The sequence below is a fragment of the Anomaloglossus baeobatrachus genome, chromosome 6, assembly GCF_048569485.1.
Source record: "Anomaloglossus baeobatrachus isolate aAnoBae1 chromosome 6, aAnoBae1.hap1, whole genome shotgun sequence".
NCBI lineage: Eukaryota > Metazoa > Chordata > Amphibia > Anura > Aromobatidae > Anomaloglossus > Anomaloglossus baeobatrachus.
In genome coordinates this window covers 566,193,400-566,317,074 of record NC_134358.1, presented here as the reverse complement: position 1 = coordinate 566,317,074, position 123,675 = coordinate 566,193,400, and the positions used below count along the sequence as shown (strand labels likewise).

Genomic DNA, 123,675 nt, shown 5'->3' with positions numbered 1-123,675 from the left:
TGTATGGAAAGTATAGTGATGTGTTCAGCCTGATCCCCCTGATGCATGAGCTGCAGTGAAGACTGACACAGTGATTGTACATAATCTCACTATTTTTTTTTTTTGCTTTTTGTTTTGTAGACCGTACGGATCCGCGGGCGATGAAGACGTCCTGGCCGATCTCCTGCTCCCTCCACAAGTGCAGATTTGCCCGGCCTTCATCGCGCAGCCCCCCGGTACGCCCTCCTATAGCCGCAGTCTATATATAACCGCAGCTCAGCTGCGCAGCCGGCCTGACAGCTCATTTATCATCTCCGTCCAAGCTACAGAGCAGATGCTGGCAATAAATCAGGGCTGCTCCTCTCCTCCGTGCATCCGGAGGGAGGGGGCAGCCGGGCCTGATCGGGGGGCTTCACTAGTGATTTCTGGAAGTAAATTACATCAGATGTCTCCTAACCGTGCACCCACTTTCCTCAAACCCCCAGTTTGGATTGGGTCGCCCTCTTCCGTCCAGATTGGATGTATCGTCCTATAGAATGAGCTTTCCAGGATTTTCACGTGGAGATGGACACCTTTTGTCCTCCTTCCGGTCCCAGTCGGGTCCTCCATGGCAGGCGGTCTTCACTTCTGACATCTCTGCCTCTTACTGGTCCTCACAACCTAAATACATGGTGTCATCTCATTACATTGTGGGGCCAAGTAAGAACCGGAGAGGTCCAGAAGTGACAGCCACGGAGGACCATACTGGAACATCAGTCTGTAGGGGGGCCATATGGATACTGGTCTGTAGGGGGCCATATGGATACTGGTCTGTAGGGGGCCATATGGATACTGGTCTGTAGGGGGCCATATGGATACTGGTCTGTAGGGGGCCATATGGATACTGGTCTGTAGGGGGCCATATGGATACTGGTCTGTAGGGGGCCATATGGATACTGGTCTGTAGGGGGCCATATGGATACTGGTCTGTAGGGGGCCATATGGATACTGGTCTGTAGGGGGCCATATGGATACTGGTCTGTAGGGGGCCATATGGATACTGGTCTGTAGGGGGCCATATGGATACTGGTCTGTAGGGGGCCATATGGATACTGGTCTGTAGGGGGCCATATGGATACTGGTCTGTAGGGGGCCATATGGATACTGGTCTGTAGGGGGCCATATGGATACTGGTCTGTAGGGGGCCATATGGATACTGGTCTGTAGGGGGCCATATGGATACTGGTCTGTAGGGGGCCATATGGATACTGGTCTGTAGGGGGCCATATGGATACTGGTCTGTAGGGGGCCATATGGATACTGGTCTGTAGGGGGCCATATGGATACTGGTCTGTAGGGGGCCATATGGATACTGGTCTGTAGGGGGCCATATGGATACTGGTCTGTAGGGGGGGCCATATATATACTGGTCTGTAGGGGGCCATATGGATACTGGTCTGTAGGGGGGGGCCATATGGATACTGGTCTGTAGGGGGCCATATGGATACTGGTCTGTAGGGGGCCATATGGATACTGGTCTGTAGGGGGCCATATGGATACTGGTCTGTAGGGGGGCCATATGGATACTGGTCTGTAGGGGGGCCATATGGATACTGGTCTGTAGGGGGGCCATATGGATACTGGTCTGTAGGGGGGCCATATGGATACTGGTCTGTAGGGGGGCCATATGGATACTGGTCTGTAGGGGGGCCACGGATACTGGTCTGTAGGGGGGCCACGGATACTGGTCTGTAGGGGGGGCCACGGATACTGGTCTTTAGGGGGGGCCACGGATACTGGTCTTTAGGGGGGGCCACGGATACTGGTCTTTAGGGGGGGCCACGGATACTGGTCTTTAGGGGGGGCCACGGATACTGGTCTTTAGGGGGGGCCACGGATACTGGTCTTTAGGGGGGGGCCACGGATACTGGTCTTTAGGGGGGGGCCACGGATACTGGTCTTTAGGGGGGGGGCCCACGGATACTGGTCTTTAGGGGGGGGGCCCACGGATACTGGTCTTTAGGGGGGGGGCCCACGGATACTGGTCTTTAGGGGGGGGGGCCCACGGATACTGGTCTTTAGGGGGGGGCCACGGATACTGGTCTGTAGGGGGGGGGGGCCACGGATACTGGTCTGTAGGGGGGGGGGGCCACGGATACTGGTCTGTAGGGGGGGGGGGCCACGGATACTGGTCTTTAGGGGGGGCCACGGATACTGGTCTTTAGGGGGGGCCACGGATACTGGTCTTTAGGGGGGGGGCACGGATACTGGTCTTTAGGGGGGGGCACGGATACTGGTCTTTAGGGGGGGGGCACGGATACTGGTCTTTAGGGGGGGGGCCACGGATACTGGTCTTTAGGGGGGGCCACGGATACTGGTCTGTAGGGGGGGGCCACGGATACTGGTCTGTAGGGGGGGCCACGGATCTACCGGGCTGAACTTCCTAAACCCCTTTTATAGGCAACCTGTCGGCAAGATTCACGATGATTAAGTGCGGCCTCTGCCATGATCGGAAAGCACACCCATCAGGAAGGAGTGGGTTCACGTTGGCCGTTCTCCCCTCTGATTGGCGTCCTACAGCCGGGTGCAGCCTGGGGCATCCAGCGCTTATGGCTAATGGAGCTGCCTTTTGATTATGATTCCCCCAAATTTTGCCACCTCCAGAGCGTGGCTGTGAACCAGTCGCCATCCTAGATCTAGTCGTGGACAGGTCGGTGGTTTAGGGGCTTATTCCTGCCGCCGGTTCCTTTCCTGCAGAATCGTCCCCGGCAGAGGAGTTGGTGGTTTCTAGGAAGTTTGTTCGGCAGATGTGACTAACAATGACATGTAGCAGCGCGACAGAAGAGGGCGACTCAAGGACGCGTCACTGGCGATTGTGGGGCTGTGGATCTTCAGCGTTTCACAGCTCAGCTCCGGAAATATCTGTACAAATCTCCAGCACATTCCCACATCTGATACCGATGAAACCGGGTTAAGATGATGACATGCTTCTGATCTGTGCACTTCACCCATAAATCACTGACCCAGGAGTCTGCAGGATGAGGGGGGTTATCCTCCGGTCACACACTTTCTCCTCTGGTAAATGGTGCGCTTGTGGGGTTAGTGAGGACTATACACCCCGCAGTCTGCGTGCGGTCCACAGTCATGGAGTACGTCTACTGCTTCCAGCTATCCATGTCATCCTAAAGTGTGACTGACTGACTGTAGAGGTGTCATGTATTATACTCCAGAGCTGCACTCACTATTCTGCTGGTGCAGTCACTGTGCACATATATTACACTACTGATCCTGAGTTACCTCCTGTATTATATACTCCAGAGCTGCACTCACTATTCTGCTGGTGCAGTCACTGTATATACATTTCTCTTTAGTGGTCCTAATTTAATATATGTACACAGTGACTGCACCAGCAGAATAGTGAGTGCAGCTCTGGAGTATCTGTACGCAGTCTCCGCTCCCCCCTGGACATCCAAGCTTTCGGTCACTGTGTAATCTCTATATTTTTGTTTCTGCAGGTCCCTCGGACGCTGCCTTTGATGAAGGATGGCTGACCGATTCTTACTCTAAATCTGGAGACACGGACACACCGAGCGCAGACGCCTCCGAGAAGACCAGCGGTAAGATTAGGATGTGGCGGCTTTATGGGATTATCTCCCACTGGGGACCCCGATCTCAGATCCTCTTACTCGGGAGGACCCGACACATCTGTACATTACATTCGATGTGTGCTGTGTAATGCGGCACTTCCTGCGGTGATGCTCACATATTGAAATGTAATGTATTTTTATTATGACTTTTTTTGTATTTTTAGTACGTTTTATTTATTTTATTTTAATTTTTTTTAGCCTCATTTGGGGAAACTCCAAGTGATGAATCTACAAATCTTCCATTTCAAGTCCCCAGAGCGATCCTATTTCACAAATATGGCAACCAACGATGGAGGAGCAGATCGCGCTCAGCCCCCACAATGCACCAGGTGAGACCGGGCCCATAATAAAAAACTGCCCGGGGCAGGAGTCAGTGGGGCTGCGTTCACATTGCTCCTATGCGCTCTATGTCAAACATTACATCAGGTTTCAGTCAGTCCGAGAAATATAGTTTCTGTATGAACCGACCGAGTTGTGACGAGACATCCACCTGGACGATGGTGACAGTCGCTGTGCACACGGTCCGGACCCCGTCCTGCAGATACCTGTGGATGCATGTCTGAAAAAGATCAGCACTGCCAGGATAGAAACAAGAAAGTGTTAGGGACTGACAGCTTCATCCGAGAGAGCACAGTATGAACGGGAACCAGCAGAATAGTGAGTGCAGCTCTGGGGTATAATACAGGAGGTACCTCAGGATCAGTAATGTAATGTATGTACACAGTGACTGCACCAGCATATAGTGAGTGCAGCTCTGGAGGATAATACAGGAGGTATCTCAGGATCAGTAATGTATGTAGACGGTGCCTGCACCAGCAGAATAGTGAGTGCAGCTCTGGAGTATAATACAGGAGGTAACTCAGGATCAGTAATGTATGTACACAGTGACTGCACCAGCAGAATAGTGAGTGCAGCTCTGGAGGACAGTACAGGATTTGTGGCCTGTTGGTTGTGGCACACCTTGTTCCCTCCGGTGCTGGTAGAGATCAGTGGTTTCCTCTGCCCTCGTGGTGTTGGTTGTGAATGTGACCTAATGTGACCTTCTTCCCGGAATAGTCTGGGCTGCGGTCACAGGTTCTGCGTCTCTTGTACCGGGGCAGTGGTAATTCCCTGGTATAAGAGCGTCTGCTCCTCTCCGCGGTGGATGTGAGCGGCTGCTTCTATTCCTGGCCGGCTCTTATATGATGGGGCGCTTGGATTTTGGCAGCTCGCAGGTCTGGGCATTAGGAGCCACTTCTCGTGTAACTTTCCTGGGTTCAGACATAGTGATCGTTCCTGCGCGGCTCGTCATGCGTGGTCTTTTAGCCTGCCCCGTGCAGCTGTCCCTCGGCCTCATTCACTTTTAATCAGCGGACGGCTCCCGTGTCCCCGCGGCCCCCGCAGGATTGCTGAGGAAGCGCTGCCCAATTTACCAGAAGTCGCTCCTCTCCGGACGGATCTGCTGACTCACAGGACAGAACTTTTCTTTCTCCGACCTGTTTTCTTCTACATTGAGATCGGAGACTTCCCCCAGATCCAGATTCTTTTTCTTTTCTTAGCTCGGACCCCCAGTGACTTGCCCGCCACCAGCTGGACGCTGCCCGGTGTCAATTTCCGCAGAGGGGGTCGCCGTATCCATTACATTTACATTAAGGCTGTGAATCTTTCAGCAGTTTTCGCTTCTTTCTTTCTTCTTCACCTGTTGCTGGAACATTACACTGGGATTTGTAGTTCCCTCGGCAGAGCGGACGCCCGGCTCTTGAACGTGGTGGTGATTTTCCCGTTTGTGCATTGCAGAACACGAGGGACACCAGCTGAAACTTGAGGAGACCCCGTTCGATGTCGCTCCTTCTTCAGAAAGCCAGCTACTGCCGGATTTGGGAGGCTCTTATGTAGAGCAACATGACGGAGGTAAGGAGACAACGTAGACTGTCGGGTAGAGCCGCCATTCCTCGCTGTATAGAAGCGCCTCATCTGGTTTGTAGCTATGGCATCCTGATATCAATGGGGCCTAGTAGACCACCCATAGGAGACACGAACAGTGTCCAGCACCCTGCTGTAGTAGACAGTGTATTATCCCGTCCTTGTGTTACTGCCATTCTACCCCCTTCATAAAGGCTTCTTCCATAGGAGCTTCAGTGGGAGTTTGACAGCTCGGATCCATAAGTGTCATACCGGACCCTGACGTGCCTCGCTCCATCTCTGGGACTGCTGGGACGTAGGCGATCTGTCTCTTTCCAGCAATCCCATAGAGAATGACTGGCGCTGCGGCACCCTTTTATGACGTAGCCTTTCAGCGCCCCTTTTTCAGGTATCCGTCCAGCCCCGCAGAAATTTGGCTCAGGTCTGACTTTCCTCCAAAAAAATGCACCCGATTGTTTCATCCCCCAATCTACACCCCTCAGTCTCTCGGTACCAGTTTATAGCATTAATCCCTTTTTGTATTTTTGTCTTCCAGAAGATTTGCTAAATCCAGATCCCTACAGTCAAGATATCATTTTTGCCTACATCGAGGGATCTGACCCGACTACTGAAAGTTATGTGTATGAAAGTCTCCACAATCCGGGGGAAGATCTTCAGCTCGAAGCGTCCGACATCCTTCAACCTACAGAAGATTTTGGTGCAGAGCAGGTGACTCCTCAGATTTGCTTTGAGGCCCCTGGAGCTCCGTCTTCTGCCGATCCCTCGGTATCACCTGCCGAATTGATACAGGAAGATTCCCCCGTGTCCTCTGTCCAAGAGTTCGCTGCTGAGATCCAGGAAGAGCCTCCAGCCTCACTTGGTTCTTTTGTCCCGGAAGACGTAATTTCAGCCTCTCCTGCTGCTTTAGACCACGAAACCGAGTCTCCAGGTTCCCTCTCGGATTTAATCCAAGAAGAAGCCGCTTCATCCTTCCCGGTTACACTGGACCTGGAAGTGGAGGCTCCAGCCTCTCTCATTGCATCTGTCCCAGAAAAGGAGGTTCCAGCTTCCCCTGTTGCATCTGTCGAGGAAGAGGAGGCTCCAGGTTCTCCTGTGCTGTCCACTCAAGAAGAGGAGTTTCCAGCCTCTCCTGTTGCATCTGTCCAGCAAGAAGAGATTTTAGCTTCTCCTGTGGCTTTGGTTCAGGAAGAGGAGGCTCCAGGTTCTCATGTGGAGTTGGTTCAGGAGGAGGAGGTTCCAGCTTCTCCCATTGCATCGGTCCTAAAAGAGGAGGCTCCAGGCTCTCCTGTTGTATCTGTCCAGGAAGGGGAGACTCTACTTTCTCCCGTTGCTTTGGTTCAGGAGGAATTTACTACTTCTCCTGTTGCATCGGTCCCAGAAGAGGCGGCTCCAGCTTCTCCCGTGGAGTTGGTTCAGGAGGAGGAGGCTCCAGCTTCTCCCGTGGAGTTGGTTCAGGAGGAGGAGGCTCCAGCCTCACCTGTTGCTTTGGTTCAGGAAGAGGAGGCTCCAGCCTCACCTGTTGCTTTGGTTCAGGAAGAGGAGGCTCCAGCCTCACCTGTTGCTTTGGTTCAGGAAGAGGAGGCTCCAGCCTCACCTGTTGCATCAGTCAAGGAAGCTACATCTCCAACCTCTGTTGCCTTAGTTCAGGACGTAGAAATCCCGAGCTCCCCTGCTCCATTAACCCAGGCTTTGGAGACCCCCGCTCCGCTTGCCACCTTTGCTCCGGAGGAGTCCATTTTAACCTCACCTGTCAGCCAAATCCCACCAGAGACCCTAACTCCACCCGTAACAGGAGGAGACCAAATACCTGAAGGACCAGCAAAACCTGTGGTGAAAGATGACGACCTTCATCCAGAAGACCAAGGTAAGGGGCAAAGATGACGCATTCCCATATAGTAAATGTCTGGGGGTTTTTTAGCTTTATTTTTCACTGACTTGATCTATCATTGTACGCTAGTTTTTTAATGCCTCGTTTTTAGGCTTTTACTAAATTTTGGAAGGTTTAATATGTCAGATGGGAAATTGGATCTATACAAATATGCTATGAAGTGATATTTAATATAATTTTTATTTATTTTAGTTTTTTGTGGCTCCTTTTGGGTTTGCTTTAAGGGAATTACTATGGTTCTAAAACTCCTTTTTTAGTATACCATATTTTCCAGTCTGTAAGAGGCACTCCTCTTCCCCTCCCCCCCGTCCCCCCTCCCAAAACTGGGAGGGAAAGGGGGTACATATTACAAATTACATATGGCTTACCGGGGCGGCAGTGGTGGCGCAGGATCGGCCATTCGGAGGGGATTCTACTGCAGTGGAGCAGCTCACGAGGGTCACTGTGCGGCAGCAGAGGGTTGGTGATACTGCGGGCTCGTGAGGTGTCATGGCGGCGGGCGTCATTGATCTGTCAGCGGGCTTGGAGGAGGGGTGTCAAGGCTCAAGAGTGTCAGTGTGCGGCAGCGGAGGGTAGGTGGTGATGCGGGCTCGTGGGATGCCGCAGCGGGCGCCATTGATCTGTGGCCTGCTTTGAATCGCCAACAGTTGATGTGATGGACTTCAAGAAAATGGCCGCAAAGGCCAATTAGTGCATGCGCCGCTGCCATTTTCTTGAAGTCCAAGTCAACGACCGGCGATTCATTGGAGTCTGCTGTCCGCCCGAAGATCAATGGAGCTTGCAATCACCACACCCCACGAGCCTGCAGTATCGCCGACCCTCCGTTGCCGCACACTGACCCTCTTTAGCCGCAACACCCCCCTCCTCCGAGCTCACAGAATCGCTGACCCTCCTGAGCCGCCGCGCCCCCTAATCAGAGCTCACGGCACCGCTGACCCTCCTGAGCCGTGACACTCCCTCCTCCGAGCTCACGGCATTGCCTACCCTGCCTCCTGTGACCTTCCTGAGCCGCTCCCCCCCTGGTGAGCTAATATAAGAGGCACTAGGATTAGAAGACGGACCCTCATTTTAACAGTAACAATTTTTTCCCCGTTTTTCTTCAAATTTGGGGTGCATTTTATAAAGCGTAAAATACGGTAAATCTGTTTTTTTTTAGTTGTAAGGAACAAACCTCACTTATTCCTGTTATATCTACAGCGCCCCTAAAGCCAAACGTTTGCAAAAGCAGTGACCGACGTCCGGGCAGAGCGAAAACTGCTCTAGCGCCCGTTACGGACAAACTCCTAGAGCCCGTCTCGGCCAGTCCTAATCCAAACCCACCACCTGCCCAACCTGGTTCTTCCGAATCGTTGGCCTCCAGAGCCAAAGCTTTGCATAAAAAAGCCCACGATATGATGGAAAGCCGAAGAGAAGCCACCAGAGATGCCGGAGATCCGGAAGGCATCCAGGCAACCATGAAAAAGAAAAAGAAGAAAACCAAACTGAGGAAAACTTATGCACCCAGAGATTTGGAGTTTGGGGAGGAAGACTCGTATCCTAGGGCCGGGAGCGAGGCTTTACACCCCAGGGATGGGCAGATGGGACACGTGGAGGCTCTGACCAAACAAGACCATCTGTTTGAGACACCTCTGGGTACTGCTAAGAGAGAGACACAAAGTGCCGCAAATGGCATAGTGCCCGCTGCTAATCCTACCGAAGCAAAGGCAACCCCGGAGAGGGAAGGTGACCCGACCTTGTATCCTCCAGAGAGGCCAACGCCAGCTCCACAAAACATTGATTCTCCCGCAGTCAGACACTTACAATCCCCACCTGGCGACCAAGTGGATAAAAGCCTTTTCGACACACGGCCTCCCCTCATGGGAGAAAGTAGGAAACCTGACACTCCTACGGAGGCTATATTTGGAATCGCTGACACAGATGTCACCAAATGTCCTTATTTCCATCCTGAAATTCTGCTCCAGACTTCAGAGAAAGCTCAGTGGAAAGGAGAGAAATACAAGGAGAGCGTCTCGGAGAAGAGCGAGCGCTCCGCCGACGCTTTCTTACCCGGTGGACCCGAAACGGTCAAGTGGGACAAACCTAAAAAGCGGGATAAGAGAGCCGGGAATTATAGTCGCGGAGGGCACTCTAAAGACTCAAAGCATTGGCAGAAAGGATTAGACTCGGATCTGCAGGCTTTTAGTGTGCCAACGATTACAGACAGGGACGAAAAGCCTTCGCCTCCAGTAATGCCACTAGATGAATCCCAAAAAGCCAATCGGGGGGAGGGTAAAAATGTGAGCCAACAATTGCGCTCAGACCCTGCAGAACCCCTCAATGTTGACTTCGGACACGGTCTAGACCATAAAGACTTACCTGGAGACTTGCCGGTATTTGGAGAAAAGACGGCAGGGTTGGACAACAATGTTCTGCCGCCCAGCAAAGATTTGATAACTGGTTCTGATCCATTACTGACCAGTTACAAAGCACCAGTTGCCTTACATGAGGCTATCCCCTGTACGCCTTTAACGCTCACAGATACGGTCGTTGAGTTGGTATTGGGAACTATAGAGCCAAAAGGAACTCCAGAAAATGAAGTCCCAAAAGACAAAAGTCCTGTTCCAGAAAAGAAGTATGGCAAAGTGCCGACTTTAGAAGCTGAGCCCGATGACTGCAAGAGGCCTTTTCCAGAAAATAAGCCTGGCTGTGATTTTCTTTTAGAAAGTAGGTCCGTTACTGTTCTGTCTGACAAGCCAGCCGTTCCAGAAAGTAAGGCTAGTACGGTCCTGGGCAAAAAGTCCATTCAAGAAGGTAGACCCAGTACAGTCGAGGGTGGCAAAATGCTTGATCCTGTCCTAGGAATCATAGAAACTGTTCTAGAAAATAAGCCAGGTTCAGTCCTAAGTAGTAAGGAGTTCATTCCAGAAAGTAAACCTGTGAAGGTCTTGGATGCCAAAATGCCTCCTCTAGAATCTAAGCCTGGCAAATTCATGGATCATGAGCTTGTTCCAAATATGTCTGGTACAGTCCTGGCCAGCAGCAAACTAGAAAACAAGGCTGATATAGTTTTAGCCCCTGAAAGTGCACCTGGTACAGCCTTTGATAACAAGGAGCTTGTTCTGGAACATAAGCCTGCCACAGTCCTAGGTGATAAAAAATCTGCCCCAAAACGAAAGTCAGAAAATGAGCGCCCTCCAGAAAATAAGCCTAGCGAAGTCCTGGACATTAAAGAAAATGTTGCAGACAGTAAGGCAGGGAAAGACCTTGACCTTAAAGCTCCTTCCCTAAAAAGTAAGCCTGGTACAACCTCAACGAGCAAGGAGCCTGGTCCAGAAAGTAAGGCAGGGAAGGAACTTGACCTCAAAGCTGTACCTCTAGAAAATAAGCCCACTACAGGCTTGGCCAGCAAGGAGCGTATTGCGGAACGTAAGGCAGGGAAAGACCTTGACCTCATTGCTACACCTCCAGAAAATAAGCCTGCTACAGTTTTGGCTAGCAAGGAGCTTGTTCCAGAAAATAAGGCGAGGAAAGACCTTGACATTAAAGCTTCTTCTCCAGAAAATAAGCCTGCTACAGTCTTTGCAAGCAAGGAGCCTATTGCAGAAAGTAAGGCAGGGAAAGACCTTGACCTCATAGCTGCACCGCCAGAAAATAAGCCCACTACAGTCTTGGCAAGCAAGGAGCCTGTTCAAGAAAATAAGGCGGGGAAAGACCTTGACCTTAAAACTGCTCCAGAAGGTAAGGCAGGGAAAGTACTTGACCTCAAAGCTTCACCTCCAGAAAATAAACCTGCAGTCTTGGCAAGCAAGGAACTTGTTCCACAAATTAAGGGAGGGAAAGACCTTGACCTCAAAACTGCACCTCCAGAAAATAAGCCCACTACAGCCTTGGTGAGCAAGGAGCCTGTTCCAGAAAATAAGCCAGGGAAAGACCTTAACCTCAAAGCTGCACCTCCAGAAAATAAGCCCACTACAGCCTTGGTGAGCAAGGAGCCTGTTCCACAAAATAAGGCAGGGAAAGACCTTGACCTTAAAGCTGCACCTCTAGAAGATAAACCTGCTACAGTCTTGGCAAGCAAGGAACTTATTCCACAGATTAAGGCAGGGAAAGGCCTTGACCTCAAAGCTGCTCCTCTAGAAAATAAGCCCACTACAGTGTTGGCAAGCAAGGATCCTGTTCCACAAAATAAGGCAGGGAAAGACCTTGACCTTAAAGCTGCTCCAGAAAGTAAGGCAGGGAAAGAACTTGACCTCAAAGCTGCACCTCTAGAAGATAAACCTGCTACAGTCTTGGCAAGCAAGGAACTTATTCCACAAATTAAGGGAGGGAAAGACCTTGACCTTAAAGCTGCACCTCCAGAAAATAAGCCCACTACAGCCTTGGTGAGCAAGGAGCCTGTTCCACAAAATAAGGCAGGGAAAGACATTGATCTCAAAGCTGCACCTCCAGAGAATAAGCCCGCTACAGTCTTTGCAAGTAAGGAGTTTGCTCCAGAAAAGGTGGTGGGGAAAGACCTTGACCTCAAAGCTGCACCACTAGAAAATAAGCCTGCTACAGTCTTGATGAGCAAGGAGCCTGTTGTACAAAATAAGGCCGGAAAAGACCTTGGCCTCAAAGCTTCTTTTCCAGAAAATAATCTTGGTACTATCCAGGTCAATAAGGAACTCTCTCCTGAAAGGGATCCCAATCTTGTCCCAGGCAACAAAGTGCCCATTCCTGAAATTGGACCTGGTGCAGAAACGGTCCCTGAAAATCAGTCTGGTACAATCCCGGCACCCAGTTTCCCAAGCTCTCCTGCTTCAGTGAACCAGTCCGAGCCAACAATCAAACCTCTGCAGCCACTTTCATCTCCGAAAAAAGCTCAACCTGAGGGAAACCTTTCTTTCGAGAGACAAATGAAAAGCAAAAGGGGTAAAGTTAAGGCAAAATCAAATGGTTCTAAAGGTGTATATGATGCTGGGGACCCATGGGTTGAGGTATCTGCCTTCCCCGTCCAGCTAAATGACCATCTACCGGAAACCAAGTTTTCAGGTTCTAAGAAAGCTGAGCGTGGGTCTTTAAAGCGTCCTCATGGTTCAGCGTCTACCAAAACAGAGCTTTCCTCCTTCTCTGAACTAACAAGGTCCAGTGACGGTTCTGTTAGAAATGACCCTGTGGAAGATTCGGCAGGAGGTGTCTTGGTTCATTCACCCTTGATGGACTTATCTGCGAAGGAACAAGAAACAAAGGCTCCTCCTCAACAACCACACCTGGATGTGAACGATGTCCTATTTCCTCCACATGGCCAAGAGACTCCGATTGGTGCTCCGTTATTACAAGGGTTGAGTGATGACATCTTGGTGCTTACTGGAGAAACGTCTCCTGAGAAAATAGAGCTGAAGTCCGATGAGACGGGACCACCTAATGCAAATCTACCCCCTCATTTAGCAGAGTCTTCAGGAGCTGGAGAGGAACGTAGGACTCCAGATCAGAATCTCATTGAAAAATTGGCAAATCCTCCTGATTCTTCAGTGGAGATGTCACATTCCCTCCGTGAAGAGTGTGTACTTTTACCAGAGTCGGTAAAGTTTGTGGAGCCAAAAGGCAATATTGACTATAATTTCAATGTTGAAGGAGATTCTTTGGAGGTGGGTGAATCCACTGAGGACTCGGCGAAGATTGGAGACTCTCCTGATGGCGTTAAAGTCTCAGAAGACTTTGTCCTAAATATTCCCGGACCTAAGAAAGATGCCAGTGATTCAACACAACGGCAAAAAGTTGGACTGAAATCTCTGCCTGCCGCCACCAAAGATACCTCGAAGACCAAAACGAAGACCTTGCCCTCAGCTCCTGGACTTACGGACCGTCCTGCTACAGATAAGATCCCTCAGAAGAGTACCAAGACTGAAGTTCTCAAGGGCTACATGAGGCCTACCAAAGCCAGAGAAGCTGCCCGACCACCGTCGCTTTCCAGAACGGCTACGGAAAAACCCAAGAGGCCAAAGGAAGCTCCTTTAAGGCCGGAGAAAGGTGTGTGATATTTTACATCTTCTGGCATGGAGTTTACAAGCAAAGCATGGCGGCACTCACCGCAGCATTGGGGTGAGGTTTGGCTGCTTGTGTGATGCACTGCTAATATTACCGATATACCCCACTAATCCCATACACTGGGGAAGGGAGCGAGCGTCCCATTACAAGGGTCGCTGCCTCCGGTTAAGTCTTGGGTCTGATGTGCATGTCGTGAACAAGAACCTCAATCTGATAAATTCACGTCTTCATAAACGGAGATCGTCGGACAGCGCGCGTAAAAACAAGCACTTTTGTAATTTACCTTTTGTGAAAATGTTCTGTCCTTTTTGAGATTTTAACACTTTTCTGTTGTGTTTACATCTCGTTACCTGGGAAACCGACCACCCACTACAGTATAGAAGTGGTAGCCAGACATGCACAGTATTTGCCAGCTCTTCTCAGGTCTGCAGGCTTTGCCTTGACATTGGCCATGACTGGCCCACACTATCGGCTCTTTAATACCACAAGCTTCAGTGCAGTGTTTGCAAACGTGACAACAGCGGTGGTCGGTCTCCTAGGCAACGAGAAGTGTTTAATATCTCAAGAACGGCGGAAGATTTTAATAAACAATAAATTGCAAAAATACTACTTTTCACTAGATCTAACCGACCACATCCATGGATTTTATTTACCTTTTTTGTTTTTATTGCATTTTTCTTTTTTTGGTCGCCTGTTAATGATTACGGCTGCTGTCTGGGATCGCCAGAACTGCAGCCACGGTCTGGGGGGTCTTGTGCAAAGGACCCCCCTCTTATAATGACCTTTTTATGGAGTTTGTTTTTGCTATGTTATGAGCGGTGGTGGTCCGACTTCAGCCCTGATAATGAAGGGTCTCCTTCATGTTCTTGCTCTGAGAGGTGCTGCAATCCCCGAGCTCTATGGTTCCTTTATCTCCATCGATGGTCTGACCCCCACCAGTTATGTCATGCCATTAGGCCCATGACCAGCACGAGACCCCCCTTCCCCAGTATTTTCCGCATGGTGTGACGAGTGACGACTAATACGTGTGCACTGGTTTTGCCGTTTTCTTTGCTTGAAGATTTAACAGCTCATCTGTAAAATTGCTAAAAACATCCATGACCGCAGAGCGACTGCAGATGTTGGAGGAGGGGGGGGGGGGGAGTTATTAGGGGATTTAGCCTAGGACCACCAAGGGGCAATTACTGGAGACGTCCAGGGTTGCAGATTACATATCTGGACAACAGAACTAGAAATGTTGACAGTCGTGACATTGTGCCTTGAATCGTATCTGTCCGTTCAGCAGAAGTCCCCGTGTTGTCCCTACAGGACTCCGTATCCTGCAGTATAAAGAATGGGGGTTACATTTTGGTTCGCCAGGTTTTTTGTATTTTGGAGGGCACCATTCACATGTATGCATGATACGGTCTGAGTCCAGATGGCAGTCCGGACAAACTCCCTTGAGTTGGGATCAGGAGATCCGGGGTCGGTCATTGTGGTCCGTACATGGCCTGTATAATATGTTCCTGGCTTCGCCTAACGCTTTTTTTTTTTTTTTTTTTTTTTTTTTTTTTTTTTTTTGATATTGGAAAATCTTTGCAAAAAAATGAATGCACTATACTATTTTAATTATAGTTTTAGATTTTTTATTTTATTTGTATTTACTATTAATTAAAATATATATCATTTTAAATAATAATTAATTTTTTTTACAATTATAAAAGATAATTTATCTATATATCATTATTTATTTCTTCGGCGCTCCATTGGGAGACCCAGACGTTTGGGGGTGTATAGCTACTGCCTCCGGAGGCCACACAAAGCATTACACTAAAAAGTGTAAGGCCCCTCCCCTTCTGGCTATACACCCCCCGTGGGATCACGGGCTGCTCAGTTTTCAAGCTTTGTGCGAAGGAGGTCAGACATCCACGCATAGCTCCACTGTTTAGTCAGCAGTAGCTGCTGACTATATCGGATGGAAGAAAAGAGGGCCCATGCTAAAGGGCCCCCAGCATGCTCCCTTCTCACCCCACTTTTGTTGGCGGTGTTTGTAAAGGTTGAGGTACCCATTGCGGGTACGGAGGCTGGAGCCCACATGCTGTTTTCCTTCCCCATCCCCCTGTGGGCTCTGGTGAAGTGGGATCTTACCGGCCTCCAGACTCTGAGGCCGGGCTCCATCCACAGACCGGGAGATCCTGCTGGATACGGAGCTGGGTACCGTCAGGGACAAGGCCCTGCAACATTCAGGTACTCTGTGTCCCCGTACAGACAGGCAGACACACTCCAGCGTTGCTGGGTGTTCTAGTGCGCCGGGGACAGTAGCGCTGCGCGCTTGGGTGATTCTCACTGCAGCTTTGCTGAGTGAGTTTTATGTGTGGGGAACTACCGCGCCGGCCGCCACGGAGACTGCGGCGCGGCTGAGACTTGTGGTGCGCCGGGGACCTCGCGACGACCGTGCTTTTACGACGGCAGCGCTGATAAATCTAGTCCCCGGCTTCTGCGGCCTAGTTACGTTTCGTTCCCGCCCCCAGCCCTGTCAGTCAGGGAAGGGGAGAGACGCTGTACAATAGTCAGCGCCGAGGGCTGGAGTCTTATTTACATACTCCAGCCCTCTCACTGGGCACAGTGGGACGCCAGTTTCCCGCTCTTTGTCTGCAGCACGCCCACGGCCCGCCCCTCTTCACAGGACGCCGGCAGCCATTCCTGCACGCAGTCTGAGCTGGAGAACGGACATAGCCCTGGGAGACCCAGACAGGGGATTCTGGCGACCACACACCCGCTGTTAAGCGGGCGGTAAGCAGCACCTAGGTGCTGACCCCACTAGTGCCACAGTGTTTTGTGTACTTTTGTTTGTACCTATATACATTGCACTGTACGGTCGCTTCTTGGCTTATACCCCTATATTGCTCTGAGGAGACAACAGCATGTCATCCGCAAAAAGCAAGGGTGCCAAGGCACGGGCTTCATATGCTGCCTGTACCGCATGTGGGGCTGATCTACCGGCAGGTTCCACTGACCCCCATTGTGTGCAATGTTCGGTCCCTGTGCCACTTCGTCAGCCGGAGTCTATGCTAGTAGTGGCCCAGGCAGAGACGCCTGTGAACCCTGCCCCGGTGACGGGGACAGAATTTGCAGTTTTTGCTGATAAGATGTCTGTGACTATGACAAAAATTCTAGAAACCTTGCAGTCCAGGCCGGTCACTCAGACCATGGGCACTGCTGAGTCAATGTTCCCCGGTCCCCCTCAGTTGGAACTAATCCGTGCTCCAAGGGGGTCCCAGGCATCACAGGCTGAAGGCTCTGACTCGGACGACAGTCCCAGGCAGCCTAAGCGAGCTCGCTGGGAGAGACCCTCGGCGTCATCACGCTGGTCAGGGTCTCAGCGCGAGGATTCTCTGTATGATGAGACAGAGCTAGGTGATCAGGAGTCTAATCCTGAGACTGCTCTCAACCTGGATACCCCTGATGGTGACGCCATGGTGAATGATCTTATAGCGGCCATCAATAGACTGCTGGATATTTCTCCTCCAGCGGAGGAGGCAGCAGCACAGCAGGAGAAATTCCATTTTAGGTATCCCAAACGTAAATTGAGCTCTTTTCTGGACCACGCGGACTTCAGAGAAGCAGTCCAGAAACACCATGCTTATCCAGATAAGCGTTTCTCCAAACGTCTTAAGGATACACGTTATCCCTTTCCCCCTGACGTGGTCAAACGCTGGACCCAGTGTCCAAAGGTGGACCCCCCCAATCTCCAGGCTTACGGCTAGATCCATAGTTGCAGTGGAAGATGGGGCTTCACTTAAAGATGCCAATGACAGACAGATGGACCTTTGGTTGAAATCTGTCTATGAAGCTATCGGCGCGTCGTTTGCTCCAGCATTCGCAGCCGTGTGGGCACTCCAAGCTATTTCAGCTGGTCTGGCGCAGGTGGACTCTATAATACGTCCATCAGTGCCGCAAGTGGCGTCCTTGACCTCGCAAATGTCTGCGTTTGCGACTTACGCTATCAATGCGGTCTTGGACTCTACCAGCCGTACGTCAATGGCGTCCGCCAACTCGGTGGTTTTACGCAGAGCCTTATGGTTAAAGGAATGGAAAGCAGATTCTGCTTCCAAAAAATGCTTAACCAGTTTGCCATTATCTCAAGACAGGCTGTTTGGCGAGCAATTGGCGGAAATCATTAAACAGTCCAAGGGTAAGGACTCTTCCTTACCCCAGCCCAGATCAAGCAAACCTCAACAGTGGAAGGGACAGTCGAGGTTTCGGTCCTTTCGAGGTTCGGGCAGGACCCAATTCTCCTCGTCCAAAAGGACTCAGAAGGAGCAGAGCAGCTCAGATTCCTGGCGGACTCACTCACGCCCAAAGAAAGCAGCCGGAGGAACCGCTTCCAAGCCGGCTGCCTCATGACTTTCGGCCTCCTCGGTCGGTGGCAGGCTCTCCCGCTTTTGCAGCATTTGGCTGCCACAGGTCAAAGACCGGTGGGTAACAGACATTTTGTCTCACGGGTACCGGATAGAGTTCAGTTCTCGTCCTCCGCCTCGGTTCTTCAGAACTTCCCCACATCCCGACCGAGCCGATGCTCTTCTGCAAGCGGTGTGCTCTCTAAGGGCAGAGGGAGTGGTGATCCCTGTTCCTCTTCAGGAACGAGGTCAAGGTTTTTACTCCAATCTGTTTGTGGTGCCAAAAAAGGACGGCTCTTTCCGTCCTGTTCTGGACCTAAAACTGCTCAACAAGCACGTGAAAACCAGGCGGTTCCGGATGGAATCCCTCCGCTCCGTCATTGCCTCGATGTCTCAAGGAGATTTCCTAGCATCAATAGACATCAAAGATGCTTATCTCCACGTGCCGATTGCTCCAGAGCACCAGCGTTTTCTACGCTTCGTTATAGGAGACGAACACCTTCAGTTCGTAGCCCTGCCATTTGGTCTGGCGACAGCCCCACGGGTTTTCACCAAGGTCATGGCAGCAGTGGTAGCAGTCTTGCACTCTCAGGGACACTCGGTGATCCCTTACTTGGACGATCTACTTGTCAAGGCACCCTCTCAAGAGGCATGCCAACACAGCCTGAATGTTGCGCTGGAGACTCTCCAGACTTTCGGGTGGATCATCAACTTTTCAAAGTCAAATCTGTCACCGACCCAATCACTAACATATCTTGGCATGGAGTTTCATACTCTCTCAGCGACAGTGAAGCTTCCGATGGACAAGCAGCGTTCACTACAGACAGGGGTGCACTCTCTCCTTCAAGGCCAGTCGCACCCCTTAAGACGCCTCATGCACTTCCTAGGGAAGATGGTGGCAGCAATGGAGGCAGTCCCGTTTGCGCAGTTTCATCTGCGCCCACTTCAATGGGACATTCTCCGCCAATGGGACGGGAAGTCGACGTCCTTAGACAGGAAAGTCTCCCTTTCCCAGACGGCCAAGGACTCTCTTCAATGGTGGCTTCTCCCCACCTCATTATCACAAGGAAGGTCCTTCCTACCCCCATCCTGGGCGGTGGTCACGACAGACGCGAGTCTGTCAGGGTGGGGAGCAGTTTTTCTCCACCACAGGGCTCAGGGTACGTGGACTCAGCAGGAGTCCACCCTTCAGATCAATGTTCTGGAAATCAGGGCAGTGTATCTTGCCCTACAAGCCTTCCAGCAGTGGCTGGAAGGAAAGCAGATCCGAATTCAGTCGGACAACTCCACAGCGGTGGCATACATCAACCACCAAGGCGGGACACGCAGTCGGCAAGCCTTCCAGGAAGTCCGGCGGATTCTGATGTGGGTGGAAGCCACGGCCTCCACCATATCCGCAGTTCACATCCCCGGCGTAGAAAACTGGGAAGCGGACTTCCTCAGTCGCCAGGGTATGGACGCAGGGGAATGGTCCCTTCACCCGGACGTGTTTCAGGAAATCTGTCGCCGCTGGGGAAGGCCGGACGTCGACCTAATGGCGTCCCGGCACAACAACAAGGTCCCAACTTTCATGGCACGGTCTCGCGATCACAGAGCTCTGGCGGCAGACGCCTTAGTGCAAGATTGGTCGCAGTTCCAACTACCCTATGTGTTTCCCCCTCTGGCACTCTTGCCCAGAGTGCTACGCAAGATCAGGTCCGATTGCCGCCACGTCCTGCTCGTCGCCCCAGACTGGCCGAGAAGGTCGTGGTATCCGGATCTGTGGCATCTCACGGTCGGCCAACCGTGGGCGCTACCAGACCGGCCAGACTTACTGTCACAAGGGCCGTTTTTCCATCTGAATTCTACGGCCCTGAACCTGACTGTGTGGCCATTGAGTCCTGGATACTAGCATCTTCAGGATTATCTCAAGGGGTCGTGGCCACCATGAGACAGGCTAGGAAGCCCACGTCTGCTAAGATCTACCACAGAACGTGGAAGATTTTCTTATCCTGGTGTTCGGCACAGGGAGTGTCCCCCTGGCCATTTGCATTGCCTACTTTTCTTTCCTTCCTGCAATCTGGTTTGGAAAAAGGCTTATCGCTCGGCTCCCTTAAAGGGCAAGTCTCAGCGCTATCGGTATTTTTTCAAAAGCGTCTAGCACGACTTCCTCAGGTACGCACGTTCCTGCAGGGGGTTTGTCACATCGTCCCTCCGTACAAACGGCCGTTAGATCCATGGGATCTGAACAGGGTACTAGTTGCTCTCCAGAAGCCGCCCTTCGAGCCTCTGAAGGATGTTTCACTTTCTCGACTCTCACAGAAAGTGGCCTTTCTGGTAGCGGTCACGTCTCTTCGGAGGGTATCCGAATTGGCAGCGCTGTCATCCAAAGCTCCCTTCCTGGTTTTTCACCAGGACAAGGTAGTGCTGCGCCCGATTCAGGAGTTTCTCCCTAAGGTGGTATCCTCTTTTCATCTTAATCAGGATATTTCCTTACCTTCCTTTTGTCCTCATCCAGTTCATCGGTATGAAAAGGATTTGCATTTGTTGGATCTCGTGAGAGCACTCAGAATCTACATTTCCCGCACGGCGCCCCTGCGCCGCTCGGATGCACTCTTTGTCCTTGTCGCTGGTAAGCGCAAAGGATCGCAGGCTTCCAAATCCACCCTGGCTCGATGGATCAAGGAACCAATTCTTGAAGCCTGCCGTTCTGCTGGGCTTCCGGTTCCATCAGGGCTGAAGGCCCATTCTACCAGAGCCGTGGGTGCGTCCTGGGCATTACGACACCAGGCTACGGCTCAACAGGTGTGCCAGGCGGCTACCTGGTCGAGTCTGCACACTTTCACCAAACATTATCAGGTGCATACCTACGCTTCGGCGGACGCCAGCCTAGGTAGAAGAGTCCTGCAGGCGGCGGTTGCCTCCTCGTAGGAGAGGGCTGTTTTGCAGCTCTAACTTGAGGTATTACCTTACCCACCCAGGGACTGCTTTTGGACGTCCCAATCGTCTGGGTCTCCCAATGGAGCGCCGAAGAAGGGAATTTTGTTACTTACCGTAAATTCCTTTTCTTCTAGCTCCTATTGGGAGACCCAGCACCCGCCCTGTTGTCCTTCGGGATTTTTGGTTGTTCGGGTACACATGTTGTTCATGTTGAACGGTTTCAGTTCTCCGATGTTACTTCGGATTGAATTTGTTTAAACCAGTTATTGGCTTTCCTCCTTCTTGCTTTAGCAGTAAAACTGAAGCAGCCCGTGATCCCACGGGGGGTGTATAGCCAGAAGGGGAGGGGCATTACACTTTTTAGTGTAATGCTTTGTGTGGCCTCCGGAGGCAGTAGCTATACACCCCCAATCGTCTGGGTCTCCCAATTGGAGCTAGAAGAAAAGGAATTTACGGTAAGTAACAAAATTCCCTTCTTTTTCAATATTATACATATAATTTAAATAATAAAAGTGAAACTATATGTACATAATTTTTAATTTATAATATATAATTATAAAAATAATATTCATTTGATATTTAAGTTATTATATATTATACATGTATATTATAATTGTAATTTTAAATAAACTACATTTTTATATTTTTATTAAATTTTAAAAATTATCTAATTCTTATTTTTTTTATTCATTGTACATATAATTTAGAGTACAGTGAAACTACATATAAAGTGTTTTTTTTATTTATAATTTCATATTTAATTTTATATTATATTATATTTATAGATTATACATTTAGATTATATTGTCATTTTAAATAATAAAAATGTAGTTTATTTTTTATTAAAAAAATATATAATTTTTTTAAATTATACATTTAAATATTAATTAACAATTAAAGTGAAACTAGTATTTTTTTTAATTTTAAAAATAAATATATTTTTTAAATTAGATTATACATATATTTAGATAAGTCATTTTAAATACTAATGTTTTTTATAAAAAATATATATTATACATTTAAATATTAATAAATTACAGTGAAACTATATAATTTTTATTTATAATTTTAAAAATAAATTTAATATTAAAATTATATATTTAAAATCTAAATAAATATATGTAATTTTAAATCTTAATAAACTATCGTGTTCTGGTTCTAGGCTGTGAATTAGCTTTTCCCTTGCGAGTTCCTGTATGATGGGAGATTTGATGCTGCGTTGATATTAATCTCCCCTTGTTATATCCTGCAGGAATGGAGGCAGCAGGAGGATCTCACATGGGAAAATGTATATATTCTCTCTCTATCTCTGATACCCGGTCTTCACGCCCCCCTTTGCTGATCTGGGGCATGCTGAGGCTGGTAGTTGTCAACAATCAAGGTGTTTGGGGCTGAGATTAAGCGACATTTATTATTTTTGGTTACAATTTGTTAGCGACTTTTTACAATATCGTCGTCTTCTCGTGCAGTTGTGAATTTGCAGCCTTTGCCGGCACCTGCCGTACAGCGAGGACCATTCTGAGCCTCGGGAAAGCTGGATGATGCATCCGCCCCAAACAGAAATGCTGCAGAATTTGCTGCATTATAATGCGCACTAACTTGTGTGAATTTTGCAGCAGATTTTGCATTTTTTTTGCATTTGCACCCAGGAAAGCTGGGTGACTGCGTTCATGGCCATCACACAGCTTTCCCATGCACGGATATGGCAGCATTTCTACGACGCAGATTTCTCTTTTCATCAGTGGATGAAATGGATAAAAAAAAATAATTCATTCACAAAAATCTCGCCTTTGTTTTCTTCCGTCTCTTCCTCCTCGCTGCTCGAGCCCTTAGTTATCTTCCTTTACGGGGGTTGTTGCCTTGGCAACCAGCGAGCGAGAAACTGCAAGGAAAGCGTTAAATCGGTAAAAAATAGCCAGTCTAAAAATAGCGCTGGATGTGGGGGGGGGGGGGTGGTTGGGAGGCGAATCGCTCTGTATAGCATGGAGGGATCTACATTGTGTTAACCCCTACCGTGCTGGCAAGGTTCCAGTCCCTTCCGGATAATGCAGCATCGGCATTGATTGTGGGGGAGGGGAGGTCGCAGACGAAGGTCGTTGCTAATGGGGATTTATTTTCTTTCCAATTTATTTAATTTTTTATTTTTTTTTTTGTCTGGCCGATGATCACGGTTTATTTCGTTAATGGTATTGGCGACCTATGGGAATTCATACTTTTTCGCCACTATTGCTGTATTTGGCGTATGGGAAAGGAATAAATGAAGGGTCCATATCAATATGGCGACCAGAGCCGCCACCCAACCCAAAACCCGAATATCCAGACAGTCATGGAAGAGGCGTCCCCATTTCTGTTGGCGCGAGGTGTTATCTGTCCCCTCCCGCGGCATATATCTGCCCGTATCTGTATATACAGCTGCTAATGCAAAGCTACGCGGCCCCAAAATAGCAGCAGCTGAAGGCCGGGCTGTCCGTCACCTCGGGGGGCCGCGATAAGTAGGTCTGCGCGGAGCCGGGGGCCACAACACCAAAGTCCGATCTGCAGCAAAAAATGGATTTATTGTGTGAGGTCGCGTTATAAGATGATATCGGCCGGAGACGTTACAGGGAGGCGTCCATCCTCCATACACCGACTCCACCGCATCCAGTAAAGTGTTCACTGACAACTACGGAGACTTGACTGGGATCCCTAGAGTTGTCAGCTGCCCTCCATACACCCTACATGCCGCTTATCCTTCACTTATACTGAGTCTTTGCTTTTATGAACCAGGAGGCTCAGGATCAGGCTCGTTTCGGACTCTTTACAGGTTGTGATCAGCTTTTTATGCCCTGCCAGTGTCTCAGATCTCCGGGATCCCCTCCTACTTTATGATCTCTGGGGGGGTCTGATCCCATCAGCATTGTCCCTGCAGAGCGGTGGCCCCTTAAAACAACCACTGAGCAACGCAGGGGACACTAAAACAGCACTGCGGCTCCTTCATCCCGAAAATCTAAGCCATAACTTGGCTCTGCACCATCACTTTGAGGTCGGAATACCCCTTTAATAAAAATTTATACCCAGTCCCTTTCTCCAAAATCATCCATTTTTTTTTTTTTAGTTTTTTGGGTGCAAGAGCAAAAGAACCCAAAACGGGGCTTTTTTTTTTAAATTTTTTTGTCCATTTAGTTGTACTACACTAGACTGGTTGCTAGGGTATTCAGTGCCTAGCAACCACTTATGAAAGGGTTCCGTCCCCAGCAACAGTCGATCAGTTACTCAGGTGTCAGTCCCTCACTGCCCAAAGTAAGGTAGATGACCTCCATAATGGTGGTCTGGGGTGGGCTGCAGGGTTTGTGGTGTGAAGGTTTGTGGCTATAAGGGGGTGTCAGAGTGGGGTGTAGTGCATTTTTGGCCATTCCGGTGTATTTTATGGTGGGCTATGCTTTATTCTCCACAGTAGTCGCCGGCTCCCGTGGACGGCTGCACACGGTGACTTGCACGGAGCAGATGACAATGGCTCTGCCGGGGGTCTGGGTCTTCCAGGCTGTCAGCTCTGGGGAGGTGGGACCCTGTAGGTGGAGATTAATCCTCGGCCGTGCACACAGAGGCAGATGTGATGTCACAGCGCGAGGCAGCCTCACTCTCTGCACCGTAGTCTCTTCTCACAAGCCAGGGCGAGCCAAGCAAGAAGACAATGTCTTTCTCCAGCCAGCAGCCCCCCGAATACAGCCAGCTGTGCAACGCCAGGAACCCCGACAGCATCCCGGCCGCCGACTACCCCAAAGCCGAGTACGAATGGCAGAGGACGGAGGGAAAGCTGAACGAGATCGGCTTGAACGTGAACAAGAGCGGAGGGCAAATCAAAGATGGGCTGGTGAAGAGCGCCGGCTTCACGGACGAGGACAAGCTCTGCTTCTTCGAGACCAAACTGGACAAAAGCCTCCAGCTGGGACCCAAAGAGGAGTGTGAAGGGCAAGGGAAAAGTAGCCCGGTCCCGGCCAGCCCCTACCCCCTCGCCTTCCTAGGAGCAGACCCCTTCTCTTGCCCCAAGCCTGCCGAGGTCACGCTGCCAACCGCCGGACCTTGTAGTATCTTTGATGGCTTCGATCCGATCTCTGCAATCATCGACCAGGAGAAGGCTGCGACTAAAACGGTCCCGACGTCTTCCATGGAGAAGGAGCGGCCGCTTTTCGGGCACTCCGAATCGGAGATGTTTTTCCAGAACCACAGCACAAAGGGTCGTAATTCCAATTTTAACCCCATCCTGACTGACAGTTCCTTCAGCAAAGAGAAGTGTTCTCAGTCCGAGGTCGACGTCTTTAACAACCACCTGAAGAACGGATGCGCCGTCCAAGTGCCCCGCGAGCCGCCCAAAACAATGGTGGAGCTGGCACAGGACGACTTTAAGCCCATCCCTGCCAATCATGCTAATGACCTAGATGAAGACGGGTTCAACATGGACACAGATGATCGGCTCGACAGTCTCGATGACTGCCCGCTGCTAGACAGAGCTTCCTACCAGCGCAAAGCCATCCGGCGCGCAATGTCCGAGTGCTCACACTTGGCAGTCCCCCAAACGGTCAACGTTGCCGATAAGTACCCCGAGACTTCGGGAGCCAAGGAAAGCCTTGATCTGCTGTCACCACCTGGTGGCTTGAACCTCGGCCAGGCAGCTCCGGCCAAAAAACAAGCAAATTCCATGAAGAGATCCATGACCGTAGCCGAAGAGCAGTCAACGGGCTACGACTTCAGCACCAGGAGCGAGATCCCCGGCTTCTCCCTCATGAAGGGGCATCCCGGCTTCACGGATGAGAAGGGCAGCAATGGGCCCCCCCTAACTAACCAGGACCTTCTGTCCTTGGCTATGCCACTGACCAAGCTGGACGATGTCCTGGACTCCGGCACCGGCCAGAAGACTGAAACTGGGCAAGCCGGATCCCCAACCTCTTCCCCCGCCAACGTCTCAGAGAATAAGAAACCCGAGCCGGAGAAAGTAGGGGAGAGTGCCAGTGCCTCGCTGTTATCACCCAAAGAGAAGGAAGTCCAGGAGGGTAAGTGGTGGGATTAAGAGGACAAGTCCCTCTAATATTCTGCCATCTTTTATGTATAACCTTTTAATGGGAAAGCTGGGTGTCACGGGTTGTACTCCGCTTTTCCTCTCTTCGCCTCTTTATGGGCCTCACCCAACTTTCCTCTGAGGCCGAATGTTTCTATTTTAATGGTTTCTTTCCTTTGTGTTTTGCCCGGCTGCAGGGCACAGGGGCAATAGACGTCGGGCACATTGGGGCTGCGGGTATAAATGAGGGATTAGCCGGATGGGCTCGGGGGGGTTAATGCTCGGCGGCTGCAAATAATGAGCTGAGAAATGTAACTGCGACTTATGGAGATGTAGCAGAGCTAATGTGATTATAGAGAGGAGTGTGTCACCTCGCGCTACTAAGAACGATGCTGCCCGAGAGTGTCCGACCGTCGGTGCCTGCGGGTCAGGTGTGCCCTTCTCTCTCCGTGCTGGACCACCGTCCGGACTCACCCGGCTAATAACCAATCATACGGATCGTGTTCAGCTCTGCTACATCAGCTGCGGTCTATAGGACGTACAATAACTGATGAGGTGCACTCATCATAAAAGGGTTTTCCTAATTTTAGCACAACCAAAAACACCAGAATCTCTTTATTTCAGGCTTTTTACCCCCTCTATGTTGGATGGGGGATTATCCACTTTTGCAACCAAGCGATGCAACTGTTTTGTGTATACAGCTCCTATGCAGAGTGATATGTCTCTATGGTTACAGACTGCAAATTATCCCTTTTTATGTGGGTTCTGGTGCTGCAGATGTGTTTTCCCTCTGCCCCTTGTTGTAGCATAACATCCCTCTAGGAAAAGGGGCTGTGGTGGGGGTATAAAGCTGCAGGCCGGTGGTCTCATGTGCAGCGGCCCCTACTGGTGGGATGTGGTAATGCATCTGATCATTCAGAATAGAAATGCTGGCTTCGGTGCTTCAGGTTGTGAGAAAAGCTGGAGATGTGCTGGTGTTGGGGGCAGACGGGCCCTCGGGGCCGCTGGTGTCGAGGGGTGCGCAGGTGTCGGGGGAGCGGACTGGCCCTCGGGGCGCGCTGGTGTCGGGGGAGCAGACTGGCCCTCGGGGCGCGCTGGTGTCGGGGGAGCGGACTGGCCCTCGGGGCGCGCTGGCGTCGGGGGAGCGGACTGGCCCTCGGGGCGCGCTGGCGTCGGGGGAGCGGACTGGCCCTCGGGGCGCGCTGGCGTCGGGGGAGCGGACTGGCCCTCGGGGCGCGCTGGCGTCGGGGGAAGGGACTGGCCCTCGGGGCGCGCTGGCGTCGGGGGAAGGGACTGGCCCTCGGGGCCGCGTGCGTCGGGGGAAGGGACTGGCCCTCGGGGCGCGCTGGCGTCGGGGGAGCGGACTGGCCCTCGGGGCGCTGTCCCTTGTTCTCAGCGATGGCAGACAGTTTGGCTATAAATCGTCTTTTCTGTATTTGCTTTTTCCCCGGGGGGAGGACATTTTCTGAAATGTGAATTTCAGATAAATCTGCGCTTCAGACTGTGTTTTTTGGTTCCCATCTGTCAGATTTGTAGAAAATGCAGCAGAGATTAGAGCAGATTATGGAGGCTGCGTGTAATGGGATCTGCTGGAAGCGGGAGGACGGGATGAGGATGTGCCGCGCGCTCGGCAGAAATGCTTTCGTTTGGGATCAACCATTAGATCACATTGAGCTAAATCCGGGCGCCCGATTATCCGGGCCCAGAAGTAAATTCTCCTCGGGTCAGGACCTGGATGGGGTTAGACTGTTTTTTTTATTGGTTGTGGGGCTTTGGGTTTTATTAAAAATGTTGCACTTTCTTTTTTTCTTCTTTCATAGGCTTTCTTTCCCTGCTCATTGCTGGCCACAGATTGAGTTAATAAAGCATCGCTCAGTGAGCTCATTCTTAGGGAACCATGGGACAGTTGAGATGAATTATCAGTAATCGTAAATCAGCCGAGGAGCGTAGTGTTACACTAATGTCACGCTCACTGACCGATTCTCTGTTCACTCAGCCTACAGCCAGGAGCCTATGGGGCAACTAACATCCTGGAAAGACCACAAGGTGCAACATTTTTAGTCAAGCCTAAATTTTTAGCCCAAAATAATAAAAAATTCTTGCACCATTTGTCCACATCCTTTTTAATGCTCAAATCGCTGCTGTCAGTCTCCTCATTCGGCTCTAAAATGATGAAAGCCAAATAAAGGCTCTCTCCTTGCGTCACTCAGCTTTCCCAGGTCCCTGAGGGAGAGACGGGTGTTCTTCTTCTTTTTTTTTTTTTTTTCCCCAAAATCACTTCATTGAGCGTGCGGTCCCCCCTGTGTCCTGTTGCTGATTCCCCCCCCTCCCACCCCCCACCCGGTGCACTGACCTGCTGCTCATTCCCCCCCCACCCCTCATGCGCTATGTTGCTAATTTGTCCCCCTTTTTGCGCTGAGTTGCTAACGCCACCCCTGGGTGTGCTGACTTTCTGACCTTATCCACCCCCCCACCCTGGTGCACAGTCTCTGCCCGCTGGTGTACCTCCACCACCACAGGCAGTTGCGCCCCCCCCCCCCCCTTCCCCAGCGCCACCCCATTGCGCTGAGTTTCTATCTGACACCACCATCCCCTGCCATGCCCCTTATGTGCACTGAGTGGGGCACCTGCACTGCTGATTCCCTCCCCCCCAGTGTGTGGAGTTACTGATTTCCCCCCCAGCTGGTGTGCTGAGTTGCTGACCCTATTTCCCTTAGACCCCACCCGTGCGCTAACAGCCCACAACTTGGTGTGCGGAGTTCCTGGTGCGCTAAACGATCACCCCACCCCCCCTTTGTCCTGGTGCGCTGAGTTGCTGCGTTGCAAAAGGGGACTCTGCAGTGTAACTTGACCTTTAAGGCCCCGTCACACTAAGCAACATCGCTGCTAACAAACAACTTTTGTGACGTTGCTAGCGATTTTTGTTGTGTGTAACATCCAGCAACAACCTGGCCCCTGCTGTGAGGTCGTTGGTTGTTGCTGAATGTCCTGGGCCATTTTTTAGTTGTTGCTGTCCCGCTGTGAAGCGCACATCGCTGTGTGTGACAGCGACAGAGCAACAACTGAATGTGCAGGCAGCAGGAGCCGGCTTCTGCGGAGGCTGGTAACCACGGTAAACATCGGGTAACCAAGAAGCCCTGTCCTTGGTTACCCGATATTTACCTTTGTTACCAGCCTCCGCCGCTCTCACTGTCAGTGCCGGCTCCTGCTGTGTGCACATGTAGCTGCAGGACACATCGGGTAATTAACCCGATGTGTGCTGTAACTAGGAGAGCAGGGAGCCAGCGCTAAGCATTGTGCGCTGCTCCCTGCTCTGTGCACATGTAGCTGCAGGACACATCGGGTAATTAACCCGATGTGTGCTGTAACTAGGAGAGCAGGGAGCCAGCGCTAAGCATTGTGCGCTGCTCCCTGCTCTGTGCACATTTAGCTGCAGCACACATCGGGTAATTAACCCGATGTGTGCTGTAACTAGGAGAGCAGGGAGCCAACGCTCAGTGTGCGCTGCTCCCTGCTCTTTGCACGTGTAGCTGCGTGCGCTGGTAACCAAGGTAAATATCGGGTTGGTTACCCGATATTTACCTTAGTTACCAAGCGCAGCATCTTCCACGCGGCGCTGGGGGCTGGTCACTGGTTGCTGGTGAGCTCACCAGCAACTCGTGTAGCGACGCTCCAGCGATCCCTGCCAGGTCAGGTTGCTGGTGGGATCGCTGGAGCGTCGCAGTGTGACATCTCACCAGCAACCTCCTAGCAACTTACCAGCGATCCCTATCGTTGTTGGGATCGCTGGTAAGTTGCTTAGTGTGACTGGACCTTTAGGATCAGATTCTCTCCTCGCGGTATTTGCTCCGGAGTCTCTGCCCAGTAATAAAGCAGCAGATAAATAGAGAAGTCCAAAAATTTGGCTCCACCAGCAGTGCAATGTCTGGGGTTCAGTGCAGATTTTCCTCCCCGGCTCCCCCAGCAGTGCAATGTCTGGGGTTCAGTGCAGATTTTCTGCCCCGGCTCCCCCAGCAGTGCAATGTCTGGGGTTCAGTGCAGATTTTCTGTCCCGGCTCCCCCAGCAGTGCAATGTCTGGGGTTCAGTGCAGATTTTCCTCCCCGGCTCCCCCAGCAGTGCAGTGTCTGGGGTTCAGTGCAGATTTTCCTTCTCTGCTCCCCCAGCAGTGCAATATCTGGGGTTCAGTGCAGATTTTCCGCCCCGGCTCCCCCAGCAGTGCAATGTCTGGGGTTCAGTGCAGATTTTCCGCCTCTGCTCCCCCAGCAGTGCAATGTCTGGGGTTCAGTGCAGATTTTCCTCCCCGGCTCCCCCAGCAGTGCAATATCTGGGGTTCAGTGCAGATTTTCCTCCCCGGCTCCCCCAGCAGTGCAATGTCTGGGGTTCAGTGCAGATTTTCCTCCCCGGCTCCCCCAGCAGTGCAATATCTGGGGTTCAGTGCAGATTTTCCTCCCCGGCTCCCCCAGCAGTGCAATATCTGGGGTTCAGTGCAGATTTTCCTCCTCTGCTCCCCCAGCAGTGCAATATCTGGGGTTCAGTGCAGATTTTCCGCCTCGGCTCCCCCAGCAGTGCAATGTCTGGGGTTCAGTGCAGATTTTCCGCCTCTGCTCCCCCAGCAGTGCAATGTCTGGGGTTCAGTGCAGATTTTCTGTCCTGGCTCCCCCAGCAGTGCAATGTCTGGGGTTCAGTGCAGATTTTCCTCCCCGGCTCCCCCAGCAGTGCAATGTCTGGGGTCAGTGCAGACGCTGCTGCAAATAAACCCTGTTTTTTCTCATGGACTTGTCTCCCCCAGACTTCACCTCTGAGCTTTTTGTGAATCTATAATACGCAGCAGATTTTTGAGCTCGACTGCAGATCGGCCTCGTGCCCCCACACCGGGGGCCCTCGCTAGCTATGGAGGGGCGCGGGGTCTCTCCATCAGGTGGGTTTAGCCATTGAGTTTTGGAAGTTCGGGCTGTGACCCAGTTACACCTCTCGGGTCTCAGCTTTGCCAAATATCACAATTAGTATCTCGGCCTAATGATGGGAGTGATTGTTATAAACCGTCCATGTATTAATAAATGGGGCAGAGGCGGAGGAGGACGGGGTCTTCTCATCATTATTGGAGCACTTGGGTTATTTGGGGACAGTTATTACTGAAGTGGCCGCAGCCTCAAGCCGGATTACTGCTCCGGGGATTGTAGTAAAAGAAGAAAATGGACATGATTTGCTTTTTTAGCCTCTTATATAAATTGCGGCTTTAGTTACACGCAGCCCAGATGTCCCCGCTGAAGCCGCTGTCTGCAGGAAACACACAGGGAAAGAATTTTTTTTTATTTTTTTTAAGACACTAGTGGGTTTTTGTTTTTTTTTTTGTTTTTTTTTTTTTTAAATCTTAAAGCCTGCAGTGTAAAGTATGAGGGTCTTTTTTTTCTGGTAGTCAGGGTTGTGTGCACTTAACCTACTCCAGCAGAGGAACGATGACCTGCATCAGAGAAATGAAGAGCGAGGGGTCAGGAGCTGTTCCACCAAAAGGAAACTGTAGGACTTTACAAAGTGAGTGCAGCTCTGGAGTATAATGCAGGATAAGTAATGTATGTACACAGTGACTGCACCCGCAGAATAGTGAGTGCAGCTCTGGAGTATAATACAGGAGGTAACTCAGGATCAGTAATGTATGTACACAGTGACTGCACCAGCAGCATAGTGAGTGCAGCTCTGGAGTATAATACAGGAGGTAACTCAGGATCAGTAATGTATGTACACAGTGACTGCACCAGCAGAATAGTGAGTGCAGCTCTGGAGTATGATACAGGAGGTAACTCAGGATCAGTAATGTAATGTATGTACACAGTGACTGCACCAGCAGAATAGTGAGTGCAGCTCTGGAGTATAGTACAGGATAATTGTGTGGCATTACCCCGTCCGCTCACCTCTCTGCGCAGTATTGTATATGTTGCGGTATGTTGTGTATCTGTAGATGTGATCCTCGGGTCTCGGTCTCTGTATTCTGATGCTTCTCACTTTGTATTTCTCGGGGTGGCGGTGACCCCATTTCCTGGCCGGAGTCCGGCACTCGCTATATTTGCTGCGGCCGTGCATCGGACTCCGTTCTGTGATGGTATCCATCGTCGTCCTTGTTATGGGGGTGCGGGTGGAGGGGGCTGTAGAAATTGATTATTGAACGTCTCTCCTGTAATGGACCTTTGACCCTGGTATAGTAGGACCGGGTCACAATCTTTGGGTCACCACAAATCCCTGGTGCATCTGCTGCGCGGTTCGTGCTGCGGCTTTTCCTGGTGCGGAGGACGGCGCTGCTCCTGATGGGGGTTGTAGTTCTGCCGCCCGTGTAATGTAAGAGCTGAGTGTCGCTGTGAGTTGCTGGTTTCGCCGCCGCTCTCCTCCTCGCGTGCTGCTGCGGTTGCTGTGATCGCACCGCCCGAGGTCTGTATACAGTAATAGCTTGCCCTGCGCGTGTGTGTGTACGCTCCTAACCACAGAGCGCTCGGGGCGCGACCACATGAAGGGGGTGTACAGCGTTTACAGCAACCAGCCATAACATTAATACCAGTGATACGTGATGCCAGTATTGCCACGTAATCAATGTTCTCTGTCTGGAAGAGTGTATCACCGCGTCAAAGTAAAGATATGAGGGACCACAAGGGCGGGACTGTGATAGAGGGGTCAGAGCATCTTCGACATGCCCATTCTTGAGGGTGGGTTCCTGGTGTGCGGTGGGGCCTTGTGGGCGGGGGGGGGTTCCCGGTGCGCGGTCGGGCCTGGAGCTACCAAAAGTGGTCTGAGGGAGGACACCCGGTGACAGCTGATGGATATTCAGGGCTGACCGATAGATTGTGTCTGATTATCACTGTTCTGGCTGATGGTTTATGTTCAGTCGTGTGTGACAGCGAGGGTCTTCCGTCCAGACGCCAGAGGGCCTTTATATCACACCACTCCTCCCGCTTACCTTTTTGGGTTTTAATCTGCAAATCTAATCTTTCAGGTAAAGCGGAAGCGTGCACCGCCCCAGAAGCTGCAGGAAGTGACATCACTGCTCCGCCAACCAAGGAGCTTCCCGCCAGTCCAGAGAAGAAGGTGAAGGTATGAGGATCATGTGATGTGCGGACTAGTGATGAGCGGGCACTACAATGCTCGGTACTTGTAACTAGTGATGAGCGGGCACTACCATGCTCAGGTGCTCTGTACTTGTAACTAGTGATGAGCGGGCACTACCATGCTCGGGTGCTCAGTACTGGTAACTAGTGATGAGCGGGCACTACCATGCTCGGGTGCTCTGTACTCGTAACTAGTGATGAGTGGGCACTACCATGCTCGGGTGCTCTGTACTCGTAACTAGTGATGAGCGGGCACTACCATGCTCGGGTGCTCTGTACTGGTAACTAGTGATGAGCGGGCACTACCATGCTCTGGTGCTCAGTACTGGTAACTAGTGATGAGTGGGCACTACCATGCTCGGGTGCTCTGTACTGGTAACTAGTGATGAGTGGGCACTACCATGCTCGGGTGCTCTGTACTCGTAACTAGTGATGAGCGGGCACTACCATGCTCGGGTGCTCTGTACTCGTAACTAGTGATGAGCGGGCACTACCATGCTCGGGTGCTCTGTACTCGTAACTAGTGATGAGCGGGCACTACCATGCTCGGGTGCTCAGTACTGGTAACTAGTGATGAGCGGGCACTACCATGCTCGGGTGCTCTTTACTTGTAACTAGTGATGAGCGGGCACTACTATGCTCGGGTGCTCAGTACTTGTAACTAGTGATGAGCGGGCACTACCATGCTCGGGTGCTCGGTACTCGTAACTAGTGATGAGCGGGCACTACCATGCTCGGGTGCTCGGTACTCGTAACTAGTGATGAGCGGGCACTACAATGCTCGGGTGCTCAGTACTTGTAACTAGTGATGAGCGGGCACTACCTTGCTCGGGTGCTCGGTACTCGTAACTAGTGATGAGCGGGCACTACCATGCTCGGGTGCTCGGTACTCGTAACTAGTGATGAGCGGGCACTACAATGCTCGGGTGCTCGGTACTTGTAACTAGTGATGAGCGGGCACTACAATGCTCGGGTGCTCGGTACTTGTAACTAGTGATGAGCATGGTAGTTCCCGCTCATATTTGTGCTGAGCCGGAGATTGTATGATTGCCACCGATTGCACAGATCACATTGTGTGTTTATCTTCTCTATGAAGGCGGCCGCAGTGACCCCAAAAGCTAAACCTCTGACGGCCACCAGCCCTAAGAAGCCGCTTTCTTCAACGCCCACTCCAGCTAAAAAGACCAGCAGCCCCGCTCCCGCCACAGCTATTAACGGCACTCCAAAGCGCCCCCTGGGGAGTGCAGTGAAGACCACCACTCCGAAGGAGGTGAAGCCCAAGGTAGGTGTGACTGAGGTGCAGGAATCGTGCCCTGTCCGGTTGGGCTGGACAAAGCTATACATCGATGTCGCCGGTGTATGGCAGCCGTGCTGCCAATCCAATAGTCACTCTGGGGGGAGGGGGGATAACATGGCGACCGGTTTCCTCACTGGAAGCTGCTGATTTCCTGTATATAATCTCCCAGATGCGGAGGCCGGCGCTCGCAGCGCTGCTGTGGACATCTGCCGTTACTATTTCTACTAACAATAGTGCTGCCCACTGCATTGCCCCCATCGCGCCAAGCTCCCTCCATCTGCTCTCGGGTCAGTGAAGGGCCAATCAATACCGTGCATTGTACACACCGGACGGCGTAGAGAAAGTGGGCGAAGGCGCGGCCAGCAAGAGCACGACCTGAGCCATCCGCACAGTGAGGGGCTGGATGTCGGCAGCCAGGGTCCTCATCCCCCCCCCCCCCCCCCCTCAACATTTGTGGAGCTCTGCTTTTCTGTAAGTGTTTAATAAAGCTTTTGTTGTTTTGCTTTTTTTTGTTTTTTGGCAGAGCCTGAGTCCAGTGAAGAGCCCAGACAAGAAGCCCCTGACCTCTGCGACTACCCCTCGCTCCAGTGTTAAGGCCAGCCCGGCGGCCTCCAAACCCAGCACCTCTGCCGCTGTGACTACTGCAGGAGCGTGCGCCCCCAAACCAAACGTCACCCCGAAACGACCAACTGGTAAGTCACCATTCTGAATCCCAATCCCAGGCAGCAGCTGCAAAGACAATTGTCAATTTAAGGGTGACTTGGTTCAGACTTTGGGCTGTAGACTCCCCGCCCACCCCCCCCTCCCCTCATATGGTGGCAGGTCCCCTGCTGGGGTTTGTATGGGCCGTATGCACTACTGACACGTAGCAGAATGTTAGCTTTGAGGTGGACGTCCCCTTTAAGCTGCTACCAAAACTGAGGCTTGGTGTAATTTCTGCAGACACATTTCCCCCCCCCCCCCCCCATCCCATCCGACTGAAGTGCTTTCGGGGGGGTCACAAAGTATTCTGCACAGTGTGTAAATGCCGCCCGAACCTGACATGTCTCCTCTGTTACAGCCCCGAAGAACGACGTGAAGGCGGCAGAAGCCAAGAAGACCACCACAACCAAATCCCCCTCTGGTACGTGATCCTGTCTGCTGGGGATATAGTGTGTGTGTGTGTGTGTGTGTGTATAAGTCATGTGCACGGGTCTGGGAAGCCCCCTGTGTAAAGACTTTTGAGCCCGTGTGATTACCAGGACATACATGTGCATTAAATGCTCCAAGGGCAGAAGGGGTTAATATCAGAGGACCACCGTCAGATTAAGAGATGTGTTTGGGATTCGTGGGCGCCTGAGTGTAAGGACCGGGCTGGAATACTGCGGACCACCGTGTTGATCGTCGGGACCACAGCAGCTGATCACCACTTATTAGATGCTAATATCCTCTCAATGGGGGGGCAGACCACCCACCAATGGGGAAGGGGGAGCCAACTCTCCGTCCATGTGGGGAAGGGGGAGCGGACTGCCCATCCATGTGGGGGGAGGAAGACAAGAGGGCACCAACCACCCACTCAACTATGTAGAGGGTGGGAAAAGGGGGCAAACCACCCACCCGTCTATGTGGGAGGGGGGGGTTAGGGGGTCGACCACTCACCCATCTATGTGAACGGGGGGGTAACCAGTCTGTGAGAGGGGGGGGTTAGGGGCCAACCATCCACCCATCTATGCGAGGGGGTGGGGGGGCTGACCACCCACCCATGTATTTTGGGGGGGGTTAGGGGGCCGACCATCCACCCACTCATCTATGTGGGTGAGGAGGCTGAATTTATTATTTTTTTTTTTCTTCTCACTTGCAGAATTAAGTCGCCCCAAATCTGTTCCAGCCGATCTAACAAAGAGCAATGGAGCTGCTCCAGCCCCCGGCCGCCCCAGGACCACCAAACCAGCTGCTTCCAAACCTCTTACTGGTCCCAGTGCTTCTGCAGATGCCAAAAAACTTGCCACCTCCCGCCCGGCCCCTGTGAACAAAACCAGCACAGCCCCCGCTAGTAAGCCCTCCAGTGCACTGGCAGCCAGCAAACCCACTGCAGCCCCCAAACAGCCTCGCCCAGCCACAGCCCCCGACCTGAAGAACGTGCGCTCCAAGATCGGATCCACAGACAACCTGAAGCATCAGCCCGGAGGCGGGAAGGTGAGCGGCGTCCGGGGAGACCCGACACATCCTACATTGTGCCTTCCCCTCTCATGTCATCTGTCATGGCTGCAGGGTCGGTCGTCGTTCGGATTCTGTGCATGGTTTATTTGTGGAGGGCGACGATCGATAGAATGATGATGACCTGGAAGTGAAGATTGGGGGTTGTAGTCCTGACCTAGTATAAAGCTGAAGCTGCACTTACTCATCATGTGCGGGCACAGAACCCGGAGTATTGGAGGACTCCACTCATCTGCAATCCACTGCTACTGTTTTTTGGTCCATATAGCAGTGACTGCACCAGCAGAATAGTGAGTGCAGCTCTGGAGTATAATACAGGATGTAACTCAGGATCAGTAATGTATAGTGAGTGCAGCTCTGGAGTATAATACAGGAGGTAACTCAGGATCAGTAATGTATGTACACAGTGACTGCACCAGCAGAATAGTGAGTGCAGCTCTGGAGTATAATACAGGATGTAACTCAGGATCAGTAATGTATAGTGAGTGCAGCTCTGGAGTATAATACAGGAGGTAACTCAGGATCAGTAATGTATTGTACACAGTGACTGCACCAGCAGAATAGTGCGTGCAGCTCTGGAGTAGAATACAGGAGGTAGCTCAGGATCAGTAATGTAATGTATGTACACAGTGACTGCACCAGCAGAATAGTGAGTGCAGCTCTGGAGGATAATGCAGTGTAGGATTAGTACTAGGTCTCGTTTCTTTTTGGGCTGCACTTCTGGACCAGACGGCACAATCCATGCTCCGTTATTTCGCGCTGTAGATAAGGGAAGAGGTGATTTTATTTATTGTCTTAATGCTGAATTATAAACCATCTTACATTTTCCCCTCCAGCAGGCAAAAGTAGAGAAAAAACCTGTGCCCGTCAGCACAGCCCGAAAACCTGCCTCAGCCCCCGCCGCCACTAAAACCGCCAGCACTAAGCCGGCAGAGCCCAAAGAGGCAGCGCAAAAGCAAACCAATGGGAAAGTGAGTGTTCAGTGAGCCGCTGCCGGCTCGTCGCCTCCTCCTCCTCCTCGTCACTTCTCTCTTAACCTTAGCGGTCTGTCACTCTGTCCCTCCTCCTGTCACCTGTCGTGTATCTGCCTAACACCTCCTCCTCTAGGTGTATAGACTGGGACGGGTGAGTATTGTGCTCGTGATCACCGAGACCACCTCCTGTAGGACATTGCCGCCTCGCTCTCCCGGTCATCGGGGTCCGAACTGCAACATTTAAAGGAGTTCCCCAGAAGTAAGATGAGGCACCATGTGGCCCGCGTGTCCATGGGCACGCATGTAGATCGCTGGTACCAGTGCCCACCAGTCCATGGGCACGCCTGTAGATCGCTGGTACCAGTGCCCACCAGTCCATGGGCACGCCTGTAGATCGCTGGTACCAGTGCCCACCAGTCCATGGGCACGCCTGTAGATCGCTGGTACCAGTGCCCACCTGTCCATGGACACGCATGCAGATCGCTGGTACCAGTGCCCACCAGTCCATGGGCACGCCTGCAGATCATTGGTACCAGTGCCCACCAGTCTGGGGTGGTCTGTAACGCAGGACTGAATCACTCGTTTGCGTTGACTTTGCAGCGTTTCAACTTACAGCGTGTTGCAAAAAAAACAGGATTGAAGGCTCTGCATGGTGGGTGGTGGGCGTATGGAGTCAGCCGGTCTCTGTAGCTGCTGCTTAACCCCTTTGCTTCATGTTTCCCTTCCCTGTTGTCATTCACGTAACCCCGCCCTGTTGGCTGTCACGTGATTTTCTAACCACGCCTCTCCATTTCTGTGTCTCGTTTTTGTTTTTTTCTCCCCTCCCTATCACGCTCCAGGTCCAGATAGTCAACAAAAAAGTCAACTACAACCATGTTCAGTCCAAGTGTGGCTCCAAGGACAATATTAAGCATGTTCCGGGTGGTGGGAATGTAAGTATGGTGGCGGGCGGTGCGTCAGTGTGGGCGCTAACATCCATCCTGTCTATTACGTGTTTCCTTCTGCTCTATGAACTAACGGTGTCTGTGTGCCGGGTGGGCGCAACGTTGTGTTTCTTGTCTCACAAGTCAATTACTTTTGACCGGTAGGGTCATGTGATGGGAACATTGCAAAAGTCCTCAATCCTTGCTGGTTGTTATGGAGGAGTTGTCACAATTGCAAAAAAAAAAATTGCCTTTTTTACACAGACTGGCATCTGTGTCTTGTTACCCGGGGATATCCAGGATAGGATAAAAAACCCAAAACAGGGCTACTTTCCATCAGAAACCGCGCCACCCCTGACGTATACATGCATAAGGATCGCTGTTAAAGATGTAACGAGCAGGCTCGAGCTTCAAGGAGGCCGGCAACCCCAGCGCCTACTGGCAGCAGCGTCATGGATAAAGGGACATGTTAACCAGGAAGGGGCCTGGGAATAAGGGGGAAATGTAAGACCAGGAAGGGGCCAAGGATAAAGAGACATGTAGCCCAGGATAAAGGGACATGTAGACCAGGAAGGGGCCCAGGATAAAGGGGCATGTAGACCAGGAAGGGGCCCAGGATAAAGGGACATGTAGACCAGGAAGGGGCCCAGGATAAAGGGGCATGCAGACCAGGAAGGGGCCCAGGATAAAGGGGCATGCAGACCAGGAAGGGGCCCAGGATAAAGGGGCATGTAGACCAGGAAGGGGCCACGGATAAAGGGACATGTAGACCAGGAAGAGGCCACGGATAAAGGGACATGTTAACCAGGAAGGGGCCTGGGAATAAGGGGGAAATGTAAGACCAGGAAGGGGCCAAGGATAAAGGGACATGTAGACCAGGAAGGGGCCCAGGATAAAGGGACATGTAGACCAGGAAGAGGCCAAGGATAAAGGGACATGTAGACCAGGAAGGGGCCAAGGATAAAGAGACATGTAGACCAGGAAGTGGCCAAGGATAAAGGGACATGTAGACCAGGAAGGAGCCCAGGATAAAGGGACGTGTAGACCAGGAAGGGGCCAAGGATAAAGGGACATGTAGATCAGGAAGTAGCCCAGGATAATGAGACATGTAGACCAGGAAGGGGCCAAGGATAATGAGACATGTAGACCAGGAAGGGGCCAAGGATAAAGGGACATGTAGACCAGGAAGGGGCCAAGGATAAAGGGACATGTAGACCAGGAAGGAGCCCAGGATAAAGGGACGTGTAGACCAGGAAGAGGCCAAGGATAAAGGGACATGTAGACCAGGAAGGGGCCAAGGATAAAGGGACATGTAGACCAGGAAGGGGCCCAGGATAATGAGACATGTAGACCAAGAAGGGGCCAAGGATAAAGGGACATGTAGACCAGGAAGGGGCCAAGGATAAAGGGACATGTAGACCAGGAAGGAGCCCAGGATAAAGGGACGTGTAGACCAGGAAGGGGCCAAGGATAAAGGGACGTGTAGACCAGGAAGGGGCCAAGGATAAAGGGACGTGTAGACCAGGAAGGGGCCAAGGATAAAGGGACATGTAGACCAGGAAGGGGCCAAGGATAAAGGGACATGTAGATCAGGAAGTAGCCCAGGATAATGAGACATGTAGACCAGGAAGGGGCCAAGGATAAAGGGACATGTAGACCAGGAAGGGGCCAAGGATAAAGGGACATGTAGACCAGGAAGGAGCCCAGGATAAAGGGACGTGTAGACCAGGAAGGGGCCAAGGATAAAGGGACATGTAGACCAGGAAGGGGCCAAGGATAAAGGGACATGTAGACCAGGAAGGGGCCAAGGATAAAGGGACGTGTAGACCAGGAAGGGGCCCAGATTAAGGTACCATAATCATCGACCGTAACAGAAATAAATGCGTGAAATAGATCCCTCTGTGTTTAATGACTCTATGTAAGGCCGGTTTCAGATGTCCGTGTTTCAGGTACGTGTGACATTCGTTTTTAACACTGATGCCACACGTACCCATGTTCTCTGCTGTTAATCACACAATCATGTTTTTACACGGACCGTGTGATCCCCTCATTGCCCCGCATGCACACACGCAGACATGTTTGTTTTTTCTCTGGCAGCACGTGTGGCACATGGACCGCACACTGATGTGATCCGTGTGACACGTACCGGAGAAAACACGGGTCTTTTAAATAGATTTTCTATATTCACCTGTATCCAGCAGTGTTTTCTTCGGGTGTGTGTGTGTGGTGAGGACCTTGATGTCGGGGCATCGCCATGGACAGCATCCCGGAGGACAGCATCGCCGGGGAGAGCATCCCGGAGGACAGCATCGCCGGGGACAGGTGAGTATTCAGCAAACTAGTAGTGTGTGTGCAGGGATGTCCCGTTGCTGTAGCAGGGGTGTCATCAGGATGTCATCAGAGTTCATTGGGAGCTCCAATGACCTCCTGGACGTCACTGCACACACACACTGCTTGCTGGATACTCCCCTGTCCCCGCGGTGCTCCGGCTTCCAGCTCCTCCGTGCGGTGAATAATCAACGAGTATAATGAGCGGCGGTCAGAAGCAGGAGACAGCACTGCTGGATACAGGTGAATATAGAAAATCTTTTCATTAAAAAGACCCGTGCTTTCTCCGGTAAGTGTCACACGCATGCAAACACAGATGTCACACGTATGACACACATGACCATAACCATGCGTGTGGCTTGTACCTGATTAAACACGGACGTCTGAAACCAGCCCAATATATAGTGATAGATCACTGTGTGTAATGACTCTGTAATATATGCATTTCCCTTTTTTTTTTTTTTTTTTTTTTTATTGAATAACTGAAATTAACTTTTTGATCTCATGTATTGAGATCCCTTGTATTTATGGTCGCACTAGTGACTTTTTTTTTAGAGGTAAAACTATGCCAGGAGCATCACTGCCTCTTTTTAATGTCCCCCATTATTTTGTTAACCTTGGCAGCAGCTGCCTGACACTGGTAATTAAAGTTTAAGTTTGCCGTCCACCCAGACATTCAAGTGTTTTCAGTGACAGTTTTACCCATTGTTTTTAATTTAATTTTAATTATAAATTTTCTTTTCTCTGCCCCAGTGCATAACCATATTTATCTTTTACATTAAACTTGTCACTTCTCAGTCCAAGCCCCCAGCTTATATAAATCCTTATATAAATTATCCACTTCTTTGTTAATAACCCAGCAGAGTTTAGTATTATTTGCATATATGGAAATTCTACTTTGCATGCCCCCTGTAAAGATCATAAAATAAAGAGGGCCCAGTACTGACCCCTGTGGTTATCAACTTTTTACTGTAACCCATTTCTTTTTTTTTTTTTTTTTTCTTTTGTTATATATAATATAATATACACTTCTGCTTCCTGTAGGGGAATGAGCCTCAAGCTTTTAATAGAACATTTCTGAGCTTCTGTAATTTACACTGATCTCACCCGATGTTACCAGACCACAGGCGGCCTTATCACCACCGACTCTAGGGTTGTAAATGAGATGTTAACCCCCCCACCCCACCCCCATGTGCATGAGGTGTTGGGGAGTTTAGCAGCCGCCAGAGTTGTCCACTCGCTGCTTATTTCCAGCTTCCTGCTGATACATATGCAAATTCTGCTGGCCTGTGCGTCCATGTGCATGGGGGAGACGGTTCAGTCACAGCGCAGGGTCTGAGATCTTCCATGTTCCTTGAGGACGTCGGGGCAGATATATGGGGGTGGGCAGGGAATGGGGAATTGGGGGGTGGGGGGTGATGAAAGCCGTGAATGGATGGGAATATTTGGGCCGTGCTTCTGGGACTCTGCTCAGTACTTACAGCGATCTTGGTTTGTGTCAGCACCCTCGTCCAGCACAGTGGTGCCCCCTGCAGGGCTCGTGCTGTCACTTGGTGCCTACAAGGTTAATTATCCCTCGGACTATTCTTGTACCAGATTGCAGAATTTTTTTATTTTTTTTTTCGTGTGCGAACGAAACATTCAGCATCTTGGCAGCTCCGCTCGAGGCGGCAGATGGCAGCACAATCAGAGTGCCCAGGCTGGGTGCCCACATTAGCACACGGCCCGGATTAGTCTTTCCCGTGGGTAGGGGACCCTGATCTATCCTTACATGCAAAACACTCTGGAGCACAATATATACAAGTATATACCCGCTGTATACTGTGGGTGCTCATTGTATAATGTAAGTAATCGCTGAGGCCGGGCGGCCGCGCCCTCCCCCCCCCCCCCTCGCTGTAGACGCCTGGGCCCCCCTTCCCCACGCTGTAGACGCCGGGCGCCCCCCCCCCCCTCGCTATAGACGCTGGGTGACCCGCCCCTCCTCCCTCGCTGTAGACGCTGGGTGGCCCGCCCCTCCTCCCTCGCTGTAGACGCTGGGTGGCCCGCCCCTCCTCCCTCGCTGTAGACGCTGGGCGCCCCCCCCCATCTCCTCGCTGTAGATGCCTGGCGCCCCCCCCCCTCGCTGTAGACGCTGGGTGGCCCGCCCCCCCTCTCCTCGCTGTAGACGCTGGGTGGCCCGCCCCTCCTCCCTCGCTGTAGACGCTGGGCGCCCCCCCCCATCTCCTTGCTGTAGATGCCTGGCGCCCCCCCCCTCTCCTCGCTGTAGACGCTGGGTGACCCGCCCCTCCTCCCTCGCTGTAGACGCTGGGTGGCCCGCCCCTCCTCCCTCGCTGTAGACGCTGGGTGGCCCGCCCCTCCTCCCTCGCTGTAGACGCTGGGCGCCCCCCCCCCATCTCCTCGCTGTAGATGCCTGGCGCCCCCCCCCTCGCTGTAGACGCTGGGTGGCCCGCCCCCCCTCTCCTCGCTGTAGACGCTGGGTGGCCCGCCCCTCCTCCCTCGCTGTAGACGCTGGGCGCCCCCCCCCATCTCCTTGCTGTAGATGCCTGGCGCCCCCCCCCCTCTCCTCGCTGTAGACGCTGGGTGGCCCGCCCCCCCTCTCCTCGCTGTAGACGCTGGGTGGCCCGCCCCCCCTCTCCTCGCTGTAGACGCTGGGTGGCCCGCCCCTCCTCCCTCGCTGTAGACGCTGGGTGGCCCGCCCCCCCCTCGCTGTAGACGCTGGGTTCCCCCCCCCCCCTCCTCGCTGTAGACACTGGGCACCCCCCCTCCTCGCTGTAGACGCTGGGTGGCCCACCCCTCCTCCCTCGCTGTAGACGCTGGGCGGCCTGCCCCCCACCCCCACTCGCTGTAACCCCTTTTATTTTCTGTATGAGCAAGTTCTGTAAAGGAGAGATGGGTCTAAAGTAACATGGCGGCTTCCTTTCATAAACTGCGCCACCCCTAGTGGCTGTTCGTCTGGTATTCTAGCTCCTGCTCGAGGCTGAGCTGCAGTACCACTCGAAGCCTGTGACTAGGGGGGCGCTGCTGTTAGAAGAATCTGGCTTGGTTGGTCCGAACCTGGGCGAGCGCTGTAAATCCACTGCCGGCACCAGACCCGCTCCCGGATGGTGTCTTATGGCAGCCATTGTGCACATCCATGTCCTGGGCTGCAGTGACGCTCCGGACATGCTGGGAGTTGTAGTGCAGATGACGCAGTGTCCACCTTTCCTTCTCTTCCCTCCTCCTGCACAGTTATATATTTCCGCGCTCCTCCCCTCTCCTCTCCTCTTTTTCCTTCGCCTCCAACACTACAGAACTAAATCCACTATTATCCACAGGTAACAAATGCCGCCAAACCGTCCATAGGCAGCAGCCGTGCGCCAGTGTCCACCAGCCACAAACCGGGCGGTGCCAACGTGAGTAATGTGCGGCCAGACCGGGACCCCCGCTCAGTGTCGCGGGGCCGGTATAGATGGGGTATCTGTCTCCGGCGGCTGCTGGCGGTGTCCTCCCACTCAGGATCTGCCTCTTATTCTTTCTCACTTTCCTCAGGTCTCTGCTGTCCTCGGGGCGAGTTAAAGGGGGCTTCCAGCTCTACTGAAAGGTTAAAGGGGCCGTCCGGTGCCGCTCTGATCTGCATGGGGGACGTCACATCTGCTGGGACACGTGCACCAGTCCAATACGTCCCCCACAGATGAGCGCGGCGCCGGAGGACCCCCTTAAAAATTATCATTGTACAATGACTAATGCTTTTGTCTGTTTCCCAGCATTTCCAAGATCTCTGCTTGTTGTCAGTAAATGGAGCGCTCCTGATTGTGCCCCCGTCTTATCGCAGATTTGGGGAATTGCCTTCACTGATACATAGGAACAGACCCTCAGCTGTGTGAGAAGGCAAAGCACAGTATGCTGCCAGTCACTGACAGCAGGCACAGATATTGGACTGGAAAACTGCGCACATTACATGAAAGTGTTAATATAAATATGGAAGCCCCCTCTAAAGGACGGAGAGCCCTGAATGGTTAATTCTGCACCCTGCAGATGATGGAGACCCATCTGGGGTGACTCCGATATTTGGGGCTTCCTGGCCTGACTCGCCCGTCTTCTTCACAGGTTTCATCTTGGTTTTTCCTTCTTCTTGGAGATCTGTAGGGGTCAGTCTGATTAGACCGCGGGGCGGATGACGGCGGTGGCCTGCGCCGAGCGGCACTGATCTGTACATGTCTTCCTGCAGGTGCAGATCCTGAACAAGAAAGTGGACGTGTCCAAGGTCTCCTCCAAGTGCGGCTCCAAAGCCAGCGCTAAAGGAAAGACCGGTGAGCGGATGATTGCGGAGACTGGTGGGTGCCAAGTAGAGCTGGTGGACGGGCGCCCTGTGCCGGGCTCTGGTGTCGGGGGAGGACGGGCGCCCCCTGCTGGGCTCTGGTGTCGGGGGAGGACGGGCGCCCCCTGCTGGGCTCTGGTGTCGGGTGGGGGGGGTGGGCTCTTCCCAGGGAAAGACGGGCGCCCCCTGCTGGGCTCTGATGCTGGGGTTGGGGGACGGGCGCCCCCTGCTGGGCTCTGATGCTGGGGTTGGGGGACGGGCGCCCCCTGCTGGGCTCTGATGCTGGGGTTGGGGGACGGGTGTTTATTGGGGGTGTTTGCAGTAACTTTCTTGGGACGCCGGTGGGGATGTAATTGGATGGGGAGACGAGTGCGGACTATGCGCCCGTACTCTGCTGAATATTCTGCAGCGATTTGGCAGCACATGTGCGCGTCAATGCACTCAGTAACACTACGCAATGGATGCTGTTTTTTTGTGCAAAAAAAGCCAATTTCCTGCGCTCTGGATGCTGCCCCCGCCATAGACAGAGCGGGGGCTGCATCCATAGCGTATGCAATAATTGACATGCTCATTTTATAAACCCATGTATTTGGGTCAAAATTTTAACACCCAAATCGCTGCGTTCATAAAAGCCACGTGCACACGTCTCATGCACAATCTGCATAGACTGCAGGGGACGCAGGACGCATGCTTTTACGCTGCAGTGCTAAAATGCAGAGTAAACGCCATTACGCAACGTGCGCATGAGCCCTGAAGCTCGTTACCCATAAACCATCGGTCTCTTCTTCTTCTCTTGCAGGAGGAGGTGACTCCAAACCTGACGAGTCCTTGAAGACCGCGATCAAGCAGGAACCTCAAGAGAGCCTAAAGGTCCGAGCAGGAGACCACCGAGGAGGGAACTCGGTCACATCTTCCTTTCTCCACCCACTAAAAAACGTCTTTGTTTTCAACACAGGAGAATAGCGCAGAACAGACGACTCCACCGCAGAACGGAGACCTAGCGGCACCCGCAGACAGCCCGGCGGTGGACACGCGGGAGAACGGTGCCGCAGACACGCCCCCTGTAGACGGCAGCAATCAAAGGGAAATGCAGAGCTTCAATTCTCTCATACCGGAGACAAGTAAGAGAGTCCGAGCCGGGGCCGGTAATGGCCGACCCCTGTAACTCCCCCCGTAATACTGGGAACGAGGGCGGCGGTGGGTCTGAAAGTTCTGGGTTGAGGAATGATGACGATCTCTGCTTGCTGGCAGTGAATGTGGTGGTCTGTCCCTCGGTGCGGTGTCACGTGCAGCCCCCTGGGGGGGTCTTTACAGATCCGGCCCTGACAGGAAGCAGAGATCTGGAGAAAGTGTATTAGAAAGCTGGAGAAAGTCCGGATATTCTGGCATAAAACCTTGTATAAATGAGGCTCGCGGAGGTTTGTGTAGCGCCCCCTACATCTCCGCCCAATCTAACGTCCCGGCACAGTAGAGTAATCGATCCGGAAGGTTCCTGTAATCCGGAATGTTCTGGATTATCAGACAGTACGGTTCTCGCTGGTCGGTATTTCCGGATTACAGGAGCGTTTCGCCCGGCTTCAGCACTCGCACCGTCTGAGATACAAAATGCTTTTATTTTCCAGGCATCTAATGATGAATTTGTGGTGTCGTCTTCCATCTCTCATTGTCTGGTCTCCTCCCTGTACAACTCCCATCATCCTGTCCTTCCCACTTGTTCTCCACCCACCTCCGAAATCGTCACACTGTTTCCCTGCAGATTGATGAGTCGCCCCCCCACCCAACGGCCGCCGGCGAGAGATGGACCTACGGAGAAAAAAAAACCGTCTGCAACCGCCGTCACCATCCACCCCTTGTACCCCACCCTATGTTCAGCACTCACATCCCCCTCCCCCGCTCTTACTATCCATAGCGCAGCAGAGGGTTTGTGACATGGTGACATCTCCTCCTCCACCGCTACAGCCGCCATGGCGTCCGCTACGACAGGTTCATCCGCTCCACGGCACCGAGTGACATCTGCTGGTCATTGTGAGCCACGGCCGGCTCGCCACCGCCCCCTGGTGTCTGGCTCCAGTGATGGCGGGACGGGCAGCGCTCCTGTCCGGGGATATGGTACCTTTTTATTATAAGAGACTGTGTTTTTTAGCAATATGTTTATGGCAAATTCTGTCCGGGGGAGGGGCGCAGTATTATACGAGCAGTGTGTGGTATGGATCGCGCACCCATGACCCGCCAGGGGAGGGACGGTAACGGCGGCCGGCCCTGGTCGCCATCTTCATTTACGAACCTGTGTTTATAATTTAATATTAAATGTTGGGTATATATATATATGTATATGACTGGCGCCACGCGGGCGCCTCTGTAACCGTACAGCCCCACGTGGACGTCCTGCACTCGCCGCTTCTGACGCTTTCTCATTGCTAGAAAATTCCTCACATATCGAGAAGTTGCGTTATTTTTTTTTTTTGTTTTTTTTTAGGTTAATATTTAATATTATTGCGATTTGTATGAAGCAGTCACTGCGGAAAGTTCAGTACGTGATGAGGGGGTCGTCCGAAAACGCGTGGTGATGGGGACGGACCAGGGAAAGCGAGGGGCCGTGGGTCATCCGAAAAACACGTGGTGATGGGGGACGGATCAGGGAAAGTGAGGGTCCTCCGAAAACGCATCATGATGGGGACGGATCGGAGAAAGTGAGGGGCTTAGGTCGTCCGAAAATTGGTGATGGGGACTGATCAGGGAAAGTGAGGGGCCGTGGGTCATCCGAAAAACGCGTGGTGTTGGGGACGGATCGGGGAAAGTGAGGGGCATAGGTTGTCCAAAAACACGTCATGATGGGGACGGATTGGGGAAAGTGAGGGGTATGGGTCGTCCAAAAACGCGTGGTGATGGGTACAGATCGGAGAAAGTGTGGGTCGTCCAAAAAATGCGATATGATGGGGGATGGATCGAGTAAAGTGAGGGGCATGGATCGTCCAAAAAACTTGTGGCAATGGGGACGAACAGGGGAAAGTAAGGGGCTTGGGTCGTCCGAAAAGGCGTCGTGATGGGGACGGATCAGGGAAAGTGAGGGGCCGCGGACGCAGTTTTGCATGTTGGTTTTGCAATGTCGGCCATATTGTTTTAGAAGGGGAACGTTCTCACCGATCGGCCCCGACCGAAGGGACGAGGGTAATCTGAAGGTTTATTTAGAAGCAATTTTTTTGGGAGGGAAAATGTTTGTTCTTTTTGTACGATTTGTGGTTTGGACTAACATTTTACGTGCTGTGACGACACTAAAGGACTGACGTGTAAATAATTTATTCTGGGGAGGGGGGAGCTTGGGTATCCGGGGGCCGCACCCCGACACCTGGACCTACACGTTCTTATTGCACTTGTATTTTTATATATAAATATAATAAAATTGTTGCATGATTTCTAATAAAATGACATTAAAATGTGACAAAATTGCAGCAGTGTCTGGACGTCTTTAACTCTTTGCTTGCTGTGTTGGACTCTTCAGGATGATACAGAAATGGTCGGTCTTGTCCCCAAACACCCCCCCCACCCCCCACCCATATCCCGTGTCTGCACCCCCCCCCCCACCCCGTGGCGTCTGCACCCCCCCTCGGCTGTGATCCCGCATGCACCTATTTGTCACTTCCAGTGTCTTTAGGAAACCTGTGGATTCCCCACAGCTGGATTTTCTGCACAGTGTTACAGTCCAGTCACCATAATGGAATAATGTCTCTTAAATACCCAGTGATGCGGGGGGGTTGTCATTCTGTAACGTCTTACATCTGCTATATAGCAGACTGCTTCTACTGTAAGCACAGGAAGAAAGGGGGAGGAGGGGGAGCAAGCTGCAGAAAACTGGATGGTCCCCTTTGTAAGATGTCTCCATATTGTGCTGGATGTGTTGTCCCCTCCCTTTTCTGTCTTGGTATCTTCCAGGTTTGTGAATTCCCCCCGCTTGACCTTGTGGTACCTACCAAACTAGAACACGGCCATTTATTTCTTATCCTGAAATCTTCACGCCCTCGCCCGGCCTCTAGGGTGGCACTGCAATTTTGTTTTTTTTTTTTTTTTTGGTAGCTTCTAATTGATAGGATTTTTTTTTTTTTTTTTTATGAACTATTCCCTTTAAATTGGGGGGTTGCACCTGGATTTTGTCTGCCTCTGGGAAAGCTGGGTAACCACAAATATATGGGTAACGTCAAAGAGCACCTCCCCTGGGATGACGTCATCGAAGGTCACGCCCCGGCTCACTGTTTCCTATCATTTTGTGCCGGGCCACGGCGGCCATATTGGTGCACCCAACTATTCTGGATGGAGAAATGACAGGTGTTAGGAGGGCGTCTCGGGGATTTCCATCTTGTCCTAGCGATGTGCGTTTTCTCTGATTATCGCTCCACGTTGATCCGGACGCTGGCGGCGGGCGATTGTTTTCGGGGCTCTGCACATATCTGGTGAATGGGATCACATTTTTACCATGTGAGGGTTCACTGTACCCCATTAGGGCAAGAAGTAGTGGCCGATAGTAAGCAGAAATCACCACGAAGTGCCAAATGTTTTCAAGGAACTGCAGGGGTCCACGGTCCGGACCCCCAGATAATGTAAAATACCCCGAATTTACAGGAGAATCCTGTAGTTGTCCAAAATTGAGGAAATTCCTGATGTTACTGTAATGTTGACTTGTATTGATCTTCTCTAGTCACATCCAGAGCTGCAGCCACACTTTTTTTTTCTTTTTGTAGATTGCGGATTCATCTTAATACATTGTTATGCATCGTAGTCTGGGGGGAGGGGAGACACATTGAGCTCATGCAGTCGGAGTTTGCAGCTCTGGATGTGATTGGAGTATGAGTTCTGATGTCACTACGTATCTATATTCAGAGCTTTGCTGCGGCTCTTCTGTCTCTGTAGAGCGACGAGCACTTTATCAGACCCTCGATCATTAATTGGCGGGGGCTGTATCTGTATCCCATCATTTCAAGCAAAGGCCCCTCTGCTTCTGTAGCCGCTTACTCTCGTCAATGGCTGATCAGGTAGCCCCGGACAGTGCGCCCCCCTATGGCCGGGAAGCGGGGCGGCTGCAGGAGCTGAGGGCCAGGACTCGAGTGGACAGGACTGTGACTGAATGTTTGACTTGCTGCTGATAGAAGCCACGATGGCGGCTTCCTGACTGTTCTTTCCTTCTCTACCGATAGCAATATTATCTGCTCCACATCCTGGAACTTTCTATTGTAAAAGGTTGAAATAAAAACTTCTAGATGTGAAACACAACGGCGTCCGACTCTTCTGTCCAGCTGCACACAGACCATTTATCTTTGGTGCTGCAGTCACTTGCTTACGGGCTCACTCAATATGCTCATGAATATTCACTGCACTGTGTACCCGGAAGCAAGTGTGACCGCAGCACCGGGAAAGGTGAATAAGGCTAAGTTCACATTTCCGTTGATTTGTATCAGTCACATGCGTCGCTTGACGCATGTGACTGATGCGCTGTTCAACGCTGTACAACGGATGACAAAGAACAGAATTCTTTGTCGGATTCCGTTGTGTGCGGGGGGCGGAGTTCTGGGGCGGAGCCGAGTGGGGGGCGGGGCCAGGCGCTGAGGATGTCAGTGGAAGTGCTGCGGTCTGCATGGCTGGGGACAGGTGAGTATCTGTGAGTGAGTGAGTGTGTATGTGCATGTATGTATGTATGTGTGTGCACATGCAAAGTGCGGGAGGGGGCGGGGCCAGGCGCTGAGGATGTCAGTAGAAGTGCTGCGGTCTGCATGGCTGGGGACAGGTGAGTGTATGTGTGAGTGTGAGTGTGTGCATGTATGTATGTATGTATGTATGTGTGTGTGTGTGTGTGCACATGCAAAGTGCGGGAGGGGGCGGAGCCGAGCAGGGGGCGGGGCCAGACGAGGGTGTCAGTGCATGGCTGGGGACAGGTGTGTGTGTGTGTGTACATACATGTGCGGAGTGCGGGAGGGGGCGGGGCCGAGCGGGGAAGTGTCGGCCTCCCTGCACACGTAACCAGCCTAAATATCGGGTAACAGCAAAGCACCCGATATTTACCTTGGTTACCCGATATTTACCTTGGTTACGGGCCTACACCGCTTAGCGCTGGCTCCTTGCACCGTAACCAGGGTAAATATCGGGTAACCAACCAAAGCTGGTGACGTGTGCAGAGAGCATGTGCAGCGAAATCAGACGGATCTCGCTGCTCAAAAAACGTTACATGCTGCGTTCCTCCCGCCCGGCGGTCAGTCGTTCCACGACTGATCAGTCGGGCGGAGGGTGCAACGCAGCATCATCAGTCACAATCCGCTGCTCATACAAGTCTATGGGAGCAGCGGAATCCGCTAAACGGATTCCGCTGTTTACAAGAGCAGCGGATTGTGACTGATAGATTTTAGCGGAAATGTGAACTTAGCACACAGAGCAGGAACTTTTTAGGCTATCACATGTGTGGCCATATGCACCTTCAACGTGGTTTGTGCAAAACATCAGTGTCATGCACGGACATCTGAAATAGGCTGAATTCATTATTTTATTTTTACCACCTTTTTACAATAAGTATCAGTACTACCTCAACTGCGTCCAACGAAAGTATGAATGCAACATGTAGTACTAGATGGGGAGGAGGGAGATGCAGCTGCAGACTTTTCCCTTATCTTTGGTAAAATTCCTTTAAGGTCAGAGTCTCCTTCTGAAGTTGCCTCCGCTTGCGGGACATAATTATAAAGCACTTATCCTAGACACATACAGGTCTGAGTGTTTTTAGGTTGGGGGCAGCACAGGTCCCTGTCCTCCAGGACTCCTCTACACTTTTGCTGTTCCCTGAGACTAGTCTCACATTGAGCATTGGATAGGCTGTGCGCTCTGCACCGCACAGAAAAGGTGCGTTTCAGAGCGCAGCTGAACAGCTGCGTTCTGAAGCGCATGGTGCCGGCAGAGAACATGCGCTCTGCATGCTGCCTCTCCCTGTAGACAGCATGCAAACCGCACGAAAGAAGTGACATGGCAGCAGCCGAATCGCTGCGTTCTAATACGCCACATGCGCACGTCTCCTGCATAATCTCCATAGACTGTGCAGGGAGCCGTAGGACGCATGCAGTTACGCTGCGGTGCAGATCGCAGCGTAACTGCATGTATTACGCACACGTGCGCACATAGCCTGAAAGGCTCATTGCGTCGTCTGGAATATGAAGAGCTGTGGCCAGTGGAGAACTAAGTGTTCCTATGACTTTTTAGGATTCAGACCATATTTCAGTAGCAGGTGCTTCAGACACGACTGTGCACCCCCTGCTGGACCCTAAATATCAGAAGGGTAGAGACCAGTCATGGGTGAACACGACTGTGCGCAAGTAGAGTATAATCGAAATCAATGGGAAATGCGAGACTTTTTGCAAAAACTACTGGCATTTCCTATTAACTTTCATTATACCAGTCAGTCCTGCTCATTGCAAGCATGGCCATGCTCGCTCATCACTAGCATGGACGCTGCCAGGAGAGCAATGGTTCCCAAACTCCACTTACGCAGGACAATTAAGTGCCTGCCGTTACTATGGACAAACCCACAGGAAAGTCAGGATTCCCAAAAGCAGCCAGCAATCCGCACATACGCATTCTGCTGCAGAAGACTAGGTATCTGGCTCCATTTAATTTCTATTGTCTTAGTCTTTCATATTTCCATTAGTCACAAGCCATCGCTATGAGAAAAAACTGAATCCTGCAAAATAATTTGCAGGATTGTTTTTTCCCCATAAACTTGTATTAATGACGGATTGCAACTGATGGCCCTGTGTTGCATCAGTTGTGCAGAAGCAACGCAGAATAACATTTTTCTGCACGTTGAAATGACGCACTGCGCAGGATTCCATCGCAATCCATCAAGAGGTATAATGGTTGTCTATGGTGCAGGATCCAGTGCTGGGTCAGTCATGTTCTACTGAGCATGGCCAGTATGTACACACTCACATAGGTCTTTTTTCAACCTTGGTAACTAGGTCCATCTAGTTCAACCTTCCTCCACCAGTTCTACATTTGGTCACTTGGACAAATCTGTTTTTTCTTGCAGGGATGTGTTGCATCAGTTGTACCACAATCTGTGACCGATCCGTTGCATCAGTCACAAAACTGATGGGGAAAAAAATGTGAAAGTAGCCTTATCTGCGGGGGATTTGGGGTCAACACCTTACAGAAACTTGCTCTTGTTACAGTTTAATGGAGAGAAATTTATTTTTTGGTGTTTCACGACTGGGTACAATCAAACCCTCCACTTTGTGCCCAAGACACAATTCTGATTTGTTTATGGTCCAGAAAGGGAAACAGTCTTAAAGGAACTGTCAGCACAGAATGACTGCTCAAACCAAGCATCACGGTGGTCAAACATTTAAATACATCTCGCCTCCTTGTTTTCCATCTCTCTGCCTCTATAAAGCCAGTACTATTAATCAAAGAAGGTGGGGGGGGTGTAATTAAAAGTATGGCCACCATGATGCGCTTGGTTTGAACAGTCAATGAGGGGGAGAAAATAAATAAATAGAACCTCAGACCTCCAACACACTTCCGTTAAGAACACACACACACTTGCCGCGAGACACATTTTGCGTGTGATACGTGGACCGCATGTACCCGAAACACTTATGTTCTCGCGGATAGCACACAGAAAACTGGTAATTTGCATACTCACGTGGTCCGTGCTGTTCAGGGTTCTGATCTTCAGCTCCAGCCCCGCCAGCGCTGCTTCCGGAGGGGCGGAGCTTGGCACCCATGGCAACACGCCCACCTCCTTTACACACTCATAATGAGCGGCAGCCACATTTTGCAGCGGACGAATCTGCGGGGCTGGTGGAGGTGAGTGTGTCACACGGAACCGCATCCACACTACATCGGTGTGGTACGGGTGCGGGCCGTGTGACATCCGTGCTGCCGGAGAATACGTGGACAAGTCAGCATGCAAAAATCACGGATGCAGGTCAGTACGGAACGGACGCACGTTCCAAAATACTTACGTGTGTTCAAACAATGAAAACATAGGTCCACGTGTCTCTGTGCCACCGCTACGTGAAAAACTGCCAAACATGTACCAGCGGCACGGATGTGTGTTAGGCCTATAAGAAAGTTTTAGAACTGTACAATCTTTTATGGACAAGTGCCACAAAGTATCACAAAATGCTATTTAATCTGGAATTTTCTGAAGAAACATGGGGGTGCGGAACAAAAACAAGACCAACCAGGTCCTAAGTGCATATAAATTACCCCCCCGACCCCTGCCTAAAACGCAGAGCAGAAAAGGAATTCTCATTGCACATCCCTGCATCAACAAAACAAACGTCAAAAAAGCGCGCGCGCGCGCAGCGTGGTGACTTCACTCCTCAGCGAGGGCAGCCGGCTCCTCTATGAAGCAATAAGCTGTGCTGTTCAGCAGCTGCACCAGGATACTCAGCAGCTGGGAGTACTGCGCCTGCTCCTGGGGGGACTGTGGAGGGAGCTGATCCTGCAGATTCCTCTTCACCATCTGGGACAGGGCCTGGCGCAGATCTTCGAGAAGTGCAATAGTGCGGGAGTCGCTCTCCAGCTTCAAGAGGTTTGTGTCCGACAAGAAAACCGTAATCAGCTCCCCGCTCTCTGCAAAAACAAAGAGCATGTAAGAAACAAACAAAAAAAAAAAAAACACAGAACGGGGCACAAAACCCCCAACAGTCAACAATGCAACTTTACTAAATTATTTCATTTTGTGTACACAGCTCCTATGTTTTTCCAAAACAGCGTTGTATATTCAGAAATGTAAGAACAGAATCCTTTTAGTTCCTATAATTTCCATCTGGTCTTATAAAACTGACTGATCTCATAAGGTTCAGCCAACATTGATGGGTGGGGAAGCGTCACATTTCTACACAGACACCCTACGGTTCTTATTGGTGTACTAGCTGTACTACCCGGCTTCGCCCGGGTTAATAACTGCTGTTAACAAAATAGAATATATTAACAAAAATATATTCTGCACACAAAAACCACAAAACAAATAGAAATGTAAATGTCTGGCTCTTTCCCTGTCTGGCTCTTTCCCTGTCTGGCTCTTTCCCTGTCTGGCTCTTTCCCTGTCTGGCTCTTTCCCTGTCTGGCTCTGTCTCTTTCCCTGGCTGCATTGTGAGACGCCAACATTCCATGTAAGGGCGTGGCTTCGCATTCTTCTGAAGTTCTGGCTGCACTGTTGCTCCCAGCTCCATTCGCTTTAATAGAGGCAGGTTTTTTGGCAAATAACTAAAGCACAGGGTTAAAATTTCCCCTCAAAACATAGCCTATGACGCTCTCAGGATCCAGACGTGTGAGTGTGCAAAATTTTGTGGCTGCAGCTGCGACGGTGCAGATGCCAATCCTGGACATACACATACAGCTTTATATATTGGATAGTTCAGAGAAGTTATTTCTTTGTTTGAGGTACTATATAAACTGGTCACAATGTAATAAACCAGAAAGAAGGGAATTTTGTTTACTTACCGTAAATTCCTTTTCTTCTAGCTCTAATTGGGAGACCCAGATAATTGGGTGTATAGCTACTGCCTCCGGAGGCCACACAAAGTATTACACTTAAAAGTGTAAGGCCCCTCCCCTTCTGCCTATACACCCCCCGTGGGATCACGGCTGCTCAGTTTTAGTGCAAAAGCAAGAAGGAGGAAAGCCAATAAACTGGTTTAAGCAATTCAATCCGAAGGAATATCGGAGAACTGAAACCATTCAACATGACTAACATGTATACCCCAAAAAAACAGGGGCGGGTGCTGGGTCTCCCAATTAGAGCTAGAAGAAAAGGAATTTACGGTAAGTAAACAAAATTCCCTTCTTCTTCGTCGCTCTATTGGGAGACCCAGACAATTGGGATGTCCAAAAGCAATCCCTGGGTGGGTAAAATAATACCTCGTGATAGGCCGTAAAATGGCCTTTTCCTACATGGGGGCAACCGCCGCCTGCAGGACTCTTCTACCTAGGCTGGCGTCCGCCGAAGCATAGGTATGCACCTGATAATGCTTGGTAAAAGCGTGCAGACTCGACCAGGTAGCCGCCTGGCACACCTGCTGGGCCGAAGCCTGGTGCCGTAATGCCCGGGACGCACCCACGGCTCTGGCAAATGGGCCTTCAGCCCTGAGGGAACCGGAAGCCCCGCAGAACGGTAGACTTCAAGAACTGGTTCGTTGATCCACCGAGTCAGGGTGGATTTGGAAGCTTGCAACCCCTTACGCTGACCAGCGACAAGGACAAGAGTGCCTCCGAGCGGCGCCGGAGCGCCGTGCGGGAAAAGTAGGTTCTGAGAGCTCTCACCAGATCCAACAAAAGCAAATCCCGATCACATTGATGAACTGGATGACAAGACGGTAAGGAGATATCCCGATTGAGATGACAGGGGGATACCACCTTAGGGAGAACTCCTGAATCGGGCGCAGAACCACCTTGTCCTGGTGAAAACACCAGGAAGGGAGATTTGCAAGACAGCGCTGCTAGCTTGGCCACTCTCCGAGGAGACGTGACCGCCACTAGAAAAGGCCACTGTCCGTGAAAGGCGAGAAAGGGAAACATCCCTCATAGGCTCGAAAAGCGGCTTCTGGAGAGCAATTAGAACCCTGTTCAGATCCCAGGGCTCTAACGGCTGCTTGTAAGGAGAGACGATCTGACAAACCCCTTGCAGGAACGTGCGTACCTGTTGGAGTCTGGCCAGGCGCTTCTGAAAGAAAAAAAAAAAAAAACACAGAGCGCAGAGACTTGTCCCTTAAGGGAGCCGAGCGACCAACCTTTTTCCAACCTGGATTGCAGGAAGGAAAGGAAAGTAGTCAATGCCAATGGCCAGGGAGAAACGTCCTGAGCCGAGCACCAAGCTAAGAATATCTTCCACGTCCTGTGGTAGATCTTGGTAGAGCTTGGTTTCTTAGCCTATCCCATGGAGGCAATGACCTCTTGAGATAATCCTGAAGACGCTAGGATCCAGGACTCAATGGCCACACAGTCAGGTTCAGGGCCGCAGAATTCAGATGGAAAAACGACCCTTGAGACATCAAGTCTGGCCGGTCTGGTAGTGCCCACGGTTGTCCTACCGTGAGATGCCACATATCCAGGAACCACGACCTCCTCGGCCAGTCTGGCGCGACGAGGATGGCGCGGCGGCAGTCGGACCTGATCTTGCGTAGCACTCTGGGCAACAGCGCCAGAGGTGGGAACACATAAGGGAGCCGGAACTGCGACCAATCTTGAACTAAGGCGTCCGCCGCCAGAGCTCTGTGATCGTGAGACCGTGCCGTGAAAGCTGGGACCTTGTTGTTGTGCCGGGACGCCATTAGGTCGACGTCCGGCATCCCCCAGCGGCGACAGATCTCCTGAAACGCGTCCGGGTGAAGAGACCATTCCCCTGCGTCCATACCCTGGCGACTGAGGAAGTCTGCTTCCCAGTTTTCTACGCCCGGGATGTGAACTGCGGATATGGTGGAAGCCGTGTCTTCCCCCCACGTCAGAAACCGCCGGACTTCCTGGAAGGCTTGCCGACTGAGTGTCCCCCCTTGGTGGTTGATGTATGCCACCGCTGTGGGGTTGTCCGCCTGAATTCGGATCCGCTTGCCTTCCAGCCACTGCTGGAAGGCTCGTAGGGCAAAATACACTGCTCTGATTTCCAGAACATTGATCTGAAGGGTGGACTCCTGCTGAGTCCACGTACCTTGAGCCCTGTGGAGGAGAAAAATTGCTCCCCACCCTGAAGACAATGAGGTGGGAAGAAGCCCCCACCGAAGAGACTCCTTGGCCGCCTGAGAAAGAGAAACGTCCCTGTCGAGGGGACGTCGACTCCCCGTCCCATTGGCGGAGAATGTCCCCTTGTAGTGGACGCAGAAGAAACTGCGCGAAAGGGACTGCCTCTAATGCTGCTACCATCTTCTCTAGGAAGTGCATGAGGCGTCTCAAGGGATGCGACTGGCCTTGGCGGAGAGATTGCACCCCTGTCTGAAGTGAACGCTGTTTGCCCAGCGGAAGTTTCACTATCGCTGATAGAGTATGAAACCCCATGCCAAGATATGTTAGCGATTGGGTCGGGGTCAGAATTGACTTTGAAAAGTTGATGATCTACCCGAAACTCTGGAGAGTCTCCAGCGCAACGATCAGGCTGTGTTGGCATGCCTCTTGAGAGGGTGCCTTGACGAGTAGATCGTCCAAGCAAGGGATCACAGAGTGACCCTGAGAGCGCAGGACTGCTACTACTGCAGCCATGACCTTGGTGAAGACCCGTGGGTCTGTCGCCAGACCGAAAGGCAGGGCTACGAACTAAAGGTGTTCGTTTCCTATAACGAAGCGTAGAAACGCTGGTGCTCTGGAGCATGTCCATTGATGCTAGGAACTCTTCTTGAGACATTGAGGCGATGACGGAGCGGAGGGATTCCATCCGGAACCGCCTGGTCTTCACATGCTTGTTGAGCAGTTTTTTAGGTCCAGAACAGGACGGAAAGACCCGTCCCTTTTGTGGCACCACAAACAAATTGGAGTAAAAACCGTGACCTTGGTCCTGGAGAGGAACAGAGATCACCACTCCTTCTGCCTTTAGAGAGCACCCGCCTGCAGATGAGCACCGGCTCGGTCGGGAGGTGGAGAAGTTCTGAAGAATCGGGTCGGAGGACGAGAACTGAACTCGATCCTGTACTCTTGAGACAGAATGTCTCTCACCCAACGGTCTTTGACCTGTGGCAGCTAAATGTCCCCAAAGCGGGCGAGCCTGCCACCGACCGAGGATGCGGAGAGAGGAGGCCGACAGTCATGAGGAAGCTGCCTTGGTAGCGGTTCCTCCGGCTGCCTTCTTTGGGCGTGACTGAGCCCGCCAAGAATCTGAGCTCCTCTGAACCTTTTGAGTCCTTTTAGACGAGGACAATTGGGCCCTGCCCGAGCCTCGACAGGACCAAAACCTCGACTGTCCCCTCCTCTGTTGGGGTTTGTTAGGTTTGGGCTGGGGTAAGGAAGAATCCTTAGACTTGGACTGTTTAACGATTTCATCTAATCTCTCACGAAACAGTCTGTCACAGAAAATGGCAATTAAGCACTTTTTTGGAAGCAGCATCTGCCTCCATTCCCTTAACCCCAAGGCTCTGCGTACAACCACGGAGTTGGCGGACGCCCCTACCGTACTGCTCGTAGAGTCCAGGACAGCATTAATAGCGTAAGACGCAAATGCAGACATTTGAGAGGTTAAGGACGCTACTTGCGGAACAGATGTACGTGTGACGATGTCAATCTGCGCCAGACCAGCTGAACTAATTTGTAGTGCCCATACGGCTGCGAATGCTGGAGCAAACGACGCGCCGATAGTTTCATAGATGGATTTCAACCAGAGCTCCATCTGTGTCAGTGGCATCTTTAAGAGAAGCCCCATCTTCCACTGCAACTATGGATCTAGTCGCCAGCCTGGAGATTGGAGGATCCACCTTTGGACACTGGGTCCAGCGCTTGACCACGTCAGGTGGAAAGGGATAACTTGTATCCTTAATACGTCTGGAGAAACGCTTATCTGGATAAGCGTGGTGTTTCTGAACTGCCTCTCTGAAGTCAGAGTGGCCAGAAAAGTACTCAATTTACGCTTGAGATACTGAAATGGAATTTCTCCTGCTGTGAAGCTGACTCCTCCGCTGGAGGAGCTGAGGGAGAAATATCCAACATTCCATTGATGGACGCTATAAGATCATTCACCATGGCGTCACCATCCGGAGTATCCGGCTTGAGAGCGGTCTCAGGATCAGAGTCCTGATCAGCTACGTCTGCCTCATCATTAGAGTCCTCCTGCTGGGACCCTGACCAGTGATGAAGCCGAGTGCCGCTCCCAGCGAGCTCGCTTAGGCTGTCTGGGACTGTTGTCCGTGTCAGAGCCTTCACCCTGGGATGCATGGGACCTCCCCGGAGCACTGATTTGTTCCAAATGAGGGTGGCCCGGGAGCATTGAATCAACATTGCCCATGGTCTGACTGGACTGCAAAGTCTCTAAGATGTTAGTCATAGTCACAGACAATCTATCAGCCGAAACTGCCACTCCGTCCCTTTCCCTGGACAGGGTTCACAGGTGGTTCCTTTGGCCACCTCTAGCAGAGACCCCGGCTGAGCGAGTGCTACAGGGGAGCATTGCACACAATGGGGGTCAGTGGAACCTGCCGGTGGAACGGTATCACATGCAGTACAAGCAGCGTAGAAAGCCTGTGCCTTGGCACCCTTGCTTTTTTGCTGCTGTTGTCTAGCCATCTAGGATAGTATATAGCCAAGAATAGCGACCGTACAGTGCAATGTATAGCATACAAGCATAAAGTAGAAATGAACACTTCAGCACATGCAATACACGCAGCATAGAAAGCTTGTGCCTTAGCACCCTTGCTTTTTGCTGCTCTTGTCTAGCCATCTAGGAGGGTATATATCCAAGAATAGCGACCGTACAGTGCAGTGTATAGCATACCAGCATAAAGTACAAATGACCACTTCGGCATTAGTGGGGTCAGCACTTCAGGTGCTGCTTACCGCCCGCACAAAGGCGGGTGTGTGGTCGCCAGAATCCTGTGACTGGTTGCCCAGAGCTTGTCTCCATTCTCCAGCTCGGACTGCATGCAGGAATGGCCGCCGGCGTCCTGTGAAGAGGGGCAGGCCGTGGGCGTGCCCCAGACAAGAGCGGGAAACTGGCGTCCCACTGTGTCCAGTGAAGGGGCTGGAGAATGCAAAGCAGACTCCAGCTCTCGGCGCTGACTTTCTGTACAGCGTCCCGCCCCTCCCCTGACTGGCAGGGCTGGGGGCGGGAACGAAACGAAAACTAGGCCGCAAAGCCGGGGACTCGAGTAATAAGCGCGGCCGTCCTATGCACGGCCAGCGCGGAAGTCCCCGGCGCACCACAAGTCCCAGCCGCGCCACAGTGTAAAACACCCAGCAGCGGCCGGCGCGGCAGTTCCTAATACATAAATTCACTCAGCTAAGCTGCAGTGAATAAAAGCACAAGCGCTCCGCGCTGTTGTCCCCGGCGCACTAACACTCCCAGCAATGCTGGTGTGTGTGTGCGCGATGTGTACGGAGACACAGAGTACCTTAATGTAGCAGGGCCCTGTCCCTGACGATACTCAGCTCCATATCCAGCAGGTTCTCTGGGTCTGTGGATGGAGCCCGGTCTCAGTGCCTGGAGACCTGTAAGATCCCACTTCACCCAGAGCCCTGAGGGGGATGGGGAAGGAAAGCAGCATGTGGGCTCCAGCCTCCGTACCCGCAATGGGTACCTCAACCTTACAAACACCGCCGACAGAAAGTGGGGTGAGAAGGGAGCATGCTGGGGGCCCTTTTCTTAGTATGGGCCCTCTTTTCTTCCATCCGACATAGTCAGCAGCTGCTGCTGACTAAAAACAGTGGAGCTATGCGTGGATGTCTGACCTCCTTCGCACAAAGCATGAAAACTGAGCAGCCGTGATCCCACGGGGGGTGTATAGGCAGAAGGGGAGGGGCCTTACACTTTTAAGTGTAATACTTTGTGTGGCCTCCGGAGGCAGTAGCTATACACCCAATTGTCTGGGTCTCCCAATAGAGCGACAAAGAAATCTCAGTACAGGAAAAATTGCGTGTGCCGTATTGGTTTCCCAAGTGCTTGTAAAACAAATCTTATTAATTTGGAGCTCCAGAGGCATAGAAAGAGTGGATTTCGCAGCAAAGATCAGAATTTGACCACTGATTACTGTGGACTGTTATTGTGGCTGCAGCTCCCATAGTAAAGTGAGGGGGGGGGGGGGGGGCAGGGAAGCAGCAAACACTATTGCTGACTGGTTTTGACAAAGGGTTGAAAAAGGGTTTATCTGTACAGAGCCGCTCACTGCTGGCTTGGAAGAGACCTGTACCTATTATGTTGGGACCACACCTCTGGCAAAATCTACACATGATGGGCAGGTATTGTGCACGTGTCTCGGTCGTTACAATAAGATGTGTAGGTGTGCACGGCGTCAGGTCATCAGCACCAATAACTCCCGATACAGAAATAAATCACTCTTGCCGTCGGCGGGTAAACTCTTAGGGTATGTGCACACGATCAGGACACGCTGCACCTGGACACAGAGTGTATTCGGCAGGGCCACAGGTACTGTCTGCAGCTGCCTGTGCCCATGATCAGGGTTCAGGCCACTGCGTATCGCTGCTCTCCCTCCAGAGAACACTTGCGTCTCCGCAGCCTAAATTGCCATGCTGCAGCTCGGGAAGCCAAGCTGTCAATTTATGCAGCAGAAAAGCCCAATGTCTGGAGATTTCCAGAAATCCCATCCACTGTGCTTGTACTGTACAACGCAGCAAAAACACGCCGCATCCAAAACGCTGCAAATCCTGATCATGGGCACACAGCCTAAAACTCATGATCTGGACACCACCCGCACTACTTTCTAATAATACTTTCTAGAATTACTTTCTTCTCCTGGGAGGTTGAAGGCTTAAAAAAACAATAGAAAATTTCTCAAATTTTGCAAATGTAAAGTCATAAGAAAGTTTTACCATAAAAAAGTTCCTAAAACATAAAAAGGGACTATCACCAGGTTTTTGCCACCCAATATGTGAGCAGCATGATGAAGAAAAAGTGATCCTGATTCCAACAATGTGTTACTTACTGGGCTGCTTAGTTTAGCTTCTATAAAAAAAAAAAAATCACTGTTTAATCAGCAGGAGATAATCATTACAGGACTACTTGGCCTGCTGCAGGTAGTCCAGCATATTCATGAGCTCTGTATAACTGCTAGATCTGCAGCAGAGAAAACATGGATTTTATCAATATGACAGCAAACAGCTCAGTAAGTGACATCGCTGGAATCGGGGTCTCTGCCCCTACAACATGTTGCTCTTAGATGGGGGGTGAGCAAAAACCTGGTGACAGATTTCCTTTAAAGGAGCTGATTTTGGCAAAGGGAAGCAGACAAATATAATATTACACTGCAACCAAATAATAGTGCTAAATGGATCAGACACGGCCCCTCTGCAGATTGGGGACAGGTAGTAAATAGAAGTTTCCGGATAGTCTCGGTGCACTCAGGCTTTGTGTGGTCTTGTGCTTCTTTGAGCAGGGGATGCCACGTTTCCCACCAGTGTCTTCATTGTGAGAAGTGTCCGTCCCGCTGTCACAGATCCCTCCCCCCCCCCCCCACCCTGTCGCCCTCTTACCTCTCACAGTCACTGAGCTGTTTGTCATTAGGAGAACCGCCAGAGGGTGAACCATGGAGCTGTCCCGCACAAACACCGCACCGGACGACTTCACAGCCTGGAAGTAGGTGAGCCACGGCATGGAGAAATCCTTCACTTCTCTGAAAGGCAAAAGTAATAAAAGCCGTATAAAGGGTGCTGCAAACACTACAACTCCCAGCATGCAGTGCATCAGACCATGCTCTGGCAGTCACCTGTTCACGGTGCTCTTGTGCAGGAGGACGGGTCCGGATTTAGTCTTGTAGACGAGGCTATTCGGCCGGAATTTCCCGCGGATCACATACCCACGCCTCACCTACGGAGGCAGCACATGATGTCAAGGGCTGGGGGATCACAATCACTATTGTCTATGTCTCCCCACCTGCATCTAGTCACCTGTATAAGTTTGGGGTACAGTCCCGCCAGGAGCACCCCTTTCACCAGCTCGTCCTCGTCACTCAGCTGGTTGCACAAGGCATGTCTGTTCATACAATCATTTGCTAGGTCAACCAAGGAAGCGTCTTCCACGTTGGAGGAAAACTGTGTGATGAGGCCTGGAGGGCAGAAATCAGTGGTGAGGGGTCAGCACTGGGCCATCCTCACTGCTGTGTTAACCGCTTGGACAAGGCTCACCTTGGATGAAGCGCAGGGCAGATTTGGAAAGCAGGTTATCTTCTATGAATTCGTCCCGATAGGCGCTGCTCCCCCCACTGAGAACCTGTTTCCAGGCATCGTAAACCCGGGTGAATACCAGGTGGTCACTACACGACTGCTCACTGAACGTGGTCTTAACCTGGACACAAAAACTATATGTAAAGACCCATAACATTGAAAAACAAGGAAGCAAGGGGGCGCTACAAAATGTGAATCCCCATTCTGTCTTCCCACAGGTAATTTATGATGATGCTTGTTGGAATAAACATTGATATAACTGGTTTGTTTTGCTTGCAGTACAAAATCTGACCACAAGGGGCACTGGTAGATGGAGTAATCACACCACCTAGTGGTAAAAATGGGTATTGCAGTATACAAAACAGACTACTCCTCCTCTAGTGTATCTCACCTTGTTCACCTCTGTCCTGTTCATTACTCCACCCTGAAACGGGTCCCTGGTCAGACAGGCCACGATCACCAGCAGCGGGTGAAGGCAGCGGAATATAGAGGCCAGGACGATGGCTTTAGCGAGGCTGGGGTCCGTGGAGATGCTGGCCACTCGCTGGCCTAGTAACGTCAACTCTTCGTTTTCATCCAAGACCCCTGAAAAAGAAACCATTAGTAAACTTGTCAGCTCTTTGAGTGGAGAGGTTATGAGAGTTTTTGCAAAACCAAGTCACAAACTCCCCTTCCCCTGAATCACACATCCCTCCATGCTTTACACTGCAGCTCTGCTCTATCAGGTCACAGCTATAAGAAGTTCATTTTATTGGTTAAATATATAAAATTAAATGTTGCTTTAGCCACAAATTTTGCATTTTCACAAGGGTAACCAGAGAAAACGCACCATACAGTTTACTGTGTAATTTCATCTGAATACGCTGATAACTCCTATGTGGTGGAAATCTACTGTTTGGGCTCACACAGGGCTCGGAGGGAAGGAGGGAGCGCCATTTGACTTTTAGAATGCAAAATTGTCTGGAATTGATATCGGACACATGTTGGGTTTGGAGACCCCCTGAGGTGCGTAAAACAGTGAAGCTCCCCCACAAGTGACCCCTGTTGGAAACTAGACCACTCAAGGAATTTATCTAGATGTGTTTTGAGCACCTTGAACCCCTAGCTGCTTCACAGAATTTTATAACGATGAGCTGTGAATATATAAAAAGTCATTTTTCCTGCAAACATGCTGCTTTTGCCCCAAACTTTTTCATTTTCTCAAGTATAAAAGGAGATAATGGATCATACAATTTGTTGTGCTATTTCTCCCGAGTACATCAGTACCCCTTATGTGGTTGAAAACTACTTTTGAGACAAAGTGAAGAAGGGAAGGCGCGCCATATTTGAATCCAGATTTAATTGGAATGGTTTGTGGGCGCCGTTGGCAGAGCCCCTGAGGTGTCAGAACAGCAGAAACCCCCACAAGTGACTCAGCTTTACAAACTGCACCTCTCAATTCATCCAGGGTGCAGTGAACATATTGACACCACAGGTGTGCCACAGAACTTTATACCATTGGGCAGTAAAGTAAAAATTATTACATTTTTTCCCACAAAAAAGTCTGTCTCAGATTTTATGGCACCAAAATTTGTAACAGAATTTCTGCTGAATGCAGCAATACCCCACACGTGGTTTTAAACAGCTACTGACACTGTTATGGGGGTAATGACCACCAATTCTGTACTAAATGTTGTCAAGGGAGGAATTTGGGTGAAGACTGCTAATGGAGTCTTCATTCGGGATATCCAAAGACGGTGCCGTATTAGCTGTATACCCAGTGCCGATATATCAATGTATAAGACAATGAACACAGACATGTTCTCTCTTTCAGCCAGCGTCATCCACTGAGCTTGTGTATTGGAAGAAACCCAATTATACAGTTTGCATCTCTAACCTTGAAGCTAGAAAAAGGGAGTAAGGAGTATTTCACTCCCTATTTTCTCCCAGCACATTGTTTGTTTCTTGTACATTCTTTCTGTGCGAACTGTACTGATCAGACTTTGCAGCGTCACATTCTGGCTTCATTATCTTTGGTTAACTCCTTCATGACTATACAGCTTTGAATTATATTATGGGTCTATGCGATGGCTACATAGACAGACAGATTATTATGCAACTACATCTATATTTTGATTATTTACATACACAGATATTCTTATTACGTTTAAACAAACAAACTACAGCTCAGGCGACCTCCACAATGTCCCCCATCCTGGTATACTGACCAACCATCATGGGCCCATCCTGGTATATATGCTTCCCATTATGCCATACACATAAAAAGTTAACAACTCTACTCACCTTCCCTCTGTCCTCTTCTGATGTCGTCAACTGACTTTGGTGTGTAAGTAACGGGCAGCGCGTTACGTCACTGCCATGTGCCCCCAGTTACATGCCGATGCCAGCTAATCCAAAAATTAATATTCATTGCTCCCCACGCCCATAATCCCATCCACCTCCTTGCACTGAAGCTGGTCACGGTCATTTTTTTTAAATTTTTTTATATATCGGTCAGTACGGATACAGCCATACCACATTTAGGTCTTGCTGCTTTTGAACAATAAAAACAATTTTAGAAAAAAAAAATAATTCAGCGTTAATTTTTTTTTCCAATTTAACCACTGAGCAGAGTTGGGGCTTGTTGTTTGCGGGACAATATGACATTTTCAGCGGTATAATTTTTATTTATATGTGACTTTTTTTCGCCAGTATGATGTAAGAGCGCAGCTTTTTGCCAGGTTTTTTTTTTATTTCTTCGTGGTGTTCATGGAAAGGATTAACTAGTGCGACAGTTTTATAGATTAGTTTATTCTGGATGCGGCAATAACAAATGTGTACTTTATTATTAATTGTTGGTTTTATATAAATATATGAATTTATTGGTATAATATTCTTTTGCATTTTTTGGTGTTTTTTATTCTTAATATTTTTACAGTTCTTTTTTACTTAGTCCGTATATGGGACTTTACTTTTTTTTTTACTCTGATCGCTGGTATAATCCATTGCAATTGCACATACACTACAATGGACTATACCTGTTAGTGTGACTGACAGGACGCCTGTTAGACCAGGTTAATGGCATAGTCTAACAGGCCACAGTAGCCAGCAAACCAGTAGGTCATTTTTTGACCATTGTAACAATCAATAGCCAACAATTACATCGCAGGGGTGCCGATTGCGTGAAAGGGAGGACACTCCCTCGCTCCTAAATCCTGTGATCACTATTGATCGTGGCATTTAAAGGGATAAGCAGCTGGGGGTAGTGCGGGCACCGCGCCTGACTGTGACAGCCAGAGGTTGACTATCACTTACACCGAGCCCCTGTGCCCTGCATGATCGCCATGACGTACATATACGTCATCGGTTGGGAACCCGTATCCGACCACATTAAGGACTTTATTTTTGCATGTTGTGGCTCCACTCCTGAGCCCGATCCATGACGCACCAGTATACCATGGAGTTGCATGGGATTAAAGGTTACAAAGTGTCTTTCTCCTGACATTTCACTATAAATACCCTGAGTTTCCATAGGTAGGATCCGCTACTTACGAATCTCCTGAAGGAATTGCACGGCGTCCATGATGGCGCAGCGGTCGGGACTCTCCAGAGCCTGAGAGAGGAACTCAACGGCCTAAAACAAAAAAATAAAAAATAAATCTCATTCCCCAGGGACGTAACGAGATGGATCGGGACAGGCGCTCGTCTCACCGTCATCTCCGGGGTGTGAATCTTGGTCTGGACCACCAGGTTCTCCAGCGGGGTCCGCAGAATCTCCGCCACCTGAAAGGTTTGCATGGCCTGGTGCTGCGCACGGGTGAACAGGTGGTAGGAGAATCCGGGTTGGCAGCGTCCGGCCCGGCCACGTCTCTGGGTCACATTGGATTTGGACACCCAGGTGGTCTCCAGGCACGAGACCTGCAGAAAGCAGCGGGGGCTTAATATATAAGAAACATCAATAGATCATGTTGCATCTGATTGGATGTTTTCTGCTCCGTGACATCCGCTGGTGAACTACAACTTCCAGTATGCCATGACAGCCAGGAGATGGGGGTTGTAGTTTATCCCCAGAGTGTATATCCCATTGATAGTGTTTACTTGCAATACCATGCCAGTCCACATGGAGCGCTGTGAGCAGAAAATAAGGTGCAGGAGCCGCCTAGAAAGTAGTACTGCATTTGATATGGCAGGAAATTCATAATTACCACCCCCCATTGTGCCCCCCACCTTTGCTGCACTGGACACCGCCGCCCCTATGATCCCAACTCTTTGCCCTATTCATTAACTTCCATGTGTAAGGGCAGATATTCGCCTCGTACCTTTGTCCGGAGGTCGTACCGCTGTTCTTTGTGCATCCCGGTGTCGACCACATGTACAATGTCATCGATGGTGACTGACGTTTCTGCGATGTTTGTAGCGAGGACGATTTTACGGACGCCGGGAGGAGGCTGCTCGAAAATGGTCTGCTGGTTCATCAGGGGGACGTTGGAGTGAACTGGGGGGGATACAAAGGAATTAGTTATCACAATGCAGAGCGTACTGAAGCATAAATGAGGGGTGTGGGAAATTTTGCAAAGTTATGTAACAAAACAAAAAGATGCAAGAGTACTTCATTACAATCCTACTCCCGTTTCTGGGTATGCAGCTCCCATGCAGAGCTATGCGTTTCCCTAGTTCCAGTGTCTACTCCTGCGGTCATTTGGTTGTCCTCCCCACCTTTGCTTTGGAAACATCGTCCAGTCCCCCATATGATGCGATGTTCTGCAGATTATTCCTACCAGCATCCTCTCACCTGGTAGGATGAGGTGCGAGCCGTTCCTATAACCCAGTTGCTCCTGCAGAATCTCTTGAATGCGGCGGATTTCCTGCCAACCGGGAAGAAAACACAGGATTCCCCCTACAAGGCAAAAAATATGGAAATTTGGGGTCATACAGAGCCAATAAATTCCAAAGTAACAGCTAGTGGGGGCAAAGTCCTTCAGAGCTGCGCTCCTCTCCAACGTTGGTTGTCTAAAGTAAGAACCATTGATTGTACCCAGAAATACCAGGACTAATCAGTGCTAGACCCCCTTCCTGTACCAAGGAGGAGGGCAAAGACCCCAAAACGTCTTGACCAATAGGGTTCACCAAGACCCCATTACCAATTGTGGATGGGTGCCGGTCCAAGCGCAAATTTTATAGTTTAAAAAGGGGAAACCTGCTCCATCTGTAAAGCCGGAGCCTTGTGACCCACTCACCTGGGGGGCCGCGCTTATCGATGTAAAGGATGATGTCACTAATCAGATCCAGGTCCGGGACACAATCTTCAGCCGTCTGAAAACAAAAAAAGAGAATTTTGTTACTTACCGTAAATTCTTTTTCTTATAGTTCCGTATTGGGAGACCCAGACCATGGGTGTTTGTGTGTCCTCCGGAGGCAGAAGCTAAAGTGTAGCTCCTCCCTCTGAGCTTATACACCCCCTGGTAGCCAGTCCTAGCCAGTTTAGAGCAAAAGCTGAAGGAGAGTAGCCACCCACAAGTAGAACCGAGTAAGAACCGGAACAACCAGAGACTCTGTCCACGACAACAGCCGGTGATAACACACGGAACAAGAAAATTGCCAACAGGCAACAGGGAGGGTGCTGGGTCTCCCAATACGGAACTATAAGAAAAAGAATTTACGGTAAGTAAAACAAAATTCTCTTTTTCTTTATCGTTCCTTTGGGAGACCCAGACCATGGGACGTTCCAAAGCTGTCCCTGGGTGGGAATAAACAGAAAAAACTAAGAAGTAGGCGGAGCCTAACTTCACAAGTAGGCGACAGCCGCCTGAAGGATGCGTCTGCCCAAGCTCGCATCTGCCGAAGCATGAGCATGCACTTGGTAGTGCTTTGAAAAGGTATGCAGGCTAGTCCAAGTGGCAGCCTGACAGACTTGTTGAGCCGTAGCCTGGTGCCTAAAAGCCCAAGAGGCACCGACAGCTCTGGTCGAGTGTGCTTTGATCCCCGGCGGGGGAGGCACCTGAGTACTCTGGTAGGCGTCCGAAATGGTCGATCTAATCCAACGGGCCAAGGTCGGCTTAGAAGCAGAGAGACCCTTGCGCCGCCCTGTGGTTAGCACAAAAAGAGAGGTGCACCGCCTAAGCGCAGCGGTGCGAGACACATAGATCCGGAGAGCACGCACCAGATCTAGAGTATGCAGCGCTTTCTCAAAGCGATGAACAGGGGCCGGACAGAAGGAAGGCAAGGAAATATCCTGGTTAAGGTGGAAGGGAGAGACCACCTTAGGAAGAAAGTCCGGGGTCGGACGGAGAACTACCTTGTCTTGGTGAAAAAACAAAAAAGGTGACTCCGAGGAGAGCGCAGCCAAATCAGAGACTCTCCTGAGAGAAGTTATGGCAACTAGAAAGGCCACCTTTTGAGAAAGACGATACAAAGAAACCTCCCTAAGGGGCTCGAAAGGGGGTTTCTGCAATACCGTGAGGACAAAGTTAAGGTCCCAGGGATCCAAGGGGCGCCGGTAAGGCGGAATGATGTGAGACGCGCCCTGCATGAAGGTGCGGACCTGAGCCAGCCGAGCGAGTCGCCGCTGGAACAGCACTGACAGAGCTGAGACTTGTCCCTTGAGAGGGTTGAGGGACAGTCCCAGCTGCAGACCGGACTGTAAAAAAGACAGAAGGGTCGGCAACGAGAATGGCCAAGGAGAATGGCCGGAAGAGCGACACCAGGACAGGAAAATTTTCCAAGTCCTGTGATAGATCTTGACGGAGGAAGACTTACGGGCCCGAGTCATAGTGGAGATGACTTCAGGAGGAATACCAGAAGCCGTCAAAATCCAGGACTCAAGAGCCACGCCGTCAATTTGAGTGCCGCAGAATTCGGGCGGAAAAACGGACCTTGCGAGAGCAGGTCTGGACGGTCCGGAAGATGCCACGGCATCTCTACGGACAGTTGGAGCAGGTCCGGATACCAAGCTCGCCTGGGCCAGTCCGGTGCAATGAGGATGACTCGACGGTCCTCCATTCTGATCTTGCGCAGGACTCTGGGCAAGAGAGCTAGAGGGGGAAACACGTAGGACAGACGAAACTGGGACCAGTCTTGAACCAGAGCGTCCGCGGCGAAGGCCTGAGGATTGTGGGAGCGAGCCACGTAAACCGGAACCTTGTTGTTGTGACGAGATGCCATTAGGTCCACGTCCGGAGTGCCCCACTTGCGGCAGATTGACTGAAACACTGCCGGGTGCAGGGACCACTCGCCACCGTCCACGGATTGACGGCTGAGATAATCTGCCTCCCAGTTTTCTACGCCAGGGATGTGGACTGCGGATATGGTGGACTTGGAGTCCTCCGCCCATTGAAGAATGCGTTGGACCTCCAACATTGCCAGGCGGCTGCGTGCCCCGCCTTGGTGATTGATGTAGGCAACCGCTGTCGCGTTGTCTGACTGGACTCGAATGTGCCTGCCCGCCAACAGGTGGTGGAAGGCTAGGAGAGCTAGAAGCACAGCTCTGGTTTCCAGCACATTGATTGAAAGGGCTGACTCGGACGGAGTCCAAGTGCCCTGAGCTCTGTGGTGGAGATATACCGCTCCCCAGCCGGAAAGGCTGGCATCCGTGGTGAGAATCACCCAGGACGGGGCCAGGAAGGAGCGCCCCTGAGACAGAGAGAGGGGCCGAAGCCACCACTGAAGAGAGCTCCTGGTCCGTGGCGACAGAGCCACTAACCTCTGTAAGGAGGACGGACGCTTGTCCCAACAGCGGAGAATGTCCAGCTGCAGAGGACGCAGATGGAACTGGGCAAAGGGCATCAGACGCCTGAGGGAATAACGGCGGGGCCTCAGGAGAGAGCGCACCGCTAGCCGGAGAGACTGCTGTTTGTCTAAGGGCAACTTTACAAGTGCCGGCAAAGTCTCGAACTGCATCCCTAGGTACGTGAGACTCTGGGTCGGAGTCAGAGTGGATTTGGGAAGATTGACAATCCACCCGAATTGGGCTAGGGTGGCGAGAGTGAGCGAAACACTCCGCTGACAGTCTGCACTGGATGTACCCTTGACCAGAAGGCCGTCCAGATTAAGGAAGCACTGCTAAACCCTGGAGGTGCAGGACCGCAATCACTGCCGCCATGACCTTGGTTAATACCCGAGGGGCCGTGGCTAACCCGAAGGGGAGAGCCATGAATTGGAAATGATCCTCTCCTATCGCAAAACGTAGCCAACGCTGGTGTGACACTGCGATTGGCACATGTAGATAGGCATCTCTGATGTCGATGGACGCCAGGAACTCCCCTTGGGTCATAGAGGCAATGACTGATCGCAGAGACTCCATGCGAAAATGCCGCACCTGAACATGCTTGTTGAGAAGCTTGAGATCCAGGATGGGCCGGAAGGTACCGTCCTTTTTTGGAACTAGGAAGAGATTTGAGTAAAAACCTCTGAACCGTTCCTGAGCGGGAACTGGGACAATCACTCCGTTTGCCTGCAAGGACGCCACGGCCTGCGAGAAGGCGGCGGCCTTGGAGCAGGGGGGAGTTGAGAGAAAAAATCTGTTTGGAGGGCTGGAAGAGAATTCTATCCTGTAGCCGTGAGATATGATGTCTCTCACCCACTGATCGGAGACTTGCTTTAACCCCTTCAGCCCCCGGGCACTTTCCGTTTTTGCGTTTTTGTTTTTTGCTCCCCTTCTTCCGAGAGGCGTAACTTTTTTATTTTTCCATCAATCTTGCCATATGAGGGCTTGTTTTTTGCGGGACGAGTTGTACTTTTAAATGAAACCATAAGTTTTACCATATAGTGTACTGGAAAACGGCAAAAAAATTCCAAGTGCGGAAAAATTGGAAAAAAAGTGGGATTGTACAATAGTTTTTGGGATATTTTATTCACCGTGTTCACTATATGGTAAAACTGATGTGTGGGTATGATGCCTCAGGTCGGTGCGAGTTTATAGACACCAAACATGTATAGGTTTACTTGTATCTAAGGGGTTAAAAAAAATTCACAAGCTTGTCCGAAAAACGTGGCGCACGTTTTGCGCCATTTTCCAAAACCCGTAGCGTTCTCATTTTTCAGGATCTGAGGCTCAGTGATGGCTTATTTTTTGCGTCTTGACCTGACGTTCTTAACGGTACCATTTTTGCGCAGATGCTACGTTTTGATCGCCTGTTATTGCATTTTGCGGCGACCAAAAAACGTAATTTTGGCGTTTGGAATTTTTTTGCCGCTACGCCGTTTACTGATCAGATTCATTGATTTTATATTTTGATAGATCGGGCATTTCTGAACGCGGCGATACCAAATGTGTGTGTATTTTTTATTTTTTTAACCCTTTAATTTTCAATGGGGTGAAAGGGGGGTGATTTGAACTTTTAGGTTTTTTTATTTTTTTTTAATTTTTTAAAACTTTTTTTTACTTTTTTTATTTTACTAGTCCCCCTAGGGGGCTATTGCGATCAGCAATCCGATCGCTTTGCACAATCTGCAGATCTCAGCTACAGAGCTGAGAACTGCAGATTTGCTGCTTCACTTTCAATGCCGGCTGTATTCCGGCATTGAGAGGAAGTGACTCATGTTAGCCACAGGCGTCATCACATGACCCTGTGCTACCATGGCAACCGCCGAAAGTCACGTGATCATGTCACGTGACTTCCGGCGGGGGCGGGGTAAGTCACTGTCATGGCGGCGCCCATATACATATCGCTGCCAAGACTTTGGCAGCGAAATGTAAGGGGTTAATGGCCGCGGGTGGAAGCGATTCCACCCGCAGCTAGCAGGCACACATATCAGCTGTTGATAACAGCTGATATGTGCACGTCTCGCCGCCGCCCGCCGGCGGCAGGGGGCGGGGCTTACCGGGAAACGATCCATGACGTATCTAGTACGTCATGGGTCGTTAAGGGGTTAACCAAGCGTCGCCAAAGTGGGAGAGCCTGCCACCGACCAAGGACGTGGCTGGAGCGGGCCGAGAGACATGAGGAAGCTGCCTTAGTGGCAGAACCTCCTGCGGTCTTCTGCGGACGCGCTTTTGGGCGCCAGTTGGATTTCTGATCCTTGGCTGAGTTAGCGGACGAGGCGGAAGGCTTAGAGGATGACCAGTTGGAGGAACGAAAGGAACGAAACCTCGATTGATTCCTACCCTGGGCGGGTTTCCTGGTCTTGGTTTGTGGCATGGAAGTACTCATCCCGCCAGTAGCTTCCTTAATGATTTCATCCAGCTGTTCACCAAACAGCCGTGAACCAGCAAAAGGGAGCCCAGCAAGAAACTTCTTGGAAGAAGCATCTGCCTTCCACTCTCGAAGCCACAAAATCCTGCGGATAGCGAAGGAATTAGCTGAAGCCACCGCAGTGCGGTGAGCAGTCTCTAGCATGGCAGACATGGCATAGGATGAAAAATCTGAAGCCTGAGCAGTTAAGGTAACCATCTCAGGCATAGATTCCCTGGAGAGGGAATGCATCTCCTCTAGGGAAGCAGAGATGGCCTTGAGAGCCCACACTGCTGCAAAAGTCGGGGAAAACGCGGCCCCCGCAGCTTCATACACAGATTTGGCCAGAAGGTCAATCTGACGGTCAGTGGAATCCTTAAGTGAGGTGCCGTCAGCCACCAACACAACGGTCCGGGCTGAGAGCCTAGACACCGGAGGGTCTACCTTTGGGGAGTGAGACCACTCCTTGACCACCTCAGGTGGAAATGGAAACCGGTCATCAGAACCACGCTTTGGAAAGCGTTTGTCAGGGCAGGCCCTGGGTTTGGTCACAGCGGTCTGAAAACTGGAGTGATTAAAGAACACACTCTTCACTATCTTAGGCGAGGTAAACTGATGTTTTTCTGCCAAAGAGAGTTGCTCCTCTGATACTGGCGGATTGAGATCCAGCACAGAATTAATAGAAGCAATCAAATCACTAAGATCTGAGTCACCCTCAGAGAAATCGATGGGATACATAGCCTCCGAGCCCCCCGTGAGGGCATCCTCCTCATCTTGAGAGTCAGCTCTTGAGACAGAGCCGTGGGATGGGGAGGGGGAGGAAACCCTGCGCCTTCTCTAAGAAGGAAGGGGTCTGGGATCAGATGATGAATCCTCCATGAGCTCCGATGGACGGAGGTCAGAGGATAGGAGTCCTCTGTCAAGAGTATTAGAGGCACCCTGTGAGGGAGGCTGATGCATATTCATCAAAGTCCTGGACAAAAGTCCCATGGACTCAGCAAATGACTGGGATATGGACCTAGAAAAGGACTCTACCCAGGCCGGGGGTTCAATCACAGGTGCAGCAGCAGCCTGAGAGACCACTGGGGGTGAGACTCCAGGCTGTCATGCTGCTGGAGTGGGGGCTTTGCAGAGAATGAACCCCAGGGAGAATATACAGAGGTCCACAACCGGAGACCGGCTGTGGCTTACCAGACCGCTGAGCGCGGTGTTGTGTGCCCTCCAGATCCCGAAGCCCGGTCCCCCAGTCGCAGCACCTCAGCAGAGATGCAGAATGCAGGATGTCCCAGAGCAGAGTGAACTCTGCCTGAGAAGAGGGCGTTCCTATAAAAGAGCGGGAACTGGAGGGCTATAGAGACCTGCAGGGAAGGAGGGACGCCCCAGCAGTGGGGAGTGTCCTTCCCCTGTGTAGAACGGCCGCCGGGAGGAGCCGAACCTGTCCCTCTGCATGAGTGACATGCGAGGGCAGGAAAATGAAACTAGGCCTCCGGCGAAGCCAGGGCCTAAATTTAAGCGGCAAGGCCGACAAGCAGGCACCATCGGCGCGGTTCTCAGGCAAAAGCTAGAGAACCCGCCGGAAAAGTTAAAACAAACACATACAGCATACTCTCCCCTTACAATAAAGAACCGGGACCCCCAACATAAACGTCTCAGGTACTTAGCTGCTGAGACGCAGGGCCATGTCCCTGGGGATGAGTGCTCCGGTCCAGCAGAATCCTCAAGGGGCTGTGGATGGAGACCGGACTCCTGCCAGGCATGGAAACCGTGCTGGCTCCCACTTCAAGCCAGAGCCCAGAAGGGATGGTGAAGGAGCGCGGCATGTAAGGCTGCAGCCTAGGAATCAACCTTACAACACCGCCGTCACAGTGGGGTGAGAAGGGACATGCCGGGGGTCCAGACATGAACCCGCATTTCTTCAAACTCTTTCCAAAAGTCAAACAAATCAGATGAGAATGCATGTGTGGATGTATGCCGCCTGACACAAAGCGATAAACTGGCTAGGACTGGCTACCAGGGGGTGTATAAGCTCAAGGGGAGGAGCTACACTTTTAAGTGTAGTACTTTGTGTGTCCTCCGGAGGCAGAAGCTAAACACCCATGGTCTGGGTCTCCCAAAGGAACGATAAAGAAATATAGAGAAACTGAGCGTGGGGAGCATCCGGGGTCCTCACCCATCCAGGGGCGCACAGTCATATGTATGCTGGACCATAGGGGTCAGGGTACCGAGGGTGGGGGATGTCCGGGGTCCTCACCTATCCAGGGGCGCACAGTCATATCTGCTGGACCATAGGGGTCAGGGTACTGAGGGTGGGGGATGTCCGGGGTCCTCACCCATCCAGGGGCGCACAGTCATATCTGCTGGACCATAGGGGTCAGGGTACTGATGGTGGGGGACGTCCGGGGTCCTCACCCATCCAGGGGCGCACAGTCATATCTGCTGGACCATAGGCGTCAGGATACCGAGGGTGGGGGACGTCCGGGGTCCTCACCCATCCAGGGGCGCACAGTCATATCTGCTGGACCATAGGGGTCAGGGTACCGAGGGTGGGGGACGTCCGGGGTCCTCACCCATCCAGGGGCGCACAGTCATATCTGCTGGACCATAGGGGTCAGGGTACCGAGGGTGGGAAACGTCCGGGGTCCTCACCCATCCAGGGGCACACAGTCATATCTCCTGGACCATAGGAGTCAGGGTACCGAGGGTGGGGGATGTCCAGGGTCCTCAACCATCCAGGGGCGCCGTTATATGTATGCTGGACCATAGGGGTCAGGGTACCGAGGGTGGGGGACGTCTGGGGTCCTCACCCATCCAGGAGCACACAGTCATATCTGCTGGGCCATAGGAGTCAGGGTACTGAGGGTGGGGAGCGTCCGGGGTCCTCACCCATCCAGGGGCGCACAGTCATGTTTGCTGGACCATAGGGGTCAGGGTACTGAGGGTGGGGATTGGCCGGGGTCCTCACTCATCCAGGGGCGCACAGTCATGTTTGCTGGACCATAGGGCTCAGGGTACTGAGGGTGGGGAGCGGCCGGGGTCCTCACCCATCCAGCGGCCTCCTCACGTCTGGTGTCGTGACCTTACCTGCGGTTTCTGGTACGACGTCCTCCCCAGAATGGGTAAGATTTCTTCTAGAAAATATGCTTCCACGGGGTACATAAATCCCGGGACCCTCACAATCGGGCAGTCTCCAAAGTAGTGCGAGATGCGCTGGTTGTCGCCGGTGGCGCTCATCAGGATGACCTTAATGTCAGGGTTCACATCTAGGACCTGCTTGAGGAGGATCAGGAGGAAGTCTGTGTTCACGTCCCGCTCGTGCACCTCGTCCACCACCACGTGGCTCACCCCCTCCAGCCTGGGGTTTGTCTGCAGCTTCTTCAGCAGCACCCCGACCGTGCAGAATAGGAGGGCGCCCCCACGTGGCGGCAGATTGCTCTCCAGTCTGACCTGATAGCCCACTTGACGCTTAAGACTGGGCCCCAATTCTTGGCCCACGCGGTGAGCCACAGACACGGCGCTGATCCTGCGGGGCTGGGTGATCAGCAGGTTACAGTGGGCGCCGTGACCGCTCTGGATGGCGTCCTCCAAGATATAGCGAGGGATGCGGGTGGTCTTTCCGCATCCAGTGTCTCCGGCGATCACCACCACCTGATGGCTTTTAATGGCGGCCATGATGACCTCGCGATGCTGGTCCGCGGGCAGCTCCTGCAAGGCAATGCTGCTGTCCCACCTTTCTTCCAGTGAGCGGCTGATGTAAGAAGCTTCAGCCTCAGATATTGGGGTGTACGAGCGTCCAGAGATCGGATCAGAGAACGGAGAGGACGAGCAGGACTCCTCTGACCCCTCCATGTACGCGGCCTCATCTTCATCATCGTCGTCTTCTCTGGATTGTGATCCGGTGACCGGAGCTAAGGGAAACTGAAGGACGAGAGATTCAGTATAAATCACCGGAAAATAATGAGCAACCTCTCCTCTGCTCCAGTTACAGGTTACCAGAGCGCAAACGATGGCAGGGGAGAAGAATTGTGAATGCAGCTCTGGATGTGTGCAGAGGATGACAAATAGTCCACATGACATCATTTGCATTTTATGGGGGGGGGGTCCGTGACAGGTGATGCACCCCCTCATACCGGATCCTGCAGTCTTACCTGATCGAAATAATCCTCTATCCTCTGCAGGACATCCTCGGGGACCTGGAACCTCTTTGCTTGTTTCTGCTGCTCCTGAAATTTATGCACCGATGACTTATTGTACATCACGTTAGTCAGGGGGCGATTCTGGGGGTCCAGGAGTCCCAAATCCTGAAAACAAGGAGCAAATATTTAGGCCGATCTCGCCACTTGAAATGTCAACTGCTTTAGATCTTCCCCTTTAATAAGATTTATTCCACGGGACGTTTCTAAAAAGTCACAATTCCCATTCCAGTTCCAGGTGGGTAAATCAGAGCTGGACGGAGAAGTCGCACCACATTTATCAAACACCATGGTCAAATAACACATTTCCTTAGCATTTTAGCCAAAAAAAAAAAAAAAAGGCTGATGCAAAAGTTTGGACACCCTTGGAGACTTGTGCTCAGATACCCTTGACCAGAGTTTCACACATTAATGATCCTGTTGGGCTTATGGCTTGTTCACTATCATCAGGTGATGCAAATTTCACAGCTTTATAATAACCCAGCCTCCTCTAACCTTGTGCCCAAAAACAGCAGCCATGGGTTCTTCTAAGCAGCTGCCTAGCACTCTGAAAATGGAAATAGTGGAGGCCCAGAAAGCAGGAGAAGGCTATAAGAAGACAGCAAAGCGTTTACAAGTTGCCCTTTCCTTCGTTCAAAATGTAATTAAGAAATGGCTGTTACCAGGAATAGTGGAGGTCAAGATCAGGTCTGGAAGAGCAAAACTTCTGTGAGATGCTGGTAGGATTGCTAGAGGCAAATCAGAGCCCCTGCCTGACTGCAAAAGATCTTCATGAAGATTTATCAGACTCTGGAGTTGTGGTCCATTGTTCTACTCTCCAGAGACACCTTCACAAATATGGCCTTCATGGAAGAGTCATCAGAAGAAAACCTCTCCTGTGTCCTCACCATAAAATTCAGTGTCAGAAGTAACAAAAGAAGATCTAAACAAGCCTGATGCTTTGTGGAAACAAGTCCTGTGGACCGACAAGGTTATAATAGAACTATGGGCACAATTGATCAAAAGGTATGTGTGGAGATAAACGGGTACAGAATTTCAGGAAAAGAACATCTCGCCAACCATTAGGCATGGGGGTGGATCAATCATGCTTTGGGGGTGTGTGGGAGGACAAAGGAGAGGACAAAGGGGGAGGACTTCTACAAATGGATAATGATCCTAAAAACACATGTTAAAATCCACAATAGACAACCTCAAAAGGTGCAAGCTGAAGGTTTTTCAATTGTGTTACAGTCCCCTAATCTGAACATCATTGAAAATCTGTGGCTAGACCTCAAAAGAGCAGCGCATGCAAGACGAGCCAGGAATCTCACAGAACTGGAAGACGTCTCCAAGGAAGAATGAAGGAAAATCCCTCAAAACAAGAGATTAAAGACTCTTGGGCTGCTACAAAAAGTGTTTACAAGCGGTGAGACTTGCCAAAGGGGATGCTACTAGGTACTAACCATGCAGGGAGGGTGCACAAACCTTTGCATCTGTCCGTTTTCCTTTTTTTTTTTAATTTTAAAATGTAAAAGATGAAAATGTATTTTTTTTTTTTTTTTACTAAAATACAATGGAAATGCGTCATCTTCCACTTTATGCCTTTAACTTGCTCAACTGTTCACAATAAGAGTAACCTGGACCAGGGCTGCCCAAACTGTTACATGCTGCTGTATATGTATGAGATACAGAGAGATATATTATATATCTATATCCATCTATATCTATACACACACACACACACACACACACATACACACACACACATACATATATCTATATTTATTATATGCATGCATACACACACACACACATACATATATCTATATTTATTATATACACACACACACACACACACACACACACACACACACACACACACACATAATGATATATACATATATCTATATTTATTATATGCATGCATACACACACACACATACATATATCTATATTTATTATATACATACACACACACACACACACACACACACACACACACATACATATAATGATATATACATATATCTATATTTATTATATGCATGCATACAAACACACACATACATATATCTATATTTATTATATACATACACACACACACACACACACACACACACACACACACACATACATATAATGATATATACATATATCTATATTTATTATATGCATGCATACACACACACACATACATATATCTATATTTATTATATACATACACACACACACACACACACCCGATCCCCCTCCGTCCCCGCAGCACACAATCTCTAACCTTCAGCTTCTGGCAGGCGAGGGCGGCCGCTTTCCTCTCAGTTTCAATCCAGCGCTGACCGCTAGTAACGAAGACCATAGGCTGCGGCCAGCGCAGGGTTAGGCGGCACGTCTTCATCTTTCCTCCAATGTGCTGATAATGTATGAAATTCTAAGAGAGAAAGGAACAGTCAAAACATAACCCATACGTGGCAGGTATCATGGTCCGGAGTCACACGACATCCGATGCTTCTTTACCCCAGATTTATCTGCAAATCCACCTGAAACTTCCGCACAGTCTGAGATCTCTGCGCTGTGGAACTACAACTCCCAGCATGCATTCCCAGAGCGGTGCAAGTTCAGTGACAGCGAGTGACCTACCGAACTGGACGAGACGGAGGTGGCCACCTGGATGACGGAGGAGAGCAGATGTTTGGGATTGGAGAAGACACGCAGAGCCCTCGAAGCTTCAGCATCTTCAGCGCCCAAATCCATCGGGGCGGCCCTGGAGAGATAAAGGAGTTTACCCGACAGCAGCAGAAGGCGGCAGTGGACAGGTAGAGAGCGGAGGAGTGCCTGCTATACCGGACCCCCTGCGTAGAGATACGGGGGGGGGGGGGTCACTGTAGCTTTGGGGGCGCTCGCAGAATGCACCAGGTAAGCTACGGACAGACCTGGGCTCTCTGCTGTGGATCCTGCTCCGCAGCCGCGAGGAAACAGGTGCAGAATCCAGACTGTCCTCCAGATCTTTCCCAATCAGATGACTTGTATTTAACAAGCCAAGATCCTGCAAAGAGAAGCAAGATTTTTGCATTATTAATATGGGTGTACAGGTGGTGCACGGATATTAGTCAGACCCGGATGCCTCCTGGATGACGGCTTGTTGTGTAAAATGTTATAGCTTTGATCTTCCAGGCTATGGGGCGTGCGTGAAGAGAAGGGAAAACAAATCTTGTATAATGAAGACCGGAGGCCGGCCTATCTTCCGGGCAGCGCACGCCCCATAGCCTGGAAGATATAAAACATTACATTTACAGAACAAACCATTGTCCAGGAGGCACACACAGGTCTGACTAATCTCAGCTGTATACCACCTGTATGCGTATATTCATAGCTCAAAAACCTCAAGAGGATGAGATTTTCTCTAGACCTACAGAGTGGCAGCATTCTCAGCATGACCACCAGAGGGCGATCTCACAGTGCTGGGGCGCACTCTCCCAGTCACCACCAGATGGCGCTGCACTAGGACATTCACAACTTCACAATTTTCACATTGCAATAAATTCACCTGCAGTATCTTACACGCCCGGGCCGCCGCCTGCCGCTCCGCGTCCACCTTTTTTGCTCCGTAACCTTCTACTTCGATGAGTTTTGGCCATTTCAAGCGAAGGAGAACTCTCTAGAAAAAGCAGGAGACGGCGAAAGTGAAGAAGCGATCACTGCAAAGGATCCTTAAAGGGGTATTCCAATATTAAAAAAAAAAAAACTCACTTAGCCAAAATAAGGATCTGACCACTTACTTACTTACTTAGCCTGTCCTGTATTATACTCCAGAGCTGCACTCACTATTCTGCTGGTGCAGTCCCTGTGTACATACATTACTGATCCTGAGTAACCTCCTGTATTATACTCCAGAGCTGCGCTCACTGTGTACATACATTACTGATCCCGAGTTACCTCCTGTATTATACTCCAGAGCTGCACTCACTATTCTGCTGGTTCAGTCGCTGTGTACATACATTACATGAGGTGAGGACTGGTACAAATTCCATTGGAAGGTGCAAATTATCTCTCCAAAACTGGAGAAACTCTAGCGCAGCGCCACCTATTGGAAGTAGCGATCCTAAAAGTTAAATGTGGATTTTTAACAATCCTTTGCATATGAATTAGGATTTTATGCCAGATCAGAATCCCAATTTGCAGACACCCCAATTTGCAGACACGGTGTTTCGGGGTGCTTGCAAAGTAAGGGGTGTCTGATCTGGCTCATGAGAAGCTTTGTGGGGACCACGGGGGAACACTATTCTCCTTATGGAAGGTGCAGAACTTCTCTATACACAGAATGACTTCCAGAAGGCTAGCCGCGCGCTGTAAAGACAAGAGGTGCAGCAGCAGCTGTGGACTCACGTTGTTGCTGCCGCTGCCGCTGTGGATGTAGGTCATCTTGTCCCGGATGTGTGACGTCCGCAGCGCCTGGCTGATGGCGCAGTGCAGCAAGTTTTTTGGAGCCGGGAATTGCTTTAGAAGATTTGTATCTATAGAAGACCAAAACAGTAACAAAGGGTTAATCACAGGGGCCCGGGCACAAGAGCTTACACTCTACAAGCAGTGAGGGTCCGACGCGACAGCCAGCAAAGGGGGGGAGGGGGGGGCTGTCGCGACAGCCAGCAAAGGGGGGAGGGGGGGGCTGACGCGACAGCCAGCAAAGGGGGGAGGGGGGGGGCTGACGCGACAGCCAGCAAAGGGGGGAGGGGGGGGGGCTGACGCGACAGCCAGCAAAGGGGGGAGGGGGGGGGGGCTGACGCGACAGCCAGCAAAGGGGGGAGGGGGGGGGGCTGACGCGACAGCCAGCAAAGGGGGGAGGGGGGGGGGCTGACGCGACAGCCAGCAAAGGGGGGAGGGGGGGGGCTGACGCGACAGCCAGCAAAGGGGGAGGGGGGGGCTGACGCGACAGCCAGCAAAGGGGGGAGGGGGGGGGGCTGACGAGACAGCCAGCAAAGGGGGGAGGGGGGGGGGCTGACGAGACAGCCAGCAAAGGGGGGAGGGGGGGGGCTGACGAGACAGCCAGCAAAGGGGGGAGGGGGGGGGGCTGACGCGACAGCCAGCAAAGGGGGGGAGGGGGGGGGCTGACGCGACAGCCAGCAAAGGGGGGGAGGGGGGGGCTGACGCGACAGCCAGCAAAGGGGGGGAGGGGGGGGCTGACGCGACAGCCAGCAAAGGGGGGGAGGGGGGGGCTGACGCAACAGCCAGCAAAGGGGGGGACGGGGGGGCTGACGCAACAGCCAGCAAAGGGGGGGAGGGGGGGCTGACGCAACAGCCAGCAAAGGGGGGGAGGGGGGGGGGGCTGACGCAACAGCCAGCAAAGGGGGGGAGGGGGGGGGCTGACGCAACAGCCAGCAAAGGGGGGGAGGGGGGGGGGCTGACGCAACAGCCAGCAAAGGGGGGGAGGGGGGGGGCTGTCGCGACAGCCAGCAAAGGGGGGAGGGGGGGGCTGTCGCGACAGCCAGCAAAGGGGGGAGGGGGGGGGCTGACGCGACAGCCAGCAAAGGGGGGAGGGGGGGGCTGACGCGACAGCCAGCAAAGGGGGGAGGGGGGGGCTGACGCGACAGCCAGCAAAGGGGGGAGGGGGGGGCTGACGCGACAGCCAGCAAAGGGGGGAGGGGGGGGGCTGACGCGACAGCCAGCAAAGGGGGGGAGGGGGGGCTGACGCGACAGCCAGCAAAGGGGGGGAGGGGGGGGCTGACGCGACAGCCAGCAAAGGGGGGGAGGGGGGGGCTGACGCGACAGCCAGCAAAGGGGGGGAGGGGGGGGCTGACGCAACAGCCAGCAAAGGGGGGGAGGGGGGGGGCTGACGCAACAGCCAGCAAAGGGGGGGAGGGGGGGGCTGACGCAACAGCCAGCAAAGGGGGGAGGGGGGGGGCTGACGCAACAGCCAGCAAAGGGGGGGAGGGGGGGGCTGACGCAACAGCCAGCAAAGGGGGGGAGGGGGGGGCTGACGCAACAGCCAGCAAAGGGGGGGAGGGGGGGGCTGACGCAACAGCCAGCAAAAGGGGGAGGGGTGGGGGGGGAGGGGGGCTGACGCGACAGCCAGCAAAGGGGGGGGAGGGGGGGAGGGGGTGCTGACGCGACAGCCAGCAAAGGGGGGGAAGGGGGGAGGGGGGGCTGACGCGACAGCCAGCAAAGGGGGGGAAGGGGGGGGCTGACGCAACAGCCAGCAAAGGGGGGGAGGGGGGGGCTGACGCAACAGCCAGCAAAGGGGGGGAGGGGGGGGCTGACGCAACAGCCAGCAAAGGGGGGGAGGGGGGGCTGACGCGACAGCCAGCAAAGGGGGGGAGGGGGGGCTGACGCGACAGCCAGCAAAGGGGGGGAGGGGGGGCTGACGCGACAGCCAGCAAAGGGGGGGAGGGGGGGCTGACGCGACAGCCAGCAAAGGGGGGGAGGGGGGGCTGACGCGACAGCCAGCAAAGGGGGGGAGGGGGGGGCTGACGCAACAGCCAGCAAAGGGGGGGAGGGGGGGGGCTGACGCGACAGCCAGCAAAGGGGGGGAGGGGGGGGGCTGACGCAACAGCCAGCAAAGGGGGGGAGGGGGGGGGCTGACGCAACAGCCAGCAAAGGGGGGGAGGGGGGGGGCTGACGCAACAGCCAGCAAAGGGGGGGAGGGGGGGGCTGACGCAACAGCCAGCAAAGGGGGGGAGGGGGGGGCTGACGCAACAGCCAGCAAAGGGGGGGAGGGGGGGGCTGACGCAACAGCCAGCAAAGGGGGGGAGGGGGGGGGCTGACGCAACAGCCAGCAAAGGGGGGGAGGGGGGGGCTGACGCAACAGCCAGCAAAGGGGGAGGGGTGGGGGGGGAGGGGGGCTGACGCGACAGCCAGCAAAGGGGGGGGAGGGGGTGCTGACGCGACAGCCAGCAAAGGGGGGGAAGGGGGGAGGGGGGGCTGACGCGACAGCCAGCAAAGGGGGGGAAGGGGGGGGCTGACGCAACAGCCAGCAAAGGGGGGGAGGGGGGGGGCTGACGCAACAGCCAGCAAAGGGGGGGAGGGGGGGCTGACGCAACAGCCAGCAAAGGGGGGGAGGGGGGGGGCTGACGCAACAGCCAGCAAAGGGGGGGAGGGGGGGGGCTGACGCAACAGCCAGCAAAGGGGGGGAGGGAGGGGGGGGGCTGACGCAACAGCCAGCAAAGGGGGGGAGGGGGGGGCTGACGCGACAGCCAGCAAAGGGGGGGGAGGGGGGGAGGGGGGGCTGACGCGACAGCCAGCAAAGGGGGGGAAGGGGGGAGGGGGGGCTGACGCGACAGCCAGCAAAGGGGGGGAAGGGGGGAGGGGGGGCTGACGCGACAGCCAGCAAAGGGGGGGAGGGGGGTCTGACGCGACAGCCAGCAAAGTGGGGGGAGGGGGGGGCTGACGCGACAGCCAGCAAAGGGGGGGGAGGGGGGGGCTGACGCGACAGCCAGCAAAGGGGGGGGAGGGGGGGCTGACGAGACAGCCAGCAAAGGGGGGGGAGGGGGGGAGGGGGGGAGGGGGGGCTGACGCGACAGCCAGCAAAGGGGGGGGAGGGGGGGAGGGGGGTCTGACGCGACAGCCAGCAAAGTGGGGGGAGGGGGGGCTGACGCGACAGCCAGCAAAGTGGGGGGAGGGGGGGGGGGCTGACGCGACAGCCAGCAAAGTGGGGGGAGGGGGGGAGGCTGACGCGACAGCCAGCAAAGTGGGGGGAGGGGGGGAGGCTGATGCGACAGCCAGCAAAGTGGGGGAGGGGGGGAGGCTGATGCGACAGCCAGCAAAGTGGGGGGAGGGGGGGAGGCTGATGCGACAGCCAGCAAAGTGGGGGGAGGGGGGGGAGGCTGACGCGACAGCCAGCAAAGTGGGGGGAGGAGGGGGGCTGACGCGACAGCCAGCAAAGTGGGGGGAGGGGGAGGGGGGGGGGCTGACGCGACAGCCAGCAAAGTGGGGGGAGGGGGGGCTGACGCGACAGCCAGCAAAGTGGGGGGAGGGGGGGCTGACGCGACAGCCAGCAAAGGGGGGGGGAGGGGGGGGCTGACGCGACAGCCAGCAAAGGCGGGGGAGGGGGGTAGGGGGGGAGGGGGGGGCTGACGCGACAGCCAGCAAAGGGGGGAAGAGGGGGCTGACGCGACAGCCAGCAAAGCGGGGGGAGGGGGGGCTGACGCGACAGCCAGCAAAGTGGGGGGAGGGGGGACTGACGCGACAGCCAGCAAAGTGGGGGGAGGGGGGGCTGTCGCGACAGCCAGCAAAGTGGGGGGAGGGGGGGCTGACGCGACAGCCAGCAAAGGGGGGGGAAGAGGGGGCTGACGCGACTGCCAGCAAAGGGGGGAGGGGGGGCTGACACGACAGCCTGCAAAGGGGGGGGGGGGGGGGGACGCGACAGCCTGCAAAGGGGGGGGGGGCTGACGCGACAGCCTGCAAAGGGGGGGGGGGGGGGGGGGGACGCGACAGCCAGAGGGTGTGTAAATGGCTTCGGGAGTCGGGGGGAGGCAGGGGTCGGGCACGGTTCAGTTGCAGATGGAGGTCAGTCTCCCGCAGCCCCGGGCGCCGCTCACCTGCCCCCATGTCCTCTGCACACTCCGCCGCCTGCTTCTCCGCTGCCGCTGCTGTAGTCACCCGGTGTCTCCCCGCACACAGCGTCCGCACATGGCTCCTGTACACCCGGCACACCAACCTGCCGAGCAGCGGCATGACCACAGAGGGCGCCGCCATCACTGAAGAGCGCAGGGACAGAAAGGGCAACTGAGAACGCCACAGCGACAATGGAGGAGCAGCGGCCACAAGAGGAACTGCAGCTAGAGGTCAGCTGGGGAACAGCATGGTGCAACTGCCTGATGAGAGAGAAAGAGGGAGAAAAATAGAGGGAAAGAGAGAGAAAGAGGGAGAAAAATAGAGGGAAAGAGAGAGAAAGAGGGAGAAAAATAGAGGGAAAGAGAGAGAGAAAGAGGGAGAAAAATAGAAGGAAAGAGAGAGAAAGAGGGAGAAAAATAGAGGGAAAGAGAGAGAGAAAGAGGGAGAAAAATAGAGTGAGAGAGAGAAAGAGGGAGAAAAATAGAGGGAAAGAGAGAGAAAGAGGGAGAAAAATAGAGGGAAAGAAAGAAAGATAAAGAGGGAGAAAAATAGAGGGAAAGAGAGAGAAAGAGGGAGAAAAATAGAGAGGGAAAGAGAGAGAGAGAGAAAAATAGAGAGAGAGAGAAAGAGGGAGAAAAATAGAGGGAAAGAGAGAGAGAAAGAGGGAGAAAAATAAAGGGAAAGAGAGAGAGAAAGAGGGAGAAAAATATAGGGAAAGAGAGAGAGAAAGAGGGAGAAAAATATAGGGAAAGAGAGAGAGAAAGAGGGAGAAAAATAGAGGGAAAGAGAGAGAAAGAGGGAGGGAAACAAGAGAGGGAAAGAAAAGGCGTGAGAGAAAGAAAGATAGATTAGAAGGAAAGGGGGAGAGAGAAAGAGGAAGATGGGAAAAAGAGAAAGAATTAAAGAGGGAAAGGGGGAGAGAGAGAAAGAAAGAAGAGAAAGAGGAGAAAGGGAGATAGTAGAGAGCAGGGGACAGGTAGAAAGAGAGGAGAGAGATAGAGAGAAGAGAGAAAGGGAGAGAGAGAAAGAGGAGAGCGGGGGAGGTAGGCAGAAAGAGTGGAGAGAAATAGAGAGAGGGAAGAGAGAGCGTGAGAAAGAAAGAAAGTGACAGAAAGAGAGGAAGAGAAACAGAGAGATATAGATAGAGAAAGAGAGAGGAGAGAAAGGGAGGGGGGATAGAGAGAGTGAAAGAAACACAGAGAGAGAGAAAGACAGTGAAAGGGAAAAAGAGAGAGAAAAGGTGATATACTGAGAATAAGAGAGGGAAAGAGAGAGAAAGAAACAGAGAAAAAGAGAGAGCGAGAGGGAGAGAAAGAAAGAGGGAGAGAACGGTACAGAGAGAAAGAGAGCGAGATAGAGAGCAATAGATAAAAAGAGAGAGACAAATATATGGAGAGAGACAGACAGAGACAGTGTGAGATATAGAAAGATAAATAGAGCCGGAGAGCAACAGCGGAAGACAGGTGTGTTCTATCCACTGATGAGCAGTAGTGTAGGGCTCTGTGCACACAAAGCAGATTTTTTTCTGCACACAAAAGCTTCTTTTGGCAGGAAAAAAGTTGCTGAAAAAAGTGCATTTTCCTGTTTCTTCTTATCTATTGAGTTGGGGAAAACGCAAGAAAAAAAAAGCAGAAACAATGGACGCTGCTTCTTTTTTCAGCAACAAAACCAGCAAGAAAAAAAGAACCGTGCAGAGCGCTTCAGGATTCCCCGCCCCGGCTGGGATGATTATGCCTTGCTTTTATTAATTAAAAGAAGCACGGAAAAATGCATGAAAAAAAGCATCGTGGGCACAAGGCCTATGCTTTACACATTTGTCTCTCAGGCTCCGTATCTCTCCATCCTCTACAGTTCTGAGGCCTAAAACACACTTCCGCATAAAAAACGTCTGTATGACACGGTCCGTTTTTCGGGTCCGTGTTCCGTTTTTTTGGGGCGTTTCTCCGGTACGTATGGCATTCGTGTGATGGCGTATGCAAGCCGTGTGTACATGTAAAATGTCCGTGTTTGTGTGTAAATTGCCCGTGTATGTGTACGTGGAATGTCCGTGTGGAATCTCCGTGTGTGTGTTGCACAATGTCGGTGATACATGTCGGCTGACAGCAGACAGCGTTGCGCGATGAGAATGAACTCGGGTGAACTTCACCCGACTTCATAGTCATGCCGCGGCTCTGTCTGTGCCGCGTACTGATTAGCGGTCACCTGTGAAGGATTCACCAGTGACCGCTAATCCCCCGAGTGACTGAATTGAGCAGCCCTCTCATACTTACCGCTCCCCGATCACCAGCGCGGCGAGGAGCAGCTGTGCAGAGAATACGCGGCAACAATTACTTTGAATATGCCGGCCGCTCATTAATCAATCTCGTATTCCCTGCTTTCCCCGCCCACCGGCACCTATGATTGGTTGCAGTCAGACACGCCCCCCACGCTGAGTGACAGCTGTCTCACTGCACCCAATCACAGCAACCGGTGGGCGTGTCTATACTGTGCAGTAAAATAAATAAATAAATAATTAAAAAAAACAGCGTGCGGTCCCCCCCTATTTTAATACCAGCCAGATAAAGCCATACGGCTGCAGGCTGGTGTTCTCAGGATGGGGAGCTCCACGTTATGGGGAGCCCCCCAGCCTAACAATATCAGCCAACAGCCGCCCAGAATTGCCGCATACATTATATGCGACAGTTCTGGGACTGTACCCGGCTCTTCCCGATTTGCCCTGGTGCGTTGGCAAATCGGGGTAATAAGGAGTTATTGGCAGCCCATAGCTGCCACTAAATCCTAGATTAATCATGTCAGGCGTCTCCCCGAGATACCTTCCATGATTAATCTGTAAATTACAGTAAATAAACACACACACCCGAAAAAATCCTTTATTAGAAATAAAAAACACAAACATATACCCTGGTTTACCACTTTAATAAGCCCGAAAAAGCCCTCCATGTCCGGCGTAATCCAGGATGGTCCAGCGTCGCTTCCAGCTCTGCTGCATGGAGGTGACCGGAGCTGCAGAAGACACCGCCGCTCCTGTCAGCTCCACACAGCTAATGAAGGCAATAGCGCGATCAGCTGTATTCAGCGTTGGCCGCGAGTAACCTCAGTGACAGCTGAGCTGATCGCGCTATTGCCTTCATTAGCTGCGTAGAGCTGACAGGAGCGGCGGTGTCTTCTGCAGCTCCGGTCACCTCCATGCAGCAGAGCTCGAAGCGACGCTGGAGGTCCGTGGATTACGCCGGACATGGAGGGCTTTTCCGGGCTTATTAAAGTGGTAAACCAGGGTATATGTTTGTGTTTTTTATTTCTAATAAAGGATTTTTTCGGGTGTGTGTGTTTATTTACTGTAATTTACAGATTAATCATGGAAGGAATCTCGGGGAGACGCCTGACATGATTAATCTAGGACTTATTGGCAGCTATGGGCTGCCAAAAACTCCTTATTACCCCGATTTGCCAACGCACCAGGGCAAATCGGGAAGAGCCGTGTAGAGTCCCAGAACTGTCGCATATAATGTATGCGGCAATTCTGGGCGGCTGCTGACTGATATTGTTAGGCTGGGGGGCTCCCCATAACGTGGGGCTCCCCATCCTGAGAATACCAGCCTTCAGCCGTATGGCTTTATCTGGCTGGTATCAGCGGCCGGCATTTTCAAAGTAATTGTTGCCGCGTATTCTCTGCACAGCTGTTCCTCGCCGCGCTGGTGATCGGGGAGCGGTATGAGCCGGGGGAAGAAAAAAACGAGCGCCAATGTAAGTATGACTGAGCACAGGAGGAAAAAAGGTAAGTATACTGAATTTAATTTAAAAAAAAAAAAGATCGCTAGTGTAAAAACGTACACGCACGAAACGTGCTGAACACGGACATACTCCGTGTGCGGTAGGTGCAGGCACGGACCCATAGACTAAAGTGGGTCCGTGCCTGCGTGCTGCCAGCCAAAAACGGACATGTTGTCCGTGTAGAAAAGCGCACACACGTACTTACCACACGGACACACGTTCCGTGCGATTTAACATGTGTGTGCCATCTACCATTGATTAACATGGGTCTCCGTGTGTACGTGTCTCCGGTACGTGCAAATAAGTACCGCACACGTACAAATTAAACGGATGTGTGTTGCGGGTCTGAGCAAGAGACGACCTGCATTTTATAGACAATCCTCTTGGCTTCTCATACATAAATGTGACTTGCAGCTATTCAGCACATGATTAGTTCTGCAGAGTCTTCTCATGTCTCTGCATAGTTACTGTTTTGCCCCTAAAATGTATATTTTAATCTTTATTATTTTGTTAGTATTTTGTAAATCCGCCTTTGGCTTTTAGCTCTGCCTGAATCCTTCTGAGCTACATCAGATCCAGCATGTCTCCACCGAAATCTGATCCCAGGTCTCTTCTCCACGTTCCCAGTGTTGGTGTATACTGGTCAGGTCTCTTCTCCATGTTCCCAGTGTTGGGGTATACTGGTCAGGTCTCTTCTCCACGTTCCCAGTGTTGGTGTATACTGGTCAGGTCTCTTCTCCATGTTCCCAGTGTTGGTTTATACTGGTCAGGTCTATTCTTCATGTTCCCAGTGTTGGTGTATACTGGTCAGGTCTATTCTCCATGTTCCCAGTGTTGGTGTATACTGGTCAGGTCTATTCTTCATGTTCCCAGTGTTGGTGTATACTGGTCAGGTCTCTTCTCCACGTTCCCAGTGTTGGTGTATACTGGTCAGGTCTCTTCTCCACGTTCCCAGTATTGGTGTATACTGGTCAGGTCTCTTCTCCATGTTCCCAGTGTTGGTTTATACTGGTCAGGTCTCTTCTCCATGTTCCCAGTGTTGGTGTATACTGGTCAGGTCTCTACTCCACGTTCCCAGTGTTGGTGTATACTGGTCAGGTCTCTTCTCCACATTCCCAGTGTTGGTGTATACTGGTCAGGTCTCTTCTCCACGTTCCCAGTATTGGTGTATACTGGTCAGGTCTCTTCTCCATGTTCCCAGTGTTGGTGTATATTGGTCAGGTCTCTTCTCCACGTTCCCAGTGTTGAGGTATACTCGTCAGGTCTCTTCTCCACGTTCCCAGTGTTGGTGTATACTGGTCAGGTCTGTTCTCCACGTTCCCAGTGTTGGTGTATACTGGTCAGGTCTGTTCTCCACGTTCCCAGTGTTGGTGTATACTGGTCAGGTCTGTTCTCCATGTTCCCAGTGTTGGTGTATACTGGTCAGGTCTCTTCTCCACGTTCCCAGTGTTGGTGTATATTGGTCAGGTCTCTTCTCCACGTTCCCAGTGTTGAGGTATACTCGTCAGGTCTCTTCTCCACGTTCCCAGTGTTGGTGTATACTGGTCAGGTCTGTTCTCCACGTTCCCAGTGTTGGTGTATACTGGTCAGGTCTGTTCTCCACGTTCCCAGTGTTGGTGTATACTGGTCAGGTCTCTTCTCCACATTCCCAGTGTTGGTGTATACTGGTCAGGTCTCTTCTCCACATTCCCAGTATTGGTGTATACTGGTCAGGTCTCTTCTCCACGTTCCCAGTGTTGGTGTATACTGGTCAGGTCTCTGCTCCACGTTCCCAGTGTTGGTGTATACTGGTTAGGTCTGTTCTCCACGTTCCCAGTGTTGGTGTATACTGGTCAGGTCTCTTCTCCACGTTCCCAGTGTTGGTGTATACTGGTCAGGTCCCTTCTCCACGTTCCCAGTGTTGGTGTATACTGGTCAGGTCTCTTCTCCATGTTCCCAGTGTTGGTGTATACTGGTCAGGTCTCTACTCCACGTTCCCAGTGTTGGTGTATACTGGTCAGGTCTCTTCTCCACGTTCCCAGTGTTGGGGTATACTCGTCAGGTCTCTTCTCCACGTTCCCAGTGTTGGTGTATACTGGTCAGGTCTCTTCTCCACATTCCCAGTGTTGGTGTATACTGGTCAGGTCTCTTCTCCACGTTCCCAGTGTTGGTGTATATTAGTCAGGTCTCTTCTCCACGTTCCCAGTGTTGAGGTATACTCGTCAGGTCTCTTCTCCACGTTCCCAGTGTTGGTGTATACTGGTCAGGTCTGTTCTCCACGTTCCCAGTGTTGGTGTATACTGGTCAGGTCTGTTCTCCACGTTCCCAGTGTTGGTGTATACTGGTCAGGTCTGTTCTCCATGTTCCCAGTGTTGGTGTATACTGGTCAGGTCTCTTCTCCACGTTCCCAGTGTTGGTGTATATTGGTCAGGTCTCTTCTCCACGTTCCCAGTGTTGAGGTATACTCGTCAGGTCTCTTCTCCACGTTCCCAGTGTTGGTGTATACTGGTCAGGTCTGTTCTCCACGTTCCCAGTGTTGGTGTATACTGGTCAGGTCTGTTCTCCACGTTCCCAGTGTTGGTGTATACTGGTCAGGTCTCTTCTCCACATTCCCAGTGTTGGTGTATACTGGTCAGGTCTCTTCTCCACGTTCCCAGTGTTGGTGTATACTGGTCAGGTCTCTGCTCCACGTTCCCAGTGTTGGTGTATACTGGTCAGGTCTGTTCTCCACGTTCCCAGTGTTGGTGTATACTGGTCAGGTCTCTTCTCCACGTTCCCAGTGTTGGTGTATACTGGTCAGGTCCCTTCTCCACGTTCCCAGTGTTGGTGTATACTGGTCAGGTCTCTTCTCCATGTTCCCAGTGTTGGTGTATACTAGTCAGGTCTCTTCTCCATGTTCCCAGTGTTGGTGTATACTGGTCAGGTCTCTTCTCCACGTTCCCAGTGTTGGTGTATACTGGTCAGGTCTCTTCTCTACGTTCCCAGTGTTGGTGTATACTGGTCAGGTCTCTTCTCTACGTTCCCAGTGTTGGTGTATACTGGTCAGGTCTCTTCTCCATGTTCCCAGTGTTGGTGTATACTGGTCAGGTCTCTTCTCCACGCTCCCAGTGTTGGTGTATACTGGTCAGGTCTCTTCTCCATGTTCCCAGTGTTGGTGTATACTGGTCAGGTCTCTTCTCCATGGTCCCAGTGTTGGTGTATACTGGTCAGGTCTCTTCTCCACGTTCCCAGTGTTGGTGTCTACTGGTCAGGTCTCTTCTCCACGGTCCCAGTGTTGGTGTCTACTGGTCAGGTCTCTTCTCCACGTTCCCAGTGTTGGTGTCTACTGGTCAGGTCTGTTCTCCACGTTCCCAGTGTTGGTGTATACTGGTCAGGTCTCTTCTACACGTTCCCAGTGTTGGTATATACTGGTCAGGTCTCTTCTCCACGTCCCCAGTGTTGGATTATACTGGTCAGGTCTCTTCTCCACATCCCCAGTGTTGATGTATACTGGTCAGGTCTCTTCTCCATGTTCCCAGTGATGGTGTATACTGGTCAGGTCTCTTCTCCACGGTCCCAGTGTTGGTGTATACTGGTCAGGTCTCTTCTCCACATTCCCAGTGTTGGTGTATACTGGTCAGGTCTCTTCTCCACATTCCCAGTGTTGGTGTATACTGGTCAGGTCTCTTCTCCATGTTCCCAGTGTTGGTGTATACTGGTCAGGTCTCTTCTCCAGGTTCCCAGTGTTGGTGTATACTGGTCAGGTCTCTTCTCCATGTTCCCAGTGTTGGTGTATACTGGTCAGGTCTCTTCTCCACGGTCCCAGTGTTGGTGTATACTGGTCAGGTCTCTTCTCCACATTCCCAGTGTTGGTGTATACTGGTCAGGTCTCTTCTCCACATTCCCAGTGTTGGTGTATACTGGTCAGGTCTCTTCTCCATGTTCCCAGTGTTGGTGTATACTGGTCAGGTCTCTTCTCCAGGTTCCCAGTGTTGGTGTATACTGGTCAGGTCTCTTCTCCACGTTCCCAGTGTTGGTGTATACTGGTCAGGTCTCTTCTTCATGTTCCCAGTGTCAGTGTATACTGGTCAGGTCTCTTCTCCTCATTCCCAGTGTTGGTGTATACTGGTCAGGTCTCTTCTCCTCATTCCCAGTGTTGTTGTATACTGGTCAGGTCTTTTCTCCACGTTTCCAGGGTTGGTGTATACTGGTCAGGTGTCTTCTCCACGTTCCCAGTGTTGGTCTATACTGGTCAGGTCTCTTCTCCATGTTCCCAGTGTTGGTGTATACTGGTCAGGGCTCTTCTCCACGTTCCCAGTGTTGGTGTATACTGGTCAGGTCTCTTCTCCATGTTCCCAGTGTTGGTATATACTGGTCAGGTCTCTTCTCCTCGTTCCCAGTGTTGGTGTATACTGGTCAGGTCTTTTCTCCACGTTTCCAGTGTTGGTGTATACTGGTCAGGTGTCTTCTCCACGTTCCCAGTGTTGGTGTATACTGGTCAGGTCTCTTCTTCATGTTCCCAGTGTCAGTGTATACTGGTCAGGTCTCTTCTCCTCATTCCCAGTGTTGGTGTATACTGGTCAGGTCTCTTCTCCTCATTCGTTGTGTTTTTGTATACTGGTCAGGTCTTTTCTCCATGTTCCCAGTGTTGGTATATACTGGTCAGGTCTCTTCTCCACGTTCCCAGTGTTGGTGTATACTGGTCAGGTCTCTTCTCCACGTTCCCAGTGTTGGTGTATACTGGTCAGGTCTCTTCTCCACATTCCCAGTGTTGGTGTATACTGGTCAGGTCTCTTCTCCACATTCCCAGTGTTGGGGTATACTCGTCAGGTCTCTTCTCCACGTTCCCAGTGTTGGTGTATACTGGTCAGGTCTCTTCTCCACGTTCCCAGTGTTGGTGTATACTGGTCAGGTCTCTTCTCCATGTTTCCAGTTGTTAGGTCCGGGTGATGGTGGATCCTCTGGGCCGTGTACCGGACTCCCCCAGTGAGGCAACCTGGAGCTAACCCCTATACAGGGACTGTCCAGTCACCCCACCAGAGGGCCTAGGTACACGGTAGCCGGAGTACTAGCGGGACCGGGATAGCGTCCCTCAGGGAACGGGTAGAACGGAGTCTTTGGAGCCACAGAGGTCTTGGAGACAATTACGGGAGTCTGGTACGGGTGCCAGTTAGGAAGCTCAGGCGGGATCCGGGTTAGCTGGATGTGACGGGGAGGCAGCCAGGTGAAGCCGGGGATCACAGATGGGCACAGGCAGACGTAACGGTGGTGGAATTCCCCGCTGACGGACACTGGAGGACCTCTTGGCAATCCCGGATTCAGGAGCCGGTTACGGAGGCAGAGCAGGCTCTATGGAAGAGACAATATTAACACAGGCAAGGCACATGGGGACCTGGACTCCTAGCTTGCAGAACTCGTAGAGCAGGCGACGCCCTCCAGGCAGGAAGCTCCTAATATACCTGACCCTGACTGATGCAATATCCTGTTAGGGAGTGCTGGGCCTTTAAGAGGAGGTCAGTGACCGCACGCGCGCCCTAATGCGCATGCGCGACGCCCGGGTGCCGGAGGCCAGAGCAGGGAGTGGTGCCGAGGAGGATGTGTGGCTGGAGGCAGGGAACCCGGGGACCAGAGCGGTGAGTGAAGAACGACGTTGGAACCCGGGGAGCGTGACACCAGTGTTGGTGTATACTGGTCAGGTCTCTTCTCCATGTTCCCAGTGTTGGTGCATACTGGTCAGGTCTCTTCTCCACGTTCCCAGTGTTGGTGTATACTGGTCAGGTCTCTTCTCCATGTTCCCAGTGTTGGTGCATACTGGTCAGGTCTCTTCTCCACGTTCCCAGTGTTGGGGTATACTGGTCAGGTCTCTTCTCCACGTTCCCAGTGTTGGTGTATACTGGTCAGGTCTCTTCTCCACGTCCCCAGTGTTGGTGTATACTGGTCAGGTCTCTTCTCCACATTCCCAGTGTTGGAGTATACTGGTCAGGTCTCTTCTCCACGTTCCCAGTGTTGGTGTATACTGGTCAGGTCTCTTCTCCACATTCCCAGTGTTGGTGTATACTGGTCAGGTCTCTTCTCCACGTTCCCAGTGTTGGTGTATACTGGTCAGGTCTCTTCTCCACATTCCCAGTGTTGGTGTATACTGGTCAGGTCTCTTCTCCACATTCCCAGTGTTGGTATATACTGGTCAGGTCTCATCTCCACGTTCCCAGTGTTGGTGTATACTGGTCAGGTGTCTTCTCCACATTCCCAGTGTTGGTATATACTGGTCAGGTCTCATCTCCACGTTCCCAGTGTTGGTGTATACTGGTCAGGTGTCTTCGCCACGTTCCCAGTGTTGGTGTATACTGGTCAGGTCTCTTCATGTTCCCAGTGTTGGTGTATACTGGTCAGGTCTCTTCTCCACATTCCCAGTGTTGGTGTATACTGGTCAGGTCTCTTCTCCACATTCCCAGTGTTGGTATATACTGGTCAGGTCTCATCTCCACGTTCCCAGTGTTGGTGTATACTGGTCAGGTCTTTTCTCCACGTTCCCAGTGTTGGTGTATACTGGTCAGGTCTCTTCTACACGTTCCCAGTGTTGGGGTATACTGGTCAGGTCTCTTCTCCACGTTCCCAGTGTTGGTGTCTACTAGTCAGGTCTCTTCTCCATGTTCCCAGTGTTGGTGTATACTGGTCAGGTCTCTTCTCCACATTCCCAGTGTTGGTATATACTGGTCAGGTCTCATCTCCACGTTCCCAGTGTTGGTGTATACTGGTCAGGTCTTTTCTCCACGTTCCCAGTGTTGGTGTATACTGGTCAGGTCTCTTCTCCACGTTCCCAGTGTTGGGGTATACTGGTCAGGTCTCATCTCCACGTTCCCAGTGTTGGTGTATACTGGTCAGGTCTTTTCTCCACGTTCCCAGTGTTGGTGTATACTGGTCAGGTCTCTTCTCCACGTTCCCAGTGTTGGTGTATACTGGTCAGGTCTCTTCTCCACGGTCCCAGTGTTGGTGTATACTGGTCAGGTGTCTTCTCCATGTTGCCAGTGTTGGTGTCTACTGGTCAGGTCTCTTCTCCATGTTCCCAGTGTTGGTGTATACTGGTCAGGTTTCTTCTACATGTTCCCAGTGTTGGTGTATACTGGTCAGGTCTCTTCTCCACATTCCCAGTGTTAGTGTATACTGGTCAGGTCTCTTCTCCACGTTCCCAGTGTTGGTGTATACTGGTCAGGTCTCTTCTTCACGTTCCCAGTGTTGGTGTATACTGGTCAGGTTTCTTCTACATGTTTCCAGTGTTGGTGTATACTGGTCAGGTCTCTTCTCCACATTCCCAGTGTTGGTGTATACTGGTCAGGTCTCTTCTTCACGCTCCCAGTGTTGGTGTATACTGGTCAGGTCTCTTCTCCACGTTCCCAGTGTTGGTGTATACTGGTCAGGTCTCTTCTCCACGTTCCCAGTGTTGGTGTATAATGGTCAGGTTTCTTCTACATGTTCCCTGTGTTGGTGTCTACTGGTCAGGTCTCTTCACCACATTCCCAGTGTTGGTGTATACTGGTCAGGTCTCTTCTCCACATTCCCAGTGTTGGTGTATTCTGGTCAGGTCTCTTCTCCACGTTCCCAGTGTTGGTGTATACTGGTCAGGTCTCTTCTCCATGTTCCCAGTGTTGGTGTATACTGGTCAGGTCTCTTCTCCACGTTCCCAGTGTTGTGTATACTGGTCAGGTCTCTTCTCCACGTTACCAGTGTTGGTGTATACGGGTCAGGTCTGTTGTCCACTGTGAGGCAAATCCCGGGATATGAAGATGAATTATGACTCCAGTCATAATCCCTCATCACTCCCTGGCAGTGCCCCCTCCCTTCTTGTTCTCAGTGTTCCACTTACACCTCCATGGCCATGTCCTGTGATATGGAAATTAGGTGGCTTAGGGACAATGGACACAGGATGACTCCCTGCCGTGACCCTGTAGTGGGGGCTGCTAGCTAGTTAGCAAGGCTATGGAAATAGCCAGACAGAACGACTCCAGTAAAAAATGGTTCATATCTCGCAAGCCATATTTCCGATAAATATGGCAACCATAAAAATGGTGTCTCCGCATGCGGACGATGCCGGCACACCCTTTTTATGGGAGCAGGACATTGGGAAATGCCCCAGGCGTGATATCAGCCAATGGGGAACTGGCAGACAGGTCATGAGTCCCCTCGTTCTGTAGCTAAATTCATAACTGTCACAATGAGAGCATTGGCGTCCGCCTACGACGCTCCCAGGCAAAGTTATGGCCCATATTCCATGTTGTGGATTGTCCATAACTCAAGCCAGGGGTGGAGCAGTGCTCCCTCTGAGGTCACTAAGGTAGGAGGGGACCTGGATTTGCCCAGGTTGATAACCCTACTTCGGCCATTTTCCAGGGTTCTTTTCGCTGGGGGCACGTGTAGGAAACATCTGTGGGAAGGATCCTAGAAACCTGGGTACAGCGCCCCCCTGTGGCCAGACGCAACAAGGTAACTGCTGGAACTGTGTATGCCTGTTTGTAACCCATGCTTTGATTGTAACTGTACTCTGACATAACTGTATATTCTGTAGATTCCCTATTGTATATATTGTAGTTTCTAGTGTGCTTTAGGCTGATTAAATTATATAATTAATCTTGGGCTGTTCTGTTATCTCGATCTTGAATCCCACGTCTGTGTGTTCGGCTAATAGTTACCGTAAATCGGTTGGTGGCAGCGAATTGTGCCAAGGATTATTGTGGGGAGGCCAGTGAGATTCGGGGAGATTTTATATATTCCGCCCGCGGAGGTCGGGGGAATATATACCTTACTCTCACCGGGGACCCTTCAATAATCGGCATAAGTAGTATAGCGGCCTCCTTGCTTATTGTCGGGCAATTCCATAATTGGCCTGACTATAAGAGGGGCGCTAGAGAGCGCGTCACGTGCTCTGTCTGTCGGTCGGGAGGTATAAAGGAGGGGTGACCCCCACTTGTTACCCCCCGATTGTGACGTACTGGTAGCCAGCGCGGGGGATTTCTGAGTGACCCCCCCGGTGGTTTGTGACATATTGGTGGCATAGCGGTGGGATCGAGATAATAGTGTGTGTGAGTGTGAGACCCATACTCCCAGACACTAAAGACTGCCTGCAGCAGCTGTGGCTGCTGGGGTCTTCAGACTAGCTCAACACTAGAGTGTCAGAGTGCAGATACTGTAAGGTGTGTGGAGGCATCAGGTGTCAGTTCTGTGTCAGTGACCAAAAGTCTGCAAGAATGGCTGATGGCACCAGGAGCAGAGCTATGCAACTGGCCAATGCTAAGGCAGGAGCCGAAGAGAGGGAGGACGGTGCTGTGGACAGCAATGAGGAGGTTGCCCACGAGTCCTCCAGGAGCTCGACGCCAGAAAACCGTTCTGCCGAGGACATTGCGCAACCTGGCACTGCTGGACAAGATGAGGAGGAGCTCACCCAAGGTTCCTCAACGAGCCAGATGCCAGCCCTCCGCTCTGAAAGGGACAGTGAATCGCCTAGCTCTGCAGCGTGCCGCAGATCACCACGTGCCATTCCACCGAGCCTGGGAGGCTCGGATAGCCTTCTTCAAATGGCTATGGCCCTTCTCCAGGCTGGAGACCAGAAGGGCTACAAGGAACTCCTGGCAGAGCGCAGGGCAGAGCGGCAGGCAGCGCGTGACGCTGAGGCTGCGGAGCGGCACGCAGAGCGTGAGGCTGCGGAGCGAGAGCGGCAGGCAGCGCGTGAAGAGCGAGAGCGACAGGCAGACCGTGACTACCAGCTGCAGCTAGCTCAGCTCCGGCCCTCATCAGCCACATGTGACCTTCGAGACACCAAACTTCCAAAGGTCCGTGTTGAGGACTTCCCAGTGCTGGAGAAGGATGGAGACTTGGACTCTTTCTTGACTGCTTTTGAACGGACTTGCTTGCAGCACCATCTGGACAAGGACCAGTGGGCCAAATACCTGACCCCCCGTTTAAGGGGTAAGGCCCTGGATATCCTTGGGGACTTGCCTGCTGAGGCAGATCAGGGCTACGACACCATCAAGCGGGCCCTGATCCAACAGTACAACCTCACTCCAGAGTCCTACCGCAAGAAGTTCCGGAGCCTACAGAAGGGACCAAAGGACTCCTGGGCTGACCACCGGCGGGCACTTGCCCGAGCTGCCGACCACTGGACCCAAGGCCTGCAGCTTTCCACCGGACCGGAGATCCTGGACTTGTTCATCACGGAGCAACTCTTGTGGAACTGCCCTGAGGATCTCCGCCAGTTCATCCGAGACCAGAAGCCAAAGGGGTCCACGGCTACAGCTGCCCTTGCCGATGACTACACCAACAACCGGGCCCCTGAGGCCAGGAGAGCGGCCACCAGCAGCACCTGGAGAGGGGGTAAGATGAATTCTGCGACTGCCCCACCTGCCCCTAGACTGCAGGGGGTGTCCCCCTCAACTCCCCTCTCCAGGCCCGTGGCGGAACCAAGACGGTGCCACCAGTGCAACCTACCTGGACACTTCAAGGCCATGTGCCCTCAGCGTCCCAAGGCCCCGGCTCCGTCCCCGTCCCAAGGGCCGCCCAAGGTGTATTGTGTGGGTGGGGGTGGTGGTAGGTCCCTGGACAGCTTCCAACCTGTCACCGTCGGCCGGTCTGTGACCATAGGACTGCGAGACAGCGCCTCGGAGGTGACTCTGGTGCGGCCTGAGATGGTGTCCCCCCAAGACTTGATCCCTGGAAAAACCCTCGCTGTCTCCGGGATTGGAGGCACTGACCCGGCGCTGCCTGTTGCTGACATTTATGTGGACTGGGGCGCAGGGCGAGGGGTGAGGGAGGTGGGGGTAACTGATCGGATCCCTGCAAACGTGCTACTTGGGACAGATTTGGGGCAGATAACCTCCCAGTTTGGGCCCCAACCAAGGGCTGAACCTTCAGCCAGTACTGACATGCCTCCGGACAATGTTAATGTGTTATCTATGAATGATGTGAGAGAGGGGGGAGTGAACTCTGATATTTCTGCTTGCACAGACACCATAGACACACACGCAGCTGCAGCTGTGACAGGAGGGGAGGGGGTCAGAGAAAGGTGTGACAATGCCTCTACAAGTAACCAGCCTGTGAGCTGGGATCTGTTGCCCTCTGCAGGGATAAGCAGAGAGCAGGGTGCTGCAGGGGGAGGACCAGTGTGTGGGGTGGGGGCTACCACAGCAAATGTGGGGTCCCCAGAGATTTCACAGCGGGGTTCTGTTGCTGCAGGAGGGGAACAGGCAGGTGAGATTGGGGCCGGTCCAGGAGCGGAAGTGCTCCCAGGTAAGATCTCGGTGCATGGTTCCCCCACAACCGGGGTGTCAGGAAGCCAGGTAGGCCTGCCTGAACCGGCGACTTGGTCAGGAACGGAGGAGGAGCAGGCACGACCCACGGTCGCAGCGGCTGTGGCCGCTGTCACCCGCAGTGGGAGTGCTGGAAGCCAAGGGGCCTCCCGGAGGTCCGATAGCTCTTCCCCTTCTGACCAAGTGGCAGCCGAGTCAGGTGGAGGCCAGGACACAGGTCCCGGGGTACTGACTGAAGATGTGACAGTCTCGTCGATTCTGGCCACATCTAGTCAGGGGTTTCAGGCAGCGTTAGAAGCTGACGACAGCCTGAAAGCTCTTAAGGAGCAGGCGGCACAGCCTCCCTCGGACTCGGACCCGGAGCGAGTGGTCTGGGACCAAGGACGGCTGTACCGGGCCACGGTCCAGCAGGGTTCACCGGAGGCGTGGCCCAGGGACCGACAGTTGGTGGTACCCTATCCGTTCCGGACGGAGTTGTTGCGGATCGCACATGAGATTCCGATGGCCGGACACCTAGGGATCGCTAAGACCAAGGCCAGGTTAAACCAGCATTTCTACTGGCCAAAAATGGGGGCCGATGTGGCTGCCTACTGCCGTTCGTGTGAAACCTGTCAGAGAGTGGGGAAGGCGGGGCCACGCCCCAAAGCCCCACTAGTATCTCTGCCAATCATCGATGAGCCTTTCAGGAGGGTGGCTGTGGATCTGGTCGGCCCGCTGGCCATCCCCAGCAGCTCCGGGAAACGCTTCCTACTGACGGTAGTGGACTATGCCACCCGGTACCCAGAAGCAGTGGCCTTGTCGTCCATTCGGGCTGACAAGGTGGCCACCGCATTGCTGGAGATTTTCTCCCGAGTGGGTTTCCCCCAGGAAATGCTCACTGACCGGGGGACCCAATTCATGTCCCAGCTGATGGAGGCCCTCTGTAAGCAAGTCCAGGTGCGACATCTGGTGGCCAGCCCGTACCATCCACAGACTAATGGCCTGTGCGAGCGGTTCAATGGCACCTTAAAGCAGATGCTTAAGATGTTGGTCGACTCCCATGGGCGTGACTGGGAGCGGTATCTCCCACACCTGTTATTTGCTTACCGGGAGGTTCCACAGGCCTCAACAGGATTCTCACCGTTTGAGCTCCTGTACGGGCGACGTGTGCGGGGCCCCCTGGCTCTGGTGAAAGAGGCTTGGGAAGGGGATTTGGCCACCCCTGGAGTGTCGGTTATCGAGTATGTCATGCGCTTCCGGGACAAAATGCAGGCCTTGACGCAACTGGTACACGACAATATGGCTCAAGCCCAGGCCGATCAGAAGCGTTGGTACGACCAGAACGCTTGTGAGAGGACCTACCAAGTGGGTCAAAAGGTGTGGGTACTGGTCCCCGTACCACAGGACAAGCTTCAGGCAGCCTGGGAAGGCCCATACCTCGTGTACCAGCAGCTCAACCCTGTAACGTACCTGGTCACCCTGGACCCTGCCCGTGGAAGGCGGAAGCCCTTCCATGTGAACATGATGAAGGCACATCATGAGCGGGAGGCATGTGCGCTCCCCGTGTGCAACCTGCCCGAGGAGGGAGAAGCGGAAACCCTCTTGGATATGCTAGCCCAGGTTAGGGCAGGCGGATCCATTGAGGATGTGGAGGTAGGCCACCAGCTCTTGGAAGACCAACGGTCCCAGCTGTGGGCCACCCTCCTCCCCTTCCGGGGGTTGTTTACCAACCAGCCCGGAAGGACTGACTTGGCTGTCCATCACGTGGACACTGGGGATCATCCCCCGATCCGGCGTTCAGCATATCGGGTCTCCCTGGAGGTGCAGCAACACATGCGCCAGGAGATTGACGAGATGCTGAAGCTGGGGGTGATCCAGGCATCCAACAGCGCTTGGGCCTCGCCTGTAGTCCTCGTCCCTAAGAAGGACCGAACCACTCGGTTCTGCGTGGACTACAGGGGGCTCAATGCGGTCACGGTCGCCGATGCGTACCCAATGCCACGCATCGATGACCTGCTCGATCAGTTGGCCGGGGCTCAGTACCTGACCATCATGGATCTGAGCCGGGGATATTGGCAGATCCCCCTGACTCGCAAGGCCAGGGAACGCTCTGCCTTTATTACCCCATTTGGACTGTACGAGTCCACGGTGATGCCATTCGGGATGAGGAATGCCCCTGCCACTTTCCAGCGGATGGTCAACACCCTGCTCAAGGGACTTGAAGGGTACGCGGCCGCGTACCTGGATGACATTGCCGTCTTCAGTCCCACCTGGGAGGACCACCTAGAGCATCTAGCACAGGTGCTCAGGCGGATCCACCGGGCAGGTTTGACCATCAAGCCGGGAAAGTGTCAGCTGGCCATGAGCGAGGTCCAGTACCTCGGTCACCGGGTAGGTGGGAGAACACTGAAGCCCGAGCCTGAGAAAGTGGAAGCCATCGCATCCTGGCCCACCCCCAGGACCAAGAAGCAGGTGATGTCCTTCTTGGGGACCGCTGGGTACTATAGGAGGTTTGTTCCATGCTATAGTAGCCTGGCAAAGCCCTTGACGGACCTCACCAAGAAGAAGCTGCCCTCTGCAGTCGATTGGACAATGGACTGCGAGACAGCCTTCCGGGCCCTAAAGGACGCCCTGTCCAGCCCGCCCGTGCTACAGGCAGCCGACTTCACGCGGCCGTTTGTAGTACAGACCGACGCCAGTGACTTCGGCCTCGGTGCGGTGCTCAGCCAGGTGGACTCTGCGAGCCAAGAGCACCCAGTCTTGTACCTGAGCAGGAAGCTGTTACCAAGGGAAGTTGCCTATTCCACGATGGAGAAGGAGTGCCTGGCCATAGTGTGGGCCCTGCAGCGTCTGCAACCCTATCTATACGGGCGCCACTTCATCGTGGAGACGGACCACAATCCCCTCAGCTGGTTGCACACCGTCTCTGGGACGAATGGGCGATTGTTGCGATGGAGCCTTGCGCTCCAGCAATACAACTTCACCATTCGCCACAAAAGGGGCCGTGACCACGGTAACGCAGACGGGCTGTCCCGACAAGGAGAGGTCGCGGACGGGCGCACGGGGGAACACCGGAGTGTGCTGCCCCCTAGCGCCCTCAAAAGGGGGGAGGTGTGAGGCAAATCCCGGGATATGAAGATGAATTATGACTCCAGTCATAATCCCTCATCACTCCCTGGCAGTGCCCCCTCCCTTCTTGTTCTCAGTGTTCCACTTACACCTCCATGGCCATGTCCTGTGATATGGAAATTATGTGGCTTAGGGACAATGGACACAGGATGACTCCCTGCCGTGACCCTGTAGTGGGGGCTGCTAGCTAGTTAGCAAGGCTATGGAAATAGCCAGACAGAACGACTCCAGTAAAAAATGGTTCATATCTCGCAAGCCATATTTCCGATAAATATGGCAACCATAAAAATGGTGTCTCCGCATGCGGACGATGCCGGCACACCCTTTTTATGGGAGCAGGACATTGGGAAATGCCCCAGGCGTGATATCAGCCAATGGGGAACTGGCAGACAGGTCATGAGTCCCCTCGTTCTGTAGCTAAATTCATAACTGTCACAATGAGAGCATTGGCGTCCGCCTACGACGCTCCCAGGCAAAGTTATGGCCCATATTCCATGTTGTGGATTGTCCATAACTCAAGCCAGGGGTGGAGCAGTGCTCCCTCTGAGGTCACTAAGGTAGGAGGGGACCTGGATTTGCCCAGGTTGATAACCCTACTTCGGCCATTTTCCAGGGTTCTTTTCGCTGGGGGCACGTGTAGGAAACATCTGTGGGAAGGATCCTAGAAACCTGGGTACAGCGCCCCCCTGTGGCCAGACGCAACAAGGTAACTGCTGGAACTGTGTATGCCTGTTTGTAACCCATGCTTTGATTGTAACTGTACTCTGACATAACTGTATATTCTGTAGATTCCCTATTGTATATATTGTAGTTTCTAGTGTGCTTTAGGCTGATTAAATTATATAATTAATCTTGGGCTGTTCTGTTATCTCGATCTTGAATCCCACGTCTGTGTGTTCGGCTAATAGTTACCGTAAATCGGTTGGTGGCAGCGAATTGTGCCAAGGATTATTGTGGGGAGGCCAGTGAGATTCGGGGAGATTTTATATATTCCGCCCGCGGAGGTCGGGGGAATATATACCTTACTCTCACCGGGGACCCTTCAATAATCGGCATAAGTAGTATAGCGGCCTCCTTGCTTATTGTCGGGCAATTCCATAATTGGCCTGACTATAAGAGGGGCGCTAGAGAGCGCGTCACGTGCTCTGTCTGTCGGTCGGGAGGTATAAAGGAGGGGTGACCCCCACTTGTTACCCCCCGATTGTGACGTACTGGTAGCCAGCGCGGGGGATTTCTGAGTGACCCCCCCGGTGGTTTGTGACATATTGGTGGCATAGCGGTGGGATCGAGATAATAGTGTGTGTGAGTGTGAGACCCATACTCCCAGACACTAAAGACTGCCTGCAGCAGCTGTGGCTGCTGGGGTCTTCAGACTAGCTCAACACTAGAGTGTCAGAGTGCAGATACTGTAAGGTGTGTGGAGGCATCAGGTGTCAGTTCTGTGTCAGTGACCAAAAGTCTGCAAGAATGGCTGATGGCACCAGGAGCAGAGCTATGCAACTGGCCAATGCTAAGGCAGGAGCCGAAGAGAGGGAGGACGGTGCTGTGGACAGCAATGAGGAGGTTGCCCACGAGTCCTCCAGGAGCTCGACGCCAGAAAACCGTTCTGCCGAGGACATTGCGCAACCTGGCACTGCTGGACAAGATGAGGAGGAGCTCACCCAAGGTTCCTCAACGAGCCAGATGCCAGCCCTCCGCTCTGAAAGGGACAGTGAATCGCCTAGCTCTGCAGCGTGCCGCAGATCACCACGTGCCATTCCACCGAGCCTGGGAGGCTCGGATAGCCTTCTTCAAATGGCTATGGCCCTTCTCCAGGCTGGAGACCAGAAGGGCTACAAGGAACTCCTGGCAGAGCGCAGGGCAGAGCGGCAGGCAGCGCGTGACGCTGAGGCTGCGGAGCGGCACGCAGAGCGTGAGGCTGCGGAGCGAGAGCGGCAGGCAGCGCGTGAAGAGCGAGAGCGACAGGCAGACCGTGACTACCAGCTGCAGCTAGCTCAGCTCCGGCCCTCATCAGCCACATGTGACCTTCGAGACACCAAACTTCCAAAGGTCCGTGTTGAGGACTTCCCAGTGCTGGAGAAGGATGGAGACTTGGACTCTTTCTTGACTGCTTTTGAACGGACTTGCTTGCAGCACCATCTGGACAAGGACCAGTGGGCCAAATACCTGACCCCCCGTTTAAGGGGTAAGGCCCTGGATATCCTTGGGGACTTGCCTGCTGAGGCAGATCAGGGCTACGACACCATCAAGCGGGCCCTGATCCAACAGTACAACCTCACTCCAGAGTCCTACCGCAAGAAGTTCCGGAGCCTACAGAAGGGACCAAAGGACTCCTGGGCTGACCACCGGCGGGCACTTGCCCGAGCTGCCGACCACTGGACCCAAGGCCTGCAGCTTTCCACCGGACCGGAGATCCTGGACTTGTTCATCACGGAGCAACTCTTGTGGAACTGCCCTGAGGATCTCCGCCAGTTCATCCGAGACCAGAAGCCAAAGGGGTCCACGGCTACAGCTGCCCTTGCCGATGACTACACCAACAACCGGGCCCCTGAGGCCAGGAGAGCGGCCACCAGCAGCACCTGGAGAGGGGGTAAGATGAATTCTGCGACTGCCCCACCTGCCCCTAGACTGCAGGGGGTGTCCCCCTCAACTCCCCTCTCCAGGCCCGTGGCGGAACCAAGACGGTGCCACCAGTGCAACCTACCTGGACACTTCAAGGCCATGTGCCCTCAGCGTCCCAAGGCCCCGGCTCCGTCCCCGTCCCAAGGGCCGCCCAAGGTGTATTGTGTGGGTGGGGGTGGTGGTAGGTCCCTGGACAGCTTCCAACCTGTCACCGTCGGCCGGTCTGTGACCATAGGACTGCGAGACAGCGCCTCGGAGGTGACTCTGGTGCGGCCTGAGATGGTGTCCCCCCAAGACTTGATCCCTGGAAAAACCCTCGCTGTCTCCGGGATTGGAGGCACTGACCCGGCGCTGCCTGTTGCTGACATTTATGTGGACTGGGGCGCAGGGCGAGGGGTGAGGGAGGTGGGGGTAACTGATCGGATCCCTGCAAACGTGCTACTTGGGACAGATTTGGGGCAGATAACCTCCCAGTTTGGGCCCCAACCAAGGGCTGAACCTTCAGCCAGTACTGACATGCCTCCGGACAATGTTAATGTGTTATCTATGAATGATGTGAGAGAGGGGGGAGTGAACTCTGATATTTCTGCTTGCACAGACACCATAGACACACACGCAGCTGCAGCTGTGACAGGAGGGGAGGGGGTCAGAGAAAGGTGTGACAATGCCTCTACAAGTAACCAGCCTGTGAGCTGGGATCTGTTGCCCTCTGCAGGGATAAGCAGAGAGCAGGGTGCTGCAGGGGGAGGACCAGTGTGTGGGGTGGGGGCTACCACAGCAAATGTGGGGTCCCCAGAGATTTCACAGCGGGGTTCTGTTGCTGCAGGAGGGGAACAGGCAGGTGAGATTGGGGCCGGTCCAGGAGCGGAAGTGCTCCCAGGTAAGATCTCGGTGCATGGTTCCCCCACAACCGGGGTGTCAGGAAGCCAGGTAGGCCTGCCTGAACCGGCGACTTGGTCAGGAACGGAGGAGGAGCAGGCACGACCCACGGTCGCAGCGGCTGTGGCCGCTGTCACCCGCAGTGGGAGTGCTGGAAGCCAAGGGGCCTCCCGGAGGTCCGATAGCTCTTCCCCTTCTGACCAAGTGGCAGCCGAGTCAGGTGGAGGCCAGGACACAGGTCCCGGGGTACTGACTGAAGATGTGACAGTCTCGTCGATTCTGGCCACATCTAGTCAGGGGTTTCAGGCAGCGTTAGAAGCTGACGACAGCCTGAAAGCTCTTAAGGAGCAGGCGGCACAGCCTCCCTCGGACTCGGACCCGGAGCGAGTGGTCTGGGACCAAGGACGGCTGTACCGGGCCACGGTCCAGCAGGGTTCACCGGAGGCGTGGCCCAGGGACCGACAGTTGGTGGTACCCTATCCGTTCCGGACGGAGTTGTTGCGGATCGCACATGAGATTCCGATGGCCGGACACCTAGGGATCGCTAAGACCAAGGCCAGGTTAAACCAGCATTTCTACTGGCCAAAAATGGGGGCCGATGTGGCTGCCTACTGCCGTTCGTGTGAAACCTGTCAGAGAGTGGGGAAGGCGGGGCCACGCCCCAAAGCCCCACTAGTATCTCTGCCAATCATCGATGAGCCTTTCAGGAGGGTGGCTGTGGATCTGGTCGGCCCGCTGGCCATCCCCAGCAGCTCCGGGAAACGCTTCCTACTGACGGTAGTGGACTATGCCACCCGGTACCCAGAAGCAGTGGCCTTGTCGTCCATTCGGGCTGACAAGGTGGCCACCGCATTGCTGGAGATTTTCTCCCGAGTGGGTTTCCCCCAGGAAATGCTCACTGACCGGGGGACCCAATTCATGTCCCAGCTGATGGAGGCCCTCTGTAAGCAAGTCCAGGTGCGACATCTGGTGGCCAGCCCGTACCATCCACAGACTAATGGCCTGTGCGAGCGGTTCAATGGCACCTTAAAGCAGATGCTTAAGATGTTGGTCGACTCCCATGGGCGTGACTGGGAGCGGTATCTCCCACACCTGTTATTTGCTTACCGGGAGGTTCCACAGGCCTCAACAGGATTCTCACCGTTTGAGCTCCTGTACGGGCGACGTGTGCGGGGCCCCCTGGCTCTGGTGAAAGAGGCTTGGGAAGGGGATTTGGCCACCCCTGGAGTGTCGGTTATCGAGTATGTCATGCGCTTCCGGGACAAAATGCAGGCCTTGACGCAACTGGTACACGACAATATGGCTCAAGCCCAGGCCGATCAGAAGCGTTGGTACGACCAGAACGCTTGTGAGAGGACCTACCAAGTGGGTCAAAAGGTGTGGGTACTGGTCCCCGTACCACAGGACAAGCTTCAGGCAGCCTGGGAAGGCCCATACCTCGTGTACCAGCAGCTCAACCCTGTAACGTACCTGGTCACCCTGGACCCTGCCCGTGGAAGGCGGAAGCCCTTCCATGTGAACATGATGAAGGCACATCATGAGCGGGAGGCATGTGCGCTCCCCGTGTGCAACCTGCCCGAGGAGGGAGAAGCGGAAACCCTCTTGGATATGCTAGCCCAGGTTAGGGCAGGCGGATCCATTGAGGATGTGGAGGTAGGCCACCAGCTCTTGGAAGACCAACGGTCCCAGCTGTGGGCCACCCTCCTCCCCTTCCGGGGGTTGTTTACCAACCAGCCCGGAAGGACTGACTTGGCTGTCCATCACGTGGACACTGGGGATCATCCCCCGATCCGGCGTTCAGCATATCGGGTCTCCCTGGAGGTGCAGCAACACATGCGCCAGGAGATTGACGAGATGCTGAAGCTGGGGGTGATCCAGGCATCCAACAGCGCTTGGGCCTCGCCTGTAGTCCTCGTCCCTAAGAAGGACCGAACCACTCGGTTCTGCGTGGACTACAGGGGGCTCAATGCGGTCACGGTCGCCGATGCGTACCCAATGCCACGCATCGATGACCTGCTCGATCAGTTGGCCGGGGCTCAGTACCTGACCATCATGGATCTGAGCCGGGGATATTGGCAGATCCCCCTGACTCGCAAGGCCAGGGAACGCTCTGCCTTTATTACCCCATTTGGACTGTACGAGTCCACGGTGATGCCATTCGGGATGAGGAATGCCCCTGCCACTTTCCAGCGGATGGTCAACACCCTGCTCAAGGGACTTGAAGGGTACGCGGCCGCGTACCTGGATGACATTGCCGTCTTCAGTCCCACCTGGGAGGACCACCTAGAGCATCTAGCACAGGTGCTCAGGCGGATCCACCGGGCAGGTTTGACCATCAAGCCGGGAAAGTGTCAGCTGGCCATGAGCGAGGTCCAGTACCTCGGTCACCGGGTAGGTGGGAGAACACTGAAGCCCGAGCCTGAGAAAGTGGAAGCCATCGCATCCTGGCCCACCCCCAGGACCAAGAAGCAGGTGATGTCCTTCTTGGGGACCGCTGGGTACTATAGGAGGTTTGTTCCATGCTATAGTAGCCTGGCAAAGCCCTTGACGGACCTCACCAAGAAGAAGCTGCCCTCTGCAGTCGATTGGACAATGGACTGCGAGACAGCCTTCCGGGCCCTAAAGGACGCCCTGTCCAGCCCGCCCGTGCTACAGGCAGCCGACTTCACGCGGCCGTTTGTAGTACAGACCGACGCCAGTGACTTCGGCCTCGGTGCGGTGCTCAGCCAGGTGGACTCTGCGAGCCAAGAGCACCCAGTCTTGTACCTGAGCAGGAAGCTGTTACCAAGGGAAGTTGCCTATTCCACGATGGAGAAGGAGTGCCTGGCCATAGTGTGGGCCCTGCAGCATCTGCAACCCTATCTATACGGGCGCCACTTCATCGTGGAGACGGACCACAATCCCCTCAGCTGGTTGCACACCGTCTCTGGGACGAATGGGCGATTGTTGCGATGGAGCCTTGCGCTCCAGCAATACAACTTCACCATTCGCCACAAAAGGGGCCGTGATCACGGTAACGCAGACGGGCTGTCCCGACAAGGAGAGGTCGCGGACGGGCGCACGGGGGAACACCGGAGTGTGCTGCCCCCTAGCGCCCTCAAAAGGGGGGAGGTGTGAGGCAAATCCCGGGATATGAAGATGAATTATGACTCCAGTCATAATCCCTCATCACTCCCTGGCAGTGCCCCCTCCCTTCTTGTTCTCAGTGTTCCACTTACACCTCCATGGCCATGTCCTGTGATATGGAAATTAGGTGGCTTAGGGACAATGGACACAGGATGACTCCCTGCCGTGACCCTGTAGTGGGGGCTGCTAGCTAGTTAGCAAGGCTATGGAAATAGCCAGACAGAACGACTCCAGTAAAAAATGGTTCATATCTCGCAAGCCATATTTCCGATAAATATGGCAACCATAAAAATGGTGTCTCCGCATGCGGACGATGCCGGCACACCCTTTTTATGGGAGCAGGACATTGGGAAATGCCCCAGGCGTGATATCAGCCAATGGGGAACTGGCAGACAGGTCATGAGTCCCCTCGTTCTGTAGCTAAATTCATAACTGTCACAATGAGAGCATTGGCGTCCGCCTACGACGCTCCCAGGCAAAGTTATGGCCCATATTCCATGTTGTGGATTGTCCATAACTCAAGCCAGGGGTGGAGCAGTGCTCCCTCTGAGGTCACTAAGGTAGGAGGGGACCTGGATTTGCCCAGGTTGATAACCCTACTTCGGCCATTTTCCAGGGTTCTTTTCGCTGGGGGCACGTGTAGGAAACATCTGTGGGAAGGATCCTAGAAACCTGGGTACAGCGCCCCCCTGTGGCCAGACGCAACAAGGTAACTGCTGGAACTGTGTATGCCTGTTTGTAACCCATGCTTTGATTGTAACTGTACTCTGACATAACTGTATATTCTGTAGATTCCCTATTGTATATATTGTAGTTTCTAGTGTGCTTTAGGCTGATTAAATTATATAATTAATCTTGGGCTGTTCTGTTATCTCGATCTTGAATCCCACGTCTGTGTGTTCGGCTAATAGTTACCGTAAATCGGTTGGTGGCAGCGAATTGTGCCAAGGATTATTGTGGGGAGGCCAGTGAGATTCGGGGAGATTTTATATATTCCGCCCGCGGAGGTCGGGGGAATATATACCTTACTCTCACCGGGGACCCTTCAATAATCGGCATAAGTAGTATAGCGGCCTCCTTGCTTATTGTCGGGCAATTCCATAATTGGCCTGACTATAAGAGGGGCGCTAGAGAGCGCGTCACGTGCTCTGTCTGTCGGTCGGGAGGTATAAAGGAGGGGTGACCCCCACTTGTTACCCCCCGATTGTGACGTACTGGTAGCCAGCGCGGGGGATTTCTGAGTGACCCCCTCGGTGGTTTGTGACATCCACGTTCCCAGTGTTGGTGTATACTGGTCAGGTCTGTTCTCCACGTTCCCAGTGTTGGTGTATACTGGTCAGGTCTCTTCTCCACGTTCCCAGTGTTGGTGTATACTGGTCAGGTCTGTTCTCCACGTTCCCAGTGTTGGTGTATACTGGTCAGGTCTCTTCTCCACATTCCCAGTGTTGGTGTATACTGGTCAGGTCTCTTCTCCACATTCCCAGTGTTGGTATATACTGGTCAGGTCTCTTCTCCATGTTCCCAGTGTTGGTGTATACTGGTCAGGTCTCTTCTCCACGTTCCCAGTGTTGGTATATACTGGTCAGGTCTCTTCTCCACTTTCTCAGTGTTGGTGTTGTAGCAGGGTGGGGGTCCCCCAGGACTACAAAGACGCAGTGACTCGAATAGTCCGATCCAAACAGCTTTATTGTCCTCGCTGTACAGGCAAAGTCACCCGGAACACAGCCGGGTTATGCACCGTCCATACGGGTCCCCGTCACACAGGCACCCCTTGCCGTAGGAGACGGTCTTACGATGCCCCGTTCGGCTGTTCCAGGAGGACTCACAGACTTATAATCGCTCCACGCAAACCTGGAGCTTTTCCAGGCTTCCGGCTCTGCAGCTTACAGAGCAGACTCTATTACAAGTTCATAGTGGAAGTTTAACCACTTTCCTTACTCTCTGGCACCTGGTAGCAGACACCTCTAGCTGAGGTTCCTTCTCGGCCCCAGGGCCCTCTGCAGACCACGGGTCTGTGTCTCCTCCAGGAGAGGCTCGGCCTTACAGCCCTGGTCTGGCTGCACTCACCTCAGTCTTAATATCGGAGCCCTGTGCTCAGCCTCCACACAGGTTGCTCCATGCAGAGCTCTCGGCTCTGCTCTCACTCTCTCCCAGCACACACGCTGGAAGTCTACAGCTAGTCTCTAACTAGACTGCCCTAGACACACTCCACCCAGGTTCTGAGACTGGATCGCTTTAACCCCTCGAGCCACACCCACAGGTGGAGGTCTGTGATTCTCAGCCCTGCCCAGCACCTTGGGATTATTAAAGGCAACCTGACCCTTATGTGCAGCAAGAATCCTTTGTGGACTACAAGTCCCATAGCAACCTCTTCCGTTTAGATATCGCAGGTACCTTCTCCACTGTGACATATAGCGACCATTTACCACATTGGTGGTCGCTACCTCACATATCCCCACCCTCTGTTCAAACTTGTAGGGTTGAACACTCGATACCCCACAGGTGCCCCGAGACAGGGCATCAGGGCCACTGTGCGCTAACAGGCAAGAGGGTCCTTTAGGACACCCTCGAGCTCCTGTTCCTGCCAGACCGTCTGTCACCAAACCCTGCACAGGAAACCCACTTCTCAGACATGGTCCCCGGCCAGACCCATCCCTCCAAGGCTGTCGCCCATGGTCTGTGGAAGAGGGAGACTCCCCCTTAGTCGGCACCATCGTCCTGTCAGTCCCTGAGCTAACCTGACCACTAGAGGCCTCACTATCGAGGGGCCTCTGCAGGGAGATGATAGAAGAGACGCCATAACTAGGACCTCCGCATGAGCCGTTCACAGATCTCTCGTGGGCTCTTCTTCCCGGGCATCTTCGTCTGGGTCTCGGATAGCGTACTCTCTTGTCAGCGTCTTTGGCTAACGCTGCAGCACTCCTTTCATTCAGTCCTTCAGATTGTGTCTCGCAGGACGGAGACCCTTCAGAGTCCGTACTATAGCCTGATAAATATCCGAGTCCTCTGTGACCTCGACTCATTTTATCAACAGACTTTCTTTCGCCCTCTGAGGTAACCCGTTCATCGAGCGGGCTACCTTCCTCTTCGGGGCCATAGCCCCTATATGGTCGCCATCCCACACCAACTTGGCGGTGTTGGTTCGCAATTCTCTGTCTTTCTAAATTCAACTGGTGTAAGTCATCCAAGTATCCCAGGTGGTATTCTAGGAGGACTCGTATATCTGCAACACACTCTGTCGTTCCCGCAATGGCACCGGGAACCATGCCGACTTCACAGGGTATCCTGGCTTCATTATGAATATCAATTCTAAAGCGGGCTTTACACGCTACGACATCGCTAATGCGGAGTCGTTGGGGTCACGGAATTCGTGACGCACATCCGGCCGCATTAGCGATGCCGTTGCGTGTGACACCGATAAGCGATTTTGCATCGTTGCAAAAACGTGCAAAATCGCTAATCGGCGACACGGGGGTCCATTCTCAAATCTCGTTACTGCAGCAGTAACGAGGTTGTTCCTCGTTCCTGCGGCAGCACACATCGCTGCGTGTGACGCCGCAGTAACGAGGAAGCTCTCCTTACCTGCCTCCCGGCCGCTATGAGGAAGGAAGGAGGTGGGCGGGATGTTACGTCCCGCTCATCTCCGCCCCTCCGCTGCTATTGGGCGGCGGTTCAGTGACGTTTCAGTGACGTCGCTGTGACGCCGCACGGACCGCCCCCTTAGAAAGGAGGCGGTTCGCCGGTCACAGCGACGTCGCCGGACAGGTATGTGTGACGGCTGTGGGCGATGTTGTGCGGCACGGGCAGCGATATGCCCGTGTCGCGCAACAGATGGGGGCGGCTACCCACACTAGCGATATCGGGACCGATATCGCAGTGTGTAAAGTAGCCTTTACTCTCGTCACGCCGGTTTTATCAACCATCTCCTGCATGGCTCTTCCATGTCGTCCAATAAGCCTCATAACCATCTCTTTGGGCACTTGGATGCTCTCTTCAACAAACTCCAATAACCGTCGAGCTGTCTTCACCGCTTCTGCAGTTTTTCCATAGATACGGAAGGTTCCGCTGTCTTTTTCGAAGTGTACAGCTGTAACCCCTGGAACCTCCCTGGCTTGCTTAATGTTACTTCTTAGCGCTCTCAATGCCAGCCCGATCAATGTTGTCTTCACAACCACCACTTCTTGAAACCCTGTGGTCAGCTGCGCCAAGCGTCTGGCATCTGCATCCTTCCTGGCAGTGATGAGCCACTTCGTACGAAGACACCGGAGGTGCATGTCACTTAGGATGGCCACTCGCTTCTTTGTGACGTCACTAAAAGAGCACACCACCAACCGATTAGTCTCTGCGGCAAAGTACACTTTACAGGCCCCTACTGCCTTCTGGAATCTCTCATGCACCCTCTCACTGGCACAGGCTTCTTTTAAGTCTTCCGGCACGTCTATCCAGCACTTGAAGACTGGATTGCTTCCTTCACTGTCAAGGACACTAGACTGTTCCTGAGGTCTCTTGTCTTCCTCTTGGGTCTCTGCAGTGTCACCCTCTGCATTCTCTTGGGCATTTACAGCATCACCTTCTACCAGGGTGTCACGCCCTTCAGCACGGTACTCTGTTCTTCTTAGAACCTTGGCACCATTTTCAACATTCAGCACCTCAACACTGGGTAGCTTACCGGTCCGCTCACCAGGACTTTTGTGGATTTGTACTCCACCAACACTGTCTAGGTTTACTTCTCCTATATTACTCTGTAGGATGTCATCTCCTACAGCGCTTTCATCTGACAGACCACCAGCTTCATGCTTGGAAAGTATAGAAGACACCGCCATTACTTCTTTGGTCGGTTCTTTCCCTGCAATTTCACCCTGCTGAATTCCGTCGTTACAATGTGTCAGTTCCAGCACAGACACATCTTTCTTTTGCATGATTTTGCTGTCCGACTCTACATCAGCGGTTGCTATCGGCAACGTGCCTTTCTCAACCTTCTCTGCACACTCAGATTCTGGAAGGGAATCCGCACTGTGGGCAGAAATACACAACACTGTCTCTACCTGGTCCATATTATCTGAGGTTGTAGCTTGCTTCGCCCCTCTGCGCCTGTTGCGCCCTCGGCGACTGGAGGAGGATTTCCCCTCTTTGCTCATCAGTCTGTCACTGTACTCATTTGTCTCTTTAGTAACGTCAGTGTCGATTCTGGAGTCGTCGTCACTCCCCCTGGTGTTCTGGACTACCACGTCCCCACTTAACCAGGTGTCGGACCCCTTGTCTGGAACTCTCCCGTTTTTAACTGTCACACTATCATTTGTTACTTTAACGGTCATGTTACTAAGTTGAGCATGTCCCCCATTATCTTTGGTCACCCCTAACTTAGGACTGTCCTTACGTGGAGGTACCTCCTCCTCAGTGTACCTCAATGTCCCACCGGGAACCTGTATACCCTCTTGCGGAAAAGAGGCTTCCGTAGGCGGGAGCCGACTTATTCCTGTGCAATCGGTCCCGGACTCTGTCTTCCATAAGTCCCGAAAGAACTCAAAGTCCTGTCCTATGATAACCGGACATAGCAGATCTGGAGCTACACCCACATCAGGGCACCCCATACGTTTGGCCGTCTGAATCATCACCCTGGCCAGAGGATATTCTTTAGTGATCCCATGCACACAACGTCCTTCTATTGTCCTACCCACCAAAAAATGGAGATCGGACATGGGTCTCACTAAGGTCAACTGGCTACCCGGGTCTAACAGACCAGACACACTTAGCCCATTCAAGTCCACTGAGCACTTCTGTGGCCTCACATCGGATGGATAGCCTATACCGCAGGTAGGACATAGGTAAGGCAAATCCCATTGCCCCTTGCTATAGTCCCTCTGTTCGGATTTTGAATGCTCCACCCCCTTGTGGATCACCACCGCTTTCTGGGGTCCCGCCCCCTGTTGGGTAACTACCCCGTTCCGGGCCTCCGCCCCCGTTTGGGCAACCACCCCTTTTTGGGACTCCGCCCCCTTTTGGACAACCACCCCTTTTTGGGACTCCACCCCCTTTTGGGGTTTCCATGCAATGTCTTTAGCCCCCAGTTCACGCTGTTCGCCCTTATCTCCCTGGGCACCCAGTGTCTATACTGGCCCCCGAAGGGAACGCTCAAACTGGTTCATGGCTGCGACATCGCTACACTCTGACAGCTCCTGCTGTTCCACCATGTCCACAGGGACCATTCCCTCTTTTTGGCTTTCAGCCCCTACTGCTGTCGCTGGACCTCCTGGCCCATGCTGTTGGTGCTGCTGACTCTGTAGCAGCTGGTTCAGGAGCTCCTCCAAGCTTTCCGGGTTGTACCGCCTGTACAACCAGGGTCTCCAGCCTGTGGTGTATCACTGCTCACCAAGCAGGGCCTCGCAATTCCGGCTGGCCTGGAACCTCCAGTCACTGGTCTCTCGCCACTGCAGACCCACTGATTCACCACCAGCAGCTGGAGCACGCTGTCCCTGTTCGTGGACCCGCCGATCCACCGCCAGCTGCTTGAGTGCGCAGACAATTTTCGTGGACCCGCCGATCCACCGCAAACCGTTTCAAAAAGTTTTCGTGGACCCGCCGATCCACAGCAAGCAGTCCGTATCCACAGGAATATGTCCTATGCCGTTGCCCCTAGCAACCAGGCTGCATGCCCGCATTCTCCACCATAATGTAGCGGGGTGGGGGTCCCCCAGGACTACAAAGACGCAGTGACTCGAATAGTCCGATCCAAACAGCTTTATTGTCCTCGCTGTACAGGCAAAGTCACCCGGAACACAGCCGGGTTATGCACCGTCCATACGGGTCCCCGTCACACAGGCACCCCTTGCCGTAGGAGATGTTCTTACGGTGCCCCGTTCGGCTGTTCCAGGAGGACTCACAGACTTATAATCGCTCCACGCAAACCTGGAGCTTTTCCAGGCTTCCTGCTCTGCAGCTTACAGAGCAGACTCTATTACAAGTTCATAGAGGAAGTTTAACCACTTTCCCCACTCTCTGGCACCTGCCAGTAGACACCTCTAGCTGAGGTTCCTTCTCGGCCCCAGGGCCCTCTGCAGACCCCTGGGTCTGTGTCTCCTCCAGGAGAGGTTCGGCCCTACAGCCCTGGTCTGGCTGCACTCACCTCAGTCTCGACTCGGACTTAATATCGGACCCCTGTGCTCGGCCTCCACACAGGTTGCTCCCTGCAGAGTTCTCGGCTCTGCTCTCACTCTCTCCCAGCACACACGCTGGAAGTCTAGAGCTAGTCTCTAAGGCTGCTTTCACACCTCCGGCTTTTGCAATGCGGCACAATCCGGCACTTTGCAGGAAAACCGCAACCGTTTTTTTTTTGCTGCCGGTTGAGTTTTTCCTGCATAGACTTTAATTAGTGCCGCATTGTGCCGCAGGGGCTTGCGTTCGGTCCGGCTTTTGCCGCATGCGGCAGATTTAGCCGATGCGGCGGCCGGATGGAACGTTCCCTGGCACGTTTTTTGCTCCGGCAAAAAAAACCGCATCGCGCCGCATCCAGCCGATGCGGCGCTTTTCCCAATGCATCCCTATGGATGCCGGATGCGGCGCGATGCGGCAAAAACCGCATCCGGCCGCCGCATGCGGTTTTTGCCACTGCGCATGCTCAGTAGCATGCCGCAAGCGGCAAAAACCGGACCGGCCGCATGTAAAAAACTTATGCAAAGGATGCGGTGTTTTCACCGCATCCGTTGCATAGGCTTCACAGCCGGATTGAGCCGCAGAGCTCAAGCCGGATGTGTGAAAGTAGCCTAACTAGACTGCCCTAGACACACTCCACCCAGGTTCTGAGACTGGATTGCTTTAACCCCTCGAGCCACACCCACAGGTGGAGGTCTGTGATTCTCAGCCCTGCACAGCACCTTGGGATTATTAAAGGGAACCTGACCCTTATGTGCAGCAAGAATCCTTTGTGGACTACAAGTCCCATAGCAACCTCTTCCGTTTAGATATCGCAGGTACCTTCTCCACTGTGACATATAGCGACCATTTACCACATTGGTGGTCGCTACCTCACAGTGTATACTGGTCAGGTCAGGTCTCTTCTCCACATTCCCAGTGTTGGTTTATACTGGTCAGGTCTATTCTCCATGTTCCCAGTGTTGGTGTATACTGGTCAGGTCTCTTCTCCATGTTCCCAGTGTTGGTGTATACTGGTCAGGTCTTTTCTCCACGTTCCCAGTGTTGGTGTATACTGGTCAGGTCTCTTCTCCATGTTCCCAGTGTTGGTGTATACTGGTCACGTCTCTTCTCCATGTTCCCAGTGTTGGTGTATACTGGTCAGGTCTCTTCTCCACGTTGCCAGTGTTGGTGTATACTGGTCAGGTCTCTTCTCCACGTTCCCAGTGTTGGTGTATACTGGTCAGGTCTCTTCTCCACGTTCCCAGTGTTGGTGTATACGGGTCAGGTCTCTTCTCCACGTTCCCAGTGTTGGTGTATACTGGTCAGGTCTCTTCTCCACGTTCCCAGTGTTGGTGTATACGGGTCAGGTCTATTCTCCACGTTCCCAGTGTTGGTGTATACTGGTCAGGTCTCTTCTCCACGTTCCCAGTGTTGGTGTATACTGGTCAGGTCTCTTCTCCATGTTCCCAGTGTTGGTGTATACTGGTCAGGTCTATTCTTCATGTTCCCAGTGTTGGTGTATACTGGTCGGGTCTCTTCTCCATGTTCCCAGTGTTGGTGTATACTGGTCAGGTCTCTTCTCCACGTTCCCAGTGTTGGTGTATACTGGTCAGGTCTCTTCTCCACGTTCCCAGTGTTGGTGTATACTGGTCGGGTCTCTTCTCCATGTTCCCAGTGTTGGTGTATACTGGTCAGGTCTCTTCTCCACGTTCCCAGTGTTGGTGTATACTGGTCAGGTCTCTTCTCCATGTTCCCAGTGTTGGTGTATACTGGTCAGGTCTATTCTTCATGTTCCCAGTGTTGGTGTATACTGGTCAGGTGTCTTCTTCACGTTCCAGTGTTGGTGTATACTGGTCAGGTCTCTTCTCCACATTCCCAGTGTTGTGTATACTGGTCAGGTCTCTTCTCCATGTTCCCAGTGTTGGTGTATACTGGTCAGGTCTCTTCTCCACATTCCCAGTGTTGGTTTATACTGGTCAGGTCTATTCTCCACGTTCCCAGTGTTGGTGTATACTGGTCAGGTCTCTTCTCCACGTTCCCAGTGTTGGTGTATACGGGTCAGGTCTCTTCTCCACGTTCCCAGTGTTGGTGTATACTGGTCAGGTCTATTCTTCATGTTCCCAGTGTTGGTGTATACTGGTCAGGTGTCTTCTTCACGTTCCAGTGTTGGTGTATACTGGTCAGGTCTCTTCTCCACATTCCCAGTGTTGTGTATACTGGTCAGGTCTCTTCTCCATGTTCCCAGTGTTGGTGTATACTGGTCAGGTCTCTTCTCCATGTTCCCAGTGTTGGTGTATACTGGTCAGGTCTCTTCTCCATGTTCCCAGTGTTGGTGTATACTGGTCAGGTCTCTTCTCCACATCCCCAGTGTTGGTGTATACTGGTCAGGTCTCTTCTCTACGTTCCCAGTGTTGGTGTATACAGGTCAGGTCTATTCTCCACGTTCCCAGTGTTGGTGTATACTGGTCAGGTTTCTTCTCCACATTCCCAGTGTTGGTGTATACTGGTCAGGTCTCTTCTCCATGTTCCCAGTGTTGGTGTATACTGGTCAGGTCTCTTCTCCATGTTCCCAGTGTTGGTGTATACTGGTCAGGTCTCTTCTCCACGTTCCCAGTGTTGGTATATACTGGTCAGGTCTCTTCTCCATGTTCCCAGTGTTGGTGTATACTGGTCAGGTCTCTTCTCCACGTTTCCAGTGTTGGTGTATACTGATCAGGTCTCTTCTCCACGTTCCCAGTGTTGGTGTATACTGGTCAGGTCTCTTCTCCACGTTCCCAGTGTTGGTGTATACTGGTCAGGTCTCTTCTCCACATTCCCAGTGTTGGTGTATACTGGTAAGGTCTCTTCTCCACGTTACCAGTGTTGGTGTATACTGGTCAGGTCTCTTCTCCACGTTCCCAGTGTTGGTATATACTGGTCAGGTCTCTTCTCCATGTTCCCAGTGTTGGTGTATACTGGTCAGGTCTCTTCTCCACGTTTCCAGTGTTGGTGTATACTGATCAGGTCTCTTCTCCACGTTCCCAGTGTTGGTGTATACTGGTCAGGTGTCTTCTCCACATTCCCAGTGTTGGTGTATACTGGTCAGGTCTCTTCTCCACGTTCCCAGTGTTGGTATATACTGGTCAGGTCTCTTCTCCACGTTCTCAGTGTTGGTGTATACTGGTCAGGTCTCTTCTCCACGTTCCCAGTGTTGGTATATACTGGTCAGGTCTCTTCTCCATGTTCCCAGTGTTGGTGTATACTGGTCAGGTCTCTTCTCCACGTTTCCAGTGTTGGTGTATACTGATCAGGTCTCTTCTCCACGTTCCCAGTGTTGGTGTATACTGGTCAGGTGTCTTCTCCATGTTCCCAGTGTTGGTGTATACTGGTCAGTTCTCTTCTCCACGTTCCCAGTGTTGGTGTATACTGGTCAGGTCTCTTCTCCACGTTTCCAGTGTCGGTATATACTGGTCAGTTCTCTACTCCAGTGTCGGTGTATACTGGTCAGGTCTCTTCTCCAGTGTCGGTGTATACTGGTCAGGGCTCTTCTCTCCACTGCCAGATGTCACCAGAACTGATAGACCTTGTGATGAGCGACTTGTAGAGTCTGATATTTTGCCTGGACGTCACCTCTTGGCTTTTGAATGGATGGACGGACTTCATGTCCTATTCTTCCTGCTGTCATGGCCTCACATGATGCAGTTTGGCAATTTTCTTGACTATCAATGATCTGGAAGATGCGGCTTCCCTTTTCTTGGGAAATCTTCTTCATGGCTGCTCTTGATTGGTACCCATGACCTTTCACTTGGGAATACACCTAATAACACACTGAGCTATTAGGGAATGTGAAAACAGGTTGTGATTTGTAGTATACAGGAAGAAAAAGATTTTTACAACACAGCAAAACAGTAACAATGCAGTGACATGACAAGAATTCCCTCGACCATCCTGCTCCCCTCCCCCTCCAGGGACGCCAGCACACTCACCCTCATGGCTGGTCAGCGGTGGCTGCTCCATCCCCAGTCCCTGTTATTGCCTCTGGGGCCTGCGCATGCCACAGAGGCATCCTGGGAGTGCTGTTAGGGCACATGCACTTTTTCTTAAAGGGCCAGTACGCCATAACCTGGCGATAACTAGGAAGTCTATGGCTGATAGGCATCAGGTATTTAATGTACCCTCCCCATAAGGTCTTTTTTTCCAGTTATCAAGTCCCTAAGTGCAACTGCTGTTCAGTGTATAGTATCTTGTGAAATTTGGCTCCATTTTTATTACTGTACATTTAGGTGTTACTTTGTTTAAATTTAGTTGAGGGTTATCCAGTTTATTCTGTCATTGTCTCGTTATACTTTATTTTGATGTTTTTAACTAATACAATTTACTGGTTGTATATATCACATAGGAGACACTAAGACTGCTGTATATACATCACATAGGAGACACCAAGACTGCTGTATATACATCACATAGGAGACACCAAGACTGCTGTATATACAGTACAGACCAAAAGTTTGGACACACCTTGTCATCTCTAGAGCAACTGTTAAGAGGAAACTTTGTGCAGCAGGCCTTCATGATAAAATAGCTGCTAGGAAACCACTGCTAAGGACAGGCAACAAGCAGAAGAGAGTTGTTTGGGCTAAAGAACACAAGGAATGGACATTAGACCAGTGGAAAGTCTTCATTACTTACCGGTAACAGGATTTTCATGAGCCCATGACAGCACCACCTGAGAGAGAGGTCCGCCCCTTCAGGACAGGAAACCCACTGAAATAAAAAGGCGGTACCTCTCTACCGCATCAGTTGGTTTACAGAGCATGAGAGCCACGCCCAACAAGGTTAATTAACCACCACGAAAGGAAGAGGAGGATAAGGAGAACACCACTAACACTAACACTCCCCGAAGGGTGACCACAACCAGTGAATAAGGGGGGAACTAAGGGTGCTGTCATGGGCTCATGAAAATCCTGTTACCGGTAAGTAACGAAGAATTTTCCCCCTCGCCCATGACAGCACCACCTGAGAGATTAACAGAGATCTACCACCTTAGGGAGGGACCACCGCCTGTAACACTCGTCTTCCAAAGGACAGGTCAGTTGTGGAGGATAAGTCCAGTCTATAATGGTGAAAGAAAGTAGAAGGGGATGACCAAGTAGCCGCCCGACAGATCTGTTCAATGGAGGCATCCGCCCTTTCCGCCCAAGAGGTAGAGGCGGATCTAGTGGAATGCGCCCTGACACCCCCTTCCCCCGGGAAGAGGAATGCCCTTGG

General features: G+C 52.4%; 2 protein-coding genes across 10 annotated transcripts; one reads left to right on the top strand and one right to left on the bottom strand.

Annotated features, from left to right (window-relative positions):
- Positions 1–3,486: 3,486 nt before the first annotated feature.
- LOC142243655 (uncharacterized) lies at positions 3,487–48,287 on the top strand. 9 transcript variants are annotated; one of them, XM_075315776.1, is made up of 17 exons: positions 3,487–3,575; positions 3,804–3,934; positions 5,382–5,495; positions 6,043–7,371; positions 8,593–13,383; positions 32,712–32,809; positions 33,920–34,105; positions 34,644–34,812; positions 35,181–35,243; positions 35,961–36,295; positions 37,156–37,287; positions 38,130–38,222; positions 43,856–43,933; positions 44,749–44,830; positions 45,638–45,708; positions 45,794–45,959; positions 46,461–48,287. In XM_075315776.1, the coding sequence occupies exons 2-17, from the start codon at positions 3,895–3,897 to the stop codon at positions 46,466–46,468; spliced, it is 7,755 nt and encodes a 2,584-aa protein (XP_075171891.1). In that variant the 5' UTR covers positions 3,487–3,575; positions 3,804–3,894; the 3' UTR covers positions 46,469–48,287. The 9 variants fall into 9 exon arrangements, with proteins under 9 accessions (XP_075171891.1, XP_075171892.1, XP_075171890.1 ...); XM_075315777.1 differs by having other exon boundaries at positions 37,153–37,287; positions 46,595–48,287; XM_075315775.1 differs by having other exon boundaries at positions 37,153–37,287.
- Positions 48,288–53,979: 5,692 nt separating this feature from the next.
- Positions 53,980–86,687, bottom strand: DHX30 (DExH-box helicase 30). The gene is made up of 19 exons (XM_075315774.1): positions 86,524–86,687; positions 82,379–82,506; positions 81,540–81,650; positions 80,926–81,038; positions 80,633–80,756; positions 80,274–80,423; positions 77,972–78,124; positions 76,908–77,741; positions 68,895–68,970; positions 68,450–68,554; positions 67,977–68,152; positions 67,369–67,575; positions 67,210–67,291; positions 64,070–64,263; positions 63,640–63,799; positions 63,403–63,560; positions 63,222–63,322; positions 62,989–63,128; positions 53,980–54,444 (listed from the first exon to the last, which is right to left on the bottom strand). The coding sequence occupies exons 1-19, from the start codon at positions 86,678–86,680 to the stop codon at positions 54,185–54,187; spliced, it is 3,429 nt and encodes a 1,142-aa protein (XP_075171889.1). The 5' UTR covers positions 86,681–86,687; the 3' UTR covers positions 53,980–54,184.
- Between the last annotated feature and the right edge of the window lie 36,988 nt (positions 86,688–123,675).

Coding starts and splice junctions, on each gene's coding strand:
- LOC142243655 (XM_075315775.1), top strand. CDS start 3,895: ATGGAGGAGCAGATCGCGCTCAGCCCCCACAATGCACCAG. Junction 32,810..33,919: donor GTCCAGAGAAGAAGGTGAAG/GTATGAGGATCA, acceptor TTCTCTATGAAG/GCGGCCGCAGTGACCCCAAA. Junction 35,244..35,960: donor CACAACCAAATCCCCCTCTG/GTACGTGATCCT, acceptor TCTCACTTGCAG/AATTAAGTCGCCCCAAATCT.
- DHX30 (XM_075315774.1), bottom strand. CDS start 86,680: ATGGCGGCGCCCTCTGTGGTCATGCCGCTGCTCGGCAGGTTGGTGTGC. Junction 67,576..67,976: donor GGTACGACCTCCGGACAAAG/GTACGAGGCGAA, acceptor TGCTTTCTGCAG/GTCTCGTGCCTGGAGACCAC. Junction 54,445..62,988: donor CAGCTCAGTGACTGTGAGAG/GTAAGAGGGCGA, acceptor TTGTTTTTGCAG/AGAGCGGGGAGCTGATTACG.